Raw genomic sequence first — 102483 nt, forward strand, 5'->3', positions numbered from 1 at the left:
CCTGGAGCGCTGAACCTGATCTCCGTGAGAGTGGCAGGGGCGTCGGGAACGGTGGAAATGCACACCCAGGAGGCCCCAGCTATTTGACAAATAGGGGACTGACCCTTTCCCCTCCTCCTGTTGCCTCTGCGGGTGACACAGGCATCCTAGATCTCAGGAATGAGCTTCCTCCAGGGAACCCCCAACTCTGCCACCGCGCTGCCTGCCCTCCAGGGCCCACCTGAGTGTCCTCAAACTACAGGGTGGGGGTGACTGTTGCCCCAGCGCTTCCCCCACACCCCTCCCAGAGAAGCTGAGCAGGGGGCCAGGCAGGCTGGGGCTTCAGGGCCTTGTGGATGGACATCTATTCTCAGGTGAGGGTGCCCTGCAGAGAGGCACAGGGAACGCTGGAGAATGAAGAGGGCACAGGGCCAGGCCCAAAGGAAGCAGGGACCCTGACGGCCATTAATGTCAGGCTCTGGAACTTGTATGAAGAAAGTTGAGGGGCACTCACCTTCTTCTCCTTGGTTGACCAGCCCAGTTCCCCAAGGTGGGGATGGAGGTGGCCAGAACCAGAGACTGATGCTTTGTCTAGCATCTGACTGAAGAGTCCACGTGCCAGAGTTGTAAGGACCCTAGTATGAGGACGAGATACAGGCATGTTCGTCGTCGGCAGCCGTCCGTCTCGAGAGACGATGGTGTAGCTTCTTAAGAGTCTATCTGCACCGCCGAGAATGGCTGTGCAGTCCGACTCGGGAGTGACATCGTATCTGTCTCCTCCCGTGTTGAATCGACATCTTGCGATGACGCTGAAGCTACAGAGCCTGGGCAGGGTGATATGGAGGGTCTGCTGTTGCCCATGCAGCAGACCCCCCCTCTCTTCGCAGCTGAAGGGTCCAAGGGAAAGACGGAGTCAATACAGCTTGGTTTCAGGTGCGCCGCAGGAGTTGCCGGTGTTGACTACAACGTCAAACCGCCTTAGGGACTCCAGCTCCGGATTTTCTGTCGGGGTTTACTCCTTTAGCCTTTCCCCTGAAGAGGTATGCCGCAAGGCAGCGGAACAGGCATGTTAGAAGAGTACCTATTGCTGTGTAACAAGTTACCCCAGAAGAATGGTTTAAAATATACCTTCAGAAGTGGCTTTGCTTCATGGTTCAGGTTCAGGGTCTCAGTCAGGATGTCGGCAGGGGCTGCAGGACTCCCACGGATGTCTGCAGGGGACCTCCCCACGAGCGCTCCTCCTCAGCGCTGCTTGCCTGTCAGCTGCCCCCCAAACAGGTGACCCGAGAGAGGTGGGAGCTGTGGTGTTTTATAACCCACCCTCAGAGTCCCAGTGCTGTTTGCCCACATTCTGTTCATTAGAAACAAGTCACTGTGATCCATGCTCAAGGGATCGGAATTAGGGCCCTAAATTGCAGCAAAGAATTTGTGGACATATTTTTTTAAGCTTTTATTTATTTTCAGAGCAAGGGGAAGGGAAGGAGAAAGAGAGGGAGAGAAACATTGCTGTAAGAGAAAAGTCAGTCGGATGCTCCTTGCACTTCCCCAACCAGGGGCCTGGCCCACGACCTGAGCATGTGCCCTGACAGGCAATGGAGCCAGCGACCCTTCAATCCACTGAGCCACACCAGCCAGGTCTGTGGACATATTTTAAAGCGACCCTTGCATATGGGTCTTCACTCTGCTGCGCTAACCACACGCTCATCGTTTGATTCAGCTAAGGGAGGCACCTGGCTGCCTGGAGCTCTGATGCTCAGAAACAGAAGCATTTTGCATTAAAAGCATTTTTAAGGCAATGGCAGCCATGGGAAATTAGACGGGAAGAGAGGTTCCTGAGGGCAAAACAAATACAGTTAAGATCTGCCGACAGCCTGACATCTAAGCCAGGGCCCAGCGAGGGCCCAGCGATTCCCCCGTGAGGCAGATCTTGCATGAAGCGTCCTTGAACGAGGCAGTCAGCAGAGCTCCCGGTGGGCGGATGAAAACGAGTTCCAGGCTCCAGTGCTGTCCCTGGCTCAACACACAACAGCTGTGACTGCACCACGCTCAAGGCTCTGGGGGCGTTGCGACTCTGGAGCGCCAGTGAGCAAAAGGGGACGCCTGGCTGCTGAGAAATACCCCACAAGAGGGAAGGAAAAGGAATGTCTGACGTGTGAGGCACGCACGTTCTTTGAGTGGAGGACATGGAGACCTGTAATGACTTTTTTTGGGGGGGGGGATTTCTCAGAGAAGCAAGAAAATAGGCATTTCTCCTAGCTGGAGATACACTCCTCCTCTGTCTCAGAAGATCACCCCCTTAGGGCAGCCAGTGAGTAGCGGGAGGGGTGGCACGGGCCAGCTGGTGCCGCCCGGAGCAGCCAGCTATGACCTGTCACCCTTGCAGAGACCGCTCGGCCACAGTGAATCAGGCAAGGAAAAGAGGAATGTGTCCACGCCAAACATGTGCACATACATACATGTACATATGTAAAATACTTTAACCCTGACCTTAACTTTGTCACTATAAATGTTGCTATGTATTTATTTACTCACAACTCAATAGCACTTTTGGCTATTTTATTTTAGCCCTTGGAAAGTTGTTTGAAGAAAAAGACACCATGTCATAAACATTAGGCATTTGTTCACTCACATGGGATTATTAACATCGCAGTTTTCAAATGGAATCTTTCAGTAAACATTCAGTTACAACTCCAGTATATATTGAGTTGGCCAAAAAGTTCGTTTGTTTTTTTTCCGTACGATGGCTCTAGTAGTGCTTAGTTGTCTTTACCTTCATTCAAAACAATTTTGTTAAGTGTGTATTGTGAGAGCTGTCATTATCAATGTGCTTTTAAAAGAAAACTTATCAAAATCGGTGAATTTTTGTGTAGCCATTTTAATATTGAAGATGGAAGAAAATATGCAACATTTTCAGCATATTATGCTTTAACATTTCAAGAAAGATAAGAATACAACTGAAATGGAAATAAAGGTTTGTGCCGTGTATGGAGAAAGTGCTGTGACTGATCGAATGTGTCAAAAGTGGTTTGCAAAGTTTCGTGCTGGAGATTTCTCCACGGTCAGGTAGACCAATTGAAGCTGACAGCGATCAAATCGAGACATTAATTAAGAACAATCAATGTTATACCATGCAGGAGATAGCTGACATATTCAAAATACTCAAATCAATCAAGTTATTGGTGAAAATGAAAAATGTGTCTTTTATGTTATGGAAAAAAACACACGAACTTTTTGGTCAACCCAGTATTTTCACCCTGTGACCTGCACATTATCGTACACATCTGACTGTCATGTAATAGAACTGATGTAACTACACTGGCCCAGAAACACACAAACAAATGTGTTTCCCTTACACACAGTACACACAGCTACCGCTGAACAGCTTCTGCCCCAAAATGTTTTGCAAACTCCCACTTGGGGACACGCATTCAGGAGGAAGCGGCCACATATCCCAGATCTATCCCACAATGCACAGCCTGGCCTGCCATCACCCAGTTCTCTGGCCTCAGTCCCCAGGGCTTTTGGTTATCACTGAACCCCAAACTCTCCTCCACATGATCAAGATCTGCCCCCACGATGGGTATGTTAAAGAACAGGCTCCCAGTTTGGAATCTAGTTCCAGAGGAATTCAAATAAGGGGGTTTCACCTCCAGCTGTTCCAGCCCTCCCACGGGGATGACTCTGATGACCCTCGAACCGAGAAGTGGGTGTCTGGTCTGCTTCCTAACAAACCCGACTCCTCTCTGTGTGGCCACGCCTCTTTTCGTTCCCTGAAGATATGGCTGGAAAGCACTAGACTAGGAACAACTAGGTTTTTGAAAAAATGCTACCTGAATTTTTGTGGGTATGCGTGCAGGCTAGGACGGAACAGCGGTAGATGTTGGTGCCCCAGGCTCAGTGTAACAGGGATTTAATTGGCCCTGTACCTCTTTGATACAAGGAGCCACGTGCCTGTCCAGGCCCCAGCACCGCCAATGTAATAAAGGTCTTTACCACACATTCCGGGTCTGTGGTCCTGAAGAACTACCCTGTCCCACTCCAACCTGCAAATGGAGTATCAAACACTCAGACATCATAAGGTCCTAAGAAAGGGAATATTCCAGGAAAATAAAAGAGAGGTTTTTTGTTTAAAAAGGCAGAGCTTCCTTTGTTGGTATTTGATTTGGCAGTCACTTCCCGGGTGACCCTTCCACTGCGGCCAAGTTCAAAGTAAGTTCACCCCGTGCTTTAGCAGCTTCTGCTTGGCTTTGCCAGGGAGGCCGAAGGCACTGTCCTGAGGACTCGGGAAGCCGGAGCTCCGCGTGGCCGACGCCAGCTGCTGGAAGTAGGTTTCCTGGACAGGGTTGCAGCAGGCATACACAGCCGTGGAGGCATTTCTATGGGAGGAAGAGAGAAGGGAGCAGTCCGACATGGCCCAGATGCTGACATTTCATTCATTTCCACTGCTCACACGAAGCCAGTTCCCAAACCAGTGACTGCAGACTTAAAGCCACATTTATGGCGCAAAGACAGAGTGAAATATTGGCTGCACAGGGCCCCGGGCCGCAGAAATGCCCAGCAGGCTTCAGAACCTCATCACCAGGAGGGCCCAGGCTGCAGGCACCTGCCACTCAGCCACACTGCCCCCTGAACCTGGAGATGTGTATGGAAAGAACATGTACTTTAGAGTCAGAGAGACTGGGGTTCAAATCCTGGCTCTGCCACTTAACAAGGATGTGACCCTGGGGCAAGCCACTTATGTTATTTGTACTTCAATTTCCTCATCTGTAAAATGAGGGGAAAAGTGCGCTTGCCCAAATCGTTCCAAGGACTAAATGGACTATTGTACACATAGCAGGCCCTCCCCTCTAACCTTCTAACTTGCCTTCTGTTCTGCTACTGGTTTCACAAAGAAGCGCGTAGGGATAAAAAGTAGAATTTAGGTGGTTAAATGCTGTAAGTTACAGTAATAATGAACAGACCTCTATCGGCATGGAGGTGTTCAGGATATGCAACATAGTGGAAAAGGAACTTGTAAAATAGTATATTAGTATGATCCTGTTTCCTAGAAGAAAGACTACTAAAGTAATTAAAATAAAAGACTAAACACTAATATAATCTACATTGTATATACAAAAAAGTTAGAACTAAAAACAAAGAAGTCTGGAGTGGCACATACCAAACTGTCACTAAGGGCGCCTTTCCGGCGCTGCTGGGTGAGGGGCAAGGTTTTACTGCAGATCTGGGAGAAGGCTGCCCGAGTCCTACTGAGCAGGCACCTTGTTAGGTGAGGACATAAATGGCACTCGAGCATCATTTATGACAAGGAGACAGAGACCCTCCCTCCCCAGTAACAGGTGAAAGCGCCGTGGCGGCGCAGACCTCGGGTGTCCTCACTGGGGCGCCCAGTGCCTAGAGCAGGCCTGAGCCCCAGGAGGGGGCCCAGAAAACACAGGACACGGACAAGCATGAGAGCAGACAATGGCAGCGAACGAAAGCCAGCCTGAAAGACGGCACCTGGAATGTCCCTCATTCAGCTGTGAGTAAGGCTCTGCCCGGGGCCCCTGGGAAGGGGGCTCCTGGGCAGGACTGTGACGGGGACTCGCGGGAAAGCTCACCTGACCGTCATCTCGTACAGCGAGGGCAGCTGGGCAAAGTCGGAGTGCATCAGGCTGACGGCCTGGAGGAAGCGGCGGTCCTGGGGTGTGGCCGCCTGTGGCAGGTTCGCTTCCGGAAGAGGACACCGATGTTGTGAGCAGCAGACTCCTTCCCCCACCCCCCAGCCTGGTGCTGTCAACTGGGACAGAGCACGGTGCCCGGCCATGAGTGCGGGTGCCGAGGGGGAGAAGCACGGGCCTGCCCAGGTGCTGGGCCCGACAGCTGCCACCAAGGAACAGAGCACACACTGTCCCCGAAAATAAGCAACACCAGTTTGGGCATAAGTATCACAATTTTGAGGCAGAACCTTATCACAGATATTTGAACATGTGTGTGCTTTTCTCAAAATACTGGAGAAACAGCCAAAAAAAGACAAATGAGCAAGGAAGTGTTTGCCAAGCAAATTCAAAAGGCAGTGGGAGCTGGGCTCCAAGTCAGAAGCAGCATTCTAACTGGCTGCACACCAGCCAGCTCTGGACAGCGCCGACTCCCCCCGCCAAACCCCCACCCTGTGCGCTGGGCTCCAGGTCCACCCCCACCCCGCTGGGAGGCGCCCTGGCCCACCCCGGCGCCTTACCCGTCAGCACGTGCTGAACGCGGTCGTAATGTGTGAAGTTGTACGTCCTGCTGGAGGCGGCGGCCTCGTCTTTGGGCAGCGTCTCCTTCAGGTGGACCTCCAGCCCGTTCAGGGACGCCAGGCTGCTGTGGTACTGAAGGGAGCCGAACTGGGTCAGAACGAATCTCGGCGGGGCCCCCGCGGAGCACAGAGCCACCCAAAGAGCATCTGCACGGCTACTTCATTTAACAAAAAGGACTCTGACCAATGTTTTTACCCATTTTTGGAGAAGTGTTAACTTCTGCCCTTATGCTTCAATGCTTTTTTTAATTGTAGAAAAATCAGAAAATGGAGGTGAACTAAAAAATAAATTGTAAAAGGAGGAAGCAAAAGAAATGGCCCTTAATGTCACCATCCAGAAACAGCCACTGTATTACCCCTGCACCCCGCCCCCCCCGAGCTATGACTTTCCCACGGGGGCTGCACACTTTCACAGCACAGCGGCCAGGCCTGGGTGGAGAAGCCTTCCCCTGTCCGCGAGGGGTCCACCGCTCGTGCTCCAGTGCATCCGGGCGGTACCAGCCACGCTCCCTGCCTGCAAGGACTGACATGCGTCAGTCAGATGGCTTTCTGTGCTCTGGTTCAGAGGAGGGACCGGCTTGACAGGCTGTTCAGGAGGTGAGGCCCAGCGCCTGTATTTTAAAAACCTTCCCAGGGAAGAGTGACGTGCAAGTACAGCCGAGAGTGCTGGACTATATACTGTTCAGTGTGACTCTTTCTTTGTAAAATAAAAATCGGATCAACCCATAATGGTTGCAACCAAGTGATTTACTTTTTTCATCCTTAACACATTCTACTACAGCAGTGTGGTATTTTTTGGCTCCACTTCAGGCTTTGCCAAGTGCATCGGCCATCTCCTGATAGACTTAGTCTAAAACAGGGCCCCCTGGGGCTCCCCGGGGCTGCTGTCCCCAGCAGCAGATGGATCCCAGGTGAGGGACATCCTGGTTCGGCCTCTTCCTAGCTGGATGACCAGGGGAAAGCTGCTGAATTTTCTGTGCCTCTTTTTTTTTTTTTCACCTGCAAAATGGGAATACTACAGGGCTATTGAGTGGATACAGTGAAATAGCATATGTAAAAATCCTTTGTAAACTCCAAAGTGCAACCCTGGAAAAAGGCATTTTTATAAAGAATCAAGAAAATGAAAATTATCCTTATTAAGTGATATCTCTTTAATAAGCACATATGACTTCTCTGTGGATGAACCATTTTTCAAGACGTGTGTAAAAAATCAGTGTGCATACAAAGTACAGAGATGCAAACAGAGGGCTTCTGAGATGAATGTCGTGAAGCTTCAGTGTTATTTTTGGTAGAGTACTGGGCCTAAGTTGGTTTTCCTATCTAATGTCTTAGAAACGACATTACAAAGCAATGGGTCAGACATACAAGGCTGTATTTTACGCACTCATCTGTGTCCACAATGCCTAGCAGAGGGCCAGGCTCCTAGGCTGTGCTCAGAAAACACCTACTAAATGAACGACAGATGAGCCTATCCCATGGCAGGACATTCAGCGTGTGAGCTACTTGGTTTAAATTGAGGTGTACAGTAAAGTCACAGGACACATGGTCAGGAAAGGTAAGTCAAGGACCTCCTGTTCAGATCACGGGTCTAGCCAGACCGGCACAGAGTTTAATAGGTGTGCACATGCCCATGCGACACTCACTGTGAAGTCAAACCACAGCCTCCCTGGAAGCTTCCGGGCCTGGGAACCTGGTAACAGACAGCCCTCCCATCCTGAGCTGGTGCCCGAAGGAATGGATGGTGGGCACAGAGTGAGACCTCCACAGCCTGAGTTTTCCCTGCAGGCACCAACCTCCGCTTCTGGAATCTTCTGCCTGACTTGTACTCAAGATAAAACCACTTAACCATAAATTCACAAAAAACTCTGACTCCAAAAAACCTCCGCTGCCTTGCGGCATACCTCTTCAGGGGAAAGGCTAAGGGAGTAAACCCCGACAGAAAATCTGGAGCCGGAGTCCCTAAGGCGGTTTGACGTTGTAGTCAACACCGGCAACTCCTGCGGCGCACCTGAAGCCAAGCTGTATTGACTCCGTCTCTCCCTTGGACCCTTCAGCTGCGAAGAGAGGGGGGGTCTGCTGCATGGGCAACAGCAGACCCTCCATATCACCCTGCCCAGGCTCTGTAGCTTCAGCTTCACTGGAGAGGACACTCCAGCATCATCGCAAGATGTCGATTCAACACGGGAGGAGACAGATACCGTGTCACTCCCGAGTCGGACTGCACAACCATTCTCGGCGGTGCAGATAGACTCTTAAGAAGCTACACCATCGTCTCTCGAGACGGACGGCTGCCGACGACGACGACGACGACGACATCTGATGACCAGGACAAGTTTATACCACTAACCAAGTGCTCTCATGCATACTGGGGTCTGCCAACCATGGCCTGGGCCAAATCCAGCCCATTATCTGTTTGTGTATAGCCTGAGAGCTAAGAATAGTTTTTATATTTTTACAGGGTTAGGGGGGAAAATCAAGTGAACAATATCATAATATGTGAAAACTACTTAAGTTCCTATTTCCGCGTCCATAAATAAAGCATTACTGGAACACAGCCACCCCGCTTACTTACACATGTCTAAGGTTTTGTACTCTTAACAGCAGAGCTGAACAGTTGTGCAGTGTGGAAACACCTGCTACGTGTTCCTTAGCATTAAAAGCTTGCCCCCCGCCCCCCAAGAGACACGACTACATATGCAGTTCTCCCAACAGCCCTAGGAGATGTGGGGCTGGGGCTCCTTCCTGGATCCTCCCCAAATGAAGAAGAGAGCAGGCCGCAACACATGCATTCCCTCAGAGGCCCCGGTTTCCTGGGGGAGGGGTGCACTTTCATTTGTCAGGAAACACTCTTGCACTAACCTCAAGCCTCATCTGGACACAGACAGCTCAATGTCCCATCGCAGCCAGGAATACCTGGTGTGATCACTATATCTGAAGGTCAGGGAGAGATCTCGGGCTCTGAGCAGGGAGCCATCAGTGGCTCTATGCTGCCCCCTGGTGTGAGGCTAGTCTGTTCCCTCTGAACTGATCCCCTCTCTCCTGGCTGCTCCTGGGCTCATCCCCTCCACCCACCCCCCCAGCCACCCACCCTGGGCCAACATAAAGAGATGGCAGGTGATCCACTGAAAGACAAGATGGCAAAATGACACCAGGATGCCTTGGTGGCGTGCCACATAACCTAGGAGCCCCTCAAGGGCGAGTGCTCACTGTTGCGCCACTCTGCGGAGAACTTACTTTTCTAGACACCAGTGGACAGAAACCAGGCCTGGGGCTAAAAGACAATAAAGGATCTCTCCCCAAACCATAAAACAGACAGCCTGTGTGTCCGGTCATCCAATCCCACTCTCAGCTGAGCAAGCTGGTCAGTTAGTTGCTCTCTACTCTCTTTAGAAAAGGTGAGCTTCTCTTCCTCCAAGAAGCTGCCCTCTTTCCTGGAGCCGACCCAACATGAACACCTACTTGGCATGAAAGCCCACGGCTGTCCTAACAACACGGGTGAGCTGTGATAGAACAAGTGACATGTCTACATATCAAGAGCCACAGAAGGCAGGGTATTTCCCCTTCACCCTCCTACCGATCATTCCAAGGTCAGATTGATAAGGGACAGAGAGGCTGGGGTGGGGGACGAGAAACGAGCAAGAATTCCAGGCCCACAACCTGCAGTAGGTCTCTCTCTCAACAAGGCCCAGCTTCTTGCTGGGAAAACGGGAGCTACAGTGCCTACCCCCAGAACTGTTCTCAAGCCCGGCCAAAAGAACAGATGTGAGGTGGTTAGCATGTACTGAAAGTACAGAATACGTCTTACTTAATCCCTTCTTCAAGTGCAGCCTGAACTATTTTTCCTTTTTCTTTTTCTGGGGAAAGTAAGAGATAGTGTATCTACTTTATGGCACCCAAACACTAGACCTTCAAATTAGCGTGTCATCAGCTCAAGGCTAAACAGAAAGATCATGAAAACCAAGGCCTGGGCAGGGAGATGAGCTGCATAAATCTGCGATCCTTGCTGGGGACGTCACTCAAGAGCTATGGGGAAGGACGGAATGGAAGCAAACAAGTCACCACCGGGTGACCCCTGTCTGTGCAAAGAGGAGAAAGAAGCAGGGCTGGTCTGGAGAGGAGCAGCCTCTGGCCTGCGGCTCAGCTTGGAGCAAAGGAAGTTGCTGTCCTTCCTCCTCTAAGCTCCAAGGTGACTCGCTAATTTATGGAGGGTCACAAGCCCCGCATACTAATGAGACTGGCTTAGAATAATATAGATCTAAGAATGAAAACAAGGGAAGCCCCAGGACACCATTCGCCCTGCAGAGATTTCAACCTTTTATTCCTATTGCTACCACTTCACTGTCAACTACAGAAAGGCTGTTACTATAGCAACTGCACCTCTAGGATAGGCCCAGGAGAAGGTACCATGGAAGTGGGGAAAGGACTAGAATGGGTTAGTTAAGAGCAGCCTTCTGGTGCCACTAGGATTGCAGATGTCCCTGGCCCTATAGAAAGGAGCTTCAGGTCATTTCGGTAGAGTGGAGGGGCCCTGGTGAACTCCCAATGCTGGCTGTGATCCGTGCAGAGGACAGACCCCAGATGGCTCAGATCCTAGAGCTTGCCAGGCTCAGAAGTGAGGCCACCAGTGGTGATGATGGCACAGCAGTGCTGTGCGTGTGGTCACTGCCTGCATGATCACACTGTGTCTGGAAGGGAGGGCCTGTCACCACCCCCACACTGCTGAGGAGGACCCCCATCGCACAGCCAGAACCAAGACTCCAAATTGGTCTCCCCGCCGTCCAAGAGACTGGAAAGGAGCAGCAAGTGCAAAAAAACAAGCTGTGTCCTGGACTTGCTCTCGGTCAGCCCCATGAGCCCAGGGAGGTGGCAATCGCCACCCGCCATGTGGATGAGGACTTCTGCACAGGCCGGCCACGCAGCATGGCAGGGCTGTGAAGGGGGCCCCTGGCCTGCCTGTCCCTGTTCCAGGAGGGGCTGGGGTGGGGCTGAGCACACTCACCACTTCCTCGATGGCTGCGCTGTCCGCCAGCAGCGGCTCCTCAGCCAGCAGGGACAGCACCAGCCCTTTGACACTGTGCGTGTAGAGGTTCATGCGCACGAGCTCTCCACGGGACACTGCGGTCACCCTGGAGTCCGTGCCATCTGCAGAGGGGCCGTTGTCTGAAGAGTCTGCAGAGCCCGAGTGGCGCTCCGGGTGGGGGGCTGTGCGGCCCTGATGCACCCCGTCCTGCCACTCCGCGCCGTGCTCCCCCATAGGAAGCACAGCCCCTCCCAGCCTCGAAGCTGAGCGAGGCGATGGCAACGGCCAGCTCGTCCTTCTGGGGAGCAGGTCGTCCCTGGGAACGGGGCCTTGGCTGCTGTCCCCAGGAAGGGTCTCGTGCTGCTCTGGGGCCCTGTTCTGGGTGAGCACATCAGGAGCAGAGGAGGAGAGGCGGCCTCCGACGCCTGAGCGCACAGATGGGGCCTCGGCTGGCTTCGGTTCCAGGCTGCCAGAGTCACTGACAGATTCCTTGTGACAAGCGTAGCCACCATTTGGGACAGACACATTTGAAAAGGCAAAATAACCTGAGGGTGTTCCCGTTTCCTGAACTTCTGGAATGTGGATGTCAGACCAGTCCAGTTCCTCCTTCCCCCTGGGGAAGGCAGGCCCCCGCCCCGGGGCGCAACGGAGACCAGGGTATGGGTCCCGGGCAGTGCTGGGCCGGCTCACAGGCTGGGTGCTCTCCAGATCACAGTCGGGGTGGTGCCCATCCTCTCCACTGCCATGTGGCCCAGCCATGCCAGGGGCCCTGGACTCGGGGGTGGTTGCCCACGTCCAGGCCACGGGTTCCTCGTGCCTGATGCCATCTTCTTTCAGGGCAGATCGGCTCCGACCCTTTGAAGGATGTGGGGCACAGCGTTCCTGGAGTCTGGCTGGGGACACAGGAGGGCTGGCGAACAAGGGCGATGTGAGGGCGTAGTGACTGCGCCGGGGCAAGCGCCCTTCCCGGGGGGACTGAGGCACTGCCACCCGGGACAAGTGGGTGCCTGAGGCCACAAGAGCCTAAGAGGCCAACCCACAGGTGTAAAAAATAAGGCGATGCCTGGCTCTCAGGACTTCACACAGTGACACCAGGATCACCTGCTGCAAACGGCAGGACCCGCTGGGTAAGACTCACCCACAACTGGAGGTCTACTATGAGTCAGCTCTATGCTGGGCACCACACATACACTATTGCCAGCTTCCACCATGAGCCGACGAAGTAGATATTACTGGGTCCATTTTAGGATGAAAAATTAAGGCCCAGGTAGTGAATGGACTTGACCACAGTCATACAGCTGATGAGCAACAGATCTGGGTTTTGAAACCCACACTTCATGTCACTCTACCAGCTGCCTCTATCTCTACGCTGAAGATCCAGAAGCCCCTGCCAGGGCAGAGCACGGAGAAGATGGAGTTAAGGAAGGGCAGGATATACCAGGGGCTTGCATGGATAAACCCACGGGAGGGGCCCCTAAAAGTATGGGTTAAGATCAACCCTGTGCTCCCTTACCTAGCCGCATGCTCCCCTGGGAACTCATGGAGGCTGACGGCTTCCTCCTCCGTCACGAAAACAGGCGTGATGTGGACATTCAGGGGGAGGGCTGCTCCTAGAATCACAAAGCAACATGGACAGGGTCCTCCCCTGGGCCAGAGAAGAGCGAGGGCAGGAACGGCTCTTGGGGTGACGCGTGCGCCCCACACACCAGCTCCGCGAGCAGCGCTGCAGCACGCGCCTCAGCCCAGAGCAGAGGCACAGAACTGCAGCCACGGTTTCTGGGATCAGCGAGGAAGAGCCCTCACTCCCAGCTACGGAGAGGGGTGACATTTGGTGGAAAAACACTGAGTGGCACCTAAACAATAACAACAAAAAAAGACATAAACTGGGGAAAAAGCAGTGCCAACTGACAAAAGGGATGTGCCCCAACTTATGCTTCAAAATGAAACAACACTCCTGCGGATGCACCCCTATCTTGCACAGGGCCTTCCGGGCACCTGCATCTGCCCTACCTGCTGCCGCCCAGGCTCCTGGGCCTGCTCTGAGCCATCTCATTACAGTGAGTTAGGGAGAGTCTGAAAGTGGGTGTAAAAGGTGTGCCCACACAATGCAATGCACAGATAATCCGTTACAGAACCGTAACTTGTTAACCAATGTCACCCAATACATTTAATTCGTTTTTAAAGGCATGCCTAAAATCATGCGCTTTATTTGCAGTGAGGGCTTTGATAACTAACTTTGCACTTGAAACTGTGCTATTTCCTTAATCTGAGCAGACGAAGTAAGCGTGTGAGACGGCTGTCACGGGACTTGCACAGGGACCAGCAGCAGGCAGCGCTGCACTCTCACGCCGCAGCAATGCACCGCGCCACTCACCACGCTCCTGCAGGGCGCCTTCTCCTGTAGGTGTTCTCTGAAAATAAACACACACACGCGTTGGCGCTGGGTACCACGTTCTCCTCCTGACCAAACCATCAGGACTGCGCCGGGCCATCTGCTCACAGAGAAGTTTGTCCCAGAACGCCTGTACCCGCCACATGCCAAAAGTGAAGCAGATGGAAGAGCAGCTCCCCCGGCTGCCTGCTCACCACCACGCTGGGGGCGGGCGGGCACCTGGGCCCCTCAGGCCGCAGGGCAGCAACGCAACCCACCCCCACGGCAGGCTGTGCCTTCTGCTTCCCCAGCTTCTCCCCGTTGGGAATAAAAGCGAGGATTCATGGTCTCCTTTATACCTGCAGAGAACTCATCCTCTAGAAGACAGCCTCATGTGCCACAGCCCCGGCATGGAACTCACACAAATTGCATGGTAACAAAAATGGGAAGGCCCTGTGACCCTCATGAGAAAGGATCAGACCTGAACAAAATGCTATGCCAGATCTCTCATGTTGACTCTGATTCATGGTCAAGGTGAGAAACCTGGGAATTTCCTCAAAATAGCTTTCCAGCCTTTCCAACCTAAAGGTTCCAAAAGGACACACCAAAACAAAACAAAGGCTGCTCTTCTAGCCAAAATGACTTTCACCCCATGAAATGACACAGCTTTCTTTCTTGAAATAAGCTTACTCTAGACAAAGATTCATTGTAAAAAAAAAAAAAATCACATATAATTTCCCTTACCCACAAGCTAATACTATAATTATTAGGCATATTTTCCTTAAAGTTTATCCATTTTTTAATACTTTGAGTGAGACTACATTATATAAAATCCTATTTTTTTACTTAAACAGTAACATACACGTCCTGTCATTGAAACATCTTTGGCCATTTTAAATGGCTGAATAAAACCGTATGGAGTTTAAAGTGGTGTGGGTGAATGCGTCACTTCCCTGCTTTACACCAGTGAAAAAGGCAAACTCCTTCTGTACACGGAGGGACGGCCCGCATCTCCGGCTCTGTGGGCCACACAGTCGCTGCTGCAACTGCTCAGCCTGCTGTGGTAACTCGAAAGCAGTCCAGGAAAACCTGCTCTGCAGGCAACCTGGCCAGCTCCCACCTCAGACATTTCAGATCGGTCCGATGTTTTGCTTTTGTAAATCCTGCAGTGATCAACTTTTGAGTATGAACCTTTTTAGCAGGTCAATGATTTCCTTAGGCTCGAATCCTAGAAGCAGAATTACTAGGAACAGAGAAAAGGGCATCCTTAACCTGCTTATCAGACAGTTTCCCAGAAAGGCAGTTCTGATGGCACCTGACCAACGTGGGGAGGGAGCCCAACGAGAGGCCCCCATGGTCGCTCCCAGTGTCTACCAACTTAATAAGCGCAAGGAGCCGGCCTCTCACCACGTGTACACCTGTCTACGCTGCGGATAAACGGTAACAACAAGAGAGAAGGACGGGGAGGAGGTGCGCCAGAAGCGAGCAGCGGTCACCTCTGTGCAGGCGGACAGGGGGCAGCTTTATTCTCAGTGAGCGCGTGTGCGGATTTTCATTACAAAAACAATGAAACAAATTACAACAGAAGTATTTTAAGAGTTTCTGATTTCCTAAGTCAACCCTTAGCAGCTCTGAAGATCCAACTTCTCTTTGCCATGAAGTCAGCCTTGAGGGAAGTCTAATTCTCAGAGTCCCACCGGGACTGGAGGAAACCAACTACCCAAGTCTACCACGCAGAGAAAAACGTTATCTTCCAGCCTTGCCGGTGAACTTACTCTGGAGGGGAATCGCACTGCAGACCCGGGGTCCAGGCAAGATGCAGGGAAACAAGCACCCCCAGAGCTGCCCCCACCCCTGCAGCACGGGGCTCAGCCTCGCCAGCGGGGCCTGGAGCAGAAGCGCCCCAGGCAGGCAGGTGGACTTGACCATACCTGGTCCTGAGGTGCAGCTCGATGAAGCAGGACCTTGGCCGTGAGGGAGGGCGGGAGCTGGGTGCTGACAATCCTAGGAGGCCAGACACAGAACGAGGACAGCATGAGAAGTACTGCACTGCAGGGCTCTGAACTGAAGGTTCCTAACGCCCCATGACAGCCAGGACCTTGGGGACACAGCTGGTGGACGTGTCAACTGGTAACGCCCTTATGGAGGGACTCTGGAGATTTCTATCAAAATCTTAAATGTCCAAACCCTTTGACCCGGCTTGTACCAAGAAGTATGCAGAAGAGTATTTACTACAGAGAAAAGAGGTAAAGTCGTTGAGAACAATGGGAAAATAATATAAACTTCCATCAAAAAAGAAGAGTTCATTTAATCACGGCACAGCCACAGCACCAGTAAATGTGCAGCTGCTGTGAGGTGGGCCTTAGGGGCTGAGAAGTCTCCACTGCACACAGGAAGCTGAGGAATCACATGATCCCATTTCCACAGAGAGCACATATACACGTGTGTACAGATGTGTGAGAACACACAGACACAGCAAAGGAAAGATGCTCACCAAACGCTAACTGTGGGGTTAGGCAGAAAGCGAGGGAGAGTAGCGGGGAGCTTTTAAATTGTGCTGTGTGTTTCTCTCTGGTTTCATTTTTTACAATGAAAATACGTTCATGCATTCGGTGTATAACTTAAAAATAAAAAATATAAAAAGTGAAAAGGAAAAAAAACACCACCTTTGACGGCCAGGTCACAGGGAGCCTGGAGGCACCACAGGCTGATTCGGAGCCATCAGAGTGAACAGAAGGGGAAAGGATGTGTGGAGGGCAACTGGGAACCAGGGACTGTGCTTGGTCCTACGTCTGTCACCTCCTTTCACTCTCCACAAAGCATCTCTATTTCCCGAAGAGCAAACAGAGACCCAGCAGCTTGCCCAAGGTCACACGGCTGGCAGGAAGAGCAGCCAGGACTGGGAACACAGCCTGTAAGACCCGGGTCGTGGAAGAGCCTGGAGAGTTACTCTAGTCACGCACTTCCTCTGGGGGTCAGAAAGCTCTGGGCACCTGCTCCCAGGCTCGTAGGGCGAACCCTCCACGAGGAGAGCATCCTTGGGAGATGCGTGGAGGGCCTCTTAGGCACTCAGCTCATGAAGAGGCCCTCCAAGTACAGGATGAGTTGTAGACCGATCTCAGAGGCCAGCCAAGAGACAGATCCAGCCAGAGGCTGGCAGGAGCCGAGTGGAGGCACTAATGCTGCTCTGCCAAGCTGAGCCGCAGAAGGACGGCCCAGCAGGCTTCTACCCCCTACTCGCATGCTGGCTGGTGACCCTGGGGGCTCTGCATTCACATTACGTAGACCAACAACTACAAAGGCAGGCCCCATCCTGAGAACTACGTGGATCTCTTTAAGTCCGCCTTTTCTATACCTCTTTTTCAGACACAATAATTTTCAATTTCCCAGCTTTGCTCAAAGACAGGTAGTACCCTAAATCAAATCTAAACTACCTGCTATTTCCCAAACCAGCCCACCTGCCTGTGATCTGGACAGTCAGGTCTGCAGCAGGGACTGGGGTGGAGGAGGGGGGTCTGGCGTTACTCACAGGCCTTTGTAGAGGATGCAGCCAGCTAGGATGTGCGGGGAGCGCTGGCAGGTCTGCAGGATGAGGGCCGCCTTCAGCAGGAGCAGGGGCTCCACCTGGGCAGGGCAGGAAGCAGGTCCGCAAGTTAACACACTTACAATCAGCAAGGAAGGAGAGGGAATGGGGATTTGTACAACGAGTGGCCAGGTCATAACCCAAAGCCTGGAAAAAGGAGACCATGTCACATGGCAAAATCCATGTCCTCTCTATACCCAGAACTGACAGCACAAAATGCCAAAACTTGGTGTAAAGAAGCCTCTCCAGAAGCTGGAAGGTTCAATGACAGGGGCCTGTGGCTATTCACAGGGGACAAGGTCCACAGACCAGGAGACCCTGACTATCAGTGCAGAGACCAGCAGGCAGCCAGAGAGGAGGTCTGCAGGTCTCAGAAGGCCATGGTGCCAGGTGAAACCCACCCCCACCCCCTCTCTGAAGCATAAGCCCACTGCCACACTGCTGTCCCAGTGTCTGGCCAGGTCCTTAACTCCCACAACACAAGGAGAAAACATCACGCTCTCTCACTCGGGGCTGCACCGCAGTGCCATATTCCTTGTAAGGACTCAGTTGCCTAAAGTCCCTAAAAATACCAGAAAGTGAGGATGTGACGCTCACCTAAGACCAAGGCCACAGAGCGGCAGCCCGCGTTCCCCTGAATGCCAGCGGTGCGTGGACCAGCTCGAGGGGACACGCAGCCTCCCCCTCACTCCCTCCCGCCATGGCGACTTTGGTTGGAAAACGTTAGCACTGGGCATTTTTAATGCTGAGAACAATTAAATAGTATCCTGATATCAAGCAAGAAGGAGACTTTCAGATTACTGAGTTCTACATTTCTGGGGCGTTAGCAAAATAATAATACCCTTCCTGAGTATTTACTTTGTACCGTTTAGGTATTGCCTGATTTCATCATCAAAACAGTTCTGGGAGGCAGGGGTGAAGAAACCACTGAGTGGGTAAGAAGAGCGAGGTTCTGGGAGGCGACCTCGTCCAAGCTCACACCGTGAGCAGCACCATGGGCTCTGAGCGCAGGTCTTAACCCCCCGACTGAGAAATGGTACACTGTAGTCACCTCTCTCGAAACACAGTTCATTCAAAGGGGGAAAGAAAAAAGTGTCCAAAAGCTCTGTTCTATACATGAAACAAGAAGGGGGCTGAGAGCGTTACTTTAGTTTGGTCCAGGTTCCAGAGGGAAGTGAATATCTTATGCAGATTACTGGTGTTCTTCAGAATTTGTTCAATGAAGGTGTTCCAGTCGGCGCTCAGTTCTTCCTGAGAACGGTTCTAAAACAGAAACAGCCCGAGGTCAGGAGCTGAGATGCTCAGAGACACACTCCTCGGTAAGGATGCCAACCACCACTGAAGTTCTGACTCACACAGGAAACTGGTCGGAAGGGAGAGTCTATTTTGAACTTCCTATAAACACATGGTCTCCCAACCTCCTACCCTGGTGGCCTACCCACCACAGACTCAGGACACCTGCAGGGGGAGGGGGCAACTAGGCCCTGCTCTTCCCACGTATGCCAGGGGTGCGGGGGATGGAGATCAGCACTTGGAATGAATGTGACCTACGCCACTGGGGAACAGAAGCATCTGAGAGGGGCTCCGGGAGCCCCTGACCAGGCCGCGGGCACAATGCGTGCATTAGCGTATAGCAGACCCCAGAGTAAGTGCTGAGTTCTGGCAACACTGGTTTTGCTCAGGAGGCCCCACAGTAAGACTCCTCAACGCTGTCCTCGTACCTTGTAAGCCAGAGAAACAGGTCCATTGTAAAAATTAAAAAATCCAATTAGCTGATCCAGAAACTGCTGGCAGCTGATATCGGGAAGCTCCACAGCACAGCCCAGCACCTGCCAGGAGGGAAACCAGGGACACAGGCATGCTCCTGCATTCTGAGTGCAAGCCCTGCACCCCGGAATCCAGGGCTTGCTGCAGACCTCACAGCCCGTTGAAACTGACGTACCGCCCAGGCCCACACGCTGCACTCCAGCCACGCTGGTCTCCACAGAGAAGATGTACTCCTGCCGCCCAGCTGGAAACGCCCCCTTCCTTCCCGTTCTCTTGCACAGGGCCCTCCCATCCCCTTCAGTGCCCATCATAGGTTCCAGCACCTCCATCCAGGTGCTTGTTCTGGTCACTCTGGCCAATGCTGACCTCTTTTCGGACGCCTTGTAGTGTTAGGCCTGTTATGTGGACACTGAATATTTAGTACAGGTTTCACCACAGATTCTGGGCTCAGGCTGCTTCATGAACAGCCACCTCGTCTCCCCACCTCGGCAGAGTGCTGAGAACAGAAACTGACTGCATCGTCACAGTCCCAGAGCTCCAAAATGCTGGGCAGCATTTGGTTCCATGGGAGATAAATACTTGCTCAGTTAGAAAGTAATCTGGCGATATGTTTAAAGCACCTGAAGAAAGTTCACATTCTTTGACTCAGTAATTCTACCTCTAGGAACCTTTCCTCAGGGAATCATCTGAAACTTAAGCAAGCAAACAAACCCTGACAATATAAATTTAAAAATTCCCTCGGAATGTAAGCCGCACGGAGGCAAGGGTCTTTGTTTTCGCCACTGATGTGACCCACCAGTTCACGACACTCTGGCATAAAGTAAGTATTAACTTCTTCTCCAACTGATCTAGAGCTTGAATGCAATTCTAATCATAATCCCACCAGCTTCTCTTTAGAAACTGACAAACTGATTCTACAATAGAATACAAAGGACCTAAAATGTCCAGAGCTATCTTAGAGAAGAAAATAGTTGGAAGACTTACACTACCTGACTTCAAGGCAGTGTAGTACTCCTGTAAGATCTTCAAATAGATCAATGGAAAAGAACAGACAGCCCAGAAATACACCTGCACTTAAGGGGTCACTTGATCTTTGACAAAAGAGCCAAACAGGGAATAATCCAACAAGAAAGGAAAGTCTGGCAACAATGTGCTGGAACTACTGAATATGTGTATATAAAAATTTTAAAAGAACTCTTGACCTCTACTTCATATCATATACAGACATTAATCCAGGATGGATTACAGACTTAAATTTACAAGCTAACACTATAAAACTTAATGAAAAGATGGAAACATCTTCTCCAATAAGATAGGCAATGGTTTTAGACAGAGTAAGCAATAACCATAAAATTGATAAATTACACTTTATTAAAATTAAAAACATCTGCTCATCAAAAGACAGCATTAAGAAAATTAATAGGAGCACTACACATTGGGAGAAAATATCTTTAAAATATATATATCTGACAACTGGTATCCAGGATATATATATAAAAGCTCCTAGAAATCAATAAAAAAGGAAAACCCAACTTACAAAATAAACACAAGCTTTCGACAGACTCTTCTCAGAGAAAGATATACAAATGGCCTTAAGCACATGAAAAAGCCTTAACATCCTTAGTCATTAGGGAAATGCAAATTTAAACCACAACGAGCTACCACTACACATCCAGTAGAATGGCTAAAATTAGACTGACGACACCAGTGGAGTAAACAGAATTCTTATACATTGTTGGCAGGAATGTAAAATGATACAATCACTTTGGGGAAAGGACTGGCAGTTTCTTACACAAATCAACATATGCCTACCCTGTGACCCAGCAATTTCACACCTAGATATTTACCCACAAGAAATGAAAACTTATATCCACTGAAAAGATTTACATAGAAATGTTCCTAGGAGCCTTGTTCTTAATTGCCCCAACTGGACACAGTTTATGTGTCCATAAAGAGGAGAAGGAATAAGTAGACTGTGATACATTCGGACAATGGAATGTAATTCGACAGGGCAGAAAAGGAATGCACAGCCCACACATGAATTTCCAAATGCTACGCAGCATGACAGAAGCCTGTAGAGAGGAGTGTTACATGTATTATTTCACTCATATGATACTCTATCTAGACCAGGCCAAACTAATTCATGGAACAAAAGGCACAACAATGGTTGCCTGAGACAGGGTGGGGTAAGAAGAAACTGGGTAAGGACCTAAGGGAGCTTTCTGCAGCGATGCTGATACTCTGTATCTGACAGGGACCTCTGTGGCCAGCTGCATCGTCTGCCCAAATGCATCACATGGCACACTCAGGATTTGTGTACTTCCCCATATGTAAATTTTACCTCCAAAGAAAAAAGAACCACACACAAATATTGAACTCCAGTTAACATTGTGAATGACGAAGTGTTGGGACCAGAGGACAAGTACACTGATGTGAGCAACTTTGAAAAGCATTAAAATAAAAACCAGATTCCTAAGAAGATGAAGGGATGGATAGATACGGGATAAAGCAAATATAATACAAAGTTCGTTAACAGAATCCAGGAGGTACAGTTGATTCTTGAACAACATGGGTTAGGGGCGCTGATCCCCACTGCAGTCAAAAATCTGCACATAACTTCTGACTCCTCTAAAACTTTACTAATAGCCTACTGTTTACTGGAAGACTTACCTGTATTATAAACAGTCAATTAACACATATTTTGTATGTTGTGTGTATTATATACTGTATTTTTACAATAAAGCTAGAGAAAACAAAGTGTTATTAAGAAAATCATAAGAAAAATACATTTACTGTATTTACTGAAAAAAAGCCACACATAAGTGGACCTACACAGTACAAGTCCATGTTGTTCAAGGGTCAACTGTATGAGTATTCACTATAAAATTCTTTTGACTGGTATGCTAGAAAAATAAATAATAAAATGTGGGAAATAATACCTACAAAGCTTAATATACTTTCTTACACTTAAACATCCCTTCAGCTCAAGAACAGTTTAAAATAAGTGTAGGTTTAGGAAAATAGCACTTTAGAGCATAACTTACTACTAGCTATAAAGAAATGGTTTTTACTTTTTCCTTAATTGTTCTTTGAAATCTGACATACATACATCAATGTCTTAGAGTCACTTACCCAGTAAGTGTGGAAGTATAAAGAGTATAAAGAAAAAGAAATGGGGATTAAACACTCAATTTGCATAGCAGAATAAAGAGAATTTCTGTGGTTAGCTTAAGTCTTTCAAAGGAGAGGAAAACCAGCCACGTGCAAGGCAGGGTACGTGAGAGCTGTTTTGGAGAGCACTCAGCTATGGCAGGCACCTGCAGAGAGGGACAAAGAACTGCGGACAGTCCTGGACACAGCACATGGGGGGAGCGGAGAGGATTCTAGGCTCGAGAGCCACAGAAAGCATTACTTTCTTTCTTTCTTTTTTAAAGATTTTATTTATTTACTTTTAGAATGAGAGGAAGGAAGGAAGAAAGAGAGGGAGCAAAACATCAATGTGTGGTTGCCTCTTGCACACCCCAACTGGGAACCTGGCCCGCAACCCAGGCATGTGCCCTGACTGGGAATTGATCTGGCAACCTTTCGGTTTACAGGCGGTACCCAATCCACTGAGCCACACCAGCCAGGGCAGAAAGCATTACTTTCTAAACCTTATCATCACGGCACTTATCACCAAGACCCACAGTAAAGGCACGGTTCTGCCTGTTCAACTTACCCAGAGGTAATCTCCATCAACCCTGATGGCGAACTTAAGTTTCCGCAGACGGATGAGAGTGGGAGGAGAGCCAGAGACATCAGAAACACAGTGGACCACTCCAGCAATCTGCCCACAGAGCAACTCCTGTCGGTCAAGCAGGGTCTATGGGAAAGAAGCAAACCCCAGACAGGAAGCTGAAAATGCTCAACTCCTGTGTCACTCCTCAGAGCAGGTGCAGCCTACAGGCCAGAGCTAGCCGGCTGCCTATATGTGGCCCATGAACTAAGAATGGTTCTTCTAAGGGTTGTCAAAACAACAATAAAGAAGAATATGTGACAAAGGCCTCATGTGAAGCCTAAAATAGTCACTTTGGCTGCTTGTGGACCCCTGCCTGGGATGACTGAACTGTCACAGAACACCCACAGTGAACACATAATTCCACAGAACTTTATTTTTGTTCCTGGTTTTATATCCTATAATATAACTGAACCTGCATGCATGGGTAGAAGCCTGAGCCTTTCATCTCTATTCAAATCCCCTACAGATTAATCCCAATTACCCAAGTCGATTGTAGCATCAAGTCAGCTGAGGGGCAGCCGGACACTGTGCGATGAACAGAAAATGCACACACCACCTATAAGGAATTCTTGCCTCAAAGAAATGAACTTGAACCTAACCAAGGCTCTAGATGTTACTACTAGTTTAAAGGAAACACAGTGGATAGAAGACATTAAATGACACCACCAGGGGAAGTCACCAGCCAAATCCAGAGTGTGGGACGTGCTCACATCCTACAGCACAAATGACCTGTTGTCTTCAGTAACTCAGTAGCACAGAGGGGAAACAGGGATGGGTGGGCGAGGACTGTCCGAGTAAAAGGGACTTAACACACAAGTGACCGAATGGAATGGTGAACTTTGTTTGGCTCCTGATTAAGAAAAAGAGAGCGAGAACGGGGGAAGGAAGGAAGAAAGGAAGGTAAGTCTAAGAAACAGTTAAGATAATGAGGCAGAATCTGAATATAGACACTATCCGATGCTATTAAGAAATTGTTACTTTTGTTAAGGGTGATGTTTAAAAAAAAGATGTCCTTTTCGGTTAAAGATGTTACTTGATATTGGTGAGATGACACAATGTCCAGGATTTGCTTCAAAACACTCGATAAAAAAAAAGGAGAGAGGTTAGGTCAGGTCATATAAAACTAACAATGTGTTGATAACTGTTAAAGCTGGTGACGTGCATGTGAGGGCTCATGATACTCTCCTCTCTACTTCTGTATATGTTTGAATAAAAGTTTTTGTTGTTGTTGTTGTTAATGAGCTGACCAACAACTGGAAGCAATGGGGGCAGAGAGAAAATCGTGAAGGTAACAGAGAGCTAGAGAAGATGGAAGTCCTGAGCTGCCTGGGAATTTTAATACCAGAGTGACATGAAATAGTACAACTAAGCAGAAGAGAGAAGAAGGGTCAATTGTTAGAATTATCCACAGAAAACTGTGTCAATGAAAACCACTTCGGGAAAGTCACCACTTGGAGACATAAACTGTGTTCTGTGGGTCCCCACAGAACAATCCCATGCTGTGTGGCTTACCTGAGAAGGGTAGAAATAACAAATGCCAGCTCTGGTTGGATCTCCTTCTTCCTTTACCTTTGAACCATCATAAAGGAAAAAATAATTCCACCTGGCAAGAGAACAGAGTGGAGCCATGTTTCCTTTCATCCAGCGATCAGGGCGTTTGAAGGCACAGCTTCCTGCTTCCCAGCCTGAGAAGAGCTCATTATTCAGTGTCTGCAAAGCCAGAGGGGAAAGAGCCCAGTGGCTACAAATAGATGAAAACCATTTCCTAAGTGCAGTTGAGACCCGCTAAAAATATGCCTCTGTGCAGCCGTCAACCCGTCTGTGGGAAAGACAGACAGGAGCCAAGGAAAGACGAAGTGCCCACAATGACGCCTCTTCTTTGAGACACTGAACCTTAACTGAATAACCACATGGTTTGGTAAGCTGTCTTTTAAGGCCAATATCGAAGTAAGTTAGGACTGTCTCAGATGCGCTCCTCACAACTGCTGGGCGCGATGATCTCCCGAAACACCCCTTCTACCAGGAATGTATGGGTTCATTTCACAAACGTTACTGAGAGCCTACAGTGTGCAGTGGGGCACCGGCAGAAAGGGAGACAGTGACTTTATGTTTCAATGCATGATAGTGAGTCTATAAAGGGAAAAACAGGGGGCCTTTAGAGTTCACAGAGAAGCACCAAACCCCTCTTTGCCTATCAGATCCTTACAAGGATAACTCAAACATGATCCCTCATCCAACTTCTGATCTCCAGAGGAGTCTCTCTTCACAATTTCCATAACTCTCTGTTCTTCCCTGAAGTCTTACAGTCTCCTCTGTGATAGAATTATAATAACCTCTTAAAGGCCACAAGGCACACTCCACAAAGGCCAGACCTGTATTTTACTTTTAAACACCAAGAGCACACCTGTCAGGTTACAGCTTACGGAGGGGACGTCACCTGTGCTCCCCGCCCCCCCGGACTCCCTTCTACCCTCTCTGGCTCCCATCTTACCTTCCTCATGACAAGCACTAACTCAGTTTCTGGTACAGACCACTTTCCTCAGTTCCAGATGGGAAACTGGCTGCAGGGCAGGTCCAGATGAAAAAGGCCTCAAAAATATTTCAAACTCAACTTAGAAACCCCACTGCGGGGCCCAATTCTATCCTTCCCTAGGTTCTGGGGGTAAAAGCACCCCCACTGTTCCAAGCACACACAAGAAAACGTGGGTGTCCTTTTGAACCACCCCACCTGTTTGCCTTCCACGTGTATACCATCGGGCACTAATCCTGCTCAGTCTGTTTAATCCAGGCGTTCCACTTCTGTCTCCTCCACTAAGGACTGCTGAACCAAACGACAAGCGAGGCTTAACCCATCTGGGGCTGAGAAGGGAACGGAGCTGCAGGCGCATATTGTGTAATACCCTTCAAGAGACAAACTGAAGGCTGGCCAAGCCTCTCCTCCCGGCGTAATTCTGCAGTGCCACCATTTCTTGTCTTTCAAAAGTGAAGACTCCAACGCCCATATCATTAGCAAAGCCAGATGCATTATCGGCCATGATTATCTTCTCTACAAGCGACCAGCAATGCTGGGCTCATTCAAACCCTGCAAGAAGCTTGCGAGGTTAAAGCACATCAGCTTTGGTGAGAAAGGCTCCTGCATTTGATTCAGCTGCTCTGTAGAAAATGGCCTTTTACTTTCCTTAATAAGATCAAGAGAAGCCCTGCCTGCTGTGGTTCAGTGGATTGAGCGTTGGCCTTCGAGCCAAGTATTGATGGTTCGATTCCCAGTCAGGGCACATGACTAGGTTGCATGTCAGATCCCCAGTTGGAGGCATGAGTGAGACACAACCACACAGTGATGTTTCTCTCCCTCTCTTTCTCCTTTCCCCTCTCTCTAAAAATAAATAAACAAACAAGTAAATTATTTTTAAAAAATAAAAATTAAAATAAAATAAAGACAATCTGGCTGGAGATTTCCAGTTAACCTGAAACATCCGTCCAGAAGCCTGGCAGGAATAAACCACAGCAGACTTCACTACTCACCAGGAGACTGACGTCTCTGTTGAGGTGGAGGCAGCCATTTATTTTCCAGTCACCTCATTCTCTTTGCTGGGGTTCTCTTTTCCAGTTATGGCTCCTTTCTCCCCAGCGGTGACTGTTCCTGTGTCCCCGGCCCAGTGAATCCAGACGTAGGAGGTTTAAGGGTTTTCAGTCACAACTGTCACTTGCTGGCTTCGTTTTCATTCAACATGAAAGTCCTACTTCCCTCCTTGCAAGCCTTTCGGTACCATGAATACCTCCATGCCTCTTAGAACCCTGGGAAAGAATGTAGTAAAGCAAGAGGATTCTGCCAGCAAAGTCAGATCCACTGATCTGGTTCTGCGAGCATCAACTCTCTGGCTCTCTGCAGAAAGACCCCTTCAAACAGCTCGCCAGGAAAGCCCACCATGGGAGACGCATGCTGAAGGTGGTGTTCTGGGGCGATTTCTAGCTTGTGTGGTTCAAAGCCATTCTGAAGATTCTTTTAAAAGTTTTGAAGCTTCCTGTTCAAACATCAGTGCCTTAGCCCTAAAATAAACACAGAAAATAGATTACTTCAGAAACCCACAGGAGAGCATCTGACCCAGCATGGTAAAGCAAATGGTATACTTCAAAAGAGCTTTCTAGAAAATCAAAAATAGTTTCAAAATAAAAGAGAGCGTATAGCAGGACTTCAAACCCCTTAGTTTCTGGAACAGCAGTGTCTCCCAGGAGAAAAAGTTAAATAACTGGAGTGAAGAAGCTCTGGGTATCAAGGACAGCTATACAAAAAAAGGCAGTTTCTGTGGTAATAGTGGAACTCAAATTAAGGAACTGACACCTTGACAGCACAAAAGGAATCTGAACACGTAGAATTCTGGAGCTGGGCAAGCTTCCAAGACATAGTGAGTCTGCCCTGACCGGTGTGCCTCAGTAGGCCGGACATCATCCTGCAAAGCGAAAGGTCGCCAGTTCTATTCCCAGCCAGGGTACACGCCTGGGTTGTGGGTTGGGTCCCTGGTTGTGATGCATCCCGGTCGAGGTACATACAAGAGGCAACAGATTGATGTTTCTCTTTCTCCCTCCCCCTCTTTCGAAAAATAAATAAAATCTCTTTAAAAAAGGGACAGTGAAAATTTAACAAGTGACTTTTAAACTCCCACAAGAAAGATCACTCAGACTATCAAGGGATCTCAGAGTCTGAACAGACCCACTCCAGTATCATTTACTCTAATCCTTATCTCTTGCACTCCTTCTTCCTCAAAAATCGCCTGGACTGTCTGGCTTACTCCCTGGAGACAGGCAGTTCATGGTGTTCAGTTTATCCTCCCACCAAGCTAAGACTGGCCTCCCAGTAACCTCTACACAATGGTCTGCATAACACTCTCCAGGCAAATTAAACAAGGTCTAATACTTCCACAAGACGACCCTTTTGGTTCCTTCCAAACTATGCCTATTATCACTTTCTCCAAGATTAATGTCCCCAGGGACGTGGTCTCAAATGCTTGCTCGCCATCTGTCATCCCCCTGGGAGCACAACAGCTTTGCAAAGCTCCTTTGGTAGAGGTTAGTCCGGAGAGGACCCCACTGAATCTCCGATGGCCTATAAAATCTCTATCTTTTCTCAGCGCTCAATATCTTGGGGTGAGTCCCCCTAGGCTCACATGCACAGTATTCTTGGAAGCATATCTGGATGCCCGTGGAGAAGCATCTAAGCTCTTGAAACCAAGGACAGCAGCCCCCTATCCCTTGCTCCCAGAGGGCTGTGCGCCACACTTTCAAGTTCCCCTCTTCTCTCTGAAAGGTCCCCAAGAGGCCGGTAATGGCCCTGGCGCGGCGCAGCGGTGGGGATGTGACCACAGAAGGCTCTGGCAGCCTGGGAAGTGGCAGTAACGACCCAGGGAAGTCGAGTGGCCGGCAGTGGCCCGAGGGTGGCGGTGGTCGTGGTCTTGGCGGTGTAGGAAATGGCCTCAGTGGGCTGGCGGAGCAGGGAAAAGTACGCGAACGACTGCGAAGGGCTAAGAAGCGATAGGTGACCGTCGAGGGCAAAGGCGCAGGGGTCAATCTGGGCTCTGTCAAGGCGCAGGGGCCGCGGAGAGGGGCTCCAGGACGCGGTCCCTCCCCGCAGCGTCCCCGCGCCGCCCACCCGCCAGAGTAGCCAAGGCAGCCCGGGGTCGGGGTTCGGAGCGTGGGCTGTAGCGGGGCGCCAGCGCCTTCCCCCAGGTACCTGCGCGCGCGGCGGAGAGGCCCAGCGTCACGCGCCGCACGCGCCTCCCGCCCCCTAGAGGCTCCGCGGGGCTGGCGCGCGGCGATGACGTAGACCCGAGAGCGCCGCGCTCCCAGGACGTCGGAGGCGATGGCGGCCGCGGCGCTAGAGCCCTGGCAGGTTGTTCCTCCACGGAGAAGGCGCTCTGCGGCTCGCCGGCCGCGGCCCAGAGGAGCGGTAGTGGCCCGGAACCCGGAGGCGGAGCCCGAGGCGGACGGTGGAGTCGTGCTTCGTCGCATCCGGGAGGCCGAGTGAGTGCCGGGTGTGCCCTGAGTCCGAATCTTCACGCCTGTGGGCATTTCTCCGAGCCTCAGCCTCGCCATCTGCAAAGTGGGAGTACTCGCAAACCCTCAGGGGTTATTGTGAGGATTTCACGGAGGCAAAGAACGCATTACACACCGGATTGTAGTACGCGTTCAATAAAGGTTCTCATCCCTCTTATTGCAATTACAGCTGCGCCACCTTGGGCAAGTTATGTCATCCGTGTGCCTCAGTTCTCTTATCTGAGGGGTGGGCATGAAAAGAGCACCTGTAGGCTTGTTCTGAGCACTCAGTGCATCGGTGAAGGTAAACCATCTCCAACAGTGCCTCCACACTGCGCGTCATGAGCGCAGGACCGGTGTTTGCGCCGAGTGTTACGCCAGTGTAACTGGTATTGCTGACCCCTGGAAAGCAACAGGAACACGCGACTGGCATTTTCGGGATTATCATCATTAGTTAATTGAACTGCTATATTCCTGGCACTGGCTTGAGCATGCTCCTCCATACCTTATCAGTTTGAACAACTCAGCCATGCTCTAGGTTCCTGCTGGCTTCGAGTTTTAGAGACAGATAACGTATGGAATCAGATTTCAAATCCATGTCTGTTGACACTCCAAAACCTGTGCTTCAAAGTGCCCCGTTGTTCTAGTTTATCCCATTCCCTATCACTCTATGCCTCGCCCTCTTAGATGGCACTTAGAATAGTGCTTAATACAGACGAAACACTCAATAAGCCTTACCTACTTTTGTTATTTTGTATTATTGCCTTTTTTGTTTGTGGTCCTTCAGGGGCTCAGTAAGTAACTGCTTTCATTAGCACCTTTTCAGATAACAGCCGGAGGGTCTTCACAATGGAAAGAAATTTAATATGCGCCCCTCCCCAAGAATTAGGGTCAAGAGGTGGTGGTGACTCAGAGGTTACCATAAATAGAAAGAAGTGGGCTGACCAGCTATTGAGGTGGAGAAAAAAAAAGCAGCAGTGACTGTTTCTAGAATCTGAAGATGCTAATGAGAAAGAGGTGGCCTAAGGGTTTGGAGAACTTAAGGCACTCTGCATATATCTTGATGTTATTCCTGAACTTCTTCAGTATCTCCCAGGAGCTCCCTACCTACTTCCACCTGCACCCCCAAGTATAACACATTCCCCACTGCCTTGATAGAGGGGAGCCCAGCACGTCACATGTTGTTCTCCGGTGCATACACTCACCAGTTTACGAAGTACTCCCTGTACATTCGAGATCTCCTTTCCTCTCTGTGAGGAACATGAGGGCAGATGTTTTTTTCAATTCTGCCTATTCTCTGAGCCCCCTGAACAATGGCTCATGGCTTGTCAGTCCAAATCCAGCTCTGTTGTGGACCAAGGTTACAGAACAGACCCAGACCTGTCCCCGGGATGGGGTCCTCCTCCAGGAAGGCCTCTCTGGTGTCCTCTCTGAGCCCCAACAGTATATGCTCTGGCTCTGCACATGTTCACCACATCCTCCTGTCACTCAAGATGGCCTCTGCATTGAGGACACTCCATCATGTTTCCCACATCCAGATTATGGTCAGGCAGAGGGTCACTGTTAGGGCATCTCTGAGAAGGATGGGATAGTATCATGCCTCTTTTTTATTTTTCAACAGGGTGGATCTGCTTATTTCTGATTTCTGGAGTTCAGCACTGGGTGAGTACCACCTCATCAAGACAGGGTGGTAGGGGTGGGAGGAGGGCCTAAATATGAAAGCTCTGCTCCTCTATTTGTTATAATAAAAAAGTCAGAATTTCAGGGCATTTACCAGGGACCTCCTATTAAACTAGAATGAGTTTATATTAGAGTTTTAGTTGGAAACCGAACCCGTAAATGAACGCTATTTCTTCTTGAAACCCTCTCTGAGGTCATAGGCCGCTGTGGGTCCAGGGGCCTGGGCAGCCTGTCCATGTTTGGTGGACATGGCTGCATGTCCCAGGCATGTTTGGGAGTGGAGTCGGTAGCCCGTCTCTAAGGGGTTGAAGCTGTTACTGCCCCATTCCCTTTCTCCCTGGATCTGGGCCTTCTCATGTGGATGATTTGCTTCACGGGGTCAGAGCGTGCCCTCTGACTCTGTTTGGGGGCCTGCTCTTTCAGAAACCATCAACAAATGTCTTACAAAACATCTGGAACAACTGTATGCCCCTGTGGGGACTCTTTCGGAAGCTATTGGAAATCTGCACCTCGACTCATCACCAGATGAGTCAGACGTGGCCCCTGGCTCCATCCCAGGTGAGACCCTGGCCACGGGGACCTGTCGTTGGAAGTGTGTGTGTTATGGCATTGGGAACTTTGCCACGTGCACCATAGCTAGGAACCAGCTGACGTTTTTGCTTCTCTTCCTGGAAAAGTGCCAGGTACATTTTTGGACTCTTCTTTTTCACCCTTCTTTTGGTCTTGCATGTGGTGTGCACACAGGCATTGCGTTGAAATAACTCCTCCTCCCCACCTGCAGATTCCCAGAAGTCACTGCTGGGTGTATGACCCTGTGTTTAGCCAACTCGAAATTGCAGTTCTTAACACCCTTGGGGTGACTGTCCTCAGTGAGAACGAGGTGAGTGGTTTAGGGAAGGGACCCCCTGACCCCAGGCTCTGTCCTGTGGATGCGAGTTTTCTTTGAAACAGCAGCTCTTCCTTTCCACTGCCTGCTGCTTTCCTGGTGCCTGTAATGTGTGACCAGTCAGTTACCCACATTTTGGACTGTTGTGCCTGTCAGAAAAAAGAAAGTTACACAGATGGCACGAACTAGAACATGTTAGGTTTATAAAAATTTTTTTATGAAGAGTCTGTGTCCAGAAATTACTGTTCATTTTACATAGTAAAAGGGCATACAGCCTCGGTGCACCAAATGATGGCTTTCTGGTTGAAATTTACCCGTTCCCAAGGGAGGCAATAAAAAAGGACAGAACATCTCCCCTCTTTGGAGCTGGAGCTCAGTCACACCCACAGCACGTGGCTGTGAACTGTGGATGAAGCCCCTGTCCACCCTGCATCCCCTAAAATAGCTGGAATTTGACCTTTCTTGAGACCTGGAAAAAAAAATTCCACAAGCAGAGGACTGACGCCAGTATAGGCCAATGCCTTTGAATTTAGCTTTGTATTGTCTTGGTGACTATGAAATAATCATTTGATTCCTCTCTGTTCTGAGAAAGTGCCATCTCATTGCTTATTATGAACATGAAAATTAGGCCCAGCTGAAACAAGCCAATTGTTGGCGGATGTTGGCAAGCTCCTAAAACACTGCCATTTAATTCTGACCCTCTTTTCTGAGTGCCTGCTCTGTGCTAGACAAGGAGCTCTGGGGAGCCCGATAAATGGGAGCCAGCCTGTAAACAAGCAAACAGTCAATCAGACAGGGAGGCAGAGCCACGTACTGGGAACTGAGACTTCTGGGAAGGAACCCCGTTCTGTTTGGGGGGACAGAGGAAGGTTTCCTGGGTCTGAGCTGGGGCCTGAAGGTTGACCACGAGTTGCTCGAGGGACAGGACCAGGGCTTGCAGGCAGCCAGTGCAGAGCTGGCTGTCCAGGAACCACTGCCCGTGGGTTATTAACAGAAGGGCCGCTGCAGGAACGGAGAGAGGGGAGGCCCGGAAGCAGCAGGGGCCGGCCAGCAAACAGAGGGCCCTGTGTTCCTTGCCGAGGAGTTTGGCTGCGGAGCAATAGTTCTTAAGAGGGGGCATTTGAAAAGGGCTCAGTTGTGATAGGGATCTGAAGAAAGTGACACTGGAAACAGAGGTTCCCAAGACACAGCACATGGGGACAGTAACCATTGCCGCCCCTCCTGCCCCTGCTATCCCAGCCCAAGAGGCCCTTTCGTTGATCCAGAGCTTTGTTTGTGGGACACATGTGCTGAGTAAACATGAGTTCTTTCCAGTGTCATGATCTCTGGACTTTCTGTCCCATATCATTTTGTAGATTTCATACGCATTACTAATGTAACTATTGCACAGTGGAATGTAGGTTTCTTTTACCCATTTCATACTTTAATTTGCTTTCCTCTCAGCTCACTTTTTTCCTGAGCTGTGTTGACATAATTGACATGTAACTTTATGTAAGTTTAAGGGATACAATGTGATACATGTATGCTGCAAAATGATTACCACAGTAAGGTTAACACATCCATCACTTTACATACTTACGTGTGTGTGTGTGCGTGTGGTGAGAATCTTCGGCTTATTATCAGTCGTCCTTCCCTCTCCCTCCCCTCGAAAGAAGGTCACACATCTGCACGTTCACCCCCAGGAAGGAAAGCGGAGCATCCGTGGGGAGCCCACCATCTTTTACATGCTCCACTGCGGGGCAGCGCTGTACAACAATCTCCTGTGGAGTAACTGGGCAATAGACGCGCTTTCCAGGATGGTCATCATTGGGAACAGTTTCAGAGGCCTGGAAGAAAGGTGAGCCTAACGACGCAGACTCTGTCTGGGTCCTCGGAGGGGTCCGTGAGCAGTACGCGTTTCCACGACAAGTCCTTGGAAATGCCTCTGCTCAGGGAACTGGAGAGAGGGCTAGAGAAATGTCTACCCCGAGTCAAGCTCTGAAGCAAGTTAAGGGGTGTTTTGCCCATAATTCCTCCCTCCCTTATGATGGATGGGCAGGATTTCCACATGTCCTCCTGTTTCACGATGCCCAGGTGTCTGCTGTCCTTTCTCCCTTGATGAAATGGCTGCAGGTACCAGGACAGTCCTATTTCTATTGAACACCTGATCTACACCCCCAATTTTTGCACCTCTTACTATATTTAAATCACGTTGCCTTTCTGTTTGTCTTACGTTGGATAAAACTGCTCTCATACCTCCTAATCATGTTTTTTGTTTTTTTTTTTATTTCTAGATTGTTGACAAGGATTTTGCAGAAAAACTACACCTACATTGCGAAGGTACCTACCTGAATGAAGGGGCTGGGATGGAACAGGGTGGGGAATCCTATTTCTGCCACTGGGAACAGTTCTGCCCTTACATGTTAGGCAGAAGCTCACAGGAGCTAACTGAAGGCGGAGTGGGGTTTACTGTGACAATCAAGTTTATACTTCTTTTACTTTTTATGTTCAGGTTTTAAAAGGAGTGGAGGAACATGAGTTTCCTCAGACTTCACAATACACAGACATATTTAATGACACCTCTGTCCACTGGTTCCCTGTACAAAAGCTAAAGCAGCTCTCCTTGGACACTTGGGCATTTCGGGAAGAACCAGATTATCAGGACTGTGAGGAACTTGAAATAATCAGGAACAAGACAGAAGATCCATCAGCTACTGACCCGCACTTGCTGTAACGTACTCAGTGTCAGCTGAGGCCGCAGCAGCAGCCACCAGAAACTACATGGGAGGGTGCCATGGTGGGACAGCAGAGAACGCCTTTGTAGTGGTCCAGTTTTGGAAGGAACAGAAAACCAAGAGAGCCGAGGATGATACACTGCGGAAGAACTTGGTAAAACAGCATTGTCATGTTCTATGTCCTTCCTTGGTGGCCTGGCTGGTAGACAGCATTACTGAATAGAGAAGTTACTCTTTCAATGATGGCTTCAAATACGGTTTATTCATAAACGTGTCCCCCTCAGGTGCAAGTGTAAGGCCTGCTCCGGGCCTGTCACAGTCTACTTGGCCATGTCGATCAGGCTCTGCAGCGAGGTGGGCACCCACGTCTTCTCCCCCTGGACGAACACCACCCCGCGGTCAATGTAGATGACAATGCGGCCAAAGGTGTAGAGCTGCTTCCCTTCATGTCGCTTCCCGATAACAGGCATGAAGACAATGTTGTGCTCCTCGGCCTTGGTCTCAATGAGGTCCTTAAAGTTCATGGGCACGGAGCTGGCGGCCACGCCGATGCCCCTCTGGGCCATGTTCTCGGCCTCCCGTCGCTCCTGCATGGCCTCATACTGGAAGTCCTTCCTCCGCTCCGTGTGAGTGAGGTAGGCGATGTTCTCCCGCGCTCCGGGCTGCATGTAGGCGCCTGGGGGAGACAGAGGGCCCAGGGCTGAGGAGAGGTGTCCCAACATGCACAGAATCTAGGCTGCAATTGGGCGAAGTCTGCAGATGCTGCAGGTGCCATCTCTAACACCTACCTGCTACCCACTGAAGGGTAGCTGTGCCTCAGATACAAAGCACTAAAACAGACGCTCAAGCACCTACAGACCGGGCTGAAATCACGTAAAAATGGGTCTGGAGATTTCTGGCTAACACCTAGTGGCCAGAGAGGTTCTGTTCCCACCTTGCTTGGTTGTTTTCACTCCACACTACCAGAAAGGCAGTCTGTAGAACCTTGAAAACATATGGCCTGTTCTAGTTGTATTTTCAACATACCCATCCAGGCTTCTGGGCCTGGAAGAGTTTAAAACGTATGTAGGGAGCCACAACCTAGATGCTGAAGGCTAGATAGTACAGAAGCACAAGTGCCCAGTACTGGCTGAGGGGTATAGATGGGGAGCAGTGCTAGGAGCCTGGGGCCGGGGAGGCTGAAGGAAGTGTCTACAGGGCACGAAAGTAGAGATGGCCCACATAAATCCCTTGAAGGACCTGGCTAAATAGCAAAAAAGTATTTACTTTATTCAGCATAATATTTAATTAATATATGAATTCTAACTTTGCTTTCATGTAATAGGCTTAGTAGAAAGAAGTAAAGGCTCAGGAAATAGAAATTCCATCACAGCTGCCACTCCTAAGCTGTGTGACCCTGAACAAGCTCCGGCCTTACTGATCTCATCTGTGAAGCGAGGTCAGAGCAGATGCCTTGAGAGGCGAGCGCGCTAACACAGCCCTGGCTGCGGAGGCTCCCGGAGCTCCTGAGCTAGGCGGTGACTCACCTGCAACTGAGCAGCGTGGGAAACGGATTAAACCCACAGTCAGCTGCCCACTTCTGACACAGCAAAGGCCCCTGTTGAGCACTACATACAAACAGCAACTCAGCCTCTCTAGGGACTAGAAGGTAGGTATTGTGACTGTTTTACAGGTAAAGAAAATGATCTAAGAGAGGTTAAGCAACTACAAAGTTAGACTGTGACCTGGCTCCTCTGTGAGCTGTTACACTGGAGTAGCACCCCCAACGCTAGCTGAGCAGACACACGACAGAACCCTAAGAAGCCACACAGAGCGGTGGTTACGACGGTGGGCGCTGCAGATAGACCCACGGAGTGAGAAGCCTGCTTAGACCTGTCTCCATTCAGGGCAAGGCGCCCCCTCAGCCACAGGAGAGCTGCAGTGGGTGCTGGCCAACTACGGACCTCGGCCTGGTGGCTGACAGTGTCTGTGGGAGCAGAGGGTAGGTTACGCTTTACTCGGCCCACAGGTACCTGAAAACTCTGATTCTGTGTCACCTCCATGTTCAGAAACACAGGCGCAAGGCCAGGACATCCCACACCCCCACTCACCAACGTTGGAGGACACCGCCCTGTTCATGATATCAAGCGCCTCATTGAATTTGTCCTTGATGGAGGGGTGCGCCAGCACTTGGTCTGAGAACATGGACTTCCAGCCCAGGTACCACTTGGTAATCTCCTCATAATTTGGGCTGTTACTGAGCCAGGAGCACAGCACCTGCCAGAAAGGAACAAATAAGAAACGTGCATCCCCAGTGGCAACAAATGGGATCAAAAGATCTAAAGAGGACATTTGTTTTGTTTTAATCGTCGTCTTACAAGGTGGTGATGTTTATGGGGCTGAACAGTCAGGCACTTAGGAGTGTGGGATTTGGGGCCAGCTTGACAGCTAAGTGCCTTGCACTTAAACTCCGAGTCTCAGGTCTGCACAACAGGGGCATCACAGTCCCTGTCCCAAAATAATGCAAATAAAGAGCTCAGAACTGGCACATTGCAAATGGTCAATAAATGGCAGTCAGTTATTATTGCTCAACTCGTCCCCATCCCACCAAATAATTCCATTTCTGTTATGTAGTTATCGTGCTGTCATCTGACAGTTACCCAAGAATTAAGTGGACCCCCCCTGCCTCCATCCCACTCCAACGAAACAAACGAAGTATACCTGGAGCCACTTGGGGAAGAAGTGCTTCTCCAGCAGCCCCACCAGGCTGGACACAGAGATCATCCCTTCCCAGTCGATGACCCAGTAGAAAGCATCCATGTGCTGCTGGTGGGGGTTGATGACCAACTCTCCAAGGCACATCCCTGGAAGAGAAACCAGCCTCTCAGGCAAAGCCACAGAATCACGAAGAGCAAAATCTTCACCAGCCCTGGCTGGCCTTTGGTCTGCTATTCACAGTCAGCTCTAAGCTCTTAGCGTGGCAATTCTTAAAGATCGGTTTCCTCTAACCCAGAAATAACTCATATTTAGTATCAAATACCATGAAAATTTCAGAACACCAGGGACTGTTCTGTTATCAGAAGCCCAAACCAGACCAATCAGGAGCCAGGAGGCACACTGAGTCTGACATGGTCACCACAGCCTTTTAGTCACTGCCTAAGGACCCTGGCTTCATTTATGTTCAGCCTCAGTGCACAAAAAAGGCACCTCTTTTACGGTGAGAATGTCACGTGTTTAGTTTTGTCAAATGGCTCAAAGGCCTTGTTTTAAGAAGCACAATCAATCATTATGCTGCCAGAGAAACCAAGGCACCAAAGCTGGGGACTCTGGATGCATTTTCCCTATTTCCTTACCCAGCTTGGGCACTATGTTCTTGACCATGAATGCCTCCCAAGAGCCAGGGGTGAAGACATCTTTCCAGGGCTGGAGGATGAGCTTGGCAGAGGAGTCGCTAGGGTGCCACTTCTGCAGGGCGCTGGACAGCTTGCTACGGATGGGCGAGTACAGCGGCTCTAGGCGCGCCTGCATGAGGGGAAGCCACGGGTGGATCCAAGAGTGGATGGGGACAGTGTCCGTCAGCGGGTTCCAGTTTTCCACCTGCAGGGAAGCAGGAGAGAAGCAGTTCATGCAGCCTGTGGGGCAGTCACGTGATGGCCTGTGTAGTTCATGGCGAGGAGGCCATGTGCTCTCGTGGCTGAGGTTGGGTCCTGTGCACGTGCGTGTGGGACACAGTCTCTATTTTATGGGGGGCACATTAGGTGCAGAGGCGGCCAAGGTGCCTCAAGAGACCCTGACCAAAAAATAAATACACCCGTTCAAGTGTATGACATCTCAGAAATGGCAGTTTTAATTTTAAGAAACCACGAAAATGAACTCCCTATTAAGGGGGCTTTAGGGAGGAAAATGCTGATCAAAAGGCCAGAACTAACACAGGACAAGAGCAGCGCTGACACATCCTGCAACTGCAGGCGTTTTAGTGGCACTGAGAGCGCAACGCTCCCCGGGCCCCCACGGTGACCAAGGAGCTCTTCCCAGGCTCGGCCCTACCTCCTTCTGCAGCTTGGGGAAGACGAGCTGGTCCAGTATGTTATCCAAGATCCACACAGGGATAATGTGCACCCAGCTGTCCAAGAAGTCCACCATTGGCTCACAGTTCCTTGGCTGCCACTGGGTGACAATATTTCGAACAAAAGGCATCCAGACCTCCCATATCATCCTACGGGAGAAAGACAGAGGGCAGGCTGGCTAACTGCACCGACTGCATTCACAGTGTGCAAAGGGCACCAGCACCCACTTCTCTAGAATAAGAAAGGAAAGGGCAACAGCATGGGAACCCAGTCCCCACACTGGCCAGACCTGCACCTGCCTCTTCCTTGCTTTGCTGGTCGCCCACTCAACCTTGGGGCCTTATTCTAGGCAGTACCTGCCTGCCTGGCAGGGTGGCTGCAGGGTCCCACATGTTCATGGCCCTCTCAAGGTATTGTGTGCTTTTCCACCCTGAGCTCTGCACAGCTGACACCTCTCATCCTTTGGGTTACAAATTAAATGTCCCCCTCAGAGACTAGAGACCTCTGCCTCAAACCTCCCCTCAAAGAAGTGTATGCCTTCGTTATTCGCTACCACTGTGCCCGGCCTGTACCCCAGGTCTCTCTCCACTCCTTATTACCACCTGCCTTTTCCAGTTACTGTAGACAGAGGCTGTCAGCTTTACTGCCAGGGTAAGCCAAGCCTAGCACACACGTGATCCTCCACAGATACTCAGCAAGTGTAGGATGAATTAATGACGACTGAAGTTCCCAGCAGTGCCTGCACGTGGCAGAGGGCTAATCAAGGCTGGTGTCCCCACCCCCAGCGGGTAGCAATCCTTCCCAGTCCCCCGGCAGATGGCGGCAGGTGTGCTTCACACCCCCGCATGGAGTACCTGTGAAAGGCGTCTGCTGAGAGGTCCTGCCCACCGTGGGACAGGAGCTGGTCATTCTCCAGGAGGCTTTTCCACTTGGAGACGATCGCGGTGCCGTAGGTACAGTCCTGAGGAGAAACAGAGCAGCTGAGAGGGAGAGTCGGCAGCCCTTGCCCTCCGGATGCGCTCCCGCAGCAGAGGCGCGCTCCAGACCAGGGGCAGAGGCCGACTTCCCAGCGACTCACTTTGAGCGGGTCCCACTCCTTGAAGTACTCCTTCATGAGCGGGTAGACGATGGCCACGGCGAGGTCCATGCGGTCAGACATGCGGTACTCCTCGTAGTACTTGTCCTGCAGGGTTTCAAAGATGCGGGCACACTCGTCCAGGGTGAGGGGGTGGCTGCAGTTGGGCTGCATGCGCCGCTCGCACTCCTCCACCATCTCCAGGACTTTGCTGAGGTTGGAGATGACCCGCTCCTCGTGCTCCAGGACCTCCGACATCTTCTCCAGCTCGTGGGAGAGGTTGACCACCATGTCCCGCTCATACTGCAGTTGCCGGTCGCTCTGGATGATCTCCTGCTCCGTGAGGTCGATGAGCAGCTGCAGGTTGTGCTCCAGCTCCGGCAGCGCAAAGCCCGGGGCCTTGGCCTCCTTGCCGGGCTGTGGCAGCTGCTGCGACTGCAGTGGCAGCCCGTCCTCGGGGATGTTGTGCTTGTTGCTGATCTGGCTGTAGCTGTAGTAGACCTTCTGCTCCCGGCCGGTCATGTCTATGACCTTGGAGAATGGCAGAGGGGACTGGTTAACGCTCAGCACTGCTGCGCTATGAACCACACACCCGAGGCCGGGAAGGCACGAGGCGGGTGGCAGAGGGTAACATCACACCACTCAGCCAGCAGAGCTGGAGGAGGGCACTGGGGTCTGCACTGCACTGGGTAAGGGGGGGCTCAGGGTCCCGCTGGACAAAGCAGATGGAGGAGACTTTTTAGGAAAATTGATGACATTTGAATACAGACTGTTTAGCTGAGATGAAAATCTATTTTCATTGAAAAGTAGAGGCTATTCTGATCAAAGCAAGTAATAAAAGTATATACAATCACAGAAACATTTTGGTAAAAACATGTTTAGGCAAAGATCTGGAAAGATGTACATGAAAGTCTTAAAATTATAGGAAGGAAAGTAATATTTTTGCCTCTGTATTTCCTAATTGTTTAAAATGCACTACACACTGCTCTATAATTTTAATAGTTTAATTTAAAAACAAAATAGCCCTGGCTGGTGTGGCTCACTGGATTGAACATCAGCCTGTGAAACAAGGGGTCGCCAGGTCAGTTCCTGATCAGGGTACATGCCTGGGTTGTGGGCCACGTCCTTGGTTGGGGGCGTGCATGACACAGCTGATGGATGTTTCTCTCCCATAAAAACATAAAAAAATAAAACATACAAAAACCCAGTTATTGTCCAAAGGCAACCTAGGAAATGAGCTACTTCCAACATTTCAAGAAAACTGAGGAAAATTGGAACATGGACTACAGTGAAACAGAATTACTTCTCAGCACTGTAGAGCGTGATCCAAGAACCATCTGCATTAGACACACCCAAAGGAAAGCAAACACTCAAGATTTGCTGTTGACTCAGAACCTCTGGCTGGGCCTGGACATCTGCATCACTTACCGGGCCCCCGGTAATCAGATGCACAACACCCTGAACTGAGTCCCACCACACACACTGTGGACCCCACACCAGACCGCCACATGCAACTGTCACTGTCGTTCTTTGGCTACTTGGGAGAGTAAAAGAAAACCTAACACTATGCACATAATGGTGTGAAAATGTGATCTTTTTTTTTTAAAGATTTTATTTATTTATTTTTAGAGAGAGGGGGAAAAAGTGGGAGAAAAACACTGATCGGTTGCCTCTCTCATAAATGCTATGACTGGGGACCTGGCCCACAAATCAGGCATGTACCCCAACTGGGAACTGAACCTGTGACCGTTTGCTTTGCAGTACGACTCCCAACCAACTGAGCCACCCTGGTCAGGGCTGTAATCTATTCCTAAAAAATAAAATACTCAATGCTGGTATGCCCTGAGGACTGTCCTGCACTCCTCATCAGAGTGAGTTACACCCTTTCTAGTACTTAACAGCCTTAAAGACTGTCCACTTCCCTGATTGTTCCGTGACTGTTCCTCTAAGAATCTAGCCTTAAAAAATGAAACAAAGAAAAGACTTTATGTACAAACCAGCGTGTCAAAAACCCAAACGAGAAAAAGCCGAAGGGCTAGCAATAAAGGGGACCCTGCTCCAGAGCAGCCGCTCCCTGGGTCCATGCACTCGTGAAAGATGATGGCCACACTGCATTTTCTACAACTCACCGGCTGTAAGCCGCGGAAAGGAGGGCACACTGACCTACCACTCTGGGGCAGTGAGGAGCGCCGGGAACACGTAGGAACTAGGTAACTTCCAGAAGGTGTGAGTACAGTGAATGGGGACATGCTGCTATCAAGTGAGAAAAGCAGGACTGTGGGGGGGGAAGAAGCCTGGACAGAAGCCCCAAGGACCTTAGGAAATGTCTGGTGATGGACTCGGGGCTGTGGGATTGCATTTTTGTTTTCCAGCGCCCCATCCTAGGCCAGGTGTCCAAGGGCCCACATACCTTGACCTGGGAAAGCTCTTTCTGTGGAGCAGTGAGCTTCTTGCTAATCCTGCCCTTGGCCTTCAACTCTTCCACTGTCCTGTAAGAGTATTTGGGCTTCTTCTTGCTTCCACTGGGGTCTTTCCTCCACTGGCTCAGCTCCTTCTGAAACTCCTGAACAGGAAGGATAGTCCGTCACACAAGAAAGCCCATTTTTCACAGTAGGTGGGGCCACTGAGACCATTAACAGACATTCAACCACGGCTGTCTTAGGCTTTCACAAGGCTCTGTGCTAAGGACTGTGCCTGTGTGACACTAAAACCATCTAATGACACTCCTTGACACCCACTCCCCCTCTTACAAATGATGAGGCTCAGAAGGCAGGCATACCAGACTGGAAAGAGAAACAAAAAGACAAAGGCAGCATTTACTGAGCAACTGGTACGTCAGGCGCTCTGCCAGTTTTAAATTTACTTCAGGTAAAACTTAGAAATACAGCATAAAAAATTGTTTTAGGTACATAAAACCCTGGTTCTAACTGAACATGAACATATGTAAGCAGGCCCCTGAGTTTCAAGGCAAACATTATCTTTTACAAGCAGGGTTTGCAGACCTTTTTTGTAGGAAGAGCTAAAGTAAAGGAGGAAACTGTTAGTCTGAGGGTGGCAGAGTTCAGCCCACAGAAGTGGGCTCTGTGTTTGTCACTTTTTCTTTCTCACATTGGTTTAACGTTTTTATCTTTCTTTTTCCTAAAAAAAACAAAATCTGGACTTCTACTTTGGGGAAACCAGAAAGTCAGGCAATACTGAGCCCACACTGTACATAGTGATAATTGCTGAGAGTGAATGGAAACCACCCCTTTAGATGGGCTATGCCCGTGCCTGTCTGCCCCCGGCCCACCACGCCTGGCACACCCGCCTCACTAGCTCGCAGGCCTGGCACCTGTTGGCTTCTAAGTCTCAGAGCCTCTTTCGCAGTAGTCAGCCCACGTTATCAAATCCTTGTCCTCAGTAAAAGGAGAGGGTCAGTGACAAGAATGGTAATGACACGTGTCTTTGCAGCATCGTGCCATCCCCCATAACCGCAAAAAGGAAGAGTAACATACCAATCAAAACAGCTGGCCCCCTCTGTCGCTGGAGCAAAGCAACACACAGCTGACAGCAGATGGGGCGAGACCCCAGCATCTAAAATGGCCTTCCAGGCCAGGCAGTGTGGCCCACCCACCTCAAAGCATCCCCTTCCCCTCCCTGCTTGGTGCCATCCTGCCACAAAGTCGCTTTGATGTCTCGTCACTATCAAGCTCAGGGCTGCTCTGTGTCCACTGGCCTCTCAACTCTCCTAGGGCTGGTGCCCTCTCTTCTGCCAGGTATGAACTGGAATGTTTTCTTCCTAAGAGGTCTTCCCTGACCACCGTATTTACTCAAAGTATGTCAGCCTCCCCACCCCTGCCCTGACACACACGCACAATCTTATTTTCTACCCTGGCACTTCCTGCTCTTTCCAACCCCACTGTGGCTGCCTGTTTACGGACAGCCCACCAGGCTGAGGCATTCGTCATGGTACCCCCCCTCCAGCACAGTGACTGGCACACACTGTGCAACCACCACCTCAGGACTGACAACGAATGAACAAACAAGCAAGCAAACAAATAAAAAATGGCTCAGACACCACCCACCCAGCCTCCCGACCTCCGGTTACCTCCTCCGCCTCTTCTTCGGAGTCAACCACAGGGAAGTCTTGCAGGGACTGAGTGGTCCGCTCTGAGCCGTAAGCCCCCACAGCGCCTTTTCCCTTTCTCTGTTTGGCTTCGATTGGGTTAATGATACCTGACAAGTTTCGGCAAAAGAAAAAGAGACATCAGATCACAGTGGCTCTTGTATCTGAGGAAGCCGCTGCGGGAACTCACGCCTCCCGGGACCTCGCGCACACTCACACGGGACCCAGGATGACCCAGGAAGGAGAGCTCCTCCCCGTCCCCAGAATACTGGTCACATTCCGTGATCTGAACCTTCAGGGCACTGGTGCTGCCACAGAACAGTGCGCTGACAGGAGGCTACTATGTCCTATACAGAGACTTCCACATCCACATGGATTCCTTTTTCCGTGGATGAGAGCGAAAAAAGGACAATTCGTTGATGACTGGAAACTCTGGCAGACTAACTTCTATGCTCACCTGGAAGCCTTTCAGATGGAAAGTAAAGTAATTCAGATAATACACTGATTGATTCTGACTGAAGTAGGCGAAGCTGCATTTGAGACTGTATCTATTTTATATTCATACTAACTGTGCTTGTTTTATAACATGCTGAAGCACTGGAAATAAACGTTCTTATAAAAGACTTTATAAATAAGACCACAACATTTCAATAAAGATTTCCCCTCACCCCAAACTTTGCACCACCTCCCTCCCCATTCCAGTTAGTACTGCTGAAATCTGGAATTAGAACACTCCCCTCTCGCTCCCGGCCACCATTTTCACGTTCACGTCACAGACTTTTCCACGAGCTAAGGTTCTCAGCACCTAACCCAGACTTAACGTCCGCAACTGCTGCGGGAGTGGCATGTGAGTTACAGCGGACGGAACAGCACTGATCGCGTGTGTTGGCGACTGCTCCCGGCCGCAGCCCCGGGACAAGGCAAACCGTTCCCTGCAGGGACACGGCAGCTGCTTGGGGTGAGCGGCTCTGGTTCAAGGAGTAAGAAGGTGTGAGAGGAGCTGTGTACTGATGGGGCTGAGGGACAAGGGACAAGAGGAGACGGTGCTCCTCCATGAACACGGAGGTAACTATGGCAGGGTCTGCTCAGCCAAGGGTATAGCTACGTGTCTCTTGCTATTAAAAAAATCTACACGCAGCATTTTATTGATATTCTTGAAGAACAAATGGCTATTTTTGTAAAACGGCAAACTCTTGTGAGCAGGGACTATTAACTCTCATGCTTTCAGGGCCCAGGGAAATTAATGACAGCAAGTCACGTGGACGGGGGGAGACAACGGAGTGGTGGAGGCTGCTTCCAAGAGAAGGCCGCATGCACTGTCCCGGGGCAGCTATGAGTCAGCTGAAGCAACTTCTGCCAGGCTAACCTAGAATTTTAGGTGGGAGTGTCTGATTTTTAAGTACTGGCAATAAAATGAACTTTTTTAGAAACAATGGACAGGTCAAAAAAACGCCTGTCTTCAACTTACGGACTTGCAGCCTGTTTTAGACCCTAAACCACTCCTCCTGCTTATCTCGTGCTAGACCAGGCTGAGGAGCTGAAGTACTGTCAAAGGAGGAAAAGCAGACCACACCCCACGGCGCCCTCCTTCCCTCAGCCTGGCCCCCTCCTGCACGACAACGAGGTGACAGCTCTACCTTGTGCGTTCTTCCCGAGGCCCCTTCCAGGGACATAGCCCATCTTCTGTAGAAGCTTCTGTCCAATCCCTTTCGTGTGTCTTTCCCAGCTGCCAAAATCCATGAACGACTTAGTTCCTCCTGCAAAACCTTTCTGGCTGGGTTTAAAATTGCCACCCTGAAAAGAAACATCAAAGCTCAGCGATGAAAAAGAACAAGAAGAGAAACCTAAGAAAGCAAGCTGGGCCGATGGGGAAAACGGGCTGGCGGCCACAGGGCACTATGCAGCATGTCCCACAGACCAAATGCAGGACCGAGGACGTGTGTGAGGAAAGAAGAGAGACTCCCACACCTCACACCTCGGAGCAACCTGCCACCACAAGGAAAAACCCACAGTGGGACTCCCGCTGAGCACCCCCTCCCCCGCCACACTTGCTAGGGGATGCTCAGGCAGCAATGACCTTCCAAGGCTATTACTAAGCTCACAGTCCTTCGATGAGGATGTTACCGTTTTTAATTTCTTTGGTCCAAAATCCTTAGGAAATTCATCCTGCTTAACAGGTTTCTCTTCATCATCGGAATCTTCCAGCTCCACCTCCTCTGCCGCCCCTTTCTTGAGGCCGGCACTGATGAAGTTGACAGGCGCAGAGTAGTCACGGGCCCTGCAGGCAAACACAACACCCCATGGGGTTGTCTGAAAAGAACTCTTCTGCAGCCACCCCTTGTAGAAACTGCTGACCATAGAATTCCTTCCAGTGGACCTCATGGGATCCATTTTAAAACAGCAACACATTTACTTATATCGAAAGGGCCCCAGATCTGGCTTTCTGTTACCACACTTAACCTTCCTATCTGATGGGTTCAAGTCAGCGCTATTGCTAAAGAGCTACCACTGTCAGTGTAGAGTTGATTAAATATCCAAAATGTGATGTGATAATCCAACTTTTCTTTTAAATTTATTTTTAAAGATTTTATTTATATAATTTTAGAGAGGGGACAGGCGACAGAGACAGAGAGAAACATTGATCCATTGCCTCTCACACACCCCTAACTGGGGACCTGGCCCACAACCCAGGCACGTGCTGACAGGGAATCAAACCAGTGACCTTGCAGTTCACAGGCTGGCGCTCAATACACTGAGCCACACCAGCCGGGGCCCTTTTACATTTTTTTAAAAGCGTTTGTTTCAGACATTATTTCAAAACAAAATCAAAGAAAAATTCTGATAAAAGTCATAAATAAATAAACATTAAAAGATGCTATGAGTGGAAAATATATTATCAATTATATCAAACTAAGAGAAAGTATGTCCATTAAGTTTATTTGTAAATGAAAACTAAACTGAAATACCTACGACATTAACTCCTGAGACAGTATTAATTTTAACTGACTGCCTCAAGAAGAGCATTGAACCACAGTTCTCTTCTGTATAAACATTTTGTATTGTATATTTAAAAGAACAGAGAAAAGGTTCTAATGAAAAGTCCTGGGAATACTGCAAAATAAAGTGATGCTTTATAAAATCACTACCCCAGGGATTAAGCATCCCCATGAGAGCAATAAAACTGAGAGAATTCTTTCCTAAAAGATGCAAGATAACGGTTAACAGCCTGAGCTTGAGAATCACACAGGCCCAGATAATGCCAGCCTAGCCGGGTGGCTTTGGCTGCAGTCCTTTCATCTGTACCACGGGATGGTGTCAGTGGTACCTTCCTCGGAAGGTAAATGGGACCAGGCAGGTGAAGAACCCGGACAAGTGCGCAGCCAATAGAAGCTGGCTGCTGTTATCTTAGCAGTTCTTGGCCTCTGACCTATTTATCACCCACCTCAGGCTTCCTTGCCCGAAGAGAAGAGGTTGAACTATCCTTTCTTCTCTCAGGCACAATCTCAATGGGCTGGAGCCTGCAGGCCACATATGGGGACAAGGAGACAAACCCAAACCTGCTACACACTCTGGCTGAGTCAAGTGTGGCCCACACATGACCTCACACAGAGGAGACTTTCAGCCTCCATCCTCACCCCCCATCACTATCCTCGCCAGGGCCTGTGCCCGCTCAGGAGGGATGCTGCCTCAGCCTCCTCACAGCTGCCTGTCTGCCCTGGCTCCACGCCGACCTCGTACGTCTACAAAAAGGTCTTCTCCAAATGTAACCCTGCCCCCTTTCACCCCTCTCTAACAGGGCCACGGCCTCTTCTCAAACTACGCCCTGCTCCCTCTCTCCACTGCAGCCTGCAAAATCATATCCTTGCGGACACCCTGCTGCCTCCCATCGAGGGCCTGGGCCTCTCCTACCGCCCTCGTTACCTTCTATTTCCCCATCAGCTCAAGGGTTGCTTCTCTAAAGAAATCGCCCCTGCCCTCTCAAACAGGTCAAAAATCCTAAAATGTGCTCTCCCTCAGGTCCTAAATCATAGTTACAAACTTCATGGGAGCTGTTAAGATTAACGCCTGTCTCCATCCACTCAGGTCTGGGCCCTTGGCAAGGACTGGGTCTCTAGCACAAGGCCCTACATCATTGCTCAATAAACACCAGCCGGTGACTAAATCAGTGCATGGACGTCACTCCAGCCTATGGAGAAAACTGAGCCCCCCTAGCTGACATCCTAGCCAAGGGGCTTGGGAAGACTAGGAAAGAAGTACCTTTAGTGGGGTAGCTCCTCAAATCCCTCTCCATCTACTCCCATCCCTTCCCTACCGCAGAGGGAAGCAGCCCCACGCTAGCCAGTACCGTTTGCCTCCAAAGCTGGGCCTCTCTTCATCCGAGTCTCGCTCTGCCCACACTCCGTAGGTGGCCTCTTCCTTGGTCTGCCAATGCCGCTGCCGGTTGGGGTTGAATTCATTCTGCAGATCCCAGTCAGTGATCTCAAAGTTCTCCCTCTCATCCTCATCATCATCCATGTGGCCTTCCCCGTCCCGGTACAAGTGGGACAGTGACATGGCCAGTCACTAAAGGAACAGACAAAAAAGGCACATTCTGCGGTAACTTCTGAGAGCATGAAGAGACTTCCCTGCGAGTTCCTGTTCCTTACTACCTTCAGACCTTCCTCCAAACTCAGAGTCCATTAAAATCATTGTTACGATTCAGAAAAGCAAACATTAAAAACATATTTTAAGAAAAATCAGTACTAAAACAGGTGGGAAAAAAATAGACTAGTCCCAACAGTCTATGTGACTCTTAGGCACGTACTTCCTCATCCTTGTCAGTGTCATAAAACATCTCTCGCACAAACCACACAAAAATAACTTATTCCGTAAATGATTGTCTCAGAAATTGTGTAGACATCATCTCGGACTCCACAGTTTTGCTATTTTTTCTATTGATGAGAGTTATATCTGGACCCTTGGCAGTCCCAGGAAGTGATTTCTTCAGAATGTGCTTCCTGAAACACATTACTTGCTGAGACCCTAAGACTCAGCTTTCCTCCCAAAACATGAACCATCCTCTTTTTATGAGCTGGAAGGTAGTTGGGATCAAGAACACTACCTTCACGGTCAAAGAGCTCAAATGGAATAGAAAATTCAGCTGTCTCCTTCTTAAATGCATTAACTAACATACCAGCCTTAGAGAATGTCTGTAAGGCAGAGTCAACAAGATGGTACTTAAAAAACACTTAACTCAGAATAAGTGTTCAAGGAACCAGAGCTGTTACTCTAGTCCCTGATTATCTTCATAATCATTACTATTATTAGATTAGGAAGTGAACCTAGCAAAGTGACTGTGAAATCGGGTGCTAAAATCACAACCCGAGTTCAAATCCCCACTCTCCCAGGCCCTCGGTGTGTATTAAATGCACACTAAGTTCCTGGCGTGGTGGACTACACAGCAACACATTGACTAGATGACAGCTACTGTGATTCTTGTCTACTCGTGCGGCAAGCAGCCTTCAGAGACCAGTTTATGACTTCCACAGACAGTGTCAAAGCGCTCGGCTCTGCTAGTTCTCCATGCTTATTCTACTCACTGGTGCACTGGTTGGGTGCCTTTGGATCCAACCCGCCAGGAGTGCAAAAGAGAAAAATGTTCTGCGGGAGTCCCAGAAACATGGGACACAACGCTACTGGGCAGAGGGCATGGTAACAGTTACAGAGACGTCACGAGTTAAATGTCCTCGGCTAGTGCTAAGTACCTGCTGGACGCTTCAGCTCGACAATCTAACGTAAGGATCAAGATACTTCTACGAGATTGGCACTATCGGTGTTCCCTTGCTCCAGGTGGGCTTCATGCTAAGGCTCCGACGCCTCTCTTCCCTACAGTCCAGGCTTCGCGGTGCAGGTTCGGTTCCCAGCTCGACCCAGGCCCCGACTCCCCGGTAACCCCGAGCGGGCCCGCCCCTCTCCCGGCCTCGGTAGAGCTGTCTGCAAAGCCCACACGAGCGAGGCCGAGACCTGCCGCCCGGAGCGCTCACACCCTCCCTCCTGCACTTCCCAGCCCAGCTCACCTCGTCCAGGTTCAACGTCCCAAACACAATGTCCCACTCCTCTAGAGAAGCTCGCCGCTATGGACGTCGGAACCCGGATGTGTCGGGATCGGCGCGCCGGAAATGACGTTTTCAACAGCGGAAATGGCGCGCTGGTTGCCATAGCAACGGGTGCCTCGTGCGGCTTTGGCTTAGAGCAGCAGGATTGAGATGGGGGGAAAGGAGACTCGCAGATTTTTCAGGGCCCCAAATAGCTGGGTGGTGCCATCCCCGCCAAGTCGGCCTCCCTGCCGCGCCCGCTTCGTGGCGACGCCCAGCCTGTAATGAATGGTGTGGACTTTCCTGAGCCTCCTTGGCGGACTCCTTTACCAGCCTGCAATTCTAAATCTGTAAAACGAGGATATAGGACTAGTTCATAGGATAATTGTGAGGAATTATGTGAAACATCAAGGGGGCCGGGACACGACATTCATATGGGAATAATGAAGGTCAACACCGTATCCTGTATCTTTGGGGTCTCAGTATAAGCATCGTGTGGGCACAGAGCCTTATATAGGAGTTCGAGGGAATGGGAATGAATGGGCAAACTCTAGAGGTCTCAAGTATTCCCTCCACGAAATCTTTCCATTCTCTTTCTTTCCAACAGGTTCAGAGAATTCAGTGGACAAAGTCATTCCTCCAGGGAATCCGTCACCAACTGTGGACTCTAGGAACACGGGCCCTGGAGTTCTAGTCTCAGCTTGCAATTTACCGGCTGTGGGCATGTCATTATATTTATTTATGCCTCGATTTTCTCTGCAAAATGGTTGAAAATCCAATGAGATAAAATATTTAAGCACTTGAAACTGTACCCAATACACAGTAGGTGCTTAGGAAGAGTTAGCTGTTAATGTTTGCATATGTTCTCTCTTGATCTCCTCCCAATGACAGAGCAAAGGTGGGAGGTGGAAAAAAAGTCTTAACGGGCCGATAGGCCACCAAGGAGCAGAGTGAGGGAAACAAGGAGATAAGGCATTTTGAGTATGGGCCTGAAAATGTATACACCTGTTTATAGCCCAAAGCCAAATATAAAAGCACAGCTTGGCTCTCTGAAACTGTGCCTATAGCTTTACACTAGACCTTATGGAGGCGCAATGACTTTGATCATGAGGAACTAATGGATTTGCTTCACTAAATGGATCCCACCAGGTGACTTCTGGAAAAGAGAGCTTTGTGAACTATTGTGAAGTCATTAAGAATGCAGGCTCCAATCAGGTGATATGAGTGTGCAGCCTCAAGAATGGGACAAATCACAACCACGCACCACTTGATAGGATGCCCTGAGATCACAGCATCACTCTTGTGACATTCCTGCTGAAAATGCATACCCTGACCCAAATCGCGAGAACACGTCAGACAGGCCCAACTAAAGGGACATTCTACAAAACTAGCCTGGAATCTTCGAAAGTGCCAAGGTTGTGAAAGCCAAAGATCCTGTAACTTCCATACGGAAGGAGACTAAAGAGAAATGGCGATTAACTGCAATCATAACTGAACGGGATCATTTTGCTATAAAGGAAGTTATTGGGACAACGGGCAAAATTCAGCTGGAGTCTGAGGTTTCCATGGTAGTGATGTGTCCATGTTAATTCCCTGATTTTGATGGTTCTTTGCAGTTACAGTGGAGAATGTCTTTGTTTATCGGAAATACTAAAGTATTTGGGGGTGACAGGGCATAAGTAGGCAACTTTTAGGTTCCAATGATTCAGAGAAAAAACTTATGCATTTAGAATTTGTTTTTAAATGGAGGTTCCGGAGTAAAACTTCAAGGATCCCAATCTCATTTTCCTGTTTCCTAGGTTTAGAACCTAAAGCATGTTACTTCACCTCTCTGTACCTCAGTTTTCTCACCTGTAAAATGGGTATAATGACAGTACTGCTCTAAAAGGGTTAGTTTCAAGATTAAAAAAAGGGGTAACGCTAATTAAAGCATGTAAATCTCCTGAAATAGTAAGTGCTTTGTACATGGTGTGGCTATTTCAAAGACCCATCTCACCTTTGCATGGAAAGCCTCTCAGCTTTGAAGGTCAGTAGCTTTTTGGGATTTCTGGGTTCAAATATACAGACTCAGGAAAACCAAGAAGAGAGGCAGTCAGAGGTTTTGATTCAGGATCTCATATCCACCCTGGTCTCTAGTTACTGCCCAGAAAAAAAAACCCTTGCTTTGGGACTCAAGGACATCCAGGCCCGTGTTCAGATTCCCAATGAGGTACTCAGACACGAGCCATCCTAGAAGGGGTTGCTAAGCAACTAGGCTCCTCTACAGGAGCCCGGCAGGGCCTTTGGACACTCATTAGTCCATCCCTCCCTTTTCACAGATGAGACGATGGAGGAGGCCATGTCACAAAGAACGTGCCCATGGCTACACAGCGAGTTTAAGGACAGAGCGAGTTCTAGAAACCAGGAGTTCAGACTTTGAGGCCAGTACTTTCTCCGCTATTCTGTGCATGAGGCCCCTGCACCATTTGTCTTCCTATTTGAGTTAATGCTTCTAGAGTGATTCCTGTCTGTTCAGGGTCACAAAGACAAAAGCTCTGCATATGTCATCTCCCCCATTCCTCAATCTTCCGAAGCAGTTTCCATTCCCCCCGCCCCAAGTCCACACACCTAATCACCCCTTTAGACAGCCTGCGCCATGCTGCCCTGTTCCCATGTTGCCTTCAAAAGATTTTGGGGCAAGAAATCCTTGCTCAGTTATAACTTGAAATAGATTGATACCATAGAAACAATTCACAAGTGGCATTTCAAAGCTGATATATTTAAAGTCTAGCACAAGTACCTTTTCTAGGACACTGACATTATACCGTTGCACATGGCTTGTTCTTATTTTGAATCTCATCACAAAAATATATATCATGTCCTGAATTGAAAATCCAGATCAGCTGCATTAGCAAATTTGCCTTCCCTGTAAATGTTCTTACAGATGGTTTTCTACCCTTTCAAGAACTTGTGAACACTCTGTCCTTATATAGAAAGCTGGGACATGATGTTCTGCAGGCTTGAGACATTTCCTGTAAAGCAAGCGTCCTCAAAAGTACACAGGTGAGACAAGGAACTAGGCCTTCATTCATTCATTCATTCATCCTGAATCACTCGTTAACAAATACTTAAAGCTCCTATGTATCATCTATTGCAATGTTAACAATTACCCTCAAGCAGAAGGGCTGGAAACAACAGTAAACATCTCAATTTCTTTGGGTTGGAATTCAAGAGTGTCTCAGTTGGCTTGTTCTGATTCAGGGTCTCTGTTGGGGTTGCAGTCAAGACATCACCTGGGACTGCAGTTGGTAAGTTTGACTGGAGCTGGAAGATCCACTTCTAAGGTGATTCACTCACGTGGCTGGCAGGCTGGTGCTGGTTGTGGGCAGGCCTGAGCTCCTTGCCATGCGAACCTCTACACAGGGTGCTAGTGTCCTCGTAACATAGTGACAGAGGCCTCCCTGACAGTGAGTTGAATTGAGATTACAAGGCTGAAGCCACAAGGTTCTTTTTTTAATGATCTCACCTTGGAAGTCACACTGTCATTTCCCTATTATCCAACTGGTTGTATGATCAGCCCTATTTAGGGTTGCTGGATTTGGCAAATAAAAATACATGATGCCCAATTCAGTTTGAATTTCAGATAAACGAATAAAATTTTAGTGTGTATCCCATGAAATATTGTAATACTTAAAACGTCATTATTTTATCTGAAATTCAAGTTTACCTATCTGTCTTGTATTAATTAACCTGGAACTCTATCCTTACTCAGTGTGCAAAGAGACATCATACAATAAAAAAAGGGCATGAATACCAGGAGGCAAGGACCCCTGGGGGCACCTTGGAAGCTGGGTACATGGTGAGCAATGAAAAGTGATGGTTCCCATACTCATGCAGTTTACAGTCCAGTAAGACCAACTTGAATCAAATCACCAGGCAAATAAATGCAAAACCCTGACTATGGTAAAGTGCCTTAAAAAGAAGTCACTGGAGCTTGGGACACGTATGGGGTCCTCATCAAAACAACCATCTTTATGTTTTATAGATTGAGCCTTTACATGTGACTTTGTGTGTGTGCATGTGTGTGTGTGTGGTATAGGAAACGTTCTATCACTAAAGGAAGAAAACAAAATCCTGAACATACACACAAATAAATACATGCCAAAAATGGTGAAAACCGAGTAAGGTCTGTGCTCTTGCCAATTTCCTGGTTTCAATATTGATTGCAGTTGTATAAGGTGTCAGCACTGAGGAAACTGTGAGGGATCTTGGTACTAGTTTTGCAAGTTCCTCTCAATCTACAGTTAGCTCAGAATAGTTTACCAACAACCCATTAAAAAAAATGTTAAGATAGAAATATGGATAGATGAGCATAATCCAGACTCATGGAAGGACGTAAGCTGGAGTAGGGCCACTTGGTCAAGAGCACGTCCAGTGGGTGGAGCTAGGGCTGTCACCTGAAGGAATGGCATTCTCATTCTTCCTTATCCTGCAAAGTGTTTGCTTATGACAGAGAAGGAGGGCAGAAAGTAAGAGATGTGCTTCTGGTTCTAGGCCCACATTTGGGTCTTGGGGAGACCTGGAGGAGCTCCATCAGGGGCAAGAACTGTCCCTGGTCCCAAGGCAGAGGCTGAGGTTCTGGATGACCTACATTTTTGAAGGCCTGGAATCATTATCATTCCAAAGATATGCCTTTATTTTGCACCCTAATTGAAGAACGGGAACATTTGATAAAGCTGCACGTTTAACTGAAGGGAAGATTTGATGAATTCATAGGTTATTTGATGACCTGCAGGTAAGGTTCATCAATTGTATTTTTATGACTGTGGCCGAGTCTATTTTCCAGAGACGGCTGCATATCTGTCACCTCTCATGCTCTTCGGCATTGCGATCTCGCCATGCCAACATCAGGGAGTCCATTTCTCTATGCTCTTGAATGTGGGAAAGCCCACGACTGCTTTGACCAACTAAGGGTAAGTGACACTTAACTGACTGGCAGTTGTGCTGCTTCTGGCCTCTTGCAACACTTGCTACGGGGAGAAGCCAGCCGCCATATCGGAAGTCTGATGACCCTGAGGCCGCCAAACCATGGGGAGGCCCAAGCAAGCCGTGCGGTGGCAGATGCCCAGCAAAAGCCTCTCATGCTCCAACCATCCCAGCCCAGGCACCAGATGTGAATAAACAAGCCTTCTGGTGACAAAAGTCCCAGCCACCACCTGGCTGTGAGAACCACCCTGCTCACTCCAGTGACCTCCCAGAGCTGAGAGGTTTTACAATAAACTGTCGCTAAGTTTTGGGCTGGCTGTTTTTGCAGCACAAATGAGTGGAACAATGAACGAGGCTGGATGTCCTCTGCGTCCCCGCGAGTGTTAACCATGAACTTCCTGTGTCCAGAACTGCATCAGCTGCCTGTCCCAGTGCAGTCTCCAGACAAGGAGACAAGAATTGTTCTGCACCGAGGGCTCATCACATCCCAGGCACCTCTGCTCACATCACCCATCAGCCCCTCCTAATAAACCCAGGAAGTTTAACTTCCCCATTTTACCGATGAAGAAACGAAGGCTTGAGCCACTCAGCTGGTAAATTTGCCTGATTCCAGAAATCCATGCCCCAAACCGCTGACTCACTTCCCTCCCAGAACTTCGCTGTTACCATCTTTAAAAATGCAAAACTGGCCCTGGATGGGTAGCTCGGTTGGGTGGAGTGTCATGTTGATGCACCAAGGTTGCAGGTTCAATCCCTGGTCAGGGCACATGCAAGAGTCAACCAGTGAATGCATCGATGGGTAGAGCAACAGGTCCAGGTTCCTCTCCTTCTCTCTGTCTCTCTTCCTCTCTCTAAAGTCGACAAAATTTTTTTAAAAAAAAGGGAGGGGATGCAAAACTGTTCTGAGCCCAGTTGATCTCTTAGCATTTGGGGGCCGAGCAGTAAAGGGTTAACTCAGCAGGCTTGGAGAGTTCAAAGCCCACACATACCCAGGAAAGGGCGGGCACTTGACCAACTCTGGGCCATCACCTCTCCCTGAAATATTCTGTCTAATAAGAGCATCTTTGAATACCTGGGACCCTAGGCCACAGCAGGCCAGATAGTCTATGTTAACAAGGTGACTTCCGATGGGGACCTTGGATCCTGCTCTATCACTTGACCTCTGGAAGGGCTAGAGATTAAGTAACTGAGGTTAGTCATGTGGTTGCCCCACACCTACGTGACCTCTGCCTAATACAAAGTGCTGCATACCAAGGCTCCGGTGAGCTTTCCTGGGTGGCAACACTGGACATGTTGTCGCACAGCACCGGTGGGACCAGGAAGTGCGCCTGTAAGCCTCCGGAGACTCACGCCCACTTTCTCTCTCCTGGACTCTGCCCCACGTGCCTTTGCTGATTTTAAACTGCCTCCTTTCGCTGCAATAAACCATAACCTTGAATCTCATGGCTCTTCTGAGTTTTGTGAGTCCTCCTGGCAAGTCACCGAACCTGAGGGACCCCAGACACAGGCTGCAGCTGTGCCTTACGTGGATCCGTGGCCCAGCCTTTGCTTGCCATCAGTCCACCGACAAAATGCAAAACCAGTATCTGTTCACGCTGTAAAGTAAGGCACAGACAAATGAGCCCCTGTTCACTTTAATCGATAATTTTTTTTTCTTTGTGAAATTGAGAACTGAGGAGGAATCAAAGAAAACTTCATATATTAAATTTTTAAATAGATCCTTTGAATTCAAAAATAAGGGTCACTAGGAGAGGCACAGGTTGCAGGCCTTGTCCTTGCAAACAAAGCCACCAAGGCAGTCCTGCAAATGAAGGAGCGTGGCAAATTCATGTCTTAAAAAAAAAAAGTTCTCGAGGGGACAAATAGAAAATACCTAGGTTTCAAAGGCCTGGCTGCTTCCACACTCTTTGCTCTCTATCCAGAGTGTCCGAAGATAGAGTGTTTCAAGAGAAGTCCTCAGTGACTCTGGCTTTGCAAACATATGCAAATACATTCCTCACGAGCAGTCCCGTTTTGGCGATTAATAGCAAGCAATATGCTTGGATTAGAGGTCCGATTTCCACTCCAATGCAAAGTTTCTTCCCTTCCTGGCAACAAAGCCTCTTGCAGAGATCTGAAAGGGAGAACAGCATGTTAGGCCCAGAGTAACAATTCTGAAATAGATTTTTTATATTTATACGTGTGACTGCAGAGCGCACGGGCTTCATGCATTCGCATGAGATGTGAGGCTATCTCTATGCATCCCAGATGGCCAGAGGGAATTTAAATTACATTTCTTGGGTTCTTCCTCAAGTCTCAGCTTGCACCCGCCTGACCTCAAAGCTACAGTTTTCTTATTTATGAAGAGCAAATGGCAATGATGGCGTGGCAAATGCCAATGAATGTTTGGAGGCAAGGAAGGGTCAGTATTTTTCCAAAGCCAACCCCATACTGCAACGGGGAATGAATGTGCTATACCACTTATATCAGTCTGACTAGCCAAAGAATAGAACTAAAATGAGAATATACTAACAAAGGGCGCTTATAAAAGAATTCATGTAAAGCTACCCATGTTGCTCTTAGTAAATAATAAACCAGCTTGTTACTCTAACCTGATTTTCCTCTCAAAGCTAGAGAGTTCATGTGATATGTCTTCTTTTTTTTTTTTTTTTTTTACTATATTTTACAGTTCAGTTTCCATTCCTGTGTGAGCCTAGGAAGCAGCCTGACCTCAAGACCCCAGGAGTTCAGCTGATAAGAAATCAGATGGCTGCCTCAAGGATGCTGACCATGAAGATACGTATCCGGAACAGCAAGGACACACTGTCCACCCACCCCCCAATTCTTTTGTTCTGTTTTCCCTTTCCTTCCTGATAAAACCCCCTGTCTGCACTGAGATGTTAATTAAGATGGGCTTTGGGACAAGAGTCCTCCCCTTCCCAGGTGGCGGGCACTTGAATAAACTGCTTTCCTTCTCTCCAGCACCTGTCTTGCGAGTTCAGCTTTTCGTTGTAGCTGGTAGCAGAACCTGCATTCAGTTACAATACCAGGAATTCGCTACACACCCTGTATATGGTATCTTGTTTAAACAGTAAAGAAAGAAATACATCGTGCTTTTGGCAGGAAGAACATTCAGAATTCTACTAAGAAATCAGCAGAAACAGAGCAAGAGAATAGAGGAAGAGAGAAACACGGAGAAATCCTGTTTTTCATGTGAGGGATTACACTAGAATTAACTATAACTTCCAGTTTTAGCACAATTTAAGATGGGAGCCCTGGTGGCCCTGGTCGGGTAGGTCAGTTGATTACAGCATCATCCCAATACACCAAGGTTGCGGGTTCAATCCCTGATCAGGGCACATACAAGAATCGACCAATGAATTCATAAATAAATGGAACAACAAATTGCTGTTTCTCTCTCTCTCTCTCTCTCTCTCTCTCTCTCTCTCTCTCTCTCTCTCCCTCCCTTCCTCTTTCTCTTTAAAAATCAATTTATGAAAATATGCACTCCTTCCTAGGATGGAAACCCTGGTGATGATAGGAACCGAGTATCCCCTAGCCTTGTGCAAAGAGATTTATTTTTTTAAATAAAGAAACTTGCTGACTATTTAAAAATAAGGAAACTAAAACTAAAGTCTGCGCTAAAAGCTCTGTTTCCATTTAAGAGACTAGGGGAAATCCCCATGCACATTTGTTCTCGCCTCTCTGCATGTCCCTCAAGTGTCCGTGAACCTGATCAGAGAGGCTGGAGGACATGAGAGAGAGAGCTCAGTCACTGGACTCTTAACTACCCCCAGGTCAGTTCACTTCATCTCACGCCCACCCCTGGGGTGGAAAATGGAGGCCGCGTTGAGTCAAACCTGAAATGAGTTCTTAAATCTCTGACCTCAGTTCCAACCCAAGTTCAGAACCTGTTCCACTACCCCTTAGCAAAATATGGATGGGTAAATATGCACTCAAAATCATTCATTAAAAACAAACTCTGGGGGAGATGACTTTGGGTGGGCGGGGGGAATTCTGCCATTTGGTGACTGTCTTGGGCAAGTCAAAGCCCTTCTCCGGGCTTTGGTTTTTTCCTCCACAAAATGGGACAGTTGTGCCACCTGCCTCCCAGGGATGTGGAGGGTTAAATGTGTAACACAGAGGAAGCACTTGGCCCAGTGCTGTGGGGGTTATTCTTAGACCAGAACTCCTTGTGGCTATTATTAGTACATTAATTGCTTTGGGCCAAACCTGTCGCTATTTATAGAAGCTGGACTAGCAGATAGCATTCTGTACAAAAAATGATTCTAGAATCCCCCATCATTAGGGAGGGTCCTCCTTGCAACCCCCCGCCCCCAAATGCCAGACAAACCTTTTTCTGGTTGCCTCGGCCTTGATCCCTACCCCCAACCCCTGTCCAGAGCTAGTGAGTCGACTAAGCCTTGATTCCATAAATAGCTCCCCAGTCCATCACCATGGAAACCTCCCAGAGGGCTGGGTCAGCCCACCCTGGGGGATACTCCTCCCCAGGGAGGCTCTGGAAGGACAAGCTCTTCAGAAAAGTGGCTCCTGGGCTCGGAAGTGGGGGGAGTCCCCAGCGAAGTCCATAGGCCTACCTGGAAATCATGAACTTCCTAAGTGGGAGGAGGTGCTGTTCTGGTTCACCTGGAGGAAGACAACACAGAGGAAGAGGTCATGGACAGGTGGGGGTGCCAGGGTCTCACCCCTCAGCTTCACAGTCAGGCACACACACTCACCCATCGAATATTAACTGCACACCAGGGGCTGGGATCTGTGAACCTAACAGACCCGATGATCCTATGCTCATGTAGCTTATACTCTAGGGCGGAGAGAGACTGTTACACACACACACAGGAAAGGTAAGGGCAACCCTAGGCAACGCAATGGAAAACAAGGGACGGCTGCTGGGGCTAATTCACCCAGGGCGCTCAGGGCAGGCCACCACGGGGCGATGGCATTCCTGCTGTAGTGCCGTGAAAAACACCTGGCCCTTGTCCTGGGTTTCGGGCGCACAGCTCCTATGGTTCTGTAGAACGCATGTGTGCCACATTGACTTAACTGCTGCCCCATGTCACGTCCAAGTTTTGCACAGGGGAGGGCGGTGGCGGGGAGGAGGGTGAGAGCGATGGGCAGGGCAGCTCTCCCGGGTGACAGCGCTCACGATGACAAAACATGTGCCTTCCTTCAAATTTTGTTCCTATGGAGCCAAAAACAGCCCTAGGCCAGCCGGACGTCTCGCACATGCCCGTAACTGCAGGGGGCTGTAAGGTGGTCTGGCTCCTCTGTGAAATGACTTAGCCTTGTAGTTTGTCTTAAAAATATTTGGACCCTTCCACCCACTGATTCCACTCCTTAAAAATGTATTCTAAGGGGATGAGTCAACAGAGCCCCGCCCCGAGCCCTCTGCCAAACAGGAGAGGTAAAATCAGGGTGATGGGCACATGACATCATTCAGGATATTTCCAAAAATTGTAAATGATCGTAGGGCATCAGCTAAGTAGCTGGTGGCACATAAAAGTAACACGTTCCAAAGAGGACTGTGCAGCCATCCAAAATGGCCAGTGTGAAACCCACTATTTTATAAACAAAGCAGCTCAGACACTGGAATCGCCATGAATGCAAAAGTGTATATTTGGGTGGGCAAAGCAAGGCAACAGGCAAAGACGAGGAGAGTTTCCGATTGTGGCTCACTCGCCTCGGCCTGCCCTGATCGTTGTTCTTGCTACATCATCTTTTTGGTTAAAACACATAGGAAATGAGTGCTGACTAATTCTGGCAACACTTTCTCGCAGTGGCAAGAGAGGGGTCTTTGATTCCCACATCGGGAGTGTGGACCCCTCCCCCAGAGAAAGGAGTGTGCATAGAAGCCGAGTGCCCTGGGCAATCAGCCTTCTTGACTTTGACCATTAACAGGGGACTAGCACAGGGGGGCCCACCCTGAATTTCCCAAATTAAATAACACACACACAAACTGAAAAGTACTAATTTGAGCTCCACCACTTCATGTACAAGGGAGCGCTTTAACACCAGGAGGACTGCTGTGATGCTGGTCAAGGGGCAATTCTTGACGTGACCCACGGATCGCCTCCCAGTGACAAGGGACATCCCTGATGCATGCGCTGCACAGCCGTAGGGATGCGGGTGGGGATGCAGGAGAGCATGCCTGCCTACATCTGCATAGACACCCACACTACCTGACCCTCACGGTTCTCATTCTTTGGTAGATGGATGAAAATTTAGCACTGGGCCGTATTTGGGAATTGCTGCTTTAAATAAAACTGAATTTAAGGCTAAAGACAGAAAGTTGCCACCAAGCCCCCTCCAACTGCATTTAAGCCCAGAGACCGGGGAAGGGAGGGGCCCTGGCAATGGGCAGCTGAGACCTGGCCCCGGGCTGGCCTGAGCCTCTGGCTGGACCCCAACTCCCACCCCGTTTTCTCATGGGGAAGCTATCACCCATTGAAGAGAAGTGTACAGAGTCATACAGCTAGTGGTACAGCCGGGTCAACAGAATTCAGAATTCCCCTTGGGGTTTCTAACCTGAAAATATCCTTTCAGATTGGCTGGTGTTTTATAGTCCCCTTTCAAGACCTAGAATGAGAAAAGAAAAAATTCTCATGGAAATGATCAAAAAAGAAAACTTAGTCCATTACCCTCCCACCCATCCATCCACACATGTACTCTTCCTTCCTTCCATCCATCCACCTATTACAGGAATACGGCGTGTACACAGTATACATAGGAACACGATGCACACACACACACACAAGGCTTTCAACAAGGGAACTTAATTTTGTAGTAACATCAAAACGACTTTGAAGACTAGACAACTGTGTGGCACTTGCCACGACCGTGGAACCCCCAGGGAGGAGACCTCTTTGGAAGAAAACTAGAGACGGCTTCCATTTTAAACACACAACAGAGCTGCAAAGAGCTGATCTTGATCACCGGCGCGCATCAGAATTTTGTACACAACACTCAAGGTCAGGCCTTGCTCCAGGAGCTTCTGATTCCACGGTCAGGGGCAAGACAGGGGCCTCGACCTTGTAAAGAGGCTTCAGAGGAGCTGCTGCTGGGCCTTTGGCTGGGAACACGGGGTAAAGGGGGGGCCAGCCTTCTGGGGCTGAGGGCCTTGCCCTGTCCCCACCACTGCTTTGGAAAGCACCTGGGTGCTGGGTGTCATGATCATTTCAGGAAGATTTCTTCTCCTTTGTAATCATTAATTAATTAATTAATTCAAAAATTTATTAACCCAGTTAATTTTTTAATTAATGCAAAATATAGTTTAAAGAATAACAATTATTGTTAAAAATAATAAATAAGTAACAATATAATAAAATAAACCACATCCAGGTTACAAACAACTACATTGGGTCTCTGAGAATTTCTACAAAGAGATGTTTGCAGAATCCACTGGTGGCACAGGAAAGAGGGAGCAAAGGGACCCAAAGATGGGCTTCCGCGGCAATACACGGGCAGAGCCCCCAACACTGAGGGTCAGTAAGGTTTCTCTGGTGCAGAACGAGCTTGCCCATCCCGGGGAGGTGTTAAAGACTTGTTAGCGCCAAATGGGGTCTTTCTCCTTGCATTAACTGGAGGATTCAAGGAGACTTACGCAGGAGGGGGGAGGTAACTTCCTCCCGTTGTGATTCAGCACAAGAACCGCGGCAGAGACAGCGTGTTTGTGAAACGCTGGCCACCTTACGTGAAGACTCCTGGGGTCCTTCTTCAGACCTGGGGCCCATTTTCAAATATTTCCTCTAACTCAGAGCCTCTAAGGCAGTCAAAACACAACACCCAAAGGAAACTAGAAGCTGTGACAGCAACATGTAAATAAGACCATGAACTTGTGAACTTTTTTCGACCAGAATTAGCCTACTTTTTTTATGCTTTCAAAACATCTTGTCAAAGCCGTTTTCCGTGACCACCTTAACTAAGGGAAACTTAAAAAAGCAATTCAAGCTGTCCTCAACTCGTACTTGTCTGAGAAACCAAGATTAAAAATTTATGGGGGCAATAAAGGGACCGATAGTTTATTTATGCCCAGTCTCAACAAAGACTTGGAGTGCTTTATAAACAGACAAACAAACAGCCAGAGAAATAGGTGGGAAAGGGTAAATAAAAGTAGAGAAATAAAGTAACATCAGTGCACAGATGGGCTTGAGAGTTACAGTCTAGTGTGGGACAACTGGCTTTGAGCTTCCTTGTGGGCCAAGCAAAAATGGAAATACAAGCACTCATACGATTCACCATGGCCGCAGCTTAGAACTCAAGAGGCTGTTTTCTCTGATAGCCAGGGCTTGGACCCCTGCCACAGCCCAAGAGCATACCTCCATGCATGCGCGTGCACTTACCCGGTGCGTGTTGTTGATGACGATGGGGTCAGGGTTGCCATAGTTGGGAGGGTTTGCATAGGGGTCATAGCCAAGCCGAGCCAGCATGGGGGCGATCTGGGCCATGTCCCTCACCACGTCCCCAGGGATGTGACCGATCCACTTGGAGAGTGCTTCCAGGTTCACAGGCTTGATGACCTGGTCTGTGGATCGCTCAATCCTGGGAAGAAAGGACAGACTGGAGGGCACCCAGACAGACCCAGATGGCACCTGGGCGGGCTCCCTGCTCAGACACTCTGGGGCAGCAGGAAAGACTGGGGGACCTGGGGTCCAGCCAGCTCTGCCTCCATCAACTGAAAGTGTGGATGAGTCACCTGGCCTCACGGCACCTCCTCTGTACAGTGGGGAAATCAGCATGTGTTGGGAAGAAAGTACTAGGCAGGGAACACTTGTTGGTGCTTAAATTCTGCTTTCTTGATGTCCCTGACTTTGTACAAATAACTCTATTTATGCAACTGAGATGGATATTTCGTTTGTGGGAAATAATTATCAAACACTAATGGTAAAGCTAAGAGTCCCTGGGGTCACCACTCCTAGTCCATTAGCTCCCTCCCTATAGGGACCCAGTCTTGGCATTCTGGAGCACATCCTTCTAATCCTTTCTCTGTGCTTTAAATAGCAGAGTGGCTAAAAGCTGACTCAGGGAACCAGAATGTCTGGGATCAAATGCCAGCTATACCAACACTAGAATTTACAAAATCCAAGTGACAGCACCAACTAGCCAGGGTAAAGCGCTCCTCTGGACTCAGGAGCTCTTGAGGATGGAGCCTGGCAGGAACCAGCCATGAAAAAAACAGGGAGACGAGGCCCAGGAAGGACCACCCTTTCACTGGGTTCTCTGGGATGCTCTGGCCTGATCGGGATGGAGACAGGGAGCGGGCTCCCTCGCATCCTGCGCTGTTCCAGTGCTCTGTGTCTCAGGAGAAGGATGGCCTTCCGAAGGACGAAGGCGGAAAGCACGCGACAGAAGGAGGGAGAAGGAGCTGGTGAGCACATGGAACCCCACAGACCTGGGCTCAAGTCCCAGCACCACACTTTGCTAGCGGTGTGGCCTTAGGCCAGTGGCTTCTCCTCTTTGAGATTCAGTTTCCTCACCTGTAAAAAGGGGACAAGCCGAGTTTCTATGTCTTCAGGTTGCTGTTGGGATTAAAGGAATAATGTTTGTTGGGGGCTTTACAAATTCTTGCCAAATAGCAGGCACTTATTAAAAAGTAGTGATGGTGAGGATGATGAGTATTCCAATAAAAGCAATATCAACACTAACAATGATAGTGACAGTACCCCTAACATGTAGTGCCCTATTTGATACTCACAGGTATCTAGTATCTATGAGGTAAATAGATTATAGTCCCATGTTACAGGTGAGGAAATGGAGGCAAAGAGAGGTCGAGTCACTTGTTCGAGTCACACGTTTGAGTCACACAGCTAGGAAGTGGCGGGGCTGGGATTCAAACCCAGATGGCCTGGTTCCAGGCTCTGTGTTCTTAACCTGTACTCACTAAAGCCTTACGACAAAGCACATTCAAAGTTTGCTGATTCTGTCAGAAAAGAGAAGAGTGACTGCCCCGCTATTTTGGATAATGAAGTTGAGCCTCAGAGAGGGACAGTGACTTGCTCAATGCCACACAGCCCGGAGACAAGGAGCCCATCTTTCCACCAGGCGCCTCCCACCCCAGGACCAGGGATCTGGGAGGACCGTCAGGGCGTCCGCTCACCTGGACAAGGAGACGCCACCAGGCTTGCCAATGAGGTCCTCGTGGTGCAGGACAGCGTCGCTCCAGGCGATGCCGAGGAAGTCGAGGATGAGCTTGAGCGAGCGCCGGGGGTGCAGCACCAGCTGCTCGTAGTACACCGGAAGGCACTTGTCCTTGCCCACCTCCATGCACTGGGCGTACATCACCTCGATGGCCTTGTTCCACTTGGTGAGGCAGTCACGGTAGCTGCTGAGGTCGAAGCCCGCGATGGTGACCTTCCGAGTGATCATGGAGTGCACGGAGGCCCGGCCGTCCCGCACCATCAGCAGGAACTTGGAGTTGGGGAACAGGCGCGACAGGTAGACCGAGGACTTGAGCGTGAAGGGGTCCTTGTTGCAGAGCACGCGGGCCGGCTCGCCGTGCTTGGCGATCACCTCCAGGATGAAGGCCTGCATGGCGGCGTCCAGCACCTCGTCCGTCACGCCTGCCTCATCCAGCCGCATCTTCTCCTTGCTGGACTTAGACCAGGCCTGGCGCATGGCCAGCACGCGGGGGATGATGCGGGTCTCCTCGCCGCAGCGCACCTCAGGGTGGGCGTCCAGCATGGCGCGCATCAGCGTGGTGCCGCTGCGGGGCACGCCGCCCACGAAGATGAGCGGCATGGCCTTGCCGTAGCGGTACTCCACCTGGTCCACGCCCACCATCACCAGGTCCTCCTGCTCCGGCCGCATGGCGCGCCGGGGGCTCTGCGGGCCCGCCAGCACCGCCCGGCACTCCAGCACCTGCTGCCCCAGCTGGACCGCGAGCACCAGGGCCAGGGCGCAGCCGGCTGCCAGCAGCGCCCTCCGCACCGACAGGCGCATGCTGGGCCTGGGGTGGGGGCCCTGCTTCAGCAATAGGTCAGCGGGAGGCCCACCGGGCTCACATCTGGGGAGAGAAGGATACACAGGGTCACGGAGGCCTGCCAGCTGTTGGCCTTTGCCATATAGACCCCAATGACAGCAATGAGATGATGCTGACAGTCACCGCAAAGCACGCATTCAGTGAGCTGGGCACGTCACCCATCTGATCTCATAAGGTCCCCCAACCACCCTAGGGGTGAGTGCTATCGTCACCCCTTGGGGCTCTGGAGCCTCACAGCCTGGGTTCAAATCCCTTCTCACCTGTGGGAGGGACCTTACTCAGTTCCTTAACCACTCAATACCTCAGTTTTCTCATCTGATCAATGGAGGGAAAAATTATTTTTAAATTGACAATCAAAATGTGGACAATTATAATGCACTAGGATGTCAGAATCCAGCAGCACATCGTTTGCCGGCAGGGTTCTTATCTGTTTTGTTCATGGCTGTCTCCCCCTCCTAGCACAGTGCCTGGCACTTAGTAGGTATGCAATAAATATGCATGTAATGTACCTTGGTTGAATGAGCAGGGCCTGGCACAGACTAACTGCTATGAAATGATCAGTGTGGAGAGAGGAGGAAACTGAGGCACAGAGAGTTTGCCCAGCAGAGAAGCAGCCAAGCTGGAGTCCAGACTGGGACCTAGGCCAGCTAGCTCCAGCATCTGCTCTGAATGAACATGCTCAGCCTCTGCACGAGATGCTTTTCAGGCGGTGCAGAATATCCCGGTCTGGGCTGCTTCCAGAATCCCCACCCATTCAGTCTTCATTCAATAAATGCTTATGAAACACAGAAAGGTGCCAAGCACCACCTTCAGAGCTGGGGACAGGAGAGAAGCTGAGACAGGTGGGCCTCTGGCCTCAGGGAGCTTATATCTGAGCAGGGGATGGTAACGGCCTGCAAAGAAATGAGCCAGACACCACGAGAGGGATCAAACAGGGAATGGAGGAGGGAGGCCAGGCAGGGTGGGCCTCTCAGAGGAGGTGACAAACAAGCCAAAACCTGGCTGAGAAGGAGCTGGCCATGTGAAGATGTGTGGGAAGTGTGTTCCAGGAAGAAGAAACAGGTGCAAAGACCCCAAGACGGGAGAGGTGTGGGGTGTTCAAGAACCTGAAAGAAGGCTGCTGGGGCTGGAGAGGGGGGTGGGGGGAGAAGATGGGGGTGCCAGGCAGGTCATTGGTAGGCAGGGGAAGGAAATACTTACTCTAAGGGCCACCCCTAGAAAGAGGGCCTACAGGAGAGAGAATGGAGGTGGGGAGGCCAGTCTGGAGGCTCCCACTGGTGTCCTGGAACCAGGGCGGGGGTGACGTGGGAATGGGGGGAGGGCATAAGTTAGGACATGAACTATAACCCCGGTCCTGTGTTTCTCACCCCTCCTGGGCAATGCAGTAAAGATGATCAGACTTCGAAGGCAATTCTTTAGATAGGGGTTCAAAAGTAGGGCCCACCCAGCCCAGCCACACCTTTCCTCTGGTCACCTCAAATGACAGATCTGCCCTCCTCCCCAGTTTACCCTCAAGGTCCTTAAATTTTGTAAGCGAAGCCAATACAGGAGATGCAGACTCGAACACCAACACTCGGCCAGCCTCCATTCACCCCAGCCCTTCTCTGCCTCGCCCCTACAGTGTTTCTGAGACTTTGTATCCTCTCCCATCCCTTTCCAGAATCAAAATCAAGGCTTGAGGTCTCTGGGCATTCAAGGAGCCAGGCAGACCTGGGTTCAAATCCCAGCTCTGCCACTTCCTGTGTAGCAGCGTGACCTTGGGCAACAGACTTTACTTCCTTGAGCCTCATCTGTAAAATGGGTCTAAGAGCAACAACACTGAAGATTAATTATGAACATTAAATGGCCCCCAAAGAACTTAAGAATGTGCCCAGCACATAGCAAGCATTAGAAAGAATATTAGCGGTTTCTACCATAATAATTATTCGTTTATTCTAACATTTAATGAGCATCTCCTGTGTGCCAGGAATTGGGCTATGGAGCTAAGAGACATAGTCGTAGACCCCCAAGTCCATACACACCATGGACAACACCTGGGAAGAGGCAATGGGTTCTACTGAGTAGGTGAGGGAAGACTTCCTGCAGGAGGCAACCCTTGTGCTGAGTTCTGAACAGTGAGCAGGTGAACTTTTGAATAGCCAGGTAGAGAAGAGAGAAGAGTTTTCCTGGCAAAGGGAACCGTCAGTGCAAAGTCCCACATGACAGGAGCTGCCAGCAGCTTGGGGACTGGTACAGGGTCTGGTGGGAAGGAAGTGGGGAGATAGCCTTCCTCTTTGGACATTAGATTCAGCCCAAACCACCCAAGGACCTGGTTTGCCTCTGAACCAATCGACCCTTAAAGGCCCCGTGGTTTGCCTCTGAACCCATTGACCTTTAAAGGCCCCGTCTGCCTGGTGCCCGTCAGTCCGTAGCAAATGGGAAATAAATACCAAAACCCAGAGAACACACAGTCTTGGGCCTGGGGTTAAAACAGCTGAGAGGCCCTGGCATTTCCTGGCCACGTGGCTTTGGGAGAGTCACTTCCTCCATCTAAGCCACAGTTTCCTCCCCTGCAAAGAGGGGTGAGTCCACTGATCTCAGAGGTGCTGGGAGGGTTGTAGAAGTGACGAAGCAAGGATGAGTCTCCGCCTGCGGTCACTGGCCTCTGAGCACTGGGAAAGAGCTGGGGACCCTCTCCCCAGAAGCTTGATGCTGGCAATGCTGGGGGCTCATAGGTGCTCTGAATACAGGTTCTGGGATGGGGAAATCTGATCCCAGGGCTCCTTTTGGCCAGGGGTGGGGGGGATGACACAACAAGACATAAAGCCACTCAAAAAGCCCAAGGGGTCCCACAGCTTCAGGTGCTCACTGAAATTCTATACTTACACCTGAGACTAAAACTGTGCAGATGATGATTATTATTTCACTGTTGATACCCTGGGGAACTGTCAGTCACACTTTAGCTCAATTAGCATAATCACCCCTTCTTCCTGACACTTAGTGGGGAGTGACAGAACTGAGCTTCGAGGGAACAGATGGCAATGGCTGGGACGAGGGTGGATGCAGAGAAAGGGGAAAAAGGTGATAATGTGAGAAAGCTCTTTCCAGAAAGGAACGGTATAGTGTGCACATCCCTGTGTGTGGGCATGAGTGCGTCCGCAGTAGTCCCCTTTTCCTGGGGACACGTTCCAGGACCCCCTGTGGATGCCTGAAACCACAGATAGTCCCAAACACTGTATATACTATGCTTTTTCCTGTTCATACATACCTATGCACCCTGTCTGGTTTGGCTCAGTGGATTGAGCGTCGGCCTGCGAGCTAAGTGTCGCTGGTTCGATCTTCCAGTCAGGGCACATCAGAGAAGGAAAACTCTGACTCCAAAAAACCTCCGCTGCCTTGCGGCATACCTCTTCAGGGGAAAGGCTAAGGGAGTAAACCCCGACAGAAAATCCGGAGCCGGAGTCCCTAAGGCGGTTTGACGTTGTAGTCAACACCGGCAACTCCTGCGGCGCACCTGAAGCCAAGCTGTATTGACTCCGTCTTTCCCTTGGACCCTTCAGCTGCGAAGAGAGGGGGGGTCTGCTGCATGGGCAACAGCAGACCCTCCATATCACCCTGCCCAGGCTCTGTAGCTTCAGCTTCACTGGAGAGGACACTCCAGCGTCATCGTAAGATGTCGATTCAACACGGGAGGAGACAGATACCGTGTCACTCCCGAGTCGGACTGCACAGCCATTCTCGGCGGTGCAGATAGACTCTTAAGAAGCTACACCATCGTCTCTCGAGACGGATGGCTGCCGATCGATCGACATACCTATGATAAAGTTTTAACTACTTTTGCACTTTGGGCCATTATTAAGTAAAATAAGGGCGACACGGACACAAGGACTGTGACAGCGTGACAGTGGGTCCCTGATACCCAAGGGGACTACTAATGGCGAGGAGCAGACACAGCGTGGAGATGTCAGACAAAGCGGTGGCTCACATCCCAAGTGGGGCTGCGAGAGATTTCATCACGCTCCTCAGAATGCTGCACGCTTTAAAACTTAGGAATTGTTTATTTCTAGAACTTTCCATTTAATACTTTTTGACCACAGCTGACCACAGGTAACTGAAATAAAGAAAAGTAAAACCAGAGAAGGGGGGCGGGGGGGACTACTGTCCTTTCAAGCTTCTTTGGGGTTAGATGTGATTTGGGTCCTAAAGGCCAGTGGGAGGACCCTGAAAGAAGGGAAAGACAGAATAAGAAAAATGTTACCAACTCACCAGTGCTGCTTAATCCTGGTCATTCATCTGGCAAAGGCACTTTAAACCTAAGCTCCTGAGTTCTGTGCTTTTACATTATTTTTGAGACATTCTGCACTAAAGCTTTTCCCATGTGTCATCTAGCGGGTCCCCTCTCACCTCTGGGGCAGGCATGCCACACCACGGCTGCTCGGGGAGAAGTGCCTGCCCAAGGTCCCATGGCCAGAGGGGCCAGGCCAAGGCTGAGATGCTCACTCTCCTTGGTCAGGCCCCAGCAAGGGGCCCATCACTGCCACCAGAGCCAAACAGCTCAAAGCAGGCAGGTCAGACGTGAGCAGAAGACAGCAAAGACCTTGAGGGTGGCTTAAGAAGCAAAAGCAGAGTGACGAGGCAGCTGGCAACCCCTAATGCAGAAGACACCTTCCTGGGCACCCAGAGCCACTCCAGGAGGGGCCAGAGGGTGCAGCCCAGGAACCTGGGGCTGTCCTCCACCCACCACCCCACAGGGTTCTGTCAAAGGCGGTGTCCCGGCATCCCGGTAGTTGAGGAGGGCAGGCAAGAGCCTCGGCCTTAGAGTCCTACAGCTCCAGGTTTAAATCTCACTTTGCCCCTTGCCAGCCGGTGACTGCGCAAGGGACGTCACTATTCTGAACTTCTGTTTTCTCCTCCAAAAATAAGAGAGAATAACCTTTTCCCAGGGAGAAAAGTGAGGTGCTGAGTGAACCCACCAAAAGCACTAGCGCTAGTAAAATGGGACACAGAGGGCTGGGAGTCTGCCCGGGGGGCTGGGGTGTGTGCAGGTGACTGTGCTCGGACTGTCTCAAGAGGAGCTGAGACTCTGGGGGACTTCGGCTACCCTCGCCTCCCCCGGGTACTCTCACCCCTGGACTACAGCCCTTGTGACCCCTCACCAAGGCTGTCTGCCCACTGACCCCTGCGGAACAGAGGAGATGCTGCATCAGGGGTGGGTGCCATTGAGAGGTGCTGGGACCCTCGGAGGAGCCCAGGGGGATGAGGGGCTCCCCGAGGGCAGCCAACAGTGATTTCGGGGGAAGTCACTCTGGGGGAGAAAGTGCAGCGCAAGCGGAGACCCTCTCAGCCCGAGATGTCATGGCTGGGGTCTGAACTCGCCTGGCTCTGCGGGGAATGAACTGGCTTCCTTCTCCGGCAGAGGTGTGAGCTGAGACTGAGCTAAGGCACTTCTTTCCCAGGGCGCCCCGGGGTCTCTGTCAACCCATTTTACTGACAGTGCAGTAGAGGCCCATGAAGGGAAGCCACTCCACAGCATCCCTCACTAAGTCTGAGGCTCAGCTTCCCTCCTCCGGGTCTCCCATTCCAGGAGCCGAGGGTGGTTACGAACGAAGCTCTGGAGCTGGATGACTCCCTGCCCACGCAGACCGTCACTCCTCCGAGCCTTGGTTTCCCCTTCTGTAGAATGGGCCATGGGAAGGCTTCATTGAGATAACAGCAAGTACTCAGAACCCTCAGCTATGATTTCATCTGTGCCATGACGGAGATAAACCGGGTGCCGTTCTCTGTCCTCTCTCCCTTCCTGGCCCCTGATTTCTCGCTTCTCTATAGCTTTTTTTGGATCCTTAAATACCAGCCCAATTAGTGCATCTAAACCCAGATGGTGAAGGGTTCCCAGGTGCAAGCACAGCAGCCAGCCCCCAGCTTCCAAGCCACAGGACGCTCAGGCCTGGCATGCCTGGGGCATGGGTGGCCAATGAGGGGAGGCCTGCCTCTTGCAGCAAATAAAAACAATTAAGGACCGGGCACTCCACGCTCTTCCAGAGGGAGGTGGCGGGGAGGGAGGCAGATGGCTCAGGCCCAGCTGCCTTCAGGCAGCCTTTGAGGTGCCAGAGGCCCGGCCAGGCCTGAGCTCCCGCTGCCCGTGGGGCCTTTCATGGCTAAGGGTCAGGGCTGTCAGGGCCTTCGGTCACTTAGAGCTGCGTGTCCAAGGTGGAGCACTAGCCACCAGTAGGTATTGAAAGTTAAAGTCAGTGCAATGAAAGAACATTCTTAATTGTTCTGGCCGCATATCAAGTGCCCAGTCTCCGCATGCACGCCAGGGGCTACTGTACCGCACAGTGCAGATCTGAGTGGGATGAGCAAACCATGGGCCTCGGGCCGCACCCACCGCGGGCCCACCCAACGTTGTATGGCCTGGGAGCTAAGAATGGCTTTAAAAGTTTTTTTTAAGGGAAACAGGAGAAGGACAGGGAGGGGAGAAGGGGGAAGGAAGAAGGAGAAGGGGAGAGAAGAAAGAAAAAAGGCAATGATGAAAACTCTGTGTGCTGCATGAAACCTGAAATACTGACTATCTGGACATTGATAGAAAAAGCATGTGGATCCTGGCCAGGGACATTCCCCATCCTTTGCACGAAGCTCTGCTGGGCAGCGCCAACTTAGAGGACAAATGGGAGGCACAGTGCGGGGCCAATGAGCACCCTTTGTCTCACAGGAGACACTTTAGCATGAGTTATGCTCCACTGTACATTTAACCCCAGGCCAAGGGTTTTCCAGGCCCTACCTTGGGTGGGGGAGAGTCCCGGCTCTCTAATTCGTGGGTGACGAAGGCCCATGTGCGTGCCAGGTGAGCAAGACTTTGCCAAAAAGCGGGTGCCAAGTCAACCAAACTAACCAGCAAAGATCACCCACAGGTGGGGGCGGCAGGGGGAGGACAAGAAGGAAACAGACTCAAAATGCCACCAGGGGTGGCGTGCCCGTGGTGGGCGATGACATTTTTCTCCTGAAAACAACCTTTCTTGGTACTGTCATATCGTCTTTCTATATAATAACAAAAATGATTAGTATTTTTAAAAGTTATAGTCGGGGGCCAGACTGCCTGGGCTCAAACCCGAGCCCCCCCCCAACCCCCCAGCCACTGGCTGTGTGCCCTTAGCTCGCCCCTGACCCTCTCTGAGCCTCAGTCTCTCAGCTGTAAGATGGAGATGCTGACAATGCACAGGGGGCACCTGGGCCCTCGAGGGGTGGCCATCATGAACAAGGAACTAGCCTTGCAGAAGCGCTGGGAGATGTAAATAAGTTAGAACTTATTAGAACAGTGCCATTTACATGTTGGCTTTCATTTTCAAATTTCATCCTCTGCAGAAAAATATTTTTAATTTAATTTTTTCCACTGATTTTAGAGAGAAACAGAGAGAGAGAGAGAAAGAGAAACATCAATTTGTTGTTCCACTCATTTACACATTCATTGGTTGATTCTTGTATGTGCCTAGACCGGGGATCAAACCCACAACCTTGGCATATCGGAAAGATGCTCTAACCACCTGAGCTACGCGGCCAGGGCTCTATGGAAACTTTTAAGGTGGGGATTTTTATTTGCACCTGGTAGGTGAGGAGATGTAAGCTCTGAGAGTTGGAGTGGTTAGAAGCCCCATTGCTAGTAAGAGCAGAAGCCAAGTTTCCAAATCTGCCCCTGTCCCCAAGGTGACTTCTGTGGCATTGTGCCATGGTGGCTCATGAAATGGGTGCAGCTGGAGAGGATGGGAGGGGGCCTTGCTCACTCTTTCCACTGGCCCAGGGGCTGCCCTGGTAGGGAGGGAGAAAGAGAGGCCTGTCCAATCTTCCAGGTCCCTTCAGACCCTGATTCATTCATTCCACAAATGTTTACCGAATGCCTGCTATGTGTCAGGCACTGATCAAGATGGCAGGACGCATCAAGAGTGGCAGGCGAAGGCCCCTGCCCTCCTGGAGCTGACATTCTCATGGGGAACAGAAAACCAGCGTGTGAGACAATCATCACACCCACAACAGACGTTTGGAGGGAAATGAGGAAACACCCGTGGAAGGAGGGGAAGCCACGCCACAGAAGGTCACAGCACGAGGTGACGTTTATACTGACACCACACTGGTTTGGGTTCAGACCCACCTGAACTTTCTAACTCGGCATGAGTTCTCCAAGTTCAGCAGATCAAGAGGTTTCCGAGACAGGGGAGCGGGGCTGGAATGCACGCCACCAGCTAAGGTGGCAGGTCACTGCGCTTACGGAGTGGCCTTGGAGGGGTACCCAGTGCCTGTGTGCCTGAGCTCAGCCATCTCTCCTGCACGCCCCACCCCCGCAAGCATTCCATTGCCATGGCTACCACCTACCCCTCTGGGCCCCGCTGACCTCACTATCCCAAGCTCTAACCCTCCGGTGCAGAGTTGGGAAGACCAGGGCTCTCACACTGCAGGGAAGCCAGCCAGGGAAAGCCTGCCTTTCCACAGGCGAGAGGAAGAGAAAAACAGTAACCCCAAGGTTCTGGACGTGGCCTGAGCACAGAAGTGCTACAAGTGGTTCAAGAGGGGTCCAGAGAAGACAGGCTGGCGCGCTGCCTTAAAAACAAGCTCTGACTTGCTGCGCGCCCTTGCACGCGAGCTAGCTAAGGGTTTACAACACATCATTGAATTTTGTCTTCACACACGCCCCCCGGAATCACCCCATTTCACACTCCCTTACTCAACATTTGTTTACTGGGGCTCAGAGAGGCGGGGTCACCTGCCCAAGGCCACACAGCTGGTAAGCACAGGAGCCTTTCTCCCTCTCTCCACAGCCCATGCTCCTAGATCCAGGATCTCTCTTTCCTGACTTGCTTTGCATTTTTTTTACCTAAAATGACCAAAACTGGACCAAGCCCCCATGTTGCCCACTTTCCCCTTGGTGACCCAGTTCAGCACAAGCTAGGGGTGGGAGGTGATGAGGTCAGGGGTCACATTTCAGCTCCGCCACTTAGAGGCTGGGTATCCTGGGTTCCTCGGGGGCTCTCTGAGCCTCGCTGTTCCCATCTGAGAAATGGGAATAACACCTGGAGGGAAGAGTCCAAAGGAACTCCACAACTCCCATTCAGCCTGGCATGGAGTTAACATGCTAAACTGTCAGCACTGAATATTAGCATCCCTGTCACCACAGCACAGGGACAGAGGCTGGAAGGGACACACAACCTGAGAAATGAGTGGCCTGGAGAGGCGGGTTAGCACAGGGCCAGAACGCCAACGGCCTTGACCCTGTGGTTGGTGGTCTCTGGCAGGGACTCCACCAGCCTCTGTAGCCTGAGAGCCGCCCCAGGCAACACATCCAGGAACAGCTGTGGCTGCGTTCCAGGAAAGGCTACTTACAAAACCAGGCAGCGAGCGAGGTCTGCCCCACGGCCAGCGTTTGCCAACCCCTTGTCCTGGCCCAGCGGACCTTGGACAGGCCCACGAAATGCAAATGCAGTGAGTTTCCATGACACTGGCGCTCATTTCGGTTCTGGGCCCCAGCTCAGAAGGGCAAGCAGGAGGGCTCACGGCTGGCCTTTGGTGGGTGAGAGAAAAATGTACAGCTCGGGAGAACAAATAGCTGATTTTTTAAAAAAGCACCACACGTATGCACAGAGTCACTGGCGTCTGGTCTGTCATCAAGGAAAGACTTAAGAAAAGAAACTTGTGTGCACCTGGCCCTTTTACGACTGTTTTGGCTCTAACAACAACCCCGGGGGTAGGCACTATTATTGGTCCCCTTGGACAGAGGGGAAGCTGAAGCTCAGAGAGGGGAAGTGCTTAGCCCAAGGTCACACAGCTGGGAACTGACTGAGACTGAACCGGACCTAGGTCAGTCTGATGCCAGAACCCAAGCTCTTAACCAGACGCCCCCAAATCCCTACACTGCCCAATACACATATGGGGAAGCTATTTGTCTGAGGTCAAGCTCACAGTGGTGACCAGGGCCAACACCAGGCCCCATCTCCCAGCCCTGCCCCTAGCACCCGGCACAGCTCTTGCTCTAGGCTTCCTGCTTGGGAACAAGTGGGACCCCTGCCTGGTAAACAATGCAAATAGGGAAGGCCCAGAGTGACCTTTAGGGGCCAGGGCTTCCTGCACCCGCTACACACACACACACACACACACACACACCCAGAACCCTGTCCCCAGACATGGGGGTGAGCACTGGAGTGGGAGTCCACACACCTGGCTTTGAGTCCTGGTTCTGCTGATTCCTAGCAATGATGTCCTGCGGGGAGAGGGAAGAGGAAGACATTACCTGATTTCTCTGTGCCTCAGTTTCCTCACCTGTGAAATGGGGATGCTAACAGCAGTAGCGAGAATTAAACACATGAACTGATACACAGCACTCAGAACAGAGTTTTGTTACTATGTCCATGTTATTTCTTCCCTTCACGGTATTTTCAAACTTACAAGTGCATCAGAATCTCCTGAAATTGTTAAAAGACACATCCCTGGATCCCATCTGCAAATATTCTGATCTAGAAGTTATGAGATGGGGGCCTGGGATATGCATTATCAAGCATGGTCCCCTCGCCCTGTTCTACGAAATGCTGCTTAGGACCCTGAATTCAGTGTTCCAGGCACAAGGAATGCAATGCTCACAGAGGAGGGGATGGACATCAGGATGGGGGACACGCAGCCGGCCGTGGAAGCACCCACCTGGGCATGCTAGAACGTCCCAGTGCCAAATCCTATGGACAGACAGACGGATACCAGAACAGAACTATGGCAGGCACCACCACTGATCCCCCCAAACACCCATGCGAGAGAAAGCTCCCCTCTGCCCAGGCCACAGATAAGAAATGCAAACAGGGGAGGCAGCTGCCCCTGCTCCCAGCGGTGCAGGGGGGCCTCTGGGATCACACACAGGTCTCATCAGTTCTTGGCCTCTTTTTGTGCCGTGGGCCCCGTTAGCCATCTGGTGAAACCTATGGGTCCAGAGACTGTTTTTAAATGGAATAAAATACAGAGGATTATAATGACACCAAATACCATATAGTAAAATCTGGCTACGAACACAGATAAAGGAACGCTGTGATATAGTAACCCATACGGCCCTTTACAGAGCAATAAATAACAAGACGAGGACTACAATTTGCATGTAGTAATGAGAAGAGATAGCTGTAGCAACTGAAAAGTGATACAAAGATATATGTGGCTTCTCTTGGATAGCAGGGCCCAGCTGCAGCGATTTGTCACCTTCACTGACACCTGGAGGAAGTGTTAAATTGAGTCAATAAAGATGTCATTTCTCCCACTCCAATTCCTGGGCCCCTGGGGGGTCGGCCATAGACCGAGGAGCTGCACGCCTGCCGGGGGGGCCTGGGCTCCCATTCCAGCCTACGTCCTCTCTCCATCATCAAACTCAAGAGCTGCAGGGGTTTGTACCAGGAAGAGCTTGATGGCATACTCTGGGACATGATTTAAGTGTTTTGATTTTATTTAAAAAACTAGGAGACAATACAACTATTATGAAAGAAGCAATGTGTCCATCTACGCTGGCACCACCCACCAGCACGGAACCTCGTATATGAAGTTAAAAATGGGTGAGAGGACACTAGGGACTGAAGTGGGGTGACCTTGGCCCCCGACGCTGCATACACGGCCCCAAGGGAAGCAGAACAAGGCTCTGCATCTCGGTCACCAGCTGTGGATTGCACCCGCCTGGCAAATCTCCACAGGTAGCTGCTTTTCCTGCCCAGGGGGAAGGCTGTTTCCAACAGGAACACTCACCCTTTTTGGCCAAGGCTGCACATCCAGCTACCGCTGACCACTGTGGCTTCTCCTAACTGGCCTTTCTTCCTCGGCCAGCATCTGTCTAGCTCACTGGCCTCAAAGACACAGGGAACTCATGAACAGCGTGGAGGCACATGGCCAGGTTGTCCACCGGTTAAGGATGCGGAAGGAGGGCTCAAGGAGGGCTAGGGACACGCCCACGGTAGCCTTTGCCAAGGACAGCCACGAGACCTGGGGCCCGTTAACTTCAATAGCCTCAGTTTGCTCATCTGTAAAATGGAGCTGAACCGCCTGCCTCAGAGGGTTGCTGGGGTGACTGTTAAGTCAAGTGCTCCGGGCAGGACCTGGCAGGAGAAGGTCAGTAAATGCCAGCTATTAATTTAGCATCCTCTCTAATTAGATATTCCAATTAAATATTCATGGTACAACATTAACAGACCTGGATCTGTCTGTAAAAAAAGGATTCATTACTCTGAGAGGCACCTGGGATGTTAGGTGATAAATAGGTTATCTGATCCCGTTCTGGTAAATATTTATGTTGGAAAAAGTACTCCAGAAAGATACACCCTGAAAAGCTAACAACTGGAGCTTCATTTATTCCCTTTTCCCCACTGAATTCCATGTTCCACGGTGTGTATATATATATGGTGTGATGCAAAATAAAGGAATAGAAAAGGGAGATCAGGGTGATTTCTAGGTTTGTTACATAATTTTGGGACCTTGAGTCCTGCAATGCAGAGCCAGCCTTAGAAAAAGCCTGGTAGCCTTGGAAAAAGCCTGATGCCAGTCCAGAGAAAAGAGTCCAGCCAAGGTTGACACCCCAAGGTCATGGCCCTGCTCTCCAGACACGCAGACCTGGGCTCTTCTCTGCTCGTATCATGCTGGTTCATTCTCCTAATAAGATTCGGGAGGGTGGCTCGTGGTTAGAAGTCTGGCTCTGGAGTCAGGCTGCAGATCCTGACAGAGTCATAGCTATGAGGCCTTGGGCAAGACCCTTCACTTCTGTGGGCACCACTGCCTTCATTTGTAGAATGAGAACCAGACTAGCAGCAGTGGTACATGGCTTCTGTAAAGATTAAGTGAGATAATGCATGTAGAGCACTTAGTACCATGCATGCCAGGCAAACAGCAGGTGCTCTAGTTATTATTACTACTACTATTGTTAGTATTTGGAATCTAGCTACGCCATGGAGAGTCTTTCGTAGGTCATGGAATGCTAACCCAGCAGGCACAGAAAGGAAATTTAGCCTTGGGTACTGGAGAGCCATGGAAGATGTTTGAGCAGGAGCAGTACAGCATGATTCTGGAGCTGCACCGGGCTGGAAGCCAAGGCCCGCCTACAGAGACGGGCCCTGCCAAGGTCCTCCGCCACAGGCTCCACATCTTTGGCATTCCTCCCATTGCAGCGGGGCAGAAACACAGCACAATGCCTACAGGCTCCACTCCTGCCACTTCCAGCCTTGCCCACTCCCTTGGTGCCAGCTGGGCTGGTGAATTTCAAGTGATCAAGAAGCTGGGGGACTTGAAAGAGACCACAGGCATGATGGCCTCAGATCACAGGTGTGATCTGTAGGATGTGTGTGTGATCTTGGGAAGTCCCTCCCCCTCTCCTGAGCTCCAGTTGGCCCACATGTAAAGAGGATCTAGACTCAGGGACCGCCGGAGGCATGCAACACAATAAAACAACAAGGTTTTCCCCTGGCTGCACTCCCACTGTGTGCCAGGCACTGTGCCTTCATTAAATCCTCACATCTCCAGAAGTGGGTCCTTGTACCATTCCTGTTTCTGAAACGTACTTAATTACTCAAGTTACAGATACAATCTCTATATTAAAAAAAAAAAAAAAAAAAAGACAAGGCTTAAGTCTCTTTGGAGGACAGTTTCCAATCCCGTCCTCATCCCTAACTTCTAAAAGGTAACCACTATTGATCAGTTTACAGAGACACTGCCACCTTCACCTGCTTTCTGAGGTTACAGCCAAATACCTACCTGAACGGAAATCACATCGGGCCTCTCTCTCACCCTCCCAAACACCCACCCTTCCCTCCTTCCATCCACATGCTAGCATATCACACCACTGGGTCTCAGCCAGGGCTGATTTTGCACGGCAGGGGACAACTGGCAATGTCTGGACACAGTTTTGGTTGTCACAACTAGGGGTCATCTAACAGGTAGAAGCCAGAGATGCTGCTCAACATCCTACAATGCCCGCTGAGGCCAGCCCCCACCACAAAGGATCATTTTGCCCAAAATGTCAGTAATGCCAAGGCTGAGAGGCCCAGATCACAGGTATCCTTCTGAAACTGGCTTGTTTCCCTCCACCTAGGTCGAGATCTTCCCATACCAATATATTTGTTCCAACATTCAATAAGCATTACCTGAGCACCTACTGTGTGCTGGACCCTGTTCCAGCATGGGGCCACATTGGTTAATGACAGACACAGAGTCCCAGCACTCAGAGGGTGCTCAATCATCAGGGAAGACAAAAAACGTTGATTTGCATGATCCCATTGGATCTCCCTCCCGCCTTGTAACTGCAGGGATGGCCCACCATGCATTTGGACAAAGCCTTCCTGATGGATATTTAGGCTGTTGTCATCTTTGATGCATGCACCGTCACAAAGGAACATGTGTAAGAGCCACTAGACTCTGTATTCTAACCAGACCCCAGGCATTCTCATGCACAGTAAAACTTGACAAGCGCAGCTTCTGGTAGGTAGGTACCTGAAAGAGGTCATCTGGCTCGGGGGCCATGCAGCCTTTCCATTTTAGCAGAAACTCCCAAAGAGTTTCCAAAACACCCTCCCACCAGCAGTCTGCAAGCTCCCCTTCTGCACCCACTTTGCACGGTCAGGCACTTCCGTTTACCCAGAGCAGACGATTCCTCCCATTTTCCAGATGTGGAGACTGAGGCTGAACGAGGTGTCTAGACAACCAGAGCCGACGATTTCTAAGGCTTCTCTCAGCTGTAGCTTTTAGGATCTGGCCACCTCCTAGGGATGTTCCAGGCCAGCTTCCTGCCCAGCTGCTTCGGCCATCAGAAGGCAGCTCAGAGTGGGAAGGCGGAACATTGCAGGCTCCTCTAGTGAAGGAAGGAGAGTCCCGAGGGCGGGCACAGGCTCTATGGGGGCTGGGCACCTGTGAGTGCTGCCACCACAGAGGCTGCCCGGTGCCCTTTCATGCCCAGTCATCCAGGACGGAGGACTAGGTGGGGGACAGGGCAAGCCTACCCTTCTCAAGCACAACAGGAAATGCCAGGGCTCTGGGGTGAGGGCCGTGCAGAAGAGGGAACGGGTTCCGAAGGAAGCCAAGGGCTGGTCAGGGCCCCAGCTTTGCTCTGACCAGCTATATATCTTCTCCCCTGAAAAATGGGCTCACACCAGTCACTGCAGAGAGCTGCTGGAGGACTTATGTGCAGATGAGTCACAGACAGTAGCCGCCGTCTGGGGTCCTGCTTCGGGCTGGCACTGGGCTGCTCGCTCGGCTTATGTGCTCAGCAACCAGCTGTGGTCAGCGCTGCTACTCTCCCGCTGCACAGATAAGGAAACTGAGGCTCTGAGAGTGCAGTGCCCTGCCCTTGATCTCCCCCTGAGATACAGCAACGGGAGCGGTGGCCTCAGATCTAAAAGGTCAGCATTCCTCATCTGAATTCTGCCACTGTCGACCCAGGCAAGCCAGCTCATCTCTCTGGGCTTAACTGTCTCAGGAGTGAAATGGGGACACCACGCAGAGTTTGGAGATGGGAGGCCACCTTGCAAAATGGGGAGTTCCGTGCACCCCTCCTGCAGGGTTCCATATTGTCACCACCCAAAGACTCAGCCCAGGAAGACCTGTCACTCATAGGCATTGCTAATATCTCCTGCACTCTAGGCGCAACATGGGTGAGGCCATGCAAAACTGGCAGCCCCCAGAGAGGGAAATGCACTTGTTCAAGGTTACACAGCTGATGAGCAGGGGCAAGCAGGGCCGGGCAGCAAGATGGAGGGTATTAAACGTGAGTAGGGTGCAGGGAGCAGCCAGGGTGAGGGCGAGGGCCAGGCTGGGGCTGGCAGGTGTCTGGAGTGATGACTAACAGGACAGGCAGACCTGCAGTAGCTGAGGTCACTCCTGCTGGCTCTCAACCAGGAGGACTTCTGAAGGATTGGCCAGTGTGGGATGTGTCCCCCTCTCCCCAAAGGTTCCTCCTCACTCTGGGTCCACCCTGGTGACCTGCTCAGGGATCAGCAGCAGACACTGCCTGTCTAGGGATCAGGGCTGTAATGCAGACCTCTTAGGCTATGTAGTATCCTACGGCCAACCTTGCCCGTCTTCTGGAATCTTCTATCGCCACTGTGGCCAGAGGGTATAGCCACAACACACGCCTGAGCACATCGCCCAGGCCTAAAGCCTTCCATGACCCCCCAAGCTCAGGAAGATATTCTAGCTCCTCGCCACGGTTTACAACAAAATGACATCCAACAAACATCCAATATGATCGTGTGGAGTTCAATTTTCCAGTGGCCACATCAAAAAAGTGAAATGAAACCACAGCGAGATAAAACCTCGTGCCTGTCAGAATCGCTATCATCAATAAAATCAACAAACAGGAATTAGCGAGGATGTGGAGCAAAGGAAACCCTTGTGCACTGTTAGTGGGAATGCAAATCGGTGCAGCCACTATGGAAAATAGTATGGACATTCCTCAAAAAATTAAAAATAGAACTACCATATACCCAGCAATTTCATCTTTGGGTACTTATCCAAAGAAACCCAAAACACTAAGTCAAAAAGACATGCACCCGTATGTTCGCTCCAGCGTTATTTACAACAGCCAAGCTATGGAAGCAACCTAAGTGTCCATCAACAGACAAGTGGATAAAGAAGATGTGGTACTTATTTATTTACTCAGTCATAAAAAAGAACGAAATCTTGCTATTTGCAACAACATGGGTGGACCTAGAGGGTATTATGCTAAGTGAAGTAAGTCAAAAAAAAGACAAATACCAGATCATTTCACTTCTATGTGGAATCTAAAAAACAAATGAACACACGTAACAAGAACAAACTCATAGATACAGAGAACAAGTTGGTGGTTGCCAGAAGGGAGGGGATTTGGGGGATGAGTGAAAAAGTGAAGGGGATTAAAAAGTACAACTTGCCAGTTATAAAAACAGTCACAGGGATGTAAAGTACAGCTTAGGGAAGACAGTCAATAATGTATGACCTATGTACGGTGCCAGCGGGGGTACTAAATTTATTGGAGTGATCACTTTATAAGTTATATAAATGTCTAATCACTACGTTGTACACCTGCAACTAATATATAGTTTGTCAACTGTAATTAAAAAAACTTTTAGCCCTGGCTGGTGTGGCTCAGTGGATTAAGAGCTGGCCTGTGAACCAAAAGGTCACAGGTTCGATTCCCAGTCAGGGCACACGCCTGGGTTGCGGGCCAGGTCATGCTAAAGGCAACCAACTTCTCTTGCACATTGATATTTCTCTCCCTCTTTCTACCTCCCTTCCCCTCTCTCTAAAAATAAAAAAACAAATAAAATCTTTTTTAAAAAGTATTTTAATCTTAAAAATGAAATGTACTAATAGATTTTATTTCAACCAATATATCCAAATTATAATTAATCAATAGAAAAATGAAATATAATAAAATCAATATAAAATTAACATAAATATAATAAGAATCAATAGAAAAAGTAAAATTAATGAGACATTTTACTTTCTCTTTTTTCCCCACTAAGTCTTTGAAATCTGAGTGTACAGTCTACTTCTGGCACATCTCAACATGGATGGTAAATTTTCAGTGGACTCACCTGATCTGCATTGAGAGTTCATAAAACTTACAGGTGAAAAAGTACATTCACATCCCCAAACAGTTCCATTCATATTTCTAAGTTTTCCAAAAATATCGAGTATTTGTTTTGAAATCTACAGTTAAATTAAATTAAAATACAAAATTCACTTTCCTGGCACCCCCAGCCACATTTCAAGGGCTCAGCAGCCACGTGTGGCTTGTGGCCTGTGGCTCCCTCCGGAAGCAGAAACGTAGGCTGATGAAGTCAGTCCTTAACCGTCTGCTCCCCACGCCCCCTCACGTCTGCTTCCCAGGCCCATCCTAGATGGTAAGTGAAACGCTGTCTGCATGCGCGCTGAGCTTCCATCCTGAGTTTCACCCATGTCATCCGTGCCCTTCCTCACTGTCCCCGACTTTCTGACAACCCCCACTTCTTCCTTCCAGAGCTGCTCCAGGCTCTGCCCTCTGGGGAGCCTTCCCTGACATCCTCTGGACAGGATAACAATGCCGGTCCCTCTGCTCATTCCCCTAATTGTAATGTCACACGGCATTATGACTGTCCGCCTCGTGGTGTCTCAACCCTAGCAATGTCAACATTTGAACCAGATAAATCTCTGGGGTGGGGAGGTATCCTTTTTATTGAAGGATGTTGAGCAGCATCCCTGGCCTCTACCCACTAGATGCTGGTAGCAACCCCTCCTCAAGTCACGACAACCAAAATTATCTCCAGGTGTTGGCAAGCGTCCCCTGGGGGCACAATCACCAGTGCTGGGAATCAGTGCATGGCACACAGAAGACACCAAGTGTACAGAACAGAAGACACTTGCTCAGGTATTCTCTACCACAAAGCGAGCCTCCTCCTGAAAGCCCAATTAGTGCGTCCCCTGGGCTCCCACAGCCCCCTGCACTCACCCTGGGTGCAATCCCCTCCAAATGTAGCCACTGAGTCTTGTTCACTGATGTACTCTCAATGCTTAGCCCAGAGATTTGGTATACAGTAGGCGGTTAACAGATATTTATAGAAGTGACCTGAGAAAACTGGGATGACTTTGGTTGAAAAGCCCCACAGGGTCTTGCCCATTTTAGTTCAGGGCGCTTTCATCCAAGCAAAGGTGCTACTAATAGTCACAGCTGTGTTTATACCCCAAACACTGGGCTAAATACTCCGCTGGGTTTAGAGAGGGAAACTGAGGCTCAGACAGATGAAGGGCTTGACCTGTGTTCAAACCAACAAATTCCTGGTTTCTCTTCGTACTGCTTGAAAGAAATTACACATGGAAGATATTTACGATACATATATCGAACAAGACATCTGTGTCCAGAATATATAAAGAGCTCTGTGAAATCAATAAAAAATAGGACAGGCAACTCCATAGAAAAATGGGCAAGTTCAAAGAGATACTTCACATCAGAGGTTACCTAAATAGTCAACAAGTATATGAATGGGTACTCAGTCTCATCCACCAGGAAAATAAACGCAAATTAATAGTAAACATGGGACAACTGTACATCTGAATAGCTAAAAATAAAAAAAAAATTGTTTAAAGATAATACCAAGTGCTGACAGGCATGAGCTACAACCAGAACTTTCATGCTCTGCCACTAGGAGGATAACCTGGCACAAACTCTTTGGAAAACTCTTTGGCATAACAGAGATGAAAGCTGAACATGCAACTTCTCTACGACCCAGCAATTCCTCTGCTAGGTACACATCATCAGAAATGCCTCTGACTGTTCACCGCTGGCACGTACTGAAACGTTCTCGGCAGCACTATCTGCGACAGCCCCCAACTGGAAACTATTCAAATGCCCATTAACAAGAGAGTGGATAAATACGTAAATACAAATACATAAATGTAAACAGCCAGGAGAAAGAACAAGTCAGAACTTCACACTATAATATAGCTAAATCTCACAGATACCCTAAGCAAAAAAAGTCAATACAAAAGAAAATATTAACGTGTGTTTCTACATATGTAAAGTACTTCCTATGTATATAAAGTAGAAAGGCAGGCCAAATTAATCCCTAGCAGGAGACTTCAGGATGGCAGTTACCCTTCAGGGGAAGAATAACCGGAGGGGGCACAAGGCTTCTTGGCAGGGCCACGCCAGGTACGTGCTTTGAAAATTGATTGAGCTGCTCGGTGACGACGTGGGCACCTTTCTCTGGGTATGACAGAGTTCCACAAACACAGTGTTAAAGAACCACACTGTGTCAAACACTGAGAAATGATGTTGCTGGCTGCGTGTCCTCTGTCCTCCCACCCCCACACACACCTTTCCCGTCCGCTTAGAGGGAGACACACAGGACTGCATTCATTCATTCAGTCAACACTCACTGGCAGGAGCGCTCCCAGGGCCAGGCTTGGTGCCGGGCGCTGCGAACATAAAGGTGAATTGAGACACAGCCTCCCATCGTGCCACCCACATCCCATTTCCTGGCACATACGTCCCAAAGCCCACACTCAATAAATGTGCAGCCGGGCTGAGGTGGCTTTTGATCAGAGGCCAGGGCAGTGATGTCTGCTTGTTATTCCGCACCCCCCCCACCCCCAGCCCACCTTGGCGTATGACAATTTTCGGACTTTTTCCTTACGCTGGGCCAGGCCATTCTGGCACAGACAGCAGGCGTTCCATACTCTCTACTTGTCTCTGCCACCATCTCCCCTCCCTCCCGCCAGGCTTTCCTCTTTTTCTGAAGGCTGATGACAACTGGATTGTCATCTCTAGGCCAAATCTCTTGACTCAAAATAAGACTCAGGCATCAACTGTCTCCCTGTCACTGCTTCTTGGGCAATGAGCTGGTACCTCAAAGTTAATGCCTGAGAACAAAGCCATCACAGAAGCCCATCTAAGAGAGCAAAAGAGACAGCACCCTGATACATGGGAGCACCTGGATACAGCTGTACCTAAAGGCAATATGCCTTTGGACTTTCCATTTACCTGAGCCAATACGTTTCTTCATTTGTTACCTTGAGTTATTTGAAATTAAGATTCTACCACCCACAGCCAACTATTAAAGATAGGTAACAGGCTCTATTGACCTCTGTATCCTTACCACTCAAGTGGTCTTCTCCCAGGCCCCAGCATAATTTTTTAAATTAAAAAAATGGCCCTGACCAATGTAGTTCAGTTGGCTGGACGTCATTCTACAAAGCGAAAGGTCACCAGTTCGAGCCCCAGTCTGGGCACATGCAGGAGGCAAGTGATCAAAGTTTCTCTCTCACATTGATGTTTTTCTCCCTTTCTCCCTCCCCTCTCTTTCTCTCTAACAGAAATAAATAAAATCTTTAAAAATAATTTTTAAAAAATGTTTGACAAAACTAAGCAATACATTTCCCAAGTCTTATCTGAAGACTCAGGGCGACAGCTCAGGCCAGCTAACCACTCTCACGTGGGCGCCACGGTGATGACTCTGTTTCCCACTCGGGAAGCCGACTGCAGAACGGCCTTACACAAAGGTCAGAGGGCCGTTCCCATCCTTTCTGCTGAGGAAGTTCCTGGCTAACTTCCCCCATCCCTGCCCCCAAGTGTAGTTTATGGCTGTTGTGATTGCACTGCCTTCCCCTGCTTTGTTGCGGAGGTTTGGAAATGGCTGACAGCCAAAAGGTGGAAGAGCCTGACCAAGAGCAAAGCACACAAGTAGTAAGCACTTGCTGATGTAATGCTCCCGGATGCAACGTTCTCAGACGAGACGGTGGAAACCTGCTTCTGTGATTCATCCAAGAAGCATTAGGCTTACATCCTCGTGATCTTTTGGGCATGTATGGTGGCTGGTTTTGTTTTGTTTTGTCTTTAAGATTTTATTTATTTACTTTTAGTGAGAGGGGAAGGGAGGGAGAAAGAGAGAGAGAGAGAAACATCGATCGGTTGCCTCACGCAGGCACCCCAAGCACGGAGCAAACTGCAGCTCAGGCACGTGCCCTGACTGGGAATCGAACCAACAACCTTTTGTTTTGTGGAACAATGCCCAACCCACTGAGCCACAAGTCAGAGCTGGGTGGGGGTTTTAAGAGCATAATTTGCAGGCCAGATTCTGAGGCAGCACATAGCAGGGAATCCAGTTTCCCAGGGCACTGACCTGCCCCTCTGCCTCCATCTTGGAAAAATAACACAGCCCAGGACTGGGAGACCCTCCTCTGTGCCCCCTGCTCCTAGAACAAGAGAGAAGAGGAAGAATTTCAAAGGCTTCAAGAGAGAAACCCACATGGAATAATGGGCTTCTCCTTAAGGTTCACTGTCTTTTGGGCCTGATTCTAAGTAAACAAATAGCCTTTTCCTAAAGGAAAAGGATTTGAGCTGTGAGGGAGCCTGGGGTCTCACTGGAATCTGCAGATTTGCCTGGACATTGCCAGGAACAAGATCTAGGAGCAAAATGCTGTATGCGAGTCCCTGCACCTCTCCAAGCCTCAGTTTCCTCATCTATAAAATGGGTGAACAACAGTCCTTGTTGCTATGAAATATTGAATAGTTCTCTGCATAAGAACCACAGAATCTTATCTAAAATCATCAGAGCAGCCCAAGAGGTGATGCCTGTCTTACGGGTGAGAAAGCTGAGGCCCACAGAGAGCAAGTGACTGGCCCAAGGTCTCACAACGTGTGTACCAGCCGCTGGTGTTCCAGCTCGAGTGTGTCTGACTCCAAAGGCCTCATCTTCCTCCCACATCAAGGCTTCTCCTGCCTCCTGCGTCACTGCGCAGTTTCAATGACATTACACACCAAATAGTAAACATGCACCTATTTGCTCAGAAATCAGCAAGTCATAGGTATCTTAGGTATTTGAGAAATGAACGTCTGGAGACAAACGCAAGTCCCTGGAGGCCTCATTCCCACGCGTGCCCAGGCTCTCCCTGCTTCCAGCCCTAAGTGGAGCAGGTCCCAGAGAGCGGGGCTGGGAAACGGTGACAGTGAGTAATCCCCTCAGCCCTCTCAGTGTAGGAGCACATACCTGAGTGTCTTCACCTCCAGAATGTGGGCTCCCAGCGAGGGGCTGGCTGTGCCCATTACTTCCTGCCCCAAGTGAGCCCCACCAGGAACTTGCCACGCACCGGCTGACCCTGCCAGAAGGGAGCCAGGGGGGAGCCGTCCCTCCCCACCCACTCTCCTGCGGCTTTCAGACCACACGATGAGAAGAAGTGCCGCGACCCTTCCCACCCTGTACACCAGGGCCACCCAGGAACTCCAGGAAAGGACACGCGCCCTGGCCTCTAGGGTTCACCTGGCCCAGGCCCCACCCACCTCACCTCCCATCTCTCACCCATAGGAGCCCTCAGACCCCCAGATGGAGGACTGGGTTCGAATCCCATCCCTCCACTTCCCCAGGTAAGTGGTCCAATTCCTCTGTGCCCCGTTACTCAAGTCTGAAAATGGGGCTATTAAAAGCACCTCTCTGGAGAGTGAGATCGTTTATACCTAGGAGGTCCCTAGCCTCTACCAGAGGTTTTCAAAGTGGGTTCCAGAGGGGCAGTATCGGCAGCACCAAACATGTTAGAAGCGCAAGCTCTCGGGCCCCTTCCAGACATTCTGAATGGGGGACCCTGGGCGTGCGATGCAGCAGGCTGTGTTAACAAGCGGGGCAGGGGACACTTCTCGCCCAAAGGTGCTGCACTCCTACACACCTTCTCAGGAGGGGAGGGGAGACAGGGGAGGAAGGGATGAGCCAGATCTCAGGCTCCGGAGACATGAGAAGCAGCTCCCCCAAATCCTTTTGAGGCTGGGAGCCACGTTTCCTCCTTCTGGGTTTTCTCAGCTAATTTGCCAAAGGCCCTGTGATATACCAGCATCCCCGTGATCCAAGACAGACCAGAAAACAAAGAACCAGGGACTGGGGTTCCCAAGCCTGGGGCAGCTGCAGCCCCTGCTGAGAGCAAGCGCAGGGTAAACACGAGGCGTGTCAGCATCTAGAGGGTGCAGAGACTCCCAGGACCTCGGGAGGAACAGCTTCTCCAGAGTCCCCAAGAAGTGGCGGAGGGCAGACCAGCCTCGAACCCAAGTCTCTGCCTCCTAAGGGAGGGCTTTCACATGACACCCACAGGGGGCCATCAGAGCTCATACCAGCTACACATCTCCCTCCGCTGCTTGCAGGGGATGGGGGACCTACACCCTGTTCTGTACTCCAAAGCTGGATGCATGATCCTGAGCAAGTCACCCCGACTCTCTAGGCCTCTTTCTCCATCTGTGAAAATAAGAGGCTGGCCTCAACTTCTAATCTGTTCTCCCCAAACCTCTTAGCCAACTGTTAATGGACACAGTGTGGGGCTGGTGGGTGTGCAAACACCTACTGTGTGCAGGTGCCCCAGAGGCGGGGTGATCAACTCACCCCAAGTGATGAGCCTTGCTGAGTACCCCAAACCAAATAAAACCAAACCCAGAAGGGTATCCAACCCAGCCTTCCTCTTTCTCTCCCTCCCTCATGGCCCTGGGGATAAGAGGGGCAGGGCCTGACATGGCGGGGGGCTAGTAGGCAGTTGTGTGGTGGGATTCAGGACCCTGGAGGCACAGCGTGGCCTCCTCAGGCTCCCAAGCTCCCTCGAGCCTCCACCTCTTCACAGGGAAGTGGCATACCACCGTCTCCCACGCCAGCAGGCTCTGCGAGGGTTCCGATGAATCCGAGGCAGGATGTCACTCACAGCCAAAGGAAGTGGGACACAGTTCTTCATACGACAAAGGAAGAGAGCTGTGCTTGCTGGCCCGTGCAAGGAAGGGGTGCTGGGGGGAGGGAAGGGAAGTCATGCAGGAGGTGGGGGAGGAAGAGGACAGACACACAGATGGAGAGAGCCAGGCAGACATGGACAGAGATGGGGGAGACAGACCTGGGGATGGGGTAGGGACAGAAACAGTGAGTTGAGACAGAGTCAGGGGGAGAGACACAAACAGAGGGAGACGAGGATGGAAAGGAGAAAAGGAAAGACAAAAATAGAGACCAAGACAGACACACAGAGCAGGAGCAGCCGGGAACAGGAACCTCAGCGACAACCAGCACCCGCACCCGCCGCTGCAAATAGTCAAGGCTCCTGAAGCTTCAGGGAAGGAGCAGAACATTAAGGGCAAGGTCACTGCTGGACTGACCCCCTCCACGCCTCCTGGCTCCTGGCAGCAGGATCCCCAAATTCCCACCTGGCTATCTCCAGAACCCCCTCCACTCTCACTTAATATTTTTGTTAAATGGATCTAGTATTTTCAAAGCAAACTATAATTTACTGGCTTGAATTCAAAAACATGCCATAATTAAAAAGTAACTGCAAAAATATGGGCAAAGGAAGCAAGCCATCCTTAGGCCTCCTAGCTGAAGGCTGCCACCAGCCCAAGAGGCCCAGGGGGGCCCAGCAGGAGACTGTCTTTATTAAATGGCAGAAGTCTGGAGAGAAGCATTAAGTTAGCACCAAGTGGAGGCTTTCTCCTGGAAGTCACCAGAGTGGAGAAGGACTTGGAGAGGAAAACTTTTGTTCTCCAGGATGAGATTCATGTTCTCTGGAGTGGCACCTGAGGCTGTGTTGTGACTTGACTCCTGCTGACCTCCAGTTTTAACCCCGACCACCACCCACCCCCAACACACACACACACAAACACATTCAAGTCTCTAACCCATAAACCAAACATCTATGCCACAGCACCTCACACCTCCAAATTTGCACCTGTGGTTCCCACCCCCTGGAAAACCTTTCCTGCCCTCCTCTACCCAGCTAACTTCTACTGGCATAATGTACACTCCCTCCTCCAGGAAGCCCTCCCTGACTGTCTCCCATACCTGTAGCAGTGTCCCCCAAAGCACTTAGCACCCTGTGTGACCTCTCTGGAATGTGTAGAGGTGTGAATTCCCACATATTCTCAGAACTCAGCAAGGTGCCCAACTCCCAGCATGGGCTGCAGAGTTGTTGACTATGGGAAAACAGATGAATAAATAAAAGAAGGCACCCTAATGCCCTTGGACAGGTTGAAATCAAACAAAACCCTCTATGTGCTCTGTGAAAAAGTTCCAAGCAGAAGCTCTTATAAAGCAGGAATGAGACTTCGCTCCAATGGGCCTCACCCACTCCCCGGGGTCCAGACTCCAGGCCAGTAACCAGGCCCCTGTGGGCCTCTGTTTTCTCATCTATAAAATGCAGACAACAGCGTTACCTATGAGACAGTTAGGCCAAGTACCCAGTAGGCACTCACTTAACTACAATCATTATTTTTATCACCACCTTACACTCACCAAACCACAAAATATAACTTGCAGGCACCCAAGAACTGATCATATCAGCTATTGCCAGACTTTCTGTAAAGGGCCTGATAATATTTTCAGTTTTGTGGACATATGGTCTCTGTTGGAACTACTCAGCTCTGCAGCAGACAGAAGCAGCCACAGAGAAAAAGAGTGACCAAAATGTAAAAAAATGAGCATGAATGTGTTCCAATAAAACTTTATTTAGACAAACAGGCAGTGGGTGAACTTGGCCCATAGACTGCAGTTTGCTGACCTCTGACCTATGCTCTCACTGCTCCGAGTGTGGTCTTCAGAGGAAGCATGGGAGTCGTCCTGGGGGAGCTGGCAAAGCCCCAAACCTGATGAATCCAAGTCTGCACTTTAACAAGGTCCCCAGGGGGGCTGTGTAAGCACTAAAGTTTGAGAGGTGCTCTACCCAACTTCCTAGCTCAGCACCTCGGTCAGAGATGTGGGTCACTCTTTTTCTCATCTGATGCCTCCACCAGAAGATAAATTCCAGGGAAATTGAGACCTGGTGGCCTCTTAAATTTTGTAACCCATGTGTCCCTATTCATTAAGTACCAAGTGCATGGTACGACCCAGGCCCAGTACCAGGAGCAGGGGACACACAGTGACTGCAGACACTAGTGAAGGGCGTCACTCAGCGGATATCCATGCGGTGATGAGAGATGGGTGACTCCCATAGGTAGCCTCTGGAGTTGGGGGAACCTGTGTTTAAATCCTGGTGCTGTCCCATCAGGCCTGTGTGACCTCAAGAAAGTGTCTCTGAGGTTCAGTTTCTGAGAAATGGGGTGGCCTCCCTGTTACCTTGTGAGGACAGAGAAAGGGTATGAGCTGGGGTCGCGACAGCTGTGCAGATGGTGCAGATGTGCCAGGACACAGGCACTCTCCCCAGTGCTCAAGCAGAGGGACTGAGGCTGGCCCCCGATATCTGTTTCACTGAGGGTTAGTTGGCAGCCTGAGCCAGGTAAGGGGGACCCTGGAGCCCAGAGACAGGGGCCCCTCATCCGGAATGGGGACAAGTGTCCGGTGTGTGGAAAGCCCTGAAGGTTTTCAGTATCAGAAGAGGCATCAGGAGACCTCAGAGAGCCTCGGATGCCCTAGCAACGCGGAGCTGGAAGGACTCTTAAAAGCAGGGACAGCAGCAGTTAAAAAACACTGTTCTTAAAGCCATGAAAGTGCTTGTTCAAGTGACACGGGGCAGGGCTGTGGTGTCCTCAGGGCCCTGAAGACTGCCCTTGGGGCCAGGCAGGACACCCATGTGACATGGGGAGTGGCGACCAGGAAAGCCCAGGCCACCTAAGCAGCAGCCTCAGGCCACTCCAATTTGGCCCAAGCTCCTGAGTTTCCAAGAGAAGTGAGAAATGGGAATTATTCTCTAAAAATATTTGACTGTTGGCTCGATTTAAAATAAAACTCCAGAGATGCCAAACAAAAAACACCCTGCAGGTCGAAACCAGCAACTGGCAGCTTCTTTGACAGCTTAACACACCCATTTCACAAAGGGGAAACTGAGTCTCAAAGAGGGGAAGCACCTTGCCCAATATGACACAGGAGAGCTGGGGACTCAGCGGCCTCCAAGCTCCTACCCACCAAGAGCCCATGAGAATGTGGTAAGTGGGAGGGAGTCGGGGGGAAGCAGGAGGGCATCGGGGGAAAGCGGGGGGGGCAGGAATCTCAACCTCACAAGCCAAGACCCTGCTTGTTCTGTCCGACCAGGAAGGACTGCGGACACAGGGACAGGGATGAACATTTATTATTAACTTACAGTAATGTAATAATAAGTAACAATTATATAACAATGTAAAAAATAACTGACATTTTCTGAGCGTTTGACAGGGTAGCGACGACAGGGGTCAGATGGTAACGGACAGCGCAGACTCTCAACTTAAACCCTGTCTCTCCCACTTCCTAGCTGGGTGCCTTTGCACAAATTAATTCACCTCTCTGTGCCTCGGCTTGTTCATCTCTTAGGGTTGCTGGGAGAATTAAATGAGCTAAAGCACATAAAAGGCCTTTATAATTACTACCTTTTGATAGATGGCTCACAAAGGGACATGCTCAAAAGTCTGAAGAGCCTGTCTGAACCAAGGCCCCACAGTTTGCCTGGTGGCAGGGTAGGTACTTTACCCCCACCCCCTCCTGTCCAACAACCCCAGGAGCTGGGCCCTATTTGCGCCTCTATTCTGCAGATGAGAAAACTGACACATAGGATAGGCCAGCAATGGCCCCAGACACACAGACCCTAAACAGAGCAGCGGGATTTTAATAAAGACCCCAGCCTTTGAGCACGCTACCACTGAGCCGCCTTCTGGCCACAGCAGCCCGGGTCAGAAGTCTGGCTGACTCAAGAATCCACTTGGCAAAAGGCCGCATACCCTCCTCTTGCAGCCTGCCTTCCGAGCACAGGATTAACACGCAGCTCCGCCCCAGGCAGCAGCCCCAGGTGCTCCCCCAGGCACATGGCACTACCCTTGAAGGTCCTTCCCTGCCATTTCCGGGGCTTGGCCCAGCTCTAGGGATGCTCTGCATGACCCATTCTCATGAATCATCCTCAGGCCACAGCCCGGGGTGGAGGATACCTGAGAAGGGGCATGGCAGGGGGCAGGCATTCCAGAACCTTCTCTGGAGTGGCCTCAAACAGGGCAGATGTGTTTACAGAGAGCAAGGGGCCTTGCAGGCAGTAGGAACAGATGGAAAGTGGGGAGACCAGGAGCTCTGGCTACCCAGACAAGCTTCCACAAAACCACAGGGCCAATCCCAGCTACCAGGCCACACTTGGGCATTCAAATCACTGATACTGGCCACAAGTAAACTGCCACTTTTCCAACAAATTAATCCACAAAGTCACATGGATAACGCCCTATGACAGCCTTACTGATAGTGCTACTGCTCTGGCTCAGTCCATGCCCACTCCCCAGCAGGGCACAGTGAGACCCGGAGAGGGGCAGTTCTTTGCCTAGTTTCCTCAACCCTGTTTCCAGTTCCCCAGGTTGCCTTCTTCGTGCACAGGAACTCAGGATTTAAAAAGGCAAGGAAGGAAAAGTATACACAAATGTATAAAAGCAGAAGACACTAGATAGAGCTGCCAGAGGCCTGGTCTCAAGTGCTTCACTAAAGCCACTCGGTGGCCACCAGCAGAGTTCACCTTCAGAATGAGCATGGGGGGGCTAGAGGGGGGCAGGACCAGATTCCCTTCTGAGGCCAAAGGACAGACCTTCCCTGTGGGTTGCAGTCTGGGAAACCCAAGGGTCTCCCAGGACTCCATGGATCATCAGCTCTCAAGGGGTCCCTCCTCCAACCCCTCCGCTGGCCTGGGGTGTGAAGGTCCAAGCAGTTTACAACTTTCCTTCATTCCTGCCCACAGGTTTCTATCAGGGACTGCCAGGTCCTGTGCAGGTCCTAGTGTGGCTGCGGGGAGCCCCTGGGTTCCTCACAGCCTCCTCTTGTCCCTCACAGGGCCTGGATAAATACCCTCAGCAAGTATTTGTCACTGTTACAGGAGGGACAAAGTGTACACACACCACCTCAGGCTAAGCTAAGTGCTAAACAGGCTTGACCTGTTTCCCTAACTGATGGTCCCAGAGATGTAGCTGGTAACCTATAGGGCATTCCTTATTCTGCTGATGAGGGCTTAACTTCATGCATATTAGGAAATAATTTATAACCAGAATATCAAAGCCAGTGATTATTTAAAGATTATAACTGCTTAAGAAAAGATTTATATTTATATAAGATTATCAGAACCCTCACATGCTGATGGTAGAATCTAAAATGGTGCAGCTGCTTTGGAAAAAGTTTGGCAGTTCCTCAAAAGTTTAAACAAAAAATTACCATATGACCCAGCAATTCCATTCTTAGGACTATACCCTGGAGAATTAAAAACACGTCCTTACAAAGACTTATAAATGAATGTTCATAGCAGCATTATTCATAAGAGCCAAAAAGTGGAAGGAACCCAAATGTCCATCAGCTAATACATGATAAATAAAATGGGGTCTACCCATACAATGGAATATTATTCAGCTATAAAAAGTAATGAAGCGCTGACCAGTGTGGCTATTGGTTGGGCATTGTCCCGCAAAGCAAAAGGTCACCAGTTCGATTCCCAGTCAGGGGATGTGCCTGGGCTGCCGGTTTGGCCGCTGTTTGGGGCGCGTACAAGAGGCAATCGATGTTTCTCTCTCTCACATTGATGCTTCTCTACCTTTCTCCCTTTCTTCCCCCCTCCCCAAAAATAAATAAAATCTTTCAAAAAAATAATAAAATACTAAAAAAAAAAAAAGGGAAGTACCGATGCTACCACATGGATGAACCAGTCACAAAAGGCCACACAATGCACGATTCCACATGACATGCCCAGCATAGGCAAATGCATAGACAGGAAGTAGATTAGTGGTTGCCAGGGGATAGGGAAGGAGGGATTGAGGAGTGACCACTGATGGTTCCAGGGTTTCTTTTTCAGTGATGAAAATGTTGTAGAATTAGATGAAATGTTCTAGAATTAGATGGTTGCACGGCTCTGCGACGATCCCCAAAACTATTGAATTGAATACTTGTATGGTATATGAATTCTATCTCAACAAAACTGCTATAAAACAAATTACATGAGGTTTTCAAAAATAAGGTGATAGAAATATACCTATTAAGTAAATAATTGTACAGCTGGGGTTTGATGGGGTAGTAAATGAACCCACTATTACAGCTATGGAAACTGAGGCTGGGTGAGGAAGAATGACTCACCCAGGCCACATCACTAAACCAGAGTGAGCCGTACCTAAGTCTGCCCAAACCCAGACGCTTGGCCTAACCACCAGGAGCCTCGGATGGAAGGAAAGGATATGAGATGGGGTATATGCAAGACGAGTCCACAGCCCCGTGTGGAAGTCAGACCTGCAAGGAAGTTAGTAAGTGAGGTCAAGGCCCAGCGACCTCTGTGGGGTTCAAAACAGGAAGCACCCAACAATGCCTGGAGAATGCCAGAGGAGGCTTCCAGGACAGTGTGCCAGGGTAGGAGGCTTTGGAAGGATGAGTAGATTTGGCTAGCCCTGTCTCCAACATCCCTATTGGACCCGAAGTCAGGTGGTCTGAGTTTAAGCCCTGCCACATCCGAGCTGCAGGACATGGGGCCACGGACACATGACCTATCCTAGCCTCAGTTTCCCCATCTGAAAAAGCCGAAGGGGCAAGGTGAGAGGCACAGCGCTTTCTAAGGCCTGCTGAATCAAACGGTTCTCACTCTCCCCCTCGAGGGGAGAGTGCTTTCCCACACAATAATAAAGACTGCCAGGTCAGGTGTGCCCAGCCTCGGTGACCCTACTACTCCCGGCTTCAAGAGGCACCTTCTATCCAGCTCATACTGAGAGGGGGAGGTTGCCAGGAGTTGGGGTCCTCTTCCCAAATTTCGCCCCACTCCTCCCGTGTGACCCCCAAGTTCATGAGTTTCCCTTACCCCATCCTCTCGGCGCGCCCGTCCCCAGCAAGCAATTTCCGCCTCCCAATGCCTCCACTTTTGATACGTCTCATAACTTCACCACGGCTACAAGTTAACTTCCACGCGCTCCCCGTCTACCTTGGCGCCCGCCTGGTGATCCCCGCACGCCGGGGAAGGGTCCCCCGACTCAGATGGCGGTGACAACACCGCGCTTCCCCAACACCCCGCCCTCCGCCATACACACACACACACACACACACACACACACACACACAGCGCCTCCAGGGTGCAGAATCCTAAGCGGCACGTGCGGGAATTGGGCCGGGTCTCTGCCGCACCCCGCGGAAAGCGCTAGGAGTGCCTGACGGATGGGGATCCTCGAACCGCCCGCCCGCTTGCTTCCCTGCCTGCACCCAGCCCCGGAGCCCGGGTAGCCGCGCCGGGCCGGGGAAGAAACCGAGAGGGCCGAGGGCTCCCAGGGCCCGAGGCCGATCCGCAGGCGGCCCCCTGCCGGTGACTGCCGCCCAGACCCCCAGCGCCGCCCCATTGACACCTACCGTGCGGAGGCGAGACGAAGCGGCCCGCGCGACCAGCGAGCGACTCCCAGCTCGCCGGCCGCCCGGGCCGGGGGAGATAGGGGAGGCACCCGCGCGGGGGCGGGGCCGTGGCGCCGTGACGTTATAGGGGGCGGTCCCGGGTAAGCCACGCCCACGGCTTCTCCCCCGCCCCCGCCGGCCAGCCTGCAGGCCACGTGGTGGCTGACCCCTACCCTGGAAGCCTTGGTCTGACTGCTGGCTCTCCCCTAGCAGCACCGCTCACCACTTTTTTTTTCTTCTGAGACAGCTGTTTAAGAGACGTTTTCTTCTGTCTATAAGAAATGAGTAGAATGATCTCCAATAAGTGGTTGGTGTAAGAGAAGAAATGTAGACTAGACCGTGAGGAGGGTGCATTTCCGCTACTGTTAGTATAAAATAAAGAAAAAAAAGGGATGGAATATTCATATATATGTAAATATATGAGTGGTTCTCAAGGAGGAGAGGATTTTGCCCTGCCTCTCTTACCCTCAGGGACATTTGCCAATGTCTGAAGACATTTTTGGTTGTCATAACTGGGGGAGGGGAGAGTTGTCATACTGGCATCTAGTGGGTAGAGGCCTGGAATGCTGCTAAGTGTCCTGCAATGAACAGGACAGCCCCCTTCCAACCAGAAATCATCCAACCTAAAATGTAGATTGTTCTGAGTTTGCGAAACCCTGATATACATGAATAATATAAAACTCCAGGCTGGTAGATCTCAGCTCAGTCTAAGATATTTAATGTCTCTGTGCCTCTGTTTCTCCTTCTATAAAATGGGCATATAATAGAGCTATGTATGCATAAACACATATGCACATGCACTGAACACCTGAAGGAAGGAGAGGAAGGGATGCTGGCTTACTTTTCACTGTAAACTTTTGTTGTTTGCTCTGTTTGGATTTTTAATTTTTACTGTATGTACATACAGTATTGCCTGTTTAAAATAAATATTACTAACAGTTACAACTATAACAACAAACATTTTATATCTATATAAAAATTGCCTGCTAAGTTCCAGCCATTGCTCTAAATGCTTTATATTTACACATTTAAACCTTTAATAGCCATGTGATAGGTCTATTATCATCCCCATTTTACAGATAAGGAAACCAAGGCATACAGATATTAAGTGACTGTTCATGGACAGCAATATGTTCCTCCATAGCTCATTCATTGATTCATTCATAGGTCCAATAAATAGTGCCTACCATGCAGAAAGTGCTGGCACTGACAAAATGGAATCCCCTGCCTTCATGGGGCCAACTGTTAATGGTCTGGAATCAATAAAACAATATTATATAGTGTTGATTGTGCACATATTAGAGGTTTTGTATGACTGGCTGCATAGTAGCCCTGCTGGGTGTTTTACCATGTGCCTTTGTAGATGGAGAAATAGAGATCAAGGGAAGAGGTCTGAATAAGGCATTTCCTGGGCACCCTGTGCTGGGCACTGGGAGTCAGCAGGTAACAGGAGGACCAAGGCCTTGTGTCCAAGAGGGGGAAGCTGGACCCTCCAACAAGCACTGAGGAGTTGGGAACAGCGGGAATTAACCTCATCCACGAAGGTAGGGCCGGGGGTGTTTATACTGTGCCTTACACTGAGGACTGAAATGAAATAGATGAGGGTGTATAGTGACAGGGACCCACAGGTGCAAAGGTTCAGCAGAAAGGTCCTGTGATGTGGGGCCTTGCATAAACTGGAATGTGGGGGGAGGGATGAGAGGATGTCAGCTGAATCTGCAGGGATGGACACTGCAAGGCTTCCTGGGCTGTGGGAAGGAGTGAGGGCTTCATCCTGCAGGGATGGACAGGCATGGAAGGGGTTCAACGAGGGAAAGACATGGTTAGTTCTGCTTCCTACAAAGATCCTTCTGGCTGCTGCATGGAGGAGGACAGGCAGGGAGACTGCTTTGGAGGCTGCTGAAATACTCCAGGGAAGGCTGGCTAAGCCAGGGTGGGGCTCGGGACATGGAGGGAGCATCCAGGTCCAGAGATGTTTAGAAGACAGAATCGACAGATCTTTTTCAGGGACCGGAATGGTCTGATTTTTAGGTTGGGTCTTATCCTTTCAGCCCCACAACTCAGCAAACCCATTCAGGTCTCAAGATGGCTGTTAACTCCTTGAGGAAGCCCAACAGAGCCCCCAGAGCATCCTGATGGGTCAGACACTGGACTTTGATGTGACCTCAAAGGCAGATGAAAGAGCGCATTCATGTCTGCTCCCCCCACTCTGTAAACAGCTGGAGAGGGCCTCTACTCTCTTTTCCCCCAACCTGTATCCCTAGCATTTAGACAAACATGGCACTTGGGAGGTCCTTAGTCAACATTTGTTCAAAGCCGGAAGAATAGCCCTGGCCAGCAGCTGGTTGGTTGAGCACTGTCCTGCAAAGGGAAGAGTTGCTGATTCCATTCCCATCCCAGTCAAGATACATGCGTGGGTTGCAGGCCAGTCCTTGGTTGGGGTGCGTATGAGAAGCAACAAATTGATGTTTCTCTCCGTCTCTTTCCCCCTCCCTTCCCCTCTCTCTAAAGATAAATAATAAGTAAAATCTTTTAAAAAAGAAAAGAAAATGATCATACAAAATAAAAAAAAAGCAAACAGGAAGAATAAAAGTGGCATAAGACACACATTGATTCTAAAACTCCTTCCAGCTCTCACATCTGAGAAGATGATGCTGCTGATGATGATTCAGGCGCCTGCTATGCTCTAAGCACCTTGTAAGTATTATATCCGAGCTGATCATTTACCCTTTCCCACAACCTGCAAAGGTTTGGTTATCATTACTGCCATTTTACAGATGAGGAAACAGGTTCCATCAGGTAATTTGACTTGACCTAGAGCAACAGCTAGTAAATGTCAGAGCCGTGATACAGACTTAACTACAGTGATGGAAGCAGGTGTTGCAACAATGGGCAGGAAGCCAAGGTAGAAGGGCAGGTTCCCTCCTCCTGCCGGAAGGATGTAGGGTTTCCATGCCTAGTTGGGTACCCAGGCTTCACAAAGCACTCTGATCTTGGGTATCTGATCCAGGTGAATGGCTGTCATGGCCACACACTGCAAAGAGAGGCTCACCCCTCTAGAACCTCCTCAGGGCACCCTGACATTATGTACTTTCCCCAAAACTCAGTTGCTGTGTGTCCACCGGCATCTGGTGCTGCCACAAAAAGGATCGTGCCTCTGGGTGGTCCTCTCGCCCTGACTTTTCCCCTTGAACACACACTACTGGCTTCGTGTCCAAGTCTTAATGCCCAAAAGATTGTGGGTTGCCTCCTGTTGCTGTGGATAGAGGATGATGTCCCATTACCAAGGTGCTTTGTCTTCCCAAAGGCCTGTGACTCAAAGACTCATAAGCTGGGACCTAGCAATGGAACACAGCAACATCCCTGCTTGCCCAGCATTGCATTCCCAAGCCTGTGTTTAGGGCAAAAGTCATGCAGAGTCAAAGCCAGCACTGAAGAGCCCCTGAGGAAGCTGTGAGGGGCATGGCGACTCGGTCAAGTTCAGCTTCACCAGTCACCTCCAGCATTGCGCTCATCATCCTTTCTTCCATTGAGCACCTGATGAAGTTAAAACTCAAAGTTTCAGTTTGGAGGCAAAAGATGTGATTTATCTTTAAGCTCTGAGATTCTGCCTCAGGTGGTGAGAGGCTCACATTTCAAGAGGCCTGCTGAAACTGGGACCCACAGAAGGGACAGCAGGTTTATAGATGACTCTTAAGTCTCACTCACTCTGGGCCTTTTTACGTTATTTTCTTTTACTTGGTTCTTTTTACCTTTGTTATTTATTTTTTCTTGTAATTTTAATAACTTCTCTGTTTTTGAGTACATGTTTTGTTTATTCATAAATTTAACAAAAATTAAATAAATGTAAATACTTAATTTTCTCCCAGTTTTTGTTTGCATCACTTAATGTCTGTACCATGTTTCAGCGATGCAAATATGCACATTTTTTCCTATAACACCCGTGAGAAAATAACAATACTGACAACTTTGATATGAAAGTCATCCAGATCTAGACTATGACCGAATGTTTTAGGACTCACTTCATCAATAAATTTCTATTGTTTTTCCTTTTATAGGACTCACAAGATGAATACACTGAAAAAAAGAACTGTTACATCTAAATAAGTCCAAAGTAGTTTTTCAATGTGCATAGAAGACAAATTTCAAGTGATCAAAAACAAGTTATGTTTGATTCGAATGGGTAGTATTTCTCTGTCTTTGTTGGGTCACAGAATCATGGTGCGTCTTGCCGTCAATGAGGTCTTAGCGTCGCGGAACGGATGTTGGGTCTGTGTGGCTCGTGCTGCAAGGCTCAGCTCCACTGTGGTAGGAGTTTAGAGCTGTAGTCATAGACCTTAGGGACTGAAGATGGGAATCTGTGTAGCTTGACTTTGAAATCAGAGAACTGTGGACACATGGACATGAAGTACAGAATCTTGGAGAATCATGGAATCTTGGAACCATAGAATCCCAGCAGCAGAATGCCGGGGCTGGGCAGTCATTTGAGCTGCCATTTCACAGATGAGAAGAATATAGCCCGGGGAATAAAAGTGATTTGCCCAACACTGTGGCTTCTAACAGCAGTACAGGGCTAAACCTGGTATCTCCTGGTTGCTGCCCAGGAATGCCATCTTCTAGGCCAAGACAGGACAATCATTCTTCTAACACAAGGTGCTGGGCACCTTGGAGGGTAGAGGCCGGGGAGCTAGGGTGGGAGGAAGAGGGAGAATGCATGCTCCAGACGGGAAGACCTTCTATGTCAGGTAGTGTCTCAACTTTGAAGCTCAGTAAACCACAGGGTGGGTGTCAAGAGGCCCCACCTGGTTTTCCAGCTTCATCTCCTACCCCACTCAGCATGCCCTACCCACCCCCTTCTTCTGCCTACACAGCCACCAAGCTACTGCTCCCACCTCGGTCAGCTTCGCCTGGGCCCACCTCGAGCACTCCCAACCTCTATGCCTCTGCCCGTGGCTCTCCTGGGTGGCCAAGAACAGTTGTTCAAGCTGAGCACAGCACAAGGGGGCCACGTGTGCACTGTAGGCATTACAGATTTATAGCAACCATTTCTGACAGATGGCAGTCAAGTGTCTGAAGGAAAAGACATCTTTTTAATATATTTTATTTATTTGTTTGTTTATTTATTTATGTATTTATAGAGAGAGGAGAAGGGAGGGAGAAAGAGAGGGAGAGAAGCATCAATGTATGGTTGCCTCTTGCACGCCCCCAGCTGGGGACCTGGCCCGCAACCCAGGCATGTGCCCTGACCCGGAATCCATGACCTTTTAGTTTGCCGACCAGTACTCAATCCACTGAGCCACACCAGCCAGGGCAAGACATCTTTTTTATCATTAGCAAGAACCCCGCTACTTGCTCTCCCTGCAATGTCCTCCACCTCCCTCTTCTCCATTAAGCAAGCTCCTGCTCCAGCCTT

General features: G+C 49.9%; 4 protein-coding genes across 7 annotated transcripts; 1 reads left to right on the forward strand and 3 right to left on the reverse strand.

The window, feature by feature from the left end:
- Positions 1–3363: 3363 nt before the first annotated feature.
- Positions 3364–28556, reverse strand: HPS4 (HPS4 biogenesis of lysosomal organelles complex 3 subunit 2). Of its 2 annotated transcripts, none has more exons than XM_090290605.1 (14): positions 28498–28556; positions 26295–26819; positions 24285–24375; positions 22713–22856; positions 18949–19056; positions 18374–18490; positions 17174–17268; positions 15576–15648; positions 13648–13684; positions 12787–12883; positions 11253–12162; positions 6194–6326; positions 5577–5685; positions 3364–4355 (listed from the first exon to the last, which is right to left on the reverse strand). In XM_090290605.1, exons 2-14 carry the CDS (start codon positions 26330–26332, stop codon positions 4184–4186), a joined length of 2124 nt encoding a protein of 707 aa, XP_090146731.1. In that variant the 5' UTR covers positions 26333–26819; positions 28498–28556; the 3' UTR covers positions 3364–4183. The 2 variants fall into 2 exon arrangements, with proteins under 2 accessions (XP_090146731.1, XP_090146730.1); XM_090290604.1 differs by having other exon boundaries at positions 11253–12183.
- Positions 28557–28591: 35 nt separating this feature from the next.
- On the forward strand, positions 28592–34319 carry SRRD (SRR1 domain containing). Of its 3 annotated transcripts, none has more exons than XM_090257256.1 (7): positions 28592–28787; positions 30421–30461; positions 30903–31162; positions 31261–31359; positions 33018–33202; positions 33639–33684; positions 33857–34319. In XM_090257256.1, the coding sequence occupies exons 1-7, from the start codon at positions 28627–28629 to the stop codon at positions 34076–34078; spliced, it is 1014 nt and encodes a 337-aa protein (XP_090113382.1). In that variant the 5' UTR covers positions 28592–28626; the 3' UTR covers positions 34079–34319. The 3 variants fall into 3 exon arrangements, with proteins under 3 accessions (XP_090113382.1, XP_090113383.1, XP_090113384.1); XM_090257257.1 differs by having other exon boundaries at positions 33021–33202; XM_090257258.1 differs by having other exon boundaries at positions 33048–33202.
- TFIP11 (tuftelin interacting protein 11) lies at positions 33895–49457 on the reverse strand. Its single transcript, XM_090257260.1, has 13 exons — positions 49362–49457; positions 47651–47868; positions 45430–45583; positions 44943–45099; positions 43288–43415; positions 41611–41763; positions 39204–39731; positions 38980–39086; positions 38106–38274; positions 37412–37655; positions 36780–36922; positions 36170–36335; positions 33895–34755 (listed from the first exon to the last, which is right to left on the reverse strand). Exons 2-13 carry the CDS (start codon positions 47857–47859, stop codon positions 34400–34402), a joined length of 2514 nt encoding a protein of 837 aa, XP_090113386.1. The 5' UTR covers positions 47860–47868; positions 49362–49457; the 3' UTR covers positions 33895–34399.
- A 6505-nt stretch (positions 49458–55962) lies between these two features.
- On the reverse strand, positions 55963–65340 carry TPST2 (tyrosylprotein sulfotransferase 2). Its single transcript, XM_090292009.1, has 5 exons — positions 64435–65340; positions 62681–62879; positions 60867–60917; positions 58922–58970; positions 55963–56457 (listed from the first exon to the last, which is right to left on the reverse strand). The coding sequence occupies exons 1-4, from the start codon at positions 65274–65276 to the stop codon at positions 58929–58931; spliced, it is 1134 nt and encodes a 377-aa protein (XP_090148135.1). The 5' UTR covers positions 65277–65340; the 3' UTR covers positions 55963–56457; positions 58922–58928.
- Positions 65341–102483: the final 37143 nt, after the last annotated feature.

The sequence above is a fragment of the Furipterus horrens genome, unplaced genomic scaffold (assembly GCF_987537825.1).
Source record: "Furipterus horrens unplaced genomic scaffold, mFurHor1.1.pri manual_scaffold_11, whole genome shotgun sequence".
NCBI classification, from domain to species: Eukaryota; Metazoa; Chordata; class Mammalia; order Chiroptera; family Furipteridae; genus Furipterus; species Furipterus horrens.

Excerpts from the sequence above, each read along its gene's own strand:
- HPS4 (XM_090290604.1), bottom strand. The coding sequence starts at position 26,332 with ATGGCTGCCTCCACCTCAACAGAGACGTCAGTCTCCTG. Across the intron at positions 24,376-26,294 it reads ACAGAGACGTCAGTCTCCTG|GTGGAATTATTTTTTCCTTT; the intron begins GTGAGTAGTGAA and ends TTCTCTTGCCAG. Across the intron at positions 6,327-11,252 it reads GCGCAGCCATCGAGGAAGTG|TACCACAGCAGCCTGGCGTC; the intron begins GTGAGTGTGCTC and ends GGCTCCCTTCAG.
- SRRD (XM_090257256.1), top strand. The coding sequence starts at position 28,627 with ATGGCGGCCGCGGCGCTAGAGCCCTGGCAGGTTGTTCCTCCACGGAGA. Across the intron at positions 31,360-33,017 it reads CTGTCCTCAGTGAGAACGAG|AAGGTCACACATCTGCACGT; the intron begins GTGAGTGGTTTA and ends TCCCCTCGAAAG. Across the intron at positions 33,203-33,638 it reads TTCAGAGGCCTGGAAGAAAG|ATTGTTGACAAGGATTTTGC; the intron begins GTGAGCCTAACG and ends TTTTATTTCTAG.
- TFIP11 (XM_090257260.1), bottom strand. The coding sequence starts at position 47,859 with ATGTCACTGTCCCACTTGTACCGGGACGGGGAAGGCCACATGGATGAT. Across the intron at positions 45,100-45,429 it reads GACCAAAGAAATTAAAAACG|GGTGGCAATTTTAAACCCAG; the intron begins GTAACATCCTCA and ends GTTTCTTTTCAG. Across the intron at positions 36,336-36,779 it reads TCTTCCCCAAGTGGCTCCAG|GTGCTGTGCTCCTGGCTCAG; the intron begins GTATACTTCGTT and ends CCTTTCTGGCAG.
- TPST2 (XM_090292009.1), bottom strand. The coding sequence starts at position 65,276 with ATGCGCCTGTCGGTGCGGAGGGCGCTGCTGGCAGCCGGCTGCGCCCTG. Across the intron at positions 62,880-64,434 it reads GGTGGCGTCTCCTTGTCCAG|GATTGAGCGATCCACAGACC; the intron begins GTGAGCGGACGC and ends CTTTCTTCCCAG. Across the intron at positions 58,971-60,866 it reads ATCTGAAAGGATATTTTCAG|GTGAACCAGAACAGCACCTC; the intron begins GTTAGAAACCCC and ends GTCTTCCTCCAG.